Source organism: Oncorhynchus gorbuscha, linkage group LG17 (genome assembly GCF_021184085.1).
Source record: "Oncorhynchus gorbuscha isolate QuinsamMale2020 ecotype Even-year linkage group LG17, OgorEven_v1.0, whole genome shotgun sequence".
NCBI lineage: Eukaryota > Metazoa > Chordata > Actinopteri > Salmoniformes > Salmonidae > Oncorhynchus > Oncorhynchus gorbuscha.
Genome location: NC_060189.1, coordinates 9,015,486 through 9,147,003, shown reverse-complemented (window position 1 = coordinate 9,147,003; position 131,518 = coordinate 9,015,486). Strand labels below are relative to the sequence as shown.

At 43.5% G+C, this 131,518-nt stretch overlaps 2 protein-coding genes across 7 annotated transcripts; both read left to right on the top strand.

Moving 5' to 3' along the window:
* Positions 1-22,381: 22,381 nt before the first annotated feature.
* nipal3 (NIPA like domain containing 3) lies at positions 22,382-32,560 on the top strand. 2 transcript variants are annotated; one of them, XM_046307962.1, is made up of 11 exons: positions 22,382-22,611; positions 23,013-23,081; positions 23,212-23,383; positions 23,788-23,847; positions 24,262-24,407; positions 24,665-24,761; positions 25,160-25,295; positions 28,865-28,953; positions 29,045-29,108; positions 30,019-30,113; positions 30,489-32,560. In XM_046307962.1, the coding sequence occupies exons 1-11, from the start codon at positions 22,567-22,569 to the stop codon at positions 30,680-30,682; spliced, it is 1,167 nt and encodes a 388-aa protein (XP_046163918.1). In that variant the 5' UTR covers positions 22,382-22,566; the 3' UTR covers positions 30,683-32,560. The 2 variants fall into 2 exon arrangements, with proteins under 2 accessions (XP_046163918.1, XP_046163917.1); XM_046307961.1 differs by having other exon boundaries at positions 30,019-30,122.
* Positions 32,561-33,007: 447 nt separating this feature from the next.
* On the top strand, positions 33,008-110,133 carry LOC124001290 (calcipressin-3-like). 5 transcript variants are annotated; one of them, XM_046307957.1, is made up of 6 exons: positions 33,008-33,193; positions 35,906-36,199; positions 57,419-57,517; positions 94,475-94,648; positions 99,474-99,645; positions 109,496-110,133. In XM_046307957.1, the coding sequence occupies exons 2-6, from the start codon at positions 36,005-36,007 to the stop codon at positions 109,657-109,659; spliced, it is 804 nt and encodes a 267-aa protein (XP_046163913.1). In that variant the 5' UTR covers positions 33,008-33,193; positions 35,906-36,004; the 3' UTR covers positions 109,660-110,133. The 5 variants fall into 5 exon arrangements, with proteins under 5 accessions (XP_046163913.1, XP_046163911.1, XP_046163915.1 ...); XM_046307955.1 differs by having other exon boundaries at positions 94,475-94,726; XM_046307959.1 differs by lacking the exon at positions 57,419-57,517.
* Positions 110,134-131,518: the final 21,385 nt, after the last annotated feature.

Sequence of the window (131,518 nt, the reverse complement as noted above, 5' to 3'; positions counted from 1 at the left end):
TCTCTCTCTCTCTCTCTCTCTCTCTCTCTCTCTCCTCTCTCTCTCTCTCTCTCTCTCTCTCTCTCTCTCTCTCTCTCTCTCTCTCTCTCTCTCTCTCTCTCTCTCTCTCTCTCTCTCTCTCTCTCTCTCTCTCTCTCTCTCTCTCTCTCTCTCTCTCTCTCTCTCTCTCTCTCTCTCTCTCTCTCCTCTCTCTCTCTCTCTCTCTCTCTCTCTCTCTCTCCCTCTCTCTATCGCGAGGGCTTCTGTCAAGACGCTCACACCCAGTTTCAGTCTATGTGTCTCGTCTTGTTCGGGAGACGAAGGAGAAACACACTCCCTTTCTTCTCAATCTTGTTAAATAAATCTCTGTTTGTGCGTTAGTTCATGTGTAATAGTCCTGGGCCACAGCGGGGCGCATGGTCTACATTCTTCATTCACAAACGCTGACATATTATAACTAAATATGTCTGTAACATGTTTATATGTAGTATCAGTACATGTTTGTATACAGTATCAGTACATGTTTATATATAGTATCAGTACATGTTTATATACAGTATCAGTACATGTTTATATACAGTATCAGTACATGTTTGTATACAGTATCAGTACATGTTTATATACAGTATCAGTACATGTTTGTATACAGTATCAGTACATGTTTGTATACAGTATCAGTACATGTTTGTATACAGTATCTGTACATGTTTGTATACAGTATCTGTACATGTTTGTATACAGTATCTGTACATGTTTGTATACAGTATCTGTACATGTTTGTATACAGTATCTGTACATGTTTGTATACAGTATCTGTACATGTTTATATACTACTGGTCTAAAGTTTTAGAACACCTACTCATTCAAGGGGTTTTCTTTATTTGTACTATTTTCTACATTGTAGAATAATAGTGAGGACATCAACACTATGAAATAACACATATGGAATCATGTAGTAACCAAAAAAGTGTTAAACAAATCAACATTTGTTTTGCATTTGAGATTCTTCAAAGTAGCCACCCTTTGCCTTGATTACAGCTTTGCACACTCTTGGCATTCTCTCAAACAGCTTCATGAGGTAGTCACCTGGAATGCATTTCAATTAACAGGTGTGCCTTGATAAAAGTTCATTTGTGGAATGTATTCTTAATGTGTTTAAGCCAATATGTTGTGTTGTGACAGGGTAGGGGGGTATACAGAAGATTTGGTTAAAAACCAAGTCCATATTATGGCAAGAACAGCTCAAATAAGGAAAGAGAAATAACCGCCACAGGAATGGAAGACCCAGAGTTCATTAGAGTTACCAGCCTCAGAAAATCGCAGCCCAAATAAATGCTTCACAGAGTTCAAGTAACAGACATTTCTCAACATCAACTGTTCAGAGGAGACTGTGTGAATCAGGCCTTCGTGGCCTAAATGTATCCTGCATAGCTGTCCTTTTTACTTGCATAGGGCTAGCAGGAAAAGCTGGGAAAAGAAATTGTCCAACTTGCTCCACGTGTCAGAATCATGATCGTGCCGACTTGCTGCCTACATTTATGATGGTAGTTCATAAAGTTCACCCAGCAGAATTATGGAGAATATTTTTGGGTTGGTTCACACCAGAGTAATATACATCTATATCACTATGAACAGAATGAAAGCATACCCAAATGCGCTTCAGCCCAGCTTGAGTAAAAAGGGAGTCAGGTGCTCAGCTCAGGGACTTGATAATCCCAAAAAAAATCTGTCTTTACAACCAGGACACTTCAGCAGGTGACTGTCTGTAGAAAAACCAAAGCAAAAGGAAATCTCGGTATAGAAGTTTGATTATTCACAGGGCACACAAACAGGCTTCTCTTTATTGACTTTGTCTGGTATAGTCAAACTATTGATGTGTCCTGGGGTAAGGAAGTATTTTTGTGATCTCTATATATGTCTCTGATCCACAGCTAAGGGATACATGTCGTGTAATACATAGGGTTGCAAAATTCTTGTAATTATCCCGAAATTCCTTGGTTTTCCTTAAATCCTGGTTGGAGGACTCCGGATTTCCTGCTTATTCCTTTCTGATTCTGGGAATCTTCCAACCTGGATTCCTGGAAAACCTGGAATTTGGGGACATGTTCTAATTTATGACTACTTAGTTAACAGAAATGGTCTTTGTGTGAATAACGTGATGAGGGTGAGGAGCAGGTAGGTAACCTGAGTTGAGTTGACTCTGAGGGGAGCAGCCAGCGCTAGCCAGCATAAGGAGACATCAGACAGACAGGCAGACTATTGTGTGACTCAAGTACCTTCTGATTGAATGCACCTGTCAGGGAGAGAGAGGGAGGGAACGGGGGAATGAGGGATGGAGAGAGAGGGAGTGAAGGGGGGAACGAGTGATGGAGGGAGAGAGGAAGGAAAGGGGGAACAAGAGATGGAGAGAGGGAGTAAAGGGGGAATGAGGGATGGAGGGAGAAAGGGTGGGAAGGAAGGGGGAACGAGGGATGGAGGGAGAGAGGAAGGGAAGGGGGAACAAGAGATGGAGAGAGAGGGAGTAAAGGGGGAATGAGGGAGTGAAGGGGGAACGAGTGATGGAGGGAGAGAGGAAGGGAAGGGGGAACAAGAGATGGAGAGAGAGGGAGTAAAGGGGGAATGAGGGATGGAGGGAGAAAGGGTGGGAAGGAAGGGGGAACGAGCGATGGAGGGAGAGAGGAAGGGAAGGGGGAACAAGAGATGGAGAGGGAGGGAAGGGGGAACAAGAGAGAGGGAGGGAATGGGGAACGAGGGATGGAGAGGGAGGGAGGCAAAGGGGAATGAGGAATAGAGAGAGAGGGAGGGAAGGGAGGGATAGAGGGAGGGATTGGGGGAACGAGAGAGGGAAGGAAGGAAGGGGGAACAAGGGATAGAGAGAGATGGAGGGAAGGGGAGAACGAGGGATGGAGAGAGCGGGAGGGAAGGGGTGAAAGAGAGAGAGGGAGGGAATGGGGGAACGAGAGAGGGAGGGAAGGGGGAATGAGGGATGGAGAGAGAGGGAGGGAGGGAATGGGAATGAGGGATAGAGAGAGAGAGAGAGAGAGAGAGAGAGAGAGAGAGAGAGAGAGAGAGAGAGGAGGGAAGGGGAGGGAAGGGGGAGAGAGAGAATGAGGAAATAGGGAATGAGGGATGAGAGGGAGGGCAGGGGGAGAGAGAGGGAGGGCAGGGGGAACGAGGGATGAGAGAGAGAGAGGGAAGGGGGAGCGTGGGAGCAAAGGGGAGAGAGAGAGAAGGGGGAAAGAGGGATGAGAGAGAGGGAGGGAAGGGGGAACGAGGGATGGAGAGAGAGAAATAAGAAAAAGAGGTGCGAAGGATGACTTCCTTCAAGATGAATGTGGACTGTCATTATGTAAAACACCACAAATCAAGATTGAGTGTGAATGAAGGTTTGGAGGAGATAGAAGGAAAAGGAGGAGGACAAGGAGGAAAATACTTGGAGGAGGAGGAGGAGAGGAAGGAAGGGAGGGGGTGGTAACTTGTCATTATGTAAAACACCACAAATCAAGATCGAGTGTGAATGAAGGTTTAGAGGAGATGGTCTGAGGAGGAGGAGGAGGAGGAGGAAGTGAGGGGTGGTGGTAACTTGTCCTCTCCTCTGCAACAGGTTAAACCTGAATTCAAAGCTAACAAAAGCCAGTGATTGCAGGGTGCTGAAAATAGGAAGGAACAAGCAAACAAAACAGAAGAAGAAATGAAACAGTCTTTGTTCCTCCTGCTGTCCTCTTCTCCCAGGGCGTCTCTCTCAAAGCTCTGTCTTCAGCTGAGGGTCTCTCCCTCAAAGCTTTGTCTTCAGCTGAGGGTCTCTCCCAACGCTTTGTCTTCAGCTGAGGGTCTCTCCCTCAAAGCTTTGTCTTCAGCTGAGGGTTTCTCCCTCAAAGCTTTGTCTTCAGCTGAGGGTCTCTCCCAACGCTTTGTCTTCAGCTGAGGGTCTCTCCCTCAAAGCTTTGTCTTCAGCTGAGGGTCTCTCCCTCAAAGCTTTGTCTTCAGCTGAGGGTCTCTCCCTCAAAGCTTTGTCTTCAGCTGAGGTTCTCTCCCTCAAAGCTTTGTCTTCAGCTGAGGGTCTCCCCCTCAAAGCCTTGTCTTCAGCTGAGGGTCTCTCTCCCAAAGCTTTGTCTTCAGCTGAGGGTTTCTCTCTCAACGCTCGGTCTTCAGTCGCAGAAACAAGATCAAGTTGTCACCGGACAACCGTGGCAAAATGTACCCAATCATACAGGCAACATGACAGCAAGCATGCAGGCTGTGGCATACACACACGCACACACACAGGATGGCACACACACACACACACAGGAAGGCACACACACATGCATGCACGCAGGAAGGCACACACATTCAAGCAGGAAGGCACACACACACACACACAAACACACATATGCACACAAGAAGGCACACACAAAGCAGCAATGCAGGCTAACACACACACGCACGCACACGCACACACACACACACACACACACACACACACACACACACACACACACACACACACACACACACACACACACACACACACACACACACACACACACACACACACACACACACACACACACACACACACACACACACACACACACACACACACACATAAATATACAGCCACTCAATTACACATAATTATACATTCACACAGCCATACTAAATCAGGCACTAGCTGACATGCTGCTACACACAAACATACATAAATGACCATTATGAAAAATGAAGTGTTCTGAAGAAATGACAAAATATTAGATTTAAGATTAGGATGAATGCGTGGATTGTCTAAACACAGACCACTATGTACAAACATACTTCTTACAGCACGTACAAAGGACGCTGCCAGAAGCATATGCAGCTGTGTAACATCTTAGCTGAGGTCAAAAGGTAAGACAATTAGTTCCTTTTCTCCCCTCCTCTCTTTTCCTTGATTCGGTCATTGTTTCAGATCAGGGCTGTCAAAACACTAATGTTACAGCGGTGCAGTCATGGTAACACTGTTATAATGTTACAGCGGTGCAGTCACGGCAACACTGTCATAATGTTACAGCGGTGCAGTCACGGCAACACTGTCATAATGTTACAGTGGTGCAGTCACGGCAACACTGTCATAATGTTACAGCGGTGCAGTCACGGCAACACTGTCATAATGTTACAGCGGTGCAGTCACGGCAACACTGTTATAATGTTACAGCGGTGCAGTCACGGCAACACTGTCATAATGTTACAGCGGTGCAGTCACGGCAACACTGTCATAATGTTACAGTGGTGCAGTCACGGTAACACTGTCATAATGTTACAGCGGTGCAGTCACGGCAACACTGTCATAATGTTACAGCGGTGCAGTCACGGCAACACTGTCATAATGTTACAGCGGTACAGTCACGGTAACACTGTCATAATGTTACAGCGGTGCAGTCACGGCAACACTGTCATAATGTTACAGCGGTGCAGTCACGGCAACACTGTCATAATGTTACAGCGGTGCAGTCACGGTAACACTGTCATAATGTTACAGCGGTGCAGTCACGGCAACACTGTCATAATGTTACAGCGGTGCAGTCACGGCAACACTGTCATAATGTTACAGCGGTGCAGTCACGGCAACACTGTCATAATGTTATAGCGGTGCAGTCACGGCAACACTGTCATAATGTTACAGCGGTGCAGTCACGGTAACACTGTCATAATGTTACAGCGGTGCAGTCACGGCAACACTGTCATAATGTTACAGCGGTGCAGTCACGGCAACACTGTCATAATGTTACAGTGGTGCAGTCATGGCAACACTGCCCCGTTGCTGCTGTGACTTACGAGGACATTACTCACCTCTGCACAAAAACAAGCATGGACACACACACACCAAGTCTGTCAGGCACGCACGCACACACACACGGAGCTTGACCCGTAAGCCCCAAAACCTCCTCATTTGTATTCAGCCTAATTATAGTACTTATGCCATTAAGGATCTCCAGCAGGTTGACTGCTCTGTTTCTACTGAGCAGGTTGACTCCTCTGTTTCTACTGAGCAGGTTGACTGCTCTGTTTCTACTGAGCAGGTTGACTCCTCTGTTTCTACTGAGCAGGTTGACTCCTCTGTTTCTACTGAGCAGGTTGACTCCTCTGTTTCTACTGAGCAGGTTGACTCCTCTGTTTCTACTGAGCAGGTTGACTCCTCTGTTTCTACTGAGCAGGTTGACTCCTCTGTTTCTACTGAGCAGGTTGACTCCTCTGTTTCTACTGAGCAGGTTGACTCCTCTGTTTCTACTGAGCAGGTTGACTCCTCTGTTTCTACTGAGCAGGTTGACTCCTCTGTTTCTACTGAGCAGGTTGACTCCTCTGTTTCTACTGAGCAGGTTGACTCCTCTGTTTCTACTGAGCAGGTACGGCTGCAATATCCCCATGGCAGGACAATACATTTTCGGCTTATGGGCCTGGCGGGATGGAAGGACAGGGATTGAGTGGTTTTGTCCAAGTCCTAACGGTTACACTTTCGGAGACTAATGATCCATATCATGTTCTATATGGCCAGGTGCTGGGATCGTGCTGCTACCTTTAGAAATATGGGCTTCAGAGGGTTTGTTTGTTAACTCCATACAGTGAAAACAATAGGGCTTTATTATGTAGATGGCCTGGCATATGATAGGTGGTGAATCTTTTTTTTTTTTTTTTTTTTTTTCACCTTTATTTAACCAGGTAGGCTAGTTGAGAACAAGTTCTCATTTGCAACTGCGACCTGGCCAAGATAAAGCATAGCAGTGTGAACAGACAACACAGAGTTACACATGGAATAAACAATTAACAAGTCAATAACACAGTAGAAGAAAAAAAAAAATGGGCAGTCTATATACAATGTGTGCAAAAGGCATGAGGAGGTAGGCGAATAATACAGTTTTGCAGATTAACACTGGAGTGATAAATGATCAGATGGTCATGTACAGGTAGAGATATTGGTGTGCAAAAGAGCAGAAAAATAAATAAATAAAAACAGTATAAAAAACAGTATGGGAATGAGGTAGGTGAAAATGGGTGGGCTATTTTCCTATAGACTATGTACAGCTGCAGCGATCGGTTAGCTGCTCGGATAGCTGATGTTTGAAGTTGGTGAGGGAGATAAAAGTCTCCAACTTCAGCGATTTTTGCAATTCGTTCCAGTCACAGGCAGCAGAGTACTGGAACGAAAGGCGGCCAAATGATGTGTTGGCTTTAAATCAAATCAAATCAAATTTTATTTGTCACATACACATGGTTAGCAGATGTTAATGTGAGTGTAGCGAAATGCTTGTGCTTCTAGTTCCGACAATGCAGTGATAACCAACAAGTAATCTAACTAACAATTCCAAAACTACTGTCTTATACACAGTGTAAGGGGATAAGGAACATGTACATAAGGATATATGAATGAGTGATGGTACAGAGCAGCATACAGTAGATGGTATCGAGTACAGTATATACATATGAGATGAGTGTGTAGACAAAGTAAACAAAGTGGCATAGTTAAAGTGGCTAGTGATACATGTGTTACATAAGGATGCAGTCGATGATGTAGAGTACAGTATATACATATGCATATGAGATGAATAATGTAGGGTAAGTAACATTATATAAGGTAGCATTGTTTAAAGTGGCTAGTGATATATTTACATCATTTCCCATCAATTCCCATTATTAAAATGGCTGGAGTTGGGTCAGTGTCAATGACAGTGTGTTGGCAGCAGCCACTCACTCTTTAGGGATGATCAGTGAGATACACCTGCTGGAGCGCGTGCTACGGATGGGTGTTGCCATCGTGACCAGTGAACTGAGATAAGGCGGAGCTTTACCTAGCATGGACTTGTAGATGACCTGGAGCCAGTGGGTCTGGCGACGAATATGTAGTGAGGGCCAGCCGACTAGAGCATACAAGTCGCAGTGGTGGGTGGTATAAGGTGCTTTAGTGACAAAACGGATGGCACTGTGATAGACTGCATCCAGTTTGCTGAGTAGAGTGTTGGAAGCCATTTTGTAGATGACATCGCCGAAGTCGAGGATCGGTAGGATAGTCAGTTTTACTAGGGTAAGCTTGGCGGCGTGAGTGAAGGAGGCTTTGTTGCGGAATAGAAAGCCGACTCTTGATTTGATTTTCGATTGGAGATGTTTGATGTGGGTCTGGAAGGAGAGTTTGCAGTCTAGCCAGACACCTAGGTACTTATAGATGTCCACATATTCAAGGTCGGAACCATCCAGGGTGGTGATGCTAGTCGGGCATGCGGGTGCAGGCAGCGATCGGTTGAAAAGCATGCATTTGGTTTTACTCGCGTTTAAGAGCAGTTGGAGGCCACGGAAGGAGTGCTGTATGGCATTGAAGCTCGTTTAGAGGTTAGATAGCACAGTGTCCAATGACGGGCCGAAAGTATATAGAATGGTGTCGTCTGCGTAGGGGTGGATCAGGGAATCGCCCGCAGCAAGAGCAACATCATTGATATACACAGAGAAAAGAGTCGGCCCGAGAATTGAACCCTGTGGCACCCCCATAGAGACTGCCAGAGGACCGGACAGCATGCCCTCCGATTTGACACACTGAACTCTGTCTGCAAAGTAATTGGTGAACCAGGCAAGGCAGTCATCCGAAAAACCGAGGCTGTTGAGTCTGCCGATAAGAATATGGTGATTGACAGAGTCGAAAGCCTTGGCGAGGTCGATGAAGACGGCTGCACAGTACTGTCTTTTATCGATGGCGGTTATGATATCGTTTAGTACCTTGAGTGTGGCTGAGGTGCACCCGTGACCGGCTCGGAAACCAGATTGCACAGCGGAGAAGGTACGGTGGGATTCGAGATGGTCAGTGACCTGTTTGTTGACTTGGCTTTCGAAGACCTTAGATAGGCAGGGCAGGATGGATATAGGTCTGTAACAGTTTGGGTCCAGGGTGTCTCCCCCTTTGAAGAGGGGGATGACTGCGGCAGCTTTCCAATCCTTGGGGATCTCAGACGATATGAAAGAGAGGTTGAACAGGCTGGTAATAGGGGTTGCGACAATGGCGGCAGATAGTTTCAGAAATAGCGGGTCCAGATGGTCAAGCCCAGCTGATTTGTACGGGTCCAGGTTTTGCGGGCTCTTAGGGGGAAGTACTGGTGGCCCAGGCAGTACTTCTGGGGCAGCAGGTAGCCTAGTGGTTAGAGCGTTGGACCAGTAACCGAAAGGTTGCTGCATTGAATCCCCGAGCTGACAAGGCAGAAATCTGTCGTTCCCCTTTAACAGCATGCATAGTTAAATAAAGGTTATAAAAATAAGTAAAAAACGTATGTAAGGTCAGTGATACGGGGACATAGAGGTTGCACGCTGTTACTAATAATAGAATGTTCTGGACTGGCAGAGTAGTGTCAGATCTCCCCAAGGAGATGTAGGTGTGGAGTCAGGCGCAGGAGAAACAAGTTCCGAAGGAAAATGACATTTTATTAAACAAGCTAAATGAAACCAGGTGAAACACAAAACAGACATAACCAAAAGAAAAGGAAAAAGGGTCGGTGGCAGCTAGTAGAACGGCAAAGACGAACGCCGAGCGCCACCCGACGCACTTCAGCATCCTGTAGTGGACCAGCACATGAAACGAGGGGTTAATACGATAGTAAGACGGGAGCTGTAACCTATAACACACCTCGTTTATTCTCCTCAGGACTTTAAATGACCCCACAAACCACAGACCCAGCTTCCGGCAGGGCAGGCGGAGAGGCAGGTTTTGGGTCGAGAGCCAGACCCTGTCCCCCGGTGTGAACATGGGGGCCTCACTACGGTGGCGGTCAGCGGTCAGCGATCACCTTCTGTCGCCCACCAGCCCGTTTCAGGGTTTCCTGGACGGCTCTCCAGGTCTCCTGTGAGCGATGCACCCAATACTCCACCGCAGGAGCCTCGGTCTAACTCTGTACCAGGACCGTGGCATCCCAACAGCCCAACACGCACTGAAATGGCGACGGGTCCGTGGATGAGTGGCGAAGTGAATTCTGGGCCATCTCAGCCCATGGGACGAACCTCGCCCACTCTCCAGGCCGGTCCTGGCAATATGACCCCAGAAACCTGCCCACATCCTGGTTCACTCTCTCCACCTGTCCATTACTCTCGGGGTGAAAACCAGAGGTCAGGCTGATCGAGACCCCCAGACGCTCCATGAATGCCTTCCAAACCCTGGAAGTGAACTGGGGACCCTGAACAGAAACTATATCCTCAGGCACCCCGTAGTGCCGGAAGACGTGTATAAACAGAGCCTCCACAATCTGTATAGCCGTAGGGAGACCGGGCAAAGGGAGGAGATGACAGGACTTAGAGAACCGATCCACAACGACCAGGATCGTAGTGTTCCCCTGTGACGGAGGAAGATCGGTAAGAAAGACAGGTGTGACCAAGGCCGCTGTGGAATGGGGAGGGGCTGTAACTTCCCTCTAGGCAGGTGTCTAGGAGCCTTACACTGAGCGCACACCCAACAGGAGGAAACATAAACCCTCACATCCTTAGCCACGGTGGGCCACCAGTACTTCCCCCTAAGAGCCCGCACTGTACTCTCGATCCCCGGATGACCAGAGGAGGGTGGCGTGTGGGCCCACCTGATCAATCTATCACGAACACCAAGCGGAACGTACCTCCGACCTGTGGTGGAGGAGGTTCTAACCGAGATGCCCGCTCTATGTCCTCGTCCACCCCCCATAACACCGGTGCCACCAGTCAAGAGGCCGGAAGTATGGGGGTGGGATCAATGGGCCGCTCCTCGGTATCATAGAGACGGGACAGTGCGTTGGCCTTTGCGTTACGGGAACCTGGTCTGTAAGAGATAGTGAAGCTAAATCTGGTAAAAAACATCGCCCACCTTGCCTGACAAGGATTCAGTCTCCTCGCCGCCCGGATGTACTCCAGATTACGGTGGTCAATCCAGATGAGAAAAGAGTGTTTCACCCCCTCAAGCCAATGTCTCCACACCTTCAGAGCTTTTACCACAGCCAGCAACTCCCGATCCCCCACATCATAGTTTCAGAATGAGCTTCCTCGAAAAGAAAGCGCAGGGTTGAAGCTTCGGGGGCGTGCCCGAGCGCTGTGATAGCACGATTCCAACACAAGCCTCGGGGGCGTCCACCTCCACTATGAATGCCAAAGAGGGGTCCGGACGCATCCACCTCCACTATGAATGCCAAAGAGGGGTCCGGACGCGTCCACATCCACTATGAATGCCAAAGAGGGGTCCGGATGCGTCCACCTCCACTATGAATGCCAAAGAGGGGTTCGGATACGTCCACTTCCACTATGAATGCCAAAGAGGGGTCCGGATGCGTCCACCTCCATTATGAGGCCAAAGAGGGGTCCGGATGCGTCCACCTCCACTATGAATGCCAAAGAGGGGTCCGGACGCGTCCACATCCACTATGAATGCCAAAGAGGGGTCCGGATGCGTCCACCTCCACTATGAATGCCAAAGAGGGGTCCGGATGCGTCCACCTCCACTATGAGGCGAAAGAGGGGTCCGGATGCGTCCACCTCCACTATGAGGCCAAAGAGGGGTCCGGATGCGTCCACCTCCACTATGAGGCAAAAGAGGGGTCCGGATGCGTCCACCTCCACTATGAATGCCAAAGAGGGGTCCGGATGCGCCAATACGGGAGCATCGGTAAACAACGCCTTCAGACGACCAAAAGCTCTGTCCCCCTCCGCCAGCCACCGCAACCGCACCAGGACCCCCTTCAGCAGTGAGGTAATGGGAGCAGCCACCTGCCCAAAACCCCGGATAAACCTCCGGTAGTAATTGGCAAACCCTAAAAATTGCTGCACCTCCTTTACCGTGGTCAGAGTCGGCCAATTACGCACGGCCACAATGCGGTCACACTCCATCAACACCCCAGATGTGGAAATGCGATACTCCTGGAAAGAGACGGCTTGTTTGGAGAACACACATTTCTCGGCCTTGACGTACAGGTCATGCTCCAACAGTCGCCCAAGTACCTTGCGCACCAGAGACACATGCGTGGCGCGTGTGGCGGAATAGATCAGTATGTCATCAATGTAAACCACTACACCCTGCCCATGCAGGTCCCTGAGAATCTCGTCAACAAAGGATTGGAAAACGGCTGGAGCATTTTTCAACCCATACGGCATGACGAGGTACTCATAATGGCCAGATGTGGTACTAAACACGGTTTCCCACTCATCTCCCTCCCGGATTCTCACCAAGTTATACGCGCTCCTAAGATCCAGTTTTGTAAAGAAGCGTGCTCCGTGGATTGACTCCACAGCCATGGCGATGAGAGGTAGTGGGTAACTGAACCCCACTGTGATGGAATTTAGACCTATATAGTCAATGCACGGATGCAGACCTCCCCCTCCTTCTTCTTCACATAAAATAAAAGAAACTCGAGGAGACAGGTGATGTGGAGGGCCGAATGTATCCCTGTCCAAGAGATTCGGTGACATATGTCTCCATGGCCACCGTCTCCTCCTGTGACATGGGATAGACGTGACTCCTGGGAAGTGCGGCGTTTACCTGGAGGTTTATCGCACAATCACCTCGTCGATGTGGTGGTAATTGGGTCGCTCTCTTTTTACAGAAGGCGAGTGCCAAATCAGCATATCCGGTGGGGGATGCGCACGATTGAGACTTGTTCTGGACTCTCCACCGTCGTTGCACCGATGGAAACTCTCACACACCTACATGAGCACTCCTCTGACCACCCCTTAAGAGCCCCCTGTTTCCACTAAATTTTAGGATTGTGAAAAGCCAACCAGGGTATTCCCAGCACCACTGGAAACGCAGGAGAATCAACACAGCTCTTAGCTCCCTCAGTAGATGCCTACTGGATAACTTATTGGTATTGCTTTTAATCTTTTTAAATGAATTTATCTTATTAACACTTTGTTCTAGCTAGCTATTTGTGTAGGTAGCTATCAAGTAAGTGAGGAAGAGACTAATCCTCATGACCCCCCTGCATCACCATGTCCAGTGTGGCCTCCCTGATCAGCCCTGACCCTAATGGTCGACTATCTAGGGCGGGCACGGGGAAGGCTTGGTCCATCTGAACCAAGGGAATCCCTAACTTAAGCGCGAAACCGCGGTCCATAAAACTCCCCGCTGCGCCTGAATCGACTTGCGCCTTATGCTGGGAATAAGGGGAAAACTCAGGAAAGGAAATCAACACATACATATGACCAACAGGGGGCTCTGGGTGAGCCGGGTGCTGACTCACCTGTGGTGTTCGAGCCGTTCTCTGCCTGCCCTCTCGACTCCCAGACGAGCTCCTCCAGCACCGGTCGGCAGTGTGTCCTCTCCGACCACAACTGTTGCAGGAGGAGACCGTTGGCCCACTCCAGCGCTCCTCCATGGACGGGGTGGGCGCGTCCGCTCCTGCTGACTCCATGATTTAGTGGTGCGGGATTCTGTCAGATCTCACCAAGGAGATGTGGGTGTGGAGTCAGGTGCAGGAGAAACAAGTTCCGAAGGAGAAGGGCGTTTTATTAAACAAGCTCAAAATAACAGGACACCGGACTACAACAGTAGCCACAAAATCCCACTTAGACACAGTCCAGGGAAAAACACCTGTTAAAAATGAACTAAAGAAAACGCAACCCCAAACAAACTGACAGTCAAACGATTTGATTTGATTTGAACACAAAACAGACATGACCAAAAGAAAAGGAAAAAGGATCTGTGGCAGCTAGTAGACCTGCGACGACCACCTCTGAGCGCCCACCGAACAGGGAGAGAAGCCACCTTCGGTGGAAGTTGTGACAAGTAGCTATTTAAGGAATAGAAGGAATGTTATGAAGAGGATTTCATACCGCCTGAATTCCACATTTAAAGACATCAAGGAAAAGAGTTTGATAGTGAGCATCAACAGTAGATGCATAAGGAACAGCCTCTCAGTGTGGCTATCGACTTCTCAACCTCAAAAAAAAGCCCCATTGAACAGGAAATAACCTGAGAATTTAGGGTTGTCTTTTTTAGGGATGCTCTCGATTGTGTCTACAGATGCACAATCGAGAGCATCCTGGCGGGCTGTATCACCGCCTGGTACGGCAACTGCTCCGCCCTCAACCGTAAGGCTCTGCAGAGGGTAGTGAGGTCTGCACAACGCATCACCGGGGGCAAACTACCTGCCCTCCAGGACACCTACACCACCCGATGTTACAGGAAGGCCATAAAGATCATCAAGGACATCAACCACCCGAACCACTGCCTGTTCACCCCGCTATCATCCAGAAGGCGAGGTCAGTACAGGTGCATCAAAGCTGGGACCGAGAGACTGAAAAACAGCTTCTATCTCAAGGCCATCAGACTGTTAAACAGCCACCACTAACATTGAGTGGCTGCTGCCAACACACTGTCATTGACACTGACCCAACTCCAGCCACTTTAATAATGGGAATTGATGGGAAACGATGTAAATATATCACTAGCCACTTTAAACAATGCTACCTTATATAATGTTACTTACCCGACATTATTCATCTCATATGCATACGTATATACTGTACTCTACATCACCGACTGCATCCTTATGTAATACATGTATCACTAGCCACTTTAACTATGCCACTTTGTTTACTTTGTCTACATACTCATCTCATATGTATATACTGTACTCGATACCATCTACTGTATGCTGCTCTGTACCATCACTCATTCATATATCCTTATGTACATATTATTTATCCCCTTACACTGTGTATAAGACAGTAGTTTTGGAATTGTTAGTTAGATTACTTGTTGGTTATCACTGCATTGTCGGAACTAGAAGCACAAGCATTTCGCTACACTCGCATTAACATCTGCTAACCATGTGTATGTGACAAATAAAATTTGATTTTATTTGAAGATTACGAGATTGTTAAAATGGCACATGCTTCCGAAAGCAATGCTCCTGATGGGTGCTTGTCCTAAAACAAACATAATGATCCAATCAATGCAGAATCATAATTAATGTCACACTCAAGGCAAAGGTATGCACAATCACACCCACCCAAACCATTCCTATAATGTTCTTGCTGGCATTGCCAATGTCACCGTCACCTTTATGAATCAAAGCCTCTGTATTCCTGAACGTGCAAGGAGACAAGTCAGGACAGGTAGAAAGGATTTAAGAAAGTCCTGCTCTGCCACTACCTCATAACGACACAACATTCCTCTGCAAAATGGAGTACCACCTCATTGCTCAAAAGGAAACCAAACAGCCTTCCTGAAAAAGTGACATGTTGTACGGTAATATCACATACCCTTCCTTACTATTTTTTCTTCCTAATGTACATGGATTCTTCAGCCATGATTAGAGACCTATGTTTTGGCTGCCTGCAGGATTGTTTGCTTTTTGAAACTGGTTTGTCGGATGAAAGTGTACTTTAGGGACACTGGTCACCAACACACACTTATGTGCATTCCTACGGAGATGGTGGGCATCGCCAACGCACGGCAACCAACGCACGGCAACCAACGCACGGCAACCAACGCACGGCAACCAACGCACGGCAACCAACGCACGGCAACCAACGCACGGCAACCAACGCACGGCAACCAACGCACGGCAACCGAGGATGGCAAACGAGAAAGAGTGACATCCATACAACTTAACACCATAGTTATATATGACAATATAAAAAATGGATACATGACATAACATAAATAAAAGAGAGTTAAATATGACAACATAAATAATAGGTATACATGACATAATATAAACATTACATAGTTAAATGACAATATAAATAATATATAGTTATATGACAACATAAATAATAGGTATAAATGACATAATATAAACATTACATAGTTGAATGACAATATAAATAATAGTTTGATATATATGACAACATAAATAGTAGACAATATGACAATATAAATAAGAGATAGTTAAATATGACAATATACTAATTAGATAGTTACAGCTGTATACAGTATATGACATAATAGGAATAACAGGGAGGATACACATACAGCGGAGGCACACCAACAGACACACAGACTAGAACACACACACCATCAATCATGTGCTTCACCTCACAAACAATCAAAACTAAACACAATATCTGTTGCCCCAAAGACAGAACAATGTTAAATATGAGATGCAGTAACAAAGACAATGGTGTGATGAGAGGACTCCTACACATCACCTCTGATCCCAACACTAACCCTAACTCCTACACATCACCTCTGATCTCAACCCTAACTCCTACACATCACCTCTGATCCCAACACTAACCCTAACTCCTACACATCACCTCTGATCCCAACACTAACCCTAACTCCTACACATCACCTCTGATCCCAACACTAACCCTAACTCCTACACATCACCTCTGATCCCAACACTAACCCTAACTCCTACACATCACCTCTGATCCCAACACTAACCCTAACTCCTACACATCACCTCTGATCCCAACACCTCTGAACCCTAACTCCTACACATCACCTCTGATCCCAACACTAACCCTAACTCCTACACATCACCTCTGATCCCAACACTAACCCTAACTCCTACACATCACCTCTGATCCCAACACTAACCCTAACTCCTACACATCACCTCTGATCCCAACACTAACCCTAACTCCTACACATCACCTCTGATCCCAACACTAACCCTAACTCCTACACATCACCTCTGATCTCCTAATCACTAACTCCTATCACCTCTGAACCCTAACCCAACACTAACCTAACTCCTACATCACCTCTGATCCCAACACCAACCCTAACTCCTACACATCACCTCTGATCCCAACACCAACCCTAACTCCTACACATCACCTCTGATCCCAACACTAACCCTAACTCCTACACATCACCTCTGATCCCAACACTAACCCTAACTCCTACACATCACCTCTGATCCCAACACTAACCCTAACTCCTACACATCACCTCTGATCCCAACACTAACCCTAACTCCTATACATCACCCCTGATCCCAACACTAACCCTAACTCCTATACATCACCCCTGATCCCAACACTAACCCTAACTCCTACACATCACCTCTGATCCCAACACTAACCCTAACTCCTACACATCACCTCTGATCCCAACACTAACCCTAACTCCTACACATCACCTCTGATCCCAACACTAACCCTAACTCCTACACATCACCTCTGATCCCAACACTAACCCTAACTCCTACACATCACCTCTGATCCCAACACTAACCCTAACTCCTATACATCACCCCTGATCCCAACACTAACCCTAACTCCTATACATCACCCCTGATCCCAACACTAACCCTAACTCTGTGACGACCCTCCCACTCTGTCTGCCGTATTCTGTCTTTGTTCTTGTTTCCTTATTAGGATGCCGGTGGGCGGAGTTGAGAGGGTCGTCAGCTACATGGGAAACACCTGGGCCAGGTGTCTCCCAGGATAAATAGACCTCTTCCACATTCATGGAGGAGACTCTCTCCATGCAGACACCTTTTGTAGATTCTGTTGTGGTTCTTGGTGGCCTTTTGTTTGTTTGCTTTGGCACCTTTCATCACCCTGCATTATCACATTCATGCAAAACACTCACTTACACTACTGATTACTGATTACACACACCATTGTATATTATACTTAGTTACTTATTTAATAAATATAGATTTTGCTACTGCTTATCTCCACGTTGTCTCCCTTTGTTACGGGCTTTGAGCCGGTTCGTGACAACTCCTACTACACATCACCTCTGATCCCAACACTAACCCTAACTCCTACACATCACCTCTGATCCCAACACTAACCCTAACTCCTACACATCACCTCTGATCCCAACACTAACCCTAACTCCTACACATCACCTCTGATCCCAACACTAACCCTAACTCCTACACATCACCTCTGATCCCAACACTAACCCTAACTCCTACACATCACCTCTGATCCCAACACTAACCCTAACTCCTACACATCACCTCTGATCCCAACACTAACCCTAACTCCTACACATCACCTCTGATCCCAACACTAACCCTAACTCCTACACATCACCTCTGATCTCAACCCTACCTCCTACACATCACCTCTGATCCCAACACTAACCCTAACTCCTACACATCACCTCTGATCTCAACCCTAACTCCTATACATCACCCCTGATCCCAACACTAACCCTAACTCCTACACATCACCTCTGATCCCAACACTAACCCTAACTCCTACACATTACCTCTGATCCCAACACTAACCCTAACTCCTATACATCACCCCTGATCCCAACACTAACCCTAACTCCTATACATCACCCCTGATCCCAACACTAACCCTAACTCCTACACATCACCTCTGATCCCAACACTAACCCTAACTCCTACACATCACCTCTGATCCCAACACTAACCCTAACTCCTACACATCACCTCTGATCCCAACACTAACCCTAACTCCTACACATCACCTCTGATCTCAACCCTAACTCCTATACATCACCCCTGATCCCAACACTAACCCTAACTCCTACACATCACCTCTGATCCCAACACTAACCCTAACTCCTACACATCACCTCTGATCCCAACACTAACCCTAACTCCTACACATCACCTCTGATCTCAACCCTACCTCCTACACATCACCTCTGATCCCAACACTAACCCTAACTCCTACACATCACCTCTGATCTCAACCCTAACTCCTATACATCACCCCTGATCCCAACACTAACCCTAACTCCTACACATCACCTCTGATCCCAACACTAACCCTAACTCCTACACATCACCTCTGATCTCAACCCTAACTCCTATACATCACCCCTGATCCCAACACTAACCCTAACTCCTACACATCACCTCTGATCCCAACACTAATCCTAACTCCTACACATCACCTCTGATCCCAACATTAACCCTAACTCCTACACATCACCTCTGATCTCAACCCTAACTCCTATACATCACCCCTGATCCCAACACTAACCCTAACTCCTACACATCACCTCTGATCTCAACCCTAACTCCTATACATCACCCCTGATCCCAACACTAACCCTAACTCCTACACATCACCTCTGATCCCAACACTAACCCTAACTCCTATACATCACCCCTGATCCCAACACTAACCCTAACTCCTACACATCACCTCTGATCCCAACACTAACCCTAACTCCTACACATCACCTCTGATCCGAACACTAACCCTAACTCCTACAAATCACCTCTGATCCCAACACTAACCCTAACTCCTAAACATCACCTCTGATCTCAACCCTAACTCCTATACATCACCCCTGATCCCAACTCCAACTCCTATACATCACCCCTGATCCCAACACTTTACTTTGACACTGCGTCCGTCATAGCACATTAGACCAACACCTTTATGAACCTTCCCCCACATCCAAGACCCACACCTTCTACTGGGGCTTATGAAGCGCCACAACCGTCCTCAGTCCTACCCATTCAACCCCCCAGTAAAACGACCTGCAGCTTGCCTTTATCCTCGACTGTAGAACCAGAAGGGAGTCGTTAGCATTCAAAGCTATTACAATGACAAGATATTGGGGGATTTTTTTTGGGAGTAGCCGATTGATCCTCCCTTAGCCCCTGTGGGTTATCATAGCCAGACAGCTCAACAGCTGTGGAAACTCCAACGGTTATTATAGGTGGGCGGATACAGGTGGTAAACTGAACTGGTCGGTCCACTATGCAGTATGTATGACCCTCTAAGGGCTCGAGTAAGATGGACCCTCTCCCCTTTGGCGCATGGCCCCAGGACCCCCACACCCACACTCATATATGCACACACACACACACACACACACACACACACACACACACACACACACACACACACACACACACACACACACACACACACACACACACACACACACACACACACACACACACACACACACACACACACACACACACACACACGCTCACATATGCACATACACATATTCATTCTTAGTCACAGATCATGTCCGAAATCTGTCTTGCCTACTTACTAAAACGATAGACTGTGTACTAATTGTACTACATACTATTTAGAACATACTGTTTCGTAAAAATGGATACAGTAAGCAACACACACACACACACACATCCGTTTCAGGCGGTGCAGTTTACGATGAGGGAGGACAATTTATTTTCATAACCATGGCCTTATTGGATGACTGTCATTCATATTCCATTCACCCAGCTCAATGTAACATCGATGGGTTTAGGCTACTACATGACACTCAAATTTTTGAGGTTGCAACAACCTAGCCTATGAATGAAAGTGTTCAATGTAGGTACACAGGTCGAGAGACATTTTTAAGTAATCAAGGTGACAGACAGTGACACATTCAATACCGCCTTGCACACTTGCCTGCATCTAGCTGTTCTAAGGTGTAATCATTAAACCAACAGTTGCAAACGAGAGTTTCTATTGGACAAATTCAGGTATGATCATCCCTGTTTCGTTCCGTTTGTTTCCGTTTGAGAATGAACACACCCCTGATCACACGCAAACACAGTTCACTTTCATAGCAGCCTCATACGAACAGCATGATCAATTTTCTTATTGTATAATTCCTTCTGGCATCTATGCGCTCTCCTCCTTTTCCCTTCGCTTTCATCCATGTCAATGTGCCAATTTGAGTTTGTTATTCACTGTGTCTCATAGCATCATTGTCATGGGCTTTGTCAGTTATTGTAAACACTGGCTACATGTCCCCAATGATTGAGTGAGTCTATTGGCAATTTCCCAGCTGACTAAAAACTCTGCTCTCTATGCAAAGTGATAGTACACTTCCAACTGCAAATTGACGACGTATCACATAAATTCCCTCAGTTTGTGTGGTTGTGTCCCCATGTGAGGGAATATCCAAGAGGCAGAGTTGTTCTGGTTATTAGTTAAAAAAAAATGGTTTGCTTCAGGGATGTAAGTATCACTTATACAAATCATATATATATATATATATATAGTTTTATTTGTCTGCGTTTATAATGGAGTTCACCTACTCAAGGTAAGGAGGACACTTTCCATGATCAAAGTCTACAAAATTAAGCCCAGGAAAGGTACTCCCCCTACTGGACATATTGCATGTTTTTCCCTACAAACTAAATACAAAATATAGACTGCATGTAATCTATTTGCTTATTCACCACAAATAACAAATAGTAATGCATCCTCACAGACTCTCTGTCTGACATATTTAATCTTATCATAAATGTGACATAGCCTACTTAATCTTATCATAAATGTGACATAGCCTACTTAATCTTATCATAAATGTGACATAGCCTACTTACTCTTATCATAAATGTGACATAGCTAGCCTATTGTATCCATCTCCATCATTCACCTTTGTTTTATTATTTATATTTGACCATGGCTTTTCTCCAGTCCCGTAGGCAAATCCTCAGAATGTCATTTCATTTAACAAATGATTTAGTCATGACTCATCTAGAACAGGTGTACAGGCGTGATCCCCGTGTGTAAAATTGGTGGGCACAAATATTTTCATCCCGTCTTTCACAGGCACAATACACCCTCCCTCTGTTGACCTTGCCTAAAGCTACAATTGCAGGGAATGCGTATGGAACCAGTGACTGTGACGCAGTGCAGGGCCTGTCAAATGCCCGTAGGACTGTATGGCACAATAGCCAAGCTTGCGTTTCATTAATCAACGTCAAAAATGACTGAATGGCATCAGATTATGGTGATCTGTCTCCAGGGTGGCCCGGTTACCACCCAGTTTTAATAATAACACCATAGAAAGTACAACGTACAGGCCGATCCCAAATGTAACACATTGCTGTATCCTACCATTACACATGTCACAGGTATGTTGTGGTGGATAGACGAACAGTCATTGGAAGAAAACTTTATGAACCTCTGGTTTGCAAGCGTATAGCTTTAATGTAGTGGTTATTTATCAGAATTTGTTCTCCCATTATGATAAAATAATTTTTTATTGAGGTAAAAAAAATCATACTGTAAATAATAAACGCAAAAACCTAGACTTCTTCATACTGTAAATAATAAACGCACGTGTTGACTCCATACATAGGCAGGTACCTCCCTTATGTAACCTTTTCCTTGCCTATTTGAAGAAATGGCTCGTTGGCGCGGCCTACTGTACTGATGTGACAGTGCGACAGCTGAATGGAGCATATAGTGCAAAATAAACAACATTGGCAAGAAAACAACTCTTGTTAAATTCGTGGCAATAATTTCCATTAGCAACAGGCCTACACACCAAATAAATCACATTAATAGTTTTTGTTGTTGTTGTGAATTTGTCATCTTTATTTGCAAGATGAACAAACCATTTTGGCATGCAAATTCAATCTGCTAAATTACTGTCATTAGTCCCCCATCACCGCGCAAGTCATCCAAAGGATGGTAGTTGGAAAGTTTCTCTCGCATTTCTATGACAGCATCCGTGTCCGTTTTTGGTCTGTCTTCCAGCGGCATTCAAATGAATCTCGCTGTGCGTCATGCGTAACAGCTGTGTGTAAAATAGAATCCGGAAATACAAGCATCCAAAGATGGCGTTCTTCTCGTAGAAGAGTCTTACTGGGAAATTAACTATTGCGATTGTTTATTGATTAAAGTTGCGTTTTAACAGATACATGATGTCTCTGGAAATGTTCGCCTGCTGTTGATGAATAGACATTTCCCTCAACCAGAATGGCAGGAGTAGAATATACTGCAGACGGCGGCGATTCCTATACGGTGAGAATATGATGCGTCGTGGCGAGTGTTACATCCTGTTATGAACCGCAAATAGCAATTTAAAAAAAAGAAATGGTCAAATGTAGCCAAAGAGCGATGCATTAAGATACATTTTGTCAAATGTTCAGTCTGTAACTTGAAACAGCTGGATGAGTATGTCCAACCTGTTTATTAGATCAACTGCCTGTTTTATTAGTTACGTTAAAGCGTTTAAAGTTTTGTGCTTAGTCTTATTCATTCGTCATTTGAAGATATCACATTCCATTAATACACTCGTGTGTCCATGCAATAACATGTGGGTGTGGCCTACATGTCACCTGTGTCACTGCCCACATATTTGAAGTGTCTCTTGAAATATTTATGACCCCTAAGTGAATGGATTTGTTTGTTTGCATTTACAGGAAAACCTCATTGGAACCTTGCTGGCCATTTTTGGTAATTTGCTTGTCAGCATCTCTGTAAGCATTCAGGTAAGCTCAGGCAACTGCCAACCCTCATGTTGAATGTTTTGGATATAACAAGGAGTGGGTGTCCGAAGAGACACAATATTTGTACAACGGTGGTTCTATTTAATTGTCTTTATTTTCCTGAATTCTCCAGAAATACAGCCATGTAACATTAGCGGGGACCAAGGACCCCCGTGCCTTCTACCTAACCAAAACATGGTGGTGTGGCCTGGTACTTACCGTTCTAGGAGAAGCAGCCAACTTTGTCTCCTATGCCTTTGCACCTTTATCTCTAATAGCTCCATTGAATGCAGTGTCTGTCATAGGTAAGCAAATTACACTTCACTCTCATTGCTCGGGAGCTTGGCCTATCATAGCCTGGGGTGTATTCACCAGATACCGAAGAGAAGTGAACGGATTGGGGAGCGACCTACCTGAATGTGTCCAATAGAAACTCTTGTTTTCATTGCAAAACTTTTCCCGTTTGGACAAAATGGTTTCCGATGCTAATGTTTTTTCTATGGTGCAAAACGTTTTGCCAACAGTGTCAATTTATGAATACAACCCTGAACTTGGAATTTAATGTTGACATGAAATAAAAGGAAATGTGTACCAGATTGAAGTTGTTTATAACTACATTATTAACATTTCGGAAAGAAAACAATGCCTAAATGTCATGTGGCATTTTTTAAATCATGTTTAATGAACATTTGTTTTTTCTTCTTTTCAGCAAGTTCAATCTTAGGTTTCATTTTCCTGAGAGAGAAATGGAAGCCAAAGGAATTTTTAAGTAAGTTCAATGGGTATTTTACATTTTATGGTTCATTTTGGAACTGACATTCTGCTTTAGGCAAATTGTATGGAAATTATGCTGAGACAATGCAAATACTGGTCCCACTGCACACGCTGCTATTTGCTATGGATTTTCTTTTCCTCATAAAATAACCTGAATAATGAAGCGTTTTGGGGAAATGGGTGAAAAGTCTCTGAATAATTTGTTTGGATGGTTATTCAAAAACATTTGTTTTTAAATGTAGTGTTAATGCAGCCATTTACTTAGCATTTTAGAAATACAAAACCCATATTTGGAAAGTTTGTGTACCAAAAGCATTTCTATACATGTTAATGCTAACATGATGCTAACGTGAATGCTAACGTGAATGCTAACATGAATGCTAACATGAATGCTTGTCTTTGACTCTAGAGCGATACGTTTTGTCTTTCCTTGGATGTATCTTGACGGTAGCCGGGACCTACCTCTTTGCCACGTTCGGACCCAACTATCACCAGAAACTTACTGCAGAGAACATAGTGAAACAGGTCGTAGGATGGCCCTTCCTCTTGTATGTGGTAAGAAATTTGATTCTGTATAGGAGAATGGGGATTGAGGTATTTCATAAATACTCTTTTTAAGTCTACATAATTCACCTTTCTGTGCATAATTAGAATGTATCCGATTCGGACAAGAGCGTAACTTTTTTTTTTTCACCAGGTTGTTGTTTTCTTTGGCAACCCAATTTCCCCCGCCTCTATGTTAGTTATGATAAATGGGCTATTTATAAGAGCTGTAATATCTCCTGTTGATGTTTGGGTTTTCTACGGGACAGTTCCTGGAGATTATTGCCTTCTGTCTTCTGCTGTACTTCTACAAGCAGCGCAACGCTAATCACATTGTTGTCATTCTCCTGCTGGTGGCGCTGCTCGGTAAGTTGGACGACGGCAAAATGTTAATGTTCAATATTTAGCAACAACAAACTATTTTCTAGACAGCAGCAACAGAGAACTGCGTGTGTGTGTGTGTGTGTGTGTGTGTGTGTGTGTGTGTGTGTGTGTGTGTGTGTGTGTGTGTGTGTGTGTGTGTGTGTGTGTGTGTGTGTGTGTGTGTGTGTGTGTGTGTGTGTGTGTGTGTGTGTGTAGAACTCAACCCACTGATAGGTAGAGCTGTGATAAACAGTCCAATATTAGCTTGATAGGAATTTAACTCAGGTCTAAATAATAGAATTTCATGAAAGTTGCTCTTTACTGAAAATGTCTCTTTTCACTAACGTTTCTGTTTTTAGAGGGCTTGTTAACCACCTTACTGCATGGTGCTTCTTCCCCAGGTTCTGTGACTGTGATCACAGTGAAAGCAGTGGCAGGCATGCTGGTCCTCAGCGTCCAGGGCACCATGCAGCTCAACTACCCCATCTTCTACGTCATGTTTGTCTGCATGGTTACCACTGTGGTCTTCCAGGCTACGTGAGTGCACAAGGCAGTTAGCAATAGCTAACCCTTCATTCCATTTTCCAAAAAAATATAAATATTTGAGCACATACAGTCCTTACCACATACAGTCCTTACCACATACAGTCCTTACCACATACAGTCCTTACCACATACAGTCCTTACCACATACAGTCCTTACCACATACAGTTATTCCCATTGCTCTGCAAGGGCCGCGGCTTTTGTGGAGCGATGGATAAAGATGCTTTGAGGGTGGCTTGTCGATGTGTTCCTGGTTCGAGCCCAGGTAGGGTCAAGGAGAGGGATGGAAGCTATACTGTTACACTGGCAATACTAAAGTGCCTATAAGAACATCCAATAGTCAAAGGTATATGAAATACAAATGGTATAGAGCAGGGGTGTCAAAGTCAAATGGACGGAGGGCCAAATAAAAAATTTAGCTACAAGCCGAGGGCCGGACTGTTCGAATGTTCATTGAAATTTTTTTAAATGACGCATATAGTCTAGTGAACCTAATTGAACCTACTGAAAACCTAACAAATATATTCCAATATGATCAGATAAATAAAGCAATATTTTCTTATGGCTCTGTCAGTAATCTTTAATTTTCAACAGACAAAAAAAAAGACAAATTTCCTTTATATAAAAATCCCCATAACATGAACATTAAATGAAAGAAACCGGTATTCAAGGCACCATCAGTAGCCTATATTTTCTATTTTAGCAAAAGTGGGCTAAATTTACTTCAAAGAAAAAAACAATAATAGCAATTTTCTATCATCCACTCAACTGAAATATTTTTAAAATATAATTGGATTGAAATACAATAAAATAAAGTGCAAAAATCTATTAATCAAAAACAACACTTTGTTTAAGGAGAAGTAACATGCAGTGAAAACAAATATTAAACTTTAACTTTTAAACTTGAACTGAGTAAAAACTCTAAATATGTGATTGCACAGTAATGTTCACTTGTTTGAGGTTGAGGGTGATACTTGGTGGTGTCCCATCTTTTCCACAAGTTCATCAATGTTCGGGGTAAGGCTCTGAGCTGAGGAAATCCTCAGAATTGAGTGGAGGTGTTCAGCAGTAAGTCGACTTCTGTGTGATGTTTTGTTCAAGTTCATCAAAGAAAACAGTTGTTCACACAGGTATGTGCTGCCAAACATAGACAACGTTTGAGCAGCCTGGATGCGCAGCTCTGGGGCATTGTGTCGGGGAGGAAACGGGCGAACTCCGCAGCACCCACTGCCGCATATTTTGCCCTCAGTGCATCATTGCATTGGAGGTCAATCAACTCCATTTGGAGGTTTGGTGGTGAGCTTTCCACGTCAACAGCAAATGGGTTACCGAGCAGTTCCAACCTGCTTTTTTGTGCTTCAAAGTCAGCAAATCGGCGTCGAAAGTCAGCGGCAAGCATACCTATTTTATCAGCCAACTGTGCGCTCGGGAACGCACTGGTAGAGAGCTTCTCTTTCATGGTCTGGCAGCTGGGAAAGTGGCTCAAATTTTCTTTCCGCATCTGCGTCTCCCACAGAGTCAGTTTGGTTTTAAATGCCTTCACTGTACTGTACATATCAGAGATGACACGATCCCGACCCTGCAGCTGCAAGTTCATTGCATTCAGATGACTCGTAATGTCACACAGAAAAGCCATTTCACACAGAAACATTTCGTCTCGGAGTTGTATTGTGTCTTTCCCTTTGCTGTCCAAGAACAGACAAATCTCCTCACGAAGCTCGAAACATCTTTGAAGCACCTTTCCCTGGCTTAGCCATCGCACCTCTGTGTGATAAGGCAAATCACCATGCTCCGTTTCTAACTCCGTCAGAAATGCCTTGAACTGGCGGTGATTCAAACCTTTGGCTCTGATAAAGTTAACTGTGCGCGTGATGATGCTCATTACATGCTCCATTTTCAAGGCTTTACCGCACAACGCTTCCTGGTGTATGATACAATGATAAGCTGTCAGCTCACCTGTCGCGTTTTCCTCTTGCATCTTTTCCCGTATTTTCCTCCACCAGTCCGCTCCTGTGTCCACACATCGCAGGTGCTCCGTCGGTTGTCAAACCCACGAGTTTTTCCCAAGGCAGCTCCATCTCATTTACACATCTTGACACCTCTTCATACAAATCATGCCCCGTAGTTGTGCCATGCATAGGACGTAAAGCCAAAAACTCCTCTGTCACGCTTAGGCTGGAGTCCACTCCGCGGATGAAAATTGACAACTGGGCAATGTCAGAAATGTCGGTGCTCTCATCCACAGCCAAGGAATATGCAATGAAATCTTTTCCCTTTTTCACAAGCTGCTCTTTTAGATTGATGGACAACTGGTCTACTCTCTCGGCAATGGTGTTTCTGCTCAGACTCACATTTAAAAAGAGTTGCCTTTTTTCTGGGCAAACTTCGTCACAAACTTTAATCATGCAGTTTTTGATGAAATCCCCCTCCGTAAATGGCCGGGCTGATTTAGCGATCTCTTCTGCCAAAATAAAACTGGCCTTGACAGCAGCCTGGCCTTGTGATTTGGCTTTTTTTGAACAGAGCCTGTCGAGATTTGAGGCCTCGTTTTAATTCCTCTGCCTTTTGTAGCCTTTGTTCCATGTCCATATTCTTGTTTTTGTCCGCGTGTTTCGTTTCATAATGTCGTCTCAGATTATACTCTTTCAGTACCGCCACACTTTCTCCACACAGAAGACACACAGGTTTTCCAGCTACCTCCGTGAACAAATACTCCGACTCCCACCTTGTTTGAAACCCCCGGTTCTCAGTGTCCACCTTCCGTTTTGCCATTTTTGATGGGTATCTGAAAATTAATTTTACTGTGATGCTGACAACTGCTGTGCCAATAAATATTGAAATGAAGCAGCCTACTGCTCGGTGCGTCACCGTTGCATTGTGGGAAATGTAGTATTGGTGCGTGTAAAAGATCTGCGGGCTGCCGGCTTGCTGCGGTCTGCGGGCCGGTTCTAATAACAAATCAAGATCATCCCAGGGGCCGTAAAAAACCTTCTCGCGGGCCGGATGTGGCCCGCGGGCCTTGACTCTGACATATGTGGTATAGAGAAATAGTCCTATAAATACTATATTAACTACAACATAAAACCTCTTACCTTGGAATATGGAAGTCTCTTGTTAAAAGGAACCACCAGCTTTCATATGTTCTCTGTTCTGAGCAAGGAACTTAAACGTTAGCTTTTTTACTTTTTACATGGCACATATTGCACTTTTACTTTCTTCTCCAAACTTTGTTTTTGCATTATATAAACCAAATTGAACACGTTTCATTATTTATTTGAGGCTAAATAGATTTTTATTGATGTATTATATTAAGTTAAAATAAGTGTTCATTCAGTATTGCTGTAATTATCATTTTTACAAATAAGAAACATTTAAATCGGCCAATTTAATCGGCATCGGCTTTTTTTTTTTGGGGGGGGGTCCTCCAATAATCGGTATCGGCGTTGAAAAATCATAATCGGTCGACCTCTAGTAACTACATGTATTGTTTATATATAAGGTCTACTGCTATGTAAGACACTTGTATTGTGTTTGACTGACACCTCATTGTGAACCCTCTCAGGTTTCTCTCCCAGGCTACTCACCTGTACGACTCCTCCACGATAGCCTGTGTGAACTACATCCTATCCACATCCTTTGCGATTGTCGCAGGTAAGAGAGCTGCTGACATTGTCAATTTAACCTCTGTGGAATCACAGCTCAAGAAGGTGTGAACATCAGTCTTTTATTTTCACATCTACAGGAGCCATATTTTACCTGGAGTTTAATCATGAAGACATTCTTCACATCTGCATGTTTTTGTTGGGGTGAGTAGGCGGTTCTATAATAGGCCACATGTGTCAGACTGGACATATAGTGATATGGCCCCAAAATTAGCGGTATCAGAGAGGGACAGTGCACATTAATCAAAGTAAAAGTGCCGGTTTTAGCCAGCCGGCTAATTTTCAACCGCAGTCCCTGGGCAGGTTATTAAAAACAATTACAATATAGACAATAGCAACATAGGACAAGCAAGACATATCAACATAGGACAAGCAAGACGTAGCATACAGACAGAGCAACATAGGACAAGCAAGACGTAGCATACAGACAGAGCAACATAGAACAAGCAAGACATAGCATACAGACAGAGCAACATAGAACAAGCAAGATGTAGCATACAGACAGAGCAACATAGAACAAGCAAGACGTAGCATACAGACAGAGCAACAGAACAAAAAGCAGCAAAACAAAATGAATAAAAGCAAAGTGTTTCCACACCTCACAAGCTACAGACAACAGACAACATGGAAAGCGGCAACACACAGCTAGGGACCATGTTCACAAATCTGATTGACCTTTAGCCATGTCTTCAAGCATTTTGTGAAAGTGTGATATGTGGTGCAGTTATGTGTGACTGATGGCAGTGTATTCCAGACATGGGAAGCTCTCATCGAGAAAATGGATTTACTAAAGGTGCTTTTCCTTAAGGGAACTATACAGTCACCTCTCATGGCAGACCTTGTGGATCTGCTGCCATATGTTTGGGTTTTCTGTTTAACAAAACTACTGAGTGGAGGGGGAGCCAGGCCATTTAGGATCTTGAATACAAGACATGCGTCGGTGTATTGCACAAGATTTTCCCAACTCAGGAGCTCATGCTTTCTGAGGATGTAACAGTGATGATGGCTATTGGGCTTCCTATCCATGTTATGTCTTATCTCTGTCCTTCATTAGATGTTTCTCTTGTTTCCTGGGAGTCTTCCTGATTACCAAGAACAGGAAAAGGCTGAAGGCCTTTGAACCCTATGTGACAATGGACATGTCGCAAGGTAATGAAGGTACAGTTCCCTTTGCCGTGACGCATGCCCCCCCCCCCCCTCCATTTTCCCCAATACGAATTCAATAGCTTGCTGACGTTGTACGGTAAATTCCTTGCATCTTCTGACTTTGATATCAAAACTCGCTTGACTGTCTTGCAACATTAACACAAAAAGCTACCTGTGAATTATGATTGATTGCCACCATGGTGCTCTCCGTGCGACACAGGCAATCTAACGGGAATTAAAGCCAATAGGTCAATTGGTTTCTCTGCCCCATTGCCATGAATTCAGACTCACATTGAGTTAATGATAATAATAATCTGCCTTGTGTTACAGATTCACCTTGTGTTATGAATTCATGTCATTCTCTTTTCCTAAACACAGGTATTCCCACCATTCACGACAAGGGCTGGCGAGCAGTGCAGCCGGACTATAACGGTTCCTTTTCCTACGGTGCCCTGGTTAACAATGACAGCGTGGCGCCCGCCACTCTACCAGAGCTGGATCATGACCAGCTGGCAGTCACACCCAGTCCCACCGCCGCCCCCTATAGTTCGGCTGACCTGAAAAACGACTGAGGCACCTTTCAGACGTGCTTCAACCTCCCCCACCCCACCCGTAGGCTGCGTCTCAATCCTCCACCCTTCTCCTGAAGTGGTGCACACGTCTGGAAAAGGGTTCAGAATAGGGATGTAACCATAGACTCAGTGTAGGATGATGTCATCATTACTATGTTACCCCCATCTGGCCATGTCTAACAATAAGGAAGTGTTTTGTGGGTTGTCAGAATCATGCTGTACAGCGGTGGTTCCCAAACTGTGGGGTACCCCCCCACCCCCCAAAATAAACATTTATGATTGTTATTTTGTGGGGGGGGGGCACCCAGTCCAACTTTCAACTTACTCTTGAAAAGTTTTAGTAGTAGAATGCAGAAGGTGCAACTTCTAAATTGGGTAGTACATCATCAGTTCCTCTTGTCATGTCAGTCATTGCCTTCCTTATTTTATGCTATGTATAACCTGTCAGAAATGTCCCGATCAACTATCCCATGTTTGAGTCACTCAAATATCACATTTAAACATTACAAAATGTATAGCAATTTGAGTAAATTTGCTTTAAATGGGGGTGGGGGGTCTAGGTAGTTCCCCAAAACTGGAAGGGGTGTCTAAGTGAAAGTTTGGGAACCCCTACTCTACAGTAATTCAACTGAGCTGTACACTCTTCTTTTAATGTCTTCCTATCCACGGACTGCAATGAGGGGCATTTCAACCATGAGACATTAGCTTTATTCCTGCAAATCATTCCAAGAAAGTTACTGAAGTATCCTGAAGTTGTCACTGACCGCGGACAAACATCGACCTGGATCCACGCAATCCAGGCCCATAGACATGTCATACCTTTGGACATTAATGTGCCTTAGACTAAAGCACCCTGCCTGTTTCTCCCTGCTGCTGTGTGTTCGCCACATAAGATTGAGTGACTTATTCCATGTTAATGCATTTCTGCAGGATTTCTTTCAATAGACTTGCCAATGAATACTGTCTGCAGTTTTCCTTGTATGTTTTGCTTGAGCAGTTGAAGTCACCCCACAATTCTGCCTCTGACGAGTAAGACGGTGTACGACTGCTTAGTCCAAAAATGACCAAAATGCTTATAAACTGTTATTGTTTTAAGTTATTTTAGTTGCATTTAAATCATCAAGTTGTAGTTGGGACTATGGTCTTGTAAATGCACAATGATTGTGTGAATTCCATGTAAAACTGAAAGAAATGGTGATTTAAAAAAAAGTAGCATATTTATTGTGTTTGAAGCATAATGTGATAAAAGTTGGACGGCTTTATTCAAGTAGTCTTCTTGTGTTAGGAATGGATTTGACGCTTGGGATCTACACAGCGTCTGACTGGGAGTGCTGATCTAGGATCAGGTCCACCCTGTCCATGTAATCCTGGATCAGCACTCTTTAACTCTTGAGACGCTTTGTGGCTACGGACTCTGCTCACCACACTCCATTTATAACAATGTCAATGAGTGTGATGCCACTTTTCTGCTCTTTAAAAAAAAAAACATATGTTTTTAAGTTGGGATCTACCTTTAGTTTAGCTGCGTTTATTATGTGGACTAAATGGGATTCTGAATGTCTTTAAGTTATATAGATGTTATGACAATTTCCTTGTATCACTGTGCAAGCTAAACCAATATGACCAATATGAAGAAATGTCCAATGAGTGACTGAGCTGATTTAGAATAGACTACTGACGTCTCTGGTCAACACTTGTTGTTTGTCATTCTGCCAGTCTTTTCAATGAATAGGAAATCCAGAGGTACTGACACGACCAATGAGCTCACAGTATACTATTGTTTTCTTCCTGTAACGAATGATTTGTAACCCTTAACCTCATTGCCACCACTGTTGCTGTATTATGAACTAGGTAAGCAAATAAATAATATACTACTGACGTTCATGCAAAAGATTCATGTATAGATATGACTATATGAAACATTAAATTGAGAGGGTATCCAAATATAATTTTGGTGATGACAGAATGTCGTCGTTTTTCCACTAGGGTGGATGAGCTGCAACAAGTCAATTTGGAATCTCGCCCTCTGAGGTGAGCTGAAATTGAGGAAATATTAGTTTCAGACCTGTTATTTTCTTAGTCATGCAGTTTTTGTGGTATGTTAAATATCTCAAAAGATTTTACAACCCCATTGTAACTGTCGCAATGTATCACCGAAGAGCTTCAGCATAGGGCTTCAGTAAAGTCCAGTGTGTCCGGTGTGTTTACTGCGTGCTTGCCACCAATCTTGAACACGAACATCCTCCCCTTGCTCAATTACCATTGGTAGAAAAGCGCATCAGCTGGGTTATCATTGGTCTCACCTGGCAGTGACCTGTGCTGGTGTAGGCTGCATCAGATATTGTACAATAATCTAATGTAAAGAAACACTGCGTCAGAGAGATACATCAACAACTGTTACCAACTGTTTTTCTTCAGGCGACAGTGAATGTTGATATTTCCGGCTGGACTGTCTTGACCAGAAATCATATTGACATTCTGGAATATTTTTTTTTCTTCTCAATGATAGTGGTAAGTCGTTTCAAGAGGCCACTATTCCCTCTTGTCACTATAAAAAAATATCTAAATATATGCGCGATTTTGATTCGTTGACATGTCGCTGTGTGTCATTTTGACGTTGATGGGGTTTCGCCCTTAGTGACAGCTCTGCCGGCGCTAAGCTTTTATCTGGCAGCTCTTATGTAACAAGTTTTGAAACAAATCGGTTGCTTTTAAAGAGAGGCAAGTAAATATTTACGTTCGGCTACAATGTTACAGGCTTGCGTTGTTGACATGCTGTGCAGTTTTGGCTACATCATTTGCTGTAGTCTGTAGGCTATTCTGCGGTTTGGAAAGAAAAGTATGGCAGTTACGTTACCAGTCAGAAGTTTGGACACCTACTCATTCAAGGGTTTTTCTTTATTTGTCATATTTTCTACATTGTAGAATAATAGTGAATACATCAAAACTATGAAATAACACATATGGAGTCATGTTGTAAGCAAAAAAAGTATTTTATATTTGAGATTCTTCAAAGTAGCCACCCTTTGCCTTGATGACAGCTTTGGACACTCTTGGCATTCTCTCAACCAGCACCTGAAATGCTTTTCCAACAGCCTTGAAGGGGTTCCCACATATGCTGAGCACTTGTTGGCTACTTTTCCATCACTCTGCTATCCAACTCATCCCAACCCATCTCAATTGGGTTGAGGTCGGTTGATTGTGGAAGCCAGGTCATCTGATGCAGCACTTAATCACTCTCCTTTTTGGTTAGCCCTTACACAGCCTGGAGGTGTGTTGGATCATTGTTCAGTTGAAAAACAAATGATAGTCCCACTAAGTGCAAACCAGATGGGATGGTGTATCGCAACAGAATACTGTGGTAGCCATGCTGGTTAAGTATGCTTTACATTTTAAATAAATCACTGACAGTGTCACCAGCATCACACCTCCTCCTCCATGCTTCACGGTGGGAACCACACATGCGGAGATTATCCATTCACCTACTCTGCGTCTCACTAATACACAATTTGGACAGATTTTCACCGGTCTAATGTCCATTCCTCGTGTTTCTTGGCCCAAACGAGTCTCTTCTTCTTATTGGTGTCTTTTAGTAGTGGTTTCTTTGCAGCAATTTGACCATGAAGGCCTGATTCACGCAGTCTCCTCTGAACAGTTGATGTTGAGATGTGCCTGTTACTTCTCGGACTGCAATTTCTGAGGCTTATTCTCTGCAGCAGAGGTAACTCTGGGTCTTCCTTCCCTGTGGCAGTCCTCATGAGAGCCAGTTTCATCATAGCACTTGATGGTTTTTGCAACTGCACTTTAAGAAACTTTAAAAGTTCTTGACATTTTCTGGATTCAAGTCTTAAAGTATTGATGGACTGTCATTTCTCTTTTCTTATTTGAACTGTTCTTGCCATAATATGGACTTGGTCTTTTATCAAATAGGGCTATCTTCCCTACCTTGACACAAGACAACTAATTGGCTCAAACGCATTAAGAAGGAAAGAAATCCCACAGATTAATTTATAACAACAGTGTACTACTGATAATTGAAATGCATTCCTGGTGACTACCTCATGAAGCTTGTTGAGAGAATGTCAAGAGTGTGCAAAGCTGTCATCAAGGCAACGGGTGGCTACTTTGAAGAATCTCAAATATAAAATATGTTTTGATTTGTTTAACACTTTTTTTGGTTAATACATGATTCCATATGTGTTATTTCATAGTTGTGATCACTTCACTATTATTCTACAATGTAGAAAATAGTAAAAATAAAGAAAACCCCTTGAATGAGTAGGTGTGTCCAAACTTTTGACTGGTACTCTATATCATTGTATTTCATCTTGACAGCATACAGCATTCTTCTTCTATGATTATGAACGACATAGTAAGTTCTTACTACATAGTATTCATTTATAATTCAGGTTAGGTAGTGCTTCAATTATCCTTCTATTGGCCGCCAGATGTCACCCTATCCCACAACAGCGTTAGAAATGATCCTCAATTGATGTATTTGTTCAGGGCCCTGGTTCACCAACCTACTTGCCAAATTCGGCCAGCTGTTGATTTTTATTCCCCCCCCCTTCATGTTTTCTGAACACTTGTATTTATGTTGGACATAAAATACTGTGAAATTTAAACGAGGAAATCTGTTCCCAATTATTCCCACACATAAATAGGGAGACACCTCCTCCTCCTAGAGAGACATGTGATTGTGATCAAGGTTTGAAATTATTTTTTAGTCGTCAAGTATTATATCTGGTTGGGATTCTTGCAGTCAATTTGCAGTGTACAAATTATTTATAACTATGTCTCCCCCCCCACTCCCTACCATCTGCTCAAGGAAAAATCTGCCCACTGCTGAATGGAATTGGGGACCTCTGGTGTAGGGTATAAATGCTTGTGTTGCAGTCTTATAATGGGAAACACCCATAGACTTATAAGGACAAATAGGAATATCTGCAGTGTTTTGGTTTGTTCAATATTCTTATCAATTTGTTGACTAGAACTGTCTGTCTGTCATAAGATTGTGAGCCCATGCAAGGAGCAGTGAATTGCACCATCAATGTATACAATAGATATATTACTTGAGACAAGTAAATACTAAAATACTAAATTCTCTCTCTCCCTCTTTCTCTCTCTCTCTCTTTCCCTCTTTCTCTCTCTCCCTCCCTCTTTCCCTCTCTCTCTCTCTCTCTCTCTCTCTTTCACTCTCTCTCTCTCCTCCCCCCCCTCCAGTCTTGTCCCTGCTAGAAGCCCCAGAAAAGTTCCACCCCCCTAGTGGCTCACCTCTCCATCCTCTGTTCCCTGCCTCTGTGTCTTTGGACCCAGGTAGCCATGCTGCGGGAGGGGGCCAAGGCCTGGAGCAACGTCTCGGAGGCCTACAGCAGCGACCCTGAAGAGGAGGAGGAGGACATGGTATGTGAGGAAGACGAGGACAGAGAGGAAGAGATGATGGACCTGAGTGAGCTGCCCACCGCCCTGTTCGCCTGCAGCGTCCACGAGGCCGTGTTCGAGGAGGACCGCCACCGGGTGAGACACTAGTGATGCTATCACTTCCTAGTTCGGTTTCACCAAACCCTCTTGTTGGGAGCAATTCACTTTTTCAAATCTGACTATCCATCAGAGGAGGCTGGTGGGAGGAGCTATAGGAGGACAGGTTCAATGTAATGACTGGAATGGAATAAATGGAACTGTATCAAACACATCAAATATATGGACTCCGTTCCATTAATTCCATTAATTCCGCTGCTATCCATGCACCTTACATTAGTGCTGGATTAAGTTCCAAAAATAGCATGATGTCATTATCAGCGAGAATTTGCACCTCACACAGCCTCAGCCTGGCCAAATCCAGTCATCTCTCCCACAGTGGCTGCCAATGGCCCAGGAAGCACACCTGCTGCCACAGGGTTCATTGGGGACATCAATGCCTGGAAACATCCCATGCTGGGGTCTGATATGATGACTCACACATCACACACTGTCCCAAGCTGAGCCACTTGCCATGTTACCTCACTCTCTCTGTTCCTTTTCTCGTTACCTCACTCTCTTTGTGCCCTCTCTAGTTACCTCATTCTCTCTGTTCCCTCCCTATTTACCTCATTCCCTCTGTTCCCTCTCTCGTTACCTCATTCTCTCTGTTCCCTCTTTCGTTACCTCATTCTCTCTGTTCCCTCTTTCGTTACCTCACTCCCTCTGTTCCCTCTTTCGTTACCTCATTCTCTCTGTTCCCTCTCTCGTTACCTCACTCTCTCTGTTCCCTCTCTCGTTACCTCACTCCCTCTGTTCCCTCTTTCGTTACCTCACTCTCTCTGTTCCCTCTCTCGTTACCTCACTCCCTCTGTTCCCTCTCTCGTTACCTCACTCCCTCTGTTCCCTCTCTCGTTACCTCACTCCCTCTGTTCCCTCTCTCGTTACCTCACTCCCTCTGTTCCCTCCCTAGTTACCTCATTCTCTCTGTTCCCTCTCAAGTTACCTCACTCCCTCTTTTCTCTCTCATTTTCTCTCTCTTTCCCTCCCTCTGTCTCTTCAGATAAACAACACACAATCATGCAACTAAAATTGGCACCAAATGCCCCTTTAAATGATTCACTCTCCATTTGAATGCCCCTTTAAATGAATCATTCTCCCTTTTAATGCCCCTTTAAATGAATCACTCTCACCTTGAATGCATCTTTAAATTAATCACTCTCACTTTGAATGCCCCTTTAAATGAATCACACTCACTTTGAATGCCCCTTTAAATGAATCACTCTCCCTTTTAATGCCCCTTTAAATTAATCACTCCACTTTGTGAACTTAGTTGTTTGTACATCCTTCCCTCCCCATCATTTTATTCCTGACGTTATATAGATTCACAATTGCTTTTTTCCAGCTTTAATATTGCAGATAAGGGCACAATCTATCAATGTAATTTTCTGCATCAAAGTTTTTGGCATACTGACCTTCATGTCTTAAAGTAATGATGGACTGTTGTTTCTCTTTGCTTATTTGAGCTGTTCTTGCGATAAGATGGACTTGGTATTTTACCAAATAGGGCTATCTTCTGTACACCACCCCTAACCTTGTCACAACACAACTGATTGGCTCAAATGCATTAACCTCTTGGATTTAGAGGGCGCTATTTTAATTTTTGGATGACAAACGTTCCCGTTTTAACCTGTTGCGACGCACAATCCCGTATCCAGGAGTGTAATTATCGCCGCAAGCTCATTAGCTTAACGCAACGTTAACTATTCATGAAAATCGCAAATGAAATTAAATAAATATATTAGCTCTCAAGCTTAGCCTTTTGTTAACAACACTGTCATCTCAGATTTTCAAAATATGCTTTTGAACCATAGCTAAACAAGCATTTGTGTAAGAGTATTGATAGCCTAGCATAGCATTTAACCTTAGCATTCAGCATGCAACATTTTCACAAAAACAAGAAAAGCATTCAAATAAAATCATTTACCTTTGAAGAACTTCAGATGTTTTCAATGAGGAGACTCTCAGTTAGATAGCAAATGTTCAGTTTTTCAAAAATATTATTTGTGTAGGACAAATCGCTCCGTTTTGTTCATCACATTTGGGTAAGAAAAAACCTGAAAATTAAGTCATTACAACGCATTCTTTTTTCCAAATTAACTCCAAAATATCGACAGAAACATGGCAAACGTTGTTTAGAATCAATCCTCAAGATGTTTTTCACATATCTATCGATGATAAATCATTCGTGGCAGTTTGGTTTCTTCTCTGAAGAAAATGTAACGTGCATGGACCTGGAGATTACGCAATAATTTTGACGGAGGACACCGGGCGGACACCTGGTAAATGTAGTCTCTTATGGTCAATCTTCCAATGATATGCCTACAAATACGTCACAATGCTGCAGACACCTTGGGGAAATGACAGAAAGTGCAGGCTCATTCCTGGTGCATTCACAGCCATATAAGGAGACATTGGAACACAGGGCATTCAAAATCTGGACCATTTCCTGTATGAAATTGAATCTTGGTTTCGCCCGTAGCATTAGTTCTGGGGCACTCACAGATAATATCTTTGCAGTTTTGGAAACGTCAGAGTTTTTTTCTTTCCATAGCTGTCAATTACATGCATAGTCGAGCATCTTTTCGTGACAAAATATCTTGTTTAAAACGGGAACATTTTTGTATCCAAAAATTAAAAGAGCGCCCCCTATCTCGAAGAAGTTAAACAAGATATTTTGTCACGAAAAGATGCTCGACTATGCATATAATTGACAGCTTTGGAAAGAAGACACTCTGACATTTCCAAACCTGCAAAGATATTGTCTGTGAGTGCCACAGAACTGATGTTACAGGCGAAACCCAGATAGAAATCCAACCAGGAAGTGCCACATTTTTTGAAACCGCCTCATGCCAATGACTCCTTATATGGCTGTGAATGAGCTACGAATGAGCTTACGTTTTCCACGCATTCCCCAAGGTGTCTACAGCATTGTGACGTCTTTTTATGCATTTCATTGAAGAATGGCTGTAAGGGACCATATATAGCATGTGGTCACATGGTGTCTCCCGCAGAAAATCTTGCGTAAAATACTGAGGTAGCCATTTTTCCAATCACTTCTTATGAGAAACCAACTGCCTCAACGGATATATTATCGAATATATTTGTTAAAAACACCTTGAGGATGGATCCTAAACAACGTTTGCCGTGTTTCTGTCGATAGTATGTAGCTAATTTTGAAAAAAAGTTTGGAGTTGTAGTAGTAGCATTTTTTGGTCGATTTCTCAGCCAAGCATGATGAAGAAACGGGAGCTTTTTCGCCCCCTCAGGAGACCGAAACGATTTGGCATGGGTCCCCAGATCCTCAAAAAGTTCTACAGCTGCATCAACGCCTGGTATGGAAACTTCTCGGAATCTGACCGCAAGGGGCTACAGAGGGTAGTGCGTACCGCCCAGTACATCACTTGGGCCAAGCTTCCTGCCATCCAGGACCTATATAATAGGCGGTGTTGGAGGAAAACTCATAAAATTGTCAGAGATTCCAGTCACCCAAGTCATTGACTGTTTTCTTTGCTACCGCACGGCAAGCGGTACCGGAGCTCCAAGTGTAGGACCAAAAGGCTCCTTAACAGCTTCTACCCTCAAGCCATAAGACTGCTGAACAATTAATCAAATGGCCACTGGACTATTACATGGGCATCATCAGCATCAGCATTTGTGGGTTCGATTACATTCTCAAAATGGACAGAAACACATAACTTTCTTCTGAAACTCTTCAGTCTATTCTTGTTTTGAGAAATTAAGGCTATTCCAAGTGAGAAATTGCCAAGAAACTGAAGATCTCGTACATCGCTCTGTACTACTCCCTCACAGAACAGCGCAAACTGGCTCTAACCAGAATATAAAGAGAAGTGGGAGGCCTCGGTGCACAACTGAGCAAGAGGACAAGTACATTAGAGTGTCTAGTTTGAGAAACAGTCATCAACTGGCAGTTTCATTAAATAGTACCAACAAAACACCAGTCTCAACTTCAACTGTGAAGAGGCAAATCCGGGATGCTGGCCTTCTAGGCAGAGTTTCAAAGAAAAAGCCAAAATCTCAGACTGGCCAATAAAAAGAAAAGATTAAGATAGGCAAAGAACACATCGTTGAGCCTGGTGTTTTGCGGGTACTATTTAATGAAGCTGCCAGTTGAGGACCAGTCTTTCATCCCGTCGTTATGGAGTAACGGCCTTGTGCTAATACTTCATTTTACAGCCCGGTTAAAGCTGGTACCTTCCGTGTATTTACATGGTATTAACTAAGAAATTGTGGTAACAATGAATGCTATCTGGTACTTACCTGAAAGGATTCAACATTATTTGGAAGTACCATTTGGTATCAGAATAGTAACTACCGGGACCTCCTGAGTGGCGCATCGGACAAAGGCACTGCAGTGCTTGAGGCATCACTACAGATCCGGGTTCGATCCAATGTCGTATCAGAATATGAGGGGTGTGTGAGGGAGTATTCAGTTAGTAACGAGAGAGAAGGGTGGCGGCGGAGTGGTTTAGGGAAAAGGTCAGGAAGGCTATTAAGACCGCCCGATATAGGGACTTTCAGAGATGCTTTCAGTGCTGCTGGCAGGAGCAATATACGTAGGCTACTTTCACTGTCTATGGTGATTCAGGAAGACCCACTATCACAAAACAATAGCACAATGCTTTTTCGTGGTGCAGACATGCAGCACTACCATGGAACAGAAGTGATGCATCGGTAGTGCAGGGAAAAGTCCATTCTTAGTAACCCCACAATATGTAAAGTGCTTTGAACACCAGGAAAATCCTAATCTAAAGTAATTATATGAAGTTTAAAGGGACACTTCGGGATTTTGGCAAGATTAACTCCCCAGAGTCAGAGGAACTTGTGGATACCATTTTTATCTCTCTGTGTCCATTATAAAGGAAGTTAGAGGTAGTTTCACAAGCCAATGCTAACTAGTGTTAGTGCAATGACTGAAAGTCTATGGGTATCTGCTAGCATGCTCATTGCCAAAATCTTGAAGTATCCCTTTAACTTACCATGATGGCATTGTATTGCCATTGTGCACTATGGAATGTAAACCTCAGCTCATTACATCAGTGTTGGGGATCAGATACTCACTACGTCAGGGTTGGGATCAGCTACTCACTACGTCAGGGTTGGGGTCAGCTCCTCACTACGTCAGGGTTGGGGTCAGCTCACTACGTCAGGGTTGGGGTCAGCTCACTACGTCAGGGTTGGGGTCAGCTCCTCACTACGTCAGGGTTGGGATCAGCTCCTCACTACGTCAGGGTTGGGGTCAGCTCCTCGTTACGTCAGGGTTGGGGTCAGCTCCTCATTACGTCAGGGTTGGAGTGAACTACTCACTACATCAGTGTTGGGATCAGCTACTCACTACGTCAGGATTGGGGTCAGCTCACTACATCAGGGTTGGGGTCAGCTACTCACTACGTCAGGGTTGGAGTGAACTACTCACTACATCAGTGTTGGGGTCAGCTACTGACTACGTCAGGATTGGGGTCAGCTCCTCGTTACGTCAGGGTTGGGGTCAGCTCCTCGTTACGTCAGGGTTGGGGTCAACTCCTCGTTACGTCAGGGTTGGGGTCAGCTCCTCGTTACGTCAGGGTTGGGGTCAGCTCCTCGTTACGTCAGGGTTGGGGTCAACTCCTCGTTACGTCAGTGTTGGGGTCAGCTCCTCACTGCGTCAGGGTTGGGGTCAACTCCTCATTACGTCAGGGTTGGAGTGAACTACTCATTACATCAGTGTTGGGGTCAGCTACTCACTACGTCAGGGTTGGGGTCAGCTCCTCATTACGTCAGGGTTGGGGTCAACTCCTCATTACGTCAGGGTTGGGGTCAACTCCTCATTACGTCAGGGTTGGGGTCAACTCCTCGTTACGTCAGGGTTGGGGTCAGCTCACTGCGTCAGGGTTGGGGTCAGCTCCTCGTTACGTCAGGGTTGGGGTCAGCTCCTCGTTACGTCAGGGTTGGGGTCAGCTCCTCGTTACGTCAGGGTTGGGATCAACTCCTCGTTACGTCAGGGTTGGGATCTATTCGAAGTAAAGTCAGTCAATTCAGGGAGTAAACTGAAATTCCAATACAATATTTGAAAAAGGTGATTTTATTTTCAATGTCTTCTCAATAAACCAAAAAGGATCAACTATTCATTTTAATTTGTAGAAAGAGGAGGAAGGGACACGCTACTAAGGTACACAATAGTACATTTTGGTAGACAGAAGGGGCTCTTTAGTAAAAGGGGTGAATTGGTCATCAAAAAGAAAGGAGGACCAAGGCATTCTTCATAACATTAATTAAAATGCCTTTATTTGTATGGCATGTTCAATAGAAACAAAGTTGAAAAATCTGACGCGTTTTGGTTGCATGGCCTTCGTCAGGGAGTACAAAGAAATAATACAATGTCCTCTTTTGAACAGCTTTTCCAATCAGCCCTAATTGGAAGAGGGAGTGGTTACACAATTGATTGGACATACCTAGTAAGCAATACTATACACATTAAAAGGTGAAATACTGTAGCTATGTTATCATAAAAATACAACTCCAAGCTTGAAGTATCAGAACACTTTGAAAGGTAGTTATAACCTTAAATATGACTGTGAGAGGTGTCAAGAATAAGAAAGCAATATATTCCATAGAACACTGGAGCACAGCAAAACATGAACAACAACAGTCTAAACATAACTGAGGGCAATTGAGCAAAATGTCCACTAGATGACAGCAAATAGACCCATCACGACCTTACAGGAAGGGTGAGAAATCCATATCTTCATTTAAACCAGGGTATTTAGTGGCCTGTAGTTTGTAAATCCAAAGACTTTCCCTTTGGTATAGCTGTTTCAGACGGTCCCATTTTCTAATAGAGGATGGAATATGATCAATACCCATAGCTTGGATTTTCTGGATTTCTTTCTCATTTTGTCTGTCATAGTTGAAGTGTACCTATGATGAAAATTACAGGCCTCTCTCATCTTTTTAAGTGGGAGAACTTGCACAATTGGTGGCTGACTAAATACTTTTTTGCCCCACTGTACAGTATATATATTTATTTTATTTATATTATTATCATTTTATTTGTTTTAATTCACAAAAGGAGTGCCTTTAATAGTGCTGCATTAACGGACCGGTATAGCATCTGTAGCGCGGGCAAGAATATTTTTTCAGCACCCCCATTGAAGATACAGTTAAAAAATATATAAATGTTTACCAAATCTACGCAGCACCCCCACCCCCAAACTACTTCCCGCAGCTATGTGAGCAGCAGAGCCATATAGAACAGAGACTAGTGTCCTGGCCAGTGTGTTTGTTTGTATCGAGAACAGTGAGGTGACACCAGACAGAAGGATAGAGGGGATTGTGGAGAGAGAGAGCTACTGTGCTGCATGTGTTAAGTTGTCCGTCTATTTTTGGGACTCTGTCCCAGAGGGGGAACGTGCGGGAGGGTGCGCAGTTGACTGAAGGTCATCTAGGGCTGGGCGATATGGACAAATATCATATCACAATATGTTTTTTAAAATTAGGTGGTATTTGAGAGTATTTTATGTTTTTTGAATAATAAAGGTTATAAATGTGTTTTATGAGTAGTTCGTGACCCTAGGGTGGCAAAACATACATTCTAAGTGATTTCAATGGGTCTTTCTCCATTCTGGTTGTTTTATACTGTTCAATTCAACTTCAACCTACATTTTTTTAAATATACTTTTCAAGAATTATTCTAATTCTATAGTTAAAACATAATAGTGGGCACTTTGAATACAGTGTTGTTTGACATGACAACAAATTAAAATGCCAGAGAGGAGTTATTGTGACAGGGTATGAACCAACGTGTTGATAAGTGTTTCCTAGGGGACCTTATAATCTTTAGCTACAGTGAATGTGTTCTCTTAGCAACTTCATGTAGCTAACATATTCTTGGTTTGCGTATTCCTCTTTGATTTATTAGATACTTTTGCACAAACAAAATGTCAATGTACACTACCGGTCAAAGTTTTAGAACACCTACTAATTCAAGGATTTTTCTTTATTTTACTATTTTCTACATTGTAGAATAATAGTGAAGACATCAAAACTATGAAATAATACATATGGAATCATGTATTAACCAAAAAAGTGTTAAACAAATTAAAAAGATTCTTCAAAGAGCCACCCTTTGCCTTGATGACAGCTTTGCAAACTCTTGCCATTCTCTCAACCAGCTTCATGAGGTAGTCACCTGGAATGCATTTCAATTAACAGGTGAGCCTTGTTAAAAGTTAATTTGTGAAATTTCTTCATGCGTTTGAGCCAATCAGGTGTGTTGTGACCAGGGTTGCAAAGGATCGGAAACCTTCCGGTAAATTTTCGGAATTTTTCCTGAAATTTTCCATGGAAAGTTAAGCCTGGGAATTTTGGGAATTTTGCTTAAATTAATTTACAAAAAGTTAGCTTATAAAATTAAAGCTTTTTTGTGGGATACACATAAGCTAATTCTAGGTCTTATGTCATATTTTGGTTAAACTATCCCCAATTCAATGGAATTGCGACCCTCTGCATGCGCAGTGCATTCTTCCATCACATGTACAGCTGATTATCAAGATCTTGCATACTAATGAGATGCTATTGAGCCCTCACTACTACACTCTCTGAGCCAAGGACTACATGCTTTCTGGTAAGTTTTGATTACAATACTGGCTGGGGTGAATATATTTTCAATTACATACATGATTTTATGTTAACTAGTAAATAGTAGCCTACAACAAAATGTGTATACATAATTTTTACTTGTTAACCATTTCTGCTAGTTCGCTTTTGCTACTATGTAGGTTTTAGCTAGCTTGAGCCTGCTAACTAAGGAGTGTTAATTCACATGTTTCCAAACATGTTTCATTTTTGTGTGCAACTGGTCCACCTCTGATGCTCACAGACAATATGTATTGGAAGAGATTTATGAATGTTCTTCGCCCAGCATACACCCCTCCAACCAGACATGCTTTATCTACTCATTTGCTGGATGCAGAGTTCAAGTGAAGGTCAAGCAAGTCATAGAGAAAGCAGACTGTATTGCAATCATCTTTGATGGGTGGTTGAAGTTTGTGGGCAAGGAATAATTAACTACATCATCTACACCCCTCAACCAGTATTCTACAAGAGCACAGACACAAGGGATAACAGACACACCTGTCTCTACATTGCAGATGAGCTGAAAGCAGTCATCAATGACCTTGGACCACAGAAGGTATTTTCACTGGTGACAGACAATGCTGTGAACATGAAGGCTGCTTGGTCTAAAGTTGAGGAGTCCTACCCTCACATAACACCCATTGGCTTTGCTGCTCTTTCATTGAATCTGCTCCTCAAGGACATCATGGCACTGAAAACAATGGATACCCTCTACAAGAGAGCCAAGGAAATGGTTAGGTATGTGAAGGGTCCAAGTTATAGCAGCAATCTACCTCACCAAAAAAAGTGAGAAGAATAAGAGCAGCACATTGAAGCTGCCCAACAACACCCGTTGGGGTGGTGTTGTCATCATGTTTGACAGTCTCCTGGAGGGGAAGGAGTCTCTCTAAGAAATGACCATATCACAGTCTGACGATATGGACAGTCCCATCAAGAGGATCCTCCTGGATGATGTATTTTGGGAGAGAGCGGTAAGCAGCCTGAAACTCATGAAACCTATAGCAGTAGCCATTGCATGGATTGAGGGAGACAATGCCTTCCTGTCTGCTGTTCAGACTCTGCTTGCAGATGTAAGAGAAGAAATCCGTACGGCCCTGCCCACTTCAATGTTGTTCCAAGAAGAAGAAACTGCAGTTCTGAAATAAATCAAAAAGCGTGAAAACTTCTGCCTGAAGCCCATACATGCCACAGCATACATGCTGGACCCTAAGTATGCTGGCAAGAGCATCCTGTCTGGTGCAGAGATCAACAAGGCCTATGGTGTCATCACTACCATGTCTCGCCACCTTGGCCTGGACGAGGGCAAGGTTCTTGGCAGTCTGGCAAAGTACACTTCCATGCAAGGGCTTTAGGATGGAGATGCAATATGGCAGTCGTGCCAACATATCTCATCAGCCACCTGGTGGAAGGGACTTTGTGGATCTGAGGCTCTTTCCCCTGTTGCCTCCATCCTCCTCCGCATCAGAGCGCAACTGGTCCTTGTTTGGGAACACACACACAAAAGCAAACAACAGGCTGACCAATACAAGGGTTGAAAAATGTGTGGCCATCTGGACAAATTTTAAGCTTTTTGAGCCTGACAACGAGCTATCCTCAACAAGGTTGGAAAGTGACAGTGAAAATGAGGCCTCAGAGTGTGATGTTCTAGAGGTGGACATTGGGGAAGTCCAAGGAGAAGATATGGAAGCCTGAGAGAGGAAGACAACCAAAGCTTTAGTTTCTAGACTATTATTTTCCAGATGTATGTTGAAAACGTTTTTGGGAGATGCGATGGATCATTGGGGATCTTTTGATATTCCCTTTCTTTTGTTGTTCAGTGAAATCATCCCATGTGAAGACTCAACTCACAGCCACAGGAATGGAAGACCCAGAGTTACCTCTGCTGCAGAGGATAAGTTTATTAGAGTTACCAGCCTCAGAAATTGCAGCCCAAATAAATTCTTCACGGAGTTCAAGTAACAGACACAGCTCAACATCAACTGTTCAGAGGAGACTGCGTGAATCAGGCCTTCATGGTGGAATTGCTGCAAAGAAAACACTACTAAAGGACATCAATAATAAGAAGAGACTTTCTTGAGCCAAGGAACACGAGCAGCGGACATTCGGTCTGGAGTCCAAATTGGAGATTTTTGTTTCCAACCTCTGTGTCTTTGTGAGACTCGGTGTGGGTGAACGGATGATCTCCACATGTGTATTTCCCACTAAAGGAAAGAGAAGGAGGTTTGATGGGTGGTTGAAGTATGGTGTGGGGGTGATGTCTGTGATTTATTTAGAATTCTCCATCCCATGTGGTTTAGTGGGACTATCATTTGTTTTTCAACAGGACAATGATCCAACACACCTCCAGGCTGTTTAAGGGCTATTTTTTACCAAGAAGGAGAATGATGGATGGAGAGCTTCATCAGATGACCTGGCCTCCGCAATCCCCCAACCTCAACCAAATTGACATGGTTTGGGATGACTTGGACCATAGAGTGAAAGAAAAGCAGCCAACAAGTGCTCAGCATATGTGGGAACTCCTTCAAGACTGTTGGAAAAGCATTCCAGGTGAAGCTGGTTGAGAGAATGCCAAGAGTGTGCAAAGGACCTTGGTCAAGGAGGTGGCCGTTAACCCGATTGTTTGGAGTTTGCCAAATTTGGCAAATGGCACCTAAAGAACTCTCAGACCATGAGGAACAAGATTCTTTGGCCTGAATGCCAAGTGTCACATCTGGAGGAAACCTGGCACAATCCCTACGGTGAAGCATGGTGGTGGCAGCATCATGTTGTGGGAATGTTTTTCGGCTCCAAAAACTAGTCACGATTGAGTGAAAGAGGAAGGGAGCAAAGTGCAGAGAGATCATTGATGAAAACCTGCTCCAGAGCGCTTAGGATCTCAGACTGGGGCGAAGGTTCACCTTGCAACAGGACAACAACTCTAAGCACACAGCCAAGACAATGCAGGAATGGCTTCGGAAAAAGTCTCTGAATGTCCTTGAGTGGCCCAGCCTGACCCCGGACTTGAACCCGAACGAACATCTCTGGAGAGACCTGAAAATAGCTGTGCAGCAAATGGGAGGAACTACCCAAATATAGGTGTGCCAAGCTTGTAGCTTCATTGCCATGATGACTTGCGGCTGTTATCGCTGCCGAAGGTGCTGAGTAAAGGGTCTGAATACTTATTTAAATGTGATTTTTAAGGTTTTTTATATTGAATAAATTAGCAAAAACGTCTAAAAACCTGTTTTTGCTTTGTTATTATGGGGTAATGTGTGTCAATTTTTTAAAATTCATTCTAGAATAAAGCTGTAACGTAACAAAATGTGGAAAAAGTCAAGGGGTCTGAATACTTTCTGAATGCACTGTATATTAAGAAGCAAAGTGAAAACTGCATCGTTGTCATTAACATGTTACATGTTGCATGTGCTGCATTGATCATGCAGACTGAATGCAAGTGTCTCGTGGTCAAGGAACAACAAATGTGCTCCTTGAGTGTCAGGGGGCGGGGCTAAATCCTATGGAAAGCGGCATGGAGAGAGAGAGAGATGACTCCAGTAGCAAAGTAAACTATAAAAATGGACGTTAGTCATGGCATATCACATTCAACAAACCAAACGTTCAAATACCATTATAGGAGGTAAAGTCAAATCCTAAACCGGTCCGTACATCAATACAGGTATATCGTAAAATACAGTATACCGCCCAGCTCTAAGGTTACCCATGATGCAGCGCAGATTGCATCCATCTTACCTCCCTCCTGCGGTCTTCTGTAAGCCTTTTGTGAGGTGAGCCTGCCTCTGGTGAGCCTGCCTCTGGGTCAAGTCCATGGTTATGTAATGGGTAATCTCTTTGGTGAGTTGAGCCTGCCTCTGGGTCAAGTCCATGGTTATGTAATGGGTAATCTCTTTGGTGAGGTGAGCCTGCCTCTGGGTCAAGTCCATGGTTATGTAATGGGTAATCTCTTTGGTGAGTTGAGCCTGCCTCTGGGTCAAGTCCATGGTTATGTAATGGGTAATCTCTTTGGTGAGGTGAGCCTGCCTCTGGGTCAAGTCCATGGTTATGTAATGGGTAATCTCTTTGGTGAGGTGAGCCTGCCTCTGGGTCAAGTCCATGGTTATGTAATGGGTAATCTCTTTGGTGAGGTGAGCCTGCCTCTGGATCAAGTCCATGGTTATGTAATGGGTAATCTCTTTGGTGAGGTGAGCCTGCCTCAGTCAAGCCCATGGTTATGTAATGGGTAATCTCTTTGGTGAGGTGAGCCTGCCTCAGTCAAGCCCATGGTTATGTAATGGGTAATCTCTTTGGTGAGGTGAGCCTGCCTCAGTCAAACCCATGGTTATGTAATGGGTAATCTCTTTGGTGAGGTGAGCCTGCCTCTGGGTCAAGTCCATGGTTATGTAATGGGTAATCTCTTTGGTGAGGTGAGCCTGCCTCAGTCAAGTCCATGGTTATGTAATGGGTAATCTCTTTGGTGAGGTGGGCCTGCCTCTGGGTCAAGTCCATGGTTATGTAATGGGTAATCTCTTTGGTGAGGTGAGCCTGCCTCAGTCAAGTCCATGGTTATGTAATGGGTAATCTCTTTGGTGAGGTGAGCCTGCCTCTGGGTCAAGTCCATGGTTATGTAATGGGTAATCTCTTTGGTGAAGTGAGCCTGCCTCAGTCAAACCCATGGTTATGTAATGGGTAATCTCTTTGGTGAGGTGAGCCTGCCTCAGTCAAGCCCATGGTTATGTAATGGGTAATCTCTTTGGTGAGGTGAGCCTGCCTCAGTCAAGCCCATGGTTATGTAATGGGTAATCTCTTTGGTGAGGTGAGCCTGCCTCTGTCAAGCCCATGGTTATGTAATGGGTAATCTCTTTGGTGAGGTGAGCCTGCCTCAGTCAAGCCCATGGTTATGTAATGGGTAATCTCTTTGGTGAGGTGAGCCTGCCTCTGTCAAGCCCATGGTTATGTAATGGGTAATATCTAATCTCGACATCCAGAAGCAAATCTTCTGCAGGTCTGTCAGGAGACACCAGGTGATGGCTGACACTACACTGCTATCAAAATGAAGTATATAGCAACCCAAGTGCTTTTCCCCCATCAGACCTTTTCAATTTAAGCAACGTAATGATTATTGATGTGACAAATGAAATATCATGGATTGCCTTGATCGATAATAATCATCATAATCTATTAATAAATCAGGGAGGCCAGATGACATCGTTCCTATTATCTAGTATTATAATATGTTGTAGTTAGTTACATTACAACATTCAGTTAAAACAGGCAACATTCTATGTTTTTGGCATTCGTGATCTGCAGCAGATGAATGTACTTCAATATGTAGGGCAAAGGAGGATGCCTAGTCAGTTGCACAACTGAATGCATTCAACCTAAATGTGTCTTCCGCATTTAAACCAACCCCTCTGAATCAGAGAGGTGTGGCCTTAATTGACATCATCAGAACCCTGGGAGCAGTTGTGGTTGGGGGTTAACTGACTTGCTCAAGGGCAGAACAGCAGAATTGTCCACCTTTCTGGCTCAGGGATTCAAACCAGCAACCTTTCGGTTACTGGCCCAATGCTCTTAACCACTAGGCTACCTGCTGAATGGTGTGTATCTCGGCTGAGCATGAGTAATGAAAATAATCAACACATCTTCAGTGTCAATAGCTTGTAGTTTTACTTACATCGTAAATTTGTCTGGCAGTGGTTAGAAGTATTGTGTTTGGAAGTCTGCCATGGTTTGACCTCCAAAGTGTTGTGCAGGTTGTTGTTATTGAAGAAGGAGCGTGTGACATTTAAAGTACACTTCTCTTGTGCCCTTTGGGGAAAGGATATATCGACAACAGGCTTATGCTTTTGAGGGTGCTTGCAATTTGTCAGGTGGGAGTCTTGCTGGAGGATAACAAGTCAATGTATTACTCTCTCTCTTTCCATCTCTTTTTCTACACATCACGGTCTGTATCCCCCTCTTGTCCTTACTTGCTCTCCATCTCTTAAAATATATATATTTTTTATGTACTTTTACCCAATTGGTAGTTACAGTCTTGTCCCATCGCTGCAACTCCCCTATGGACTCGGGGGAGAGCCGTGCGTCATCCGAAACAGAACCCCGCCAAACCGCACTGCTTCTTGATACACTGCTCGCTTAACCCGGAAGTCGGCCGCACCAATGTGTCGGAGGAAATACTGTCCAACATGGAGACCGGCCCGTCACAAGGGTTCGCTAGAGCGTGGTGGTACAAGGAAATCCCGGCCGGCCAAACCCTCCTCTAATCCGGGCGACCCTGGGCCAATTGTGCGCCGCATCATAGGTCTCCCGGTCACAGCCGGCTGTGACACAGCCTAGGATCGAACCCGGATCTGTAGTGACGCCTCAAGCAACGCGCCACTCGGGAGGCTCTCCATCTCTTTTTCATCCGTCCTCTATTTCAAATCAAATCAAATCAAATCAAATTTATTTATATAGCCCTTCGTACATCAGCTGATATCTCAAAGTGCTGTACAGAAACCCAGCCTAAAACCCCAAACAGCAAACAATGCAGGTGTAAAAGCACGGTGGCTAGGAAAAACTCCCTAGAAAGGCCAAAACCTAGGAAGAAACCTAGAGAGGAACCGGGCTATGTGGGGTGGCCAGTCCTCTTCTGGCTGTGCCGGGTAGAGATTATAACAGAACATGACCAAGATGTTCAAATGTTCATAAATGACCAGCATGGTCAAATAATAATAAGGCAGAACAGTTGAAACTGGAGCAGCAGCACAGTCAGATGAGGACTGGCCACCCCACATAGCCCGGTCCTAGTCATTTCTAACTCTCTCGCACGTTTTCTTTAAAGGTACTATTTTTATTCCCATGGGTTGTTATCTAGATACTGTATCTCTTAATTGCATTGTTAAAAACAGCGAGAGAGAGATGAATAAATGGGAACACTTCTATCCTTGAGCAAAGTTCCATCCCTTCATTCAGTCTGTGATTTCCGTAAACAACAAAAAATGGAAAATGGCACACTTAGTCTCGGAACACTGTGCTGTCTTCAACACTGTGCTGTCTTCAGCGCTGTGCTGTCTTCAACGCTGTGCTGTCTTCAACGCTGTGCTGTCTTCAACGCTGTGCTGTCTTCACCGCTGTGCTGACTTCAACGCTGTGCTGACTTCAACGCTGTGCTGACTTCAATGCTGTGCTGACTTCAATGCTGTGCTGACTTCAATGCTGTGCTGTCTTTCTCTACTCATGCGTTTGAGCCAATCAGTTGTGTTGTGACAAGGTAGGTGTGGTATACAGAAGATAGCCCTATTTGGTAAAAGACCAAGTCTATAATATGGCAAGAACAGCTCAAATAAGCAAAGAGAAACGACAGTCCATCAGTACTTTAGGACATGAAGGTCAGTCAATCCGTAAAATTTCAAGAACTTAGAAAGTTTCTTCAAGTGCAGTCGGAAAACCCATTAAGTGCTATGATAAAACTGGCTCTCATGAGGACCTCCACAGGAAACGAAGACCTAGAGTTACCTCTGCTGCAGAGGATAAGTTAATTAGAGTTACCAGCCTCAGAAATTGCAGCCCAAATAAATGCTTCACAGAGTTCAAGTAACAGACATCAACATTAACTGTTCTGACTGTTTGAATCACGCCTTGATTGTCGAATTGCTGCAAAGAAACCACTATTAAAGTACACCAATAAGAAGAAGAGACTTGTTTGGGCCAATGACAATGGACATTAGACTGGTGGAAATCTGTCCTTTGGTCTGAGGAGTCCAACTTTGAGATTTGTGGTTCCAACCGCCATGTCTTTGTGAGACGCAGAGTAGGTGAACGGATGATCTCCGCATGTGTGGTTCCCGCCGTGAAGCATAGTGTCACGACTTCCGCCTAAGTCAGTCCCTCTACTTGTACAGGCGATGTTCGGCCTTCTAGCCATCGCCGATCCACTTTTCATTTTCCATTTGTTTTGTCTTTGTTTGACACACCTGGTTTCAATTCCACAATTACATGTTCATTATTTAACCCTTTGTTTTCCCCATGGTTTTTGTGCGTGTTTGTTTTATGTATTTCGGTCCTATTGTGTGGGCTTAGTATTACCACATGTATTTGGTAATTTTGAGTTAAGTTACTTTTATTACTCATCTTTGCTGTCCTGTGCCTGACTCCTCTGCACAAGCTACACCCAGACCTGTTACACATGGAGGAGAAGGTGTGATGGTGTGGGGGTGCATTGCTGATGACAAGGTCTGTGATTTATTTAGAATTCAAGGCACACTTAACCATCTGATTTGCGCTTAGTGGGACTATCATTTGTTTTTCAACAAACAACACATCTCAGGCTGTGCAAGAGTTATTTGACCAGTAAGGAAAGTGATGGAGTGATGCATCAGATGACCTGGCCTCCACAATCCCCCGACCTCAACTGAATTGAGATGGTTTGAGATGAGTTGGACCGCAGAGTGAAGGAAAAGCACCCAACAAGTGCTCAGCATATGTGGGAACTCTTTCAAGACTGTTGGAAAAGCATTAGAAGTGAAGTGTACGAAGCTGTCATCAAGGCAAAGGGTGGCTACTTTGAAGAATCTCAAATCTAAAATATATTTTGATTTGTTTAACACGTTTACTTCATGATTCCAAATGTGTTATTTCATAGTTTTGATGTCTTCACCATTATTCTACAATGTAGAAAATAGTAAAAGCTAAGAAAAACCCTTGAATATGTAGATCCAAACTTTTGACCGGTTGATAAGAGAATTATGTTCTCCAGGTACATCACCCAATTTAATTATATTACTCAGTCTGCAAACCAGAATTTGTAAGATCCTGGTCGACTGAAACAGACGGAGGTCCAGCTAAATAGTCAAACAGGTTTATTCACAGAACGTTCTACCGTTGTCACGTTCTGACCTTTATTTCTTTTGTTTTGTCATTATTTAGTATGGTCAGGTGTGATGCATCAGATGTTGGGGTGGGCAGTCTATGTTTGTTTTTCTATGATTTGGGTATTTCTATGTTTCGGCCTAGTATGGTTCTCAATCAGAGGCAGGTGTCATTAGTTGTCTCTGATTGAGAATCATACTAAGGTAGCCTGGCTTTCACTGTGTGTTTGTGGGTGATTGTTCCTGTCTCTGTGTTTGTACCAGATAGGACTGTTTGGGGTTTTCACATTTCTTGTTTTTGTATCCAGTTGTTCATGTGTACATTTACGTATTAAAAGAACCATGGACACTTACCACGCCGCAAATTGGTCCTCTGATCCTTTTCACCTCTCCTCTTCGGAAGAAGAGGAGGAAATCCCTTACAATCGTCAAGAATACAAAACAATTCATTTTATACTGACTTCTCACACCCACACATTCACAAAGCCACACGCACACACACAAACAGACGCACACACATGTCCTGCTACCCAGCCGCCAGAGCTTTGTGACCTTGTTCTTGACACCTACTCCCTGTTCTCTCCCAATCTCCTGTCAGGTCGGCACCAGGCTCAGACAGTCTGTGTTTAAAATACCATAAAGACATATTATTTTACCCTGATTCTGACTAGGACTACACATTTATTGATTATGATTTTATACATTCTAATCAATTCCATAGAATATTCCGCCCTGAAACATATAATTGTATCATTCAATTAACAGACAATTCTCACCTATCACCGGTACATTACAATATTAGACTATTGATTAAATATGCTCCTCATTCAACATAAGAACTGGTATCGACGAGAAGAACAGAGTCCTATTGTACCATAACCAAAGTCTTTCCTACGATACGTGCGCTAGTGCATTTTAAAGTATATTCCTTGGTCTCTTCCTATCATTTGGTCAGAGTCTTTATGGGCTGTGCTCTCGTCCAGGTCTCTTCCTGGTCAGTGTCTTTCTGGGCTGTGCTCTCGTCCAGGTCTCTTCCTGGTCAGAGTCTTTCCGGGCTGTGCTCTCATCTAGGTCTCTTCTGGGTCAGAGTCTGGCTGCGCTGTGCTCTCGTCCAGGTCTCCTCCTGTACTGCGTTATCAATCTCTATACCTGCTGTCCTCCACCTGGCTTCTCTTGTTCTCGCTCTCTCTTTCTCATTTTTACTTTCTCCCCCTTCTGTCTCTTTCTCCCCCCTCTCTCTCTCTTCTCTCTCTCCATCACTCTCTTCTCCTTCGCTCTGTGTTATTTCTCTCTGTCACTCCTCTCTCTCTCTACTCTCTGTCACTTTCTTCTCTCTCTGTCGCTCTCTACTCTCCCTCTGTGTTCTTTCTCTCTCTGTCACTCTCTCTCTCCTCTTTCTCTCTCTGTCACTCTCTCTCTCCTCTTTCTCTCTCTGTCACTCTTTTCTCTATCGCTCTGTGTTTTTTCTCTAACTCCTCTCTTCATAATTGTTCTCTCATTTCCTTTCCCTCGCTCCCCACACTCTCTCCTCTCTCTCGGTTTTCCCTGGCTCCCTTCGCCTGTATATGGCCGATTTGCTTTATAAATAGCTTGGCCTAGATTACGGCAGCTGCAGTGGCGCCAGGGGGTGGCTGGGCATGGGCCGAGTGAGGTGGTGGGGCACTGGCAGCCTCCATCGCTGGGAAGGCGCAGGAATAGTGTGTGTGTGGAGGGGGGGTGTATGTGTGTGTGTGACTATGTTTGTGTGTGCATATGTGTGTGAGTGTATTGTGTGTGTGTGTGTTTTGATGTTGCTACTGCCTGCATGCCTGCTGTATACACATGCACAATGCCCAGGGCTCATACTGACTCCTATTCCCTACCCCCTAGAGCCCTTGCCCCTTGCATGACTGTTATGTCTCATGTCAGATGTGGAGAGGTTTGTTTTCTGGTGTGTGAGTCTCACGTGTGTATCCTGAATGTTTGAGGGTGTTGTTGCGTGTCATTGTGGGTTAGTGGGTCTCCCCTCTGTATGTGCAGGCTTAAACCAGATCAAATCGATGGTCTTTGGGATTGCAAATGTGCATTATGTTTTACATAAAGTGGATTTTTGTGATGGTACAGTCAAATTAGCAACAGTTCTTTAATATCTGTGTACTTCTGTGGTCTGAAGTAACATGTTATGAGTCAATCATCTAGTAATGTCCCCATTTTAGATTCCCTATCAATTTTAAAAAATATATATTTTTTAACCTTTATTTAACTAGGCAAGTCAGTTAAGAACATGTTCTTATTTTCAACGACAGCCTAGGAACAGTGGGTTAACTGCCTTGTTCAGGGGCAGAACGACAGATTTTTACCTTGTCGGTTCGGAGATTCGATCTTCTAACCTTTCGTTACCAGTCCAACACTCTAACCACCAGGCTACCTGCCATCAATCAGGGATCTGGTGAGGGGGAAGGAAGTTTGAATATCCAGGACACCCAGAATATTCACATTCACAGATTTGCAAGGAGCATATACACCTCTGAAAGATCACATGATTAAAGGGGGGTAGATGATGGGTTTTTATTCCAATTAAATTTTAAGATGGGTTTTGAAAATGCTGACTAACTGAGAGAATTTGAAATGAGAAGGAAGAAAGCTCTAGAGGAGTGCACAGAAAAAGCCTCTTAGTCTATTCACACCCTAACAGAGACTCCCATTGCCTTAGGCCTGTCAGAACCAGATTGAGCCACCCTATAGTTACAGAGCATCATATCTGGCTCATGTGGTTGTCTATCTGACTGTCTGTCTCTCTGGACAATGTACCCTGTGATGAATGACATGACACACAGACAGACAGAAATAGCCCGCTGCTTCGTCCAGCCTATTGCCTACTCATCGTGGCTTATTGTCTTAGCTAGTGAATGATGAAACTGAGAGCTTGTGCCAGAGATTATGAGGTTTGTGAGTTTATGCAATGCTGAAGCCTGTTGGAAGTTTGGACCAATCGGATAAGGCTGAACTAGTAAGGGAGATATGACAACTGTGTTTACTGTAGATACTACACTACAGGCTGCTTCTGCAATGTCCACTACGTTATACAGTAAATTAGCAGGCTATACTGGATTTGTCTGGATAGTTTTTACTTATTGAAGTAACTCTGATATTTCAATAACAGAATAGTCCTACAATGGAAAAGTATTTAAATGGAACAGACTCAAATTTACTAGCATAGAGTAAAACATTAGATGGTGCATTCCGTTTCTGAAGAAAGAAAAAAAGCTGCATTTATGAAACCAATAGTGAAATAGTGAAATTCTATTCCAGGATATTTTTTGTGGACTTCATTATAGGCAGTTCTGATTATTGTTACTGGGTTAGAAGTAGGCCTAGAATACATAATTTCAGAGCTATTGTCGCAGTTATGTTCATGGGCTAAATGAGAAGAAAAAATAAATAACAGAACCGAAGTGTAGCTCTACAAGCTGCAGTGCTCCGACCAACAGCATCGCAAATGAACAAACGAGGCTGATAATGACGTCAATGTTGTGTCCGAACGCGCGCTGGTTGGTGCACTCGCGAATGTTTCTGACCGCCGCTCTGTGTTGGAGCGGGGAGAGCGAGTTTTCTACTGCGGCATCACTCACTTCAAATAGCGCACCCAAACTGTGAGGATACCACCTCATCCGAAGCGAACCCATTGGAGTTACAATCATCTGCGAGGCTGCGACTGCGCTTTCTCTGAAGCAGACAAGGACCGAACGAAATAATTTATTTTATTTATCTTTTCTCTCAGCTACGAAAGGGAATGCCATCAATAAATATGAAACTGGAGATGGTGACCATCATCGCCTGCGAGGTAGACACAGAGGTGTTTACGTCCGACAAGCTGCAGGTAGGCCTATGACGTTACAGTTTCATAAAACCGCACGTTGAATATTTCAGAATTTTGTCTGTTTGTGAAAAAACTTTTAATATTCCTTCATTTTTTGTCTGTTCATACTCAAAGACCCGTTGTTTCTGCATGTCCCAAAGTGCCTGTCTTGCTTACGTTCACCCTTGGGTTTTTTTTATCAATGAAACCGCAGCTCATCAAAATGCACGCCCTGAATGCGCATGGATGCCCTCCGTGCCATTGATTGACGTGTGTGGGTTTGCTGAAGTGTGGACGAGAGGGGGAGATGGGGGGCAGACTTTTGTTTTTACTGTATGCGCTATAGACAACATCTCGCAGTCGCATCACTGATCCATTTTAGTAGACCTATGCAAGTTACATTCTTAAAAGCAGGGGCTTTATAGGAGGGGGGGTTGTTGAATTGAACATGTGGAAGAGCACAGAACAGAAGAGAGGAGCAGTTTACACGCAGTGTCAGAGTCTGACCTCCCTTTCAGCATTGCTGGTGTGCCAGATACATAAGAGCGCATGCATCGAATACAACAGTCATGGAGGCAGATGGTACTGAGATGCCTAAAGCCTTGACATTAGAAAGTGCCAGTGTTTACTTTAAATGCCACACAGATGGTGGTCAAAGCCATGGCTTTCCCACTGAACCCTTTCAGATTCCTTAGCCACGTGTTTCCTATCCACAGACTGTCATTGGGGATTGAGGCCATTTGCCAACCATTGTAGCCTGTTGTACAGCACAGAGCCCAGCACATGCCGTCCCAGAACAATAACTTATTAAGATTCCGTTATCCTACGTCTTTCCTTAGTACAGTTAATCAGTCTGAACAGAGATCCTATACTATGAGTCAAAGTACAAGGTAATGCTGCCATGTTCTCAGAAAACATCAACATTGTGCACATGTCTGCACAACAGGGGTCGGATTTAAAAAAAAAATTCTGAACAGAAGTATTTATTTTTTCCATTCAGTTCCACTGTTGCGACCAGCAACATAAAGTTCCAAACTGGTTGGAATCCCCCAAAAGTAATGGCTAATATCATTCCTTTCTTTCCCTTTTTAAACCTCTGAAATATATATATATATGGCCTATACCTGACTCTTATGCAGGTCATGTTCTGCACAGTCTCACTGTCTCTGGTAAAAATAAACACACTATATCAAATCAAATCTAAGTTTATTTGTCACATGCACAAGATACAGAAGGTGTAAACGCTACAGTGAAATGGTTTCTTGCATAAAAGCAATATCAAAAAAACAGAAAGTGTCCAGGTGAAAATATTTCATAATTATTAGATGACGTATACACTACCTGACACACTGGTCTAAATTGATGGGTCAGGTGAAGGAAATGCTACAACCAAGCCCAGATACGTCTACATGTACACATGTTCATGAAATACAATAGATGGCTGTAATCACCCCCAGACACACCTGGCTAATTTGACGGGTCACATATAGTGCATTTGGAAAGTTTTCAGATCTCTTGACTTTTTCCACATTTTGTTACGTTGCAGCATTATTCTAAAATTGTGTCAATCTACACACAATAGCCCTTAATGACAAAGCAAAAACAGGTTTTTAGAACATTTTGCAAATTTATTAAAATCTTGTTTCTGATGGTCTAAGAATCTTTAGGTGAGTTTTGGCAAACTCCAAGCGGGCTGTCATGCGCCTTTTACTGAGGAGTGGCTTCTTTCTGGCCACTCTAACATAAAGGCCTGGTGGAGTGCTGCAGAGATGGTTGTCCTTCTGGAAGGTTCTCCCCATCTCCACAGAGGAACTCTGGAGCTCTGTCAGAGTGACCATCGGGTACTTGGTCACCTCCCCGACCAAGGCTCTTCTCCCTCGATTGCAAAGTTTGGCTGGGCGGCCATCTCTAGGAAGAGTCTTGGTGATTCCAAACGTATTCAATTGAATTTACCACAGTTGGACTCCAATGAAGTTATAGAAACATCTCAAGTATGATCAATGGAAACAGGATGCACCTTAGCTCGATTTCGAGTCTCATAGCAAAGGGTCTGAATAATAATGTAAATTAGGTATTTCTGTTTTACATTTTTTTATACATTTGCTAAAGTGGGGTACTATGTGTAGATTGATAAAGATTTGTATTTATTTAAGCGATTTTAGAATAAGGCTGTAATGTAAGAAAATGCGGAAAAAGAGAAGGGGTCTGAATCCTTTCTTAATGCACTGTTGTCATCTGGCAAAGTGGAGTCTTTTGTTTAGCTCGCTAAACAATGAACCAGCATAATCCCAAATCATACCACTACCAATACAAACATTGTCATAGGTTTAGTATGAATGTGCAATACATTTCTGAGTGACAGAGTGAGGGCTTTGCATAGGCACGTTGCTGTGTGTTTTTTTTTCTTATTTTTTTTCTGTTCCCTGGATCGGTTCCAACCCCGCACGCATACGCGCGCGCGCGCAGAGAGAAAGAGTATAGATAAGCACCCAAAGGTATTTGACCTAAGGGGAAAGGTAAGGTAAACAGAACAGACAGGCTCATACCACCTTGTCTTGATAAACAGCAGCTCATCTCCAAGTCCACGTTCTCCCCTGCAGCACCTGAGCTCTGCATATAACTCTTCACCACAGACTCCCAAAACCCTACTAGCACATCTTGCCTGAGGATGAGCGTAACATCATGCAACGCAGACGTCCCACTTCTTGGCAGACTAGCCTATGTTTATGCTTGCCTTGTTTGTTGTGCATGTTATGCAAGTGCACATTTTTTTATGTCATCGGAAAAACCACAACCCCTCATCCTACTACCCCGATCGGTCTAATCTGTACTGAGACTGATCTGAGTGCAGCCTTCAAAAACATCTGTGGGGGGAGAGAGAGAAAGGGGAGCGAATGGGCTGACTTTGGGGGAGGATGGCAGACAGATCTGAACTAATCCTGGTTTCTGGCACGTCCTGGGGACAAGAGGACATTAGGTGAGGGGGGGGGGGATTAGTGGGGAACGAACGGGGTTAGGGAAGGCTCTGATTGAGCTCATCTCTCCCAGGCAGCTTGCCGTTGGTTCATCTCATCTGTTCCCTGTGTGTCTCTATTCACTGTTCCAAGGCCGTCATTGAAAATAAGAATTTGTTCTTAACTGACTTGCCTAGTTAAATAAAGGTAAAATAAAAATGACCGTTTTTACAAGCATCGGTCAATACTGAAGCCACTTTTTCAAAACTCTTCACAGTCTGCATTACCAACAAAACACTTCACACGGTCTGCATTACCAACAAAACACTTCACAGTCTGCATTACCAACAAAACACTTCACTACATTACTGCATTACCAACAAAACACTTCACTACATTACTGAATTACCAACAAAACACTTCACTACATTACTGCATTACCAACAAAACACTTCACAGTCTGCATTATCAACAAAACACTTCACACAGTCTGCATTATCAACAAAACATTTCACACAGTCTGCATTACCAACAAAACACTTCACAGTCTGAATTACCAACCTGCATCTTGGACAAACAGTTAATCTCACCTCTAAAACTCACTCAAACCACTAAAACATGTCATACATGTCTCAAAATTACCTCGTTCAACCATAACATTGGCAACAATTCTCATTCAGAAAGCATACTTAACACACTGACCTAAAAACACTAACAATAGGGAGCATTACATAAATGATAAACGTTTTTCTTTGGGGTTTGAATGCTTTTTCACATAAATCAGTATTTCATTGTTGAAAAAGAATAACACCTTTTCACTTTATTGACTTGTACTAAAGTATATGTAACAAGAATGAATCAGAAATGCAGCAGTTTGCTTCAATAGCCTTGATTGTTTTATATCACTTTGCAGATAGTAATTTACATGTGAAAAATAAAAAGTTGAAACAAAAAAATGAATTCTTAAAATTCCAGGGCTACAATAATAATAAAATAAAACCATCAACATGTATAGTATAATCACTCACACTGTACAGTACTGTGAGGTTTCTAGTTCTCATCAACATGTATAGTATAATCACTCATACTGTTCAGTACTGTGAGGGTTCTAGTCTCATCAACATGTATAGTATATCACTCATACTATACTGTACAGTACTGTGAGGGTTCTAGTTCTCATCAACATGTATAGTATAATCACTCGTATTGTACAGTACTGTGAGGGTTCTAGTTCTCCGTCTCTTTTGCATTTGGCCACTAGTTCTCATCAACATTACATCTTATGTCTTCTCTGGTGATGCATCTTGGGAAGGATCTTCTGGAATGTCTAATCCAACCCTGTCAGTCTTCAGGAGAAGTGTCTCCACACCCTGCATTCATTGCATCCAGTAAGGACATCTGGTCATGTGGATGGTGGTCATAAACCTTCTACCTCCACGCCGAGAAAAACTCCTCGATGGGGTTTAGGTAGGGGGAGTATGGAGGCAGGAATAGTACTGATATCCTGGGATGTGCAGCAAACCAGTCTGTGACTGCAGCAGAGTGGTGGAATGCCACATGATCCCACACAACAACGAAGGTAGGGGAGTTTCTTGACCCTTTCCTCCACTGACACAAGTCGATTATGCAGGTCATCCAGAAAATAAATGAGCCTCTCTGTATTGTAGGGGCCAATGAGTAGTTTGTGTAACAGCAAACCATCATTGGACAGTGCTGCACACATTGTGATGTTAGTCCCTCTCTGGCCTGGGACATCCACGGTTGCTCTCTGTCCAATCACATTTCTTCCCTTGCAGCGTTTTTTTGCCAGGTTGAATCCAGCTTCATCCACAAAGATTAATTTATGTGCAGTTTGCCTGGTTTCCATCTCCATTTCTCTCTAAAATACAGTAAATCCACAGTTTTACAGTACTTTACATTATGCATAGCTGTGGATGTACCATGTTTGGTAACAAGACTAAAAACAGGACCCCTGGGCAAGCTTAACTGTAAGCGTCTACCTCAATGGTGAATACATACTCAGCTTTCTTTAGAAGTGGCATGGAGTTGTTTCTGATTTATCGGGGTGGATATATAATGATTAAATATTCTGCTGAGATTTTCTATATGTTTCAGTCTGGTTACTGCAGAAATGCATGACTTTTTGCCATCATTCTGTGTAGAATGTGTTAACAGTTTTGGAAACAGTGTGTTAGCATTTGAAAACGTGCTTCAAGTATATAGTTTTGCAGGTGGTGGAGTATGAAGGAGAAAAGAGTTCATGGATTTTGGAGAATGTGGTCGTTGAATGCATTTTGTGTGAAAACAATGAAAAATGATTCACAGTTTGGTCCACATACAATTCTGTTTCCCTTGACTGTGTGAAGAGTTTTGACAATGGGACTTCAGTTTTGACCAATGCATGTTAGCAATTGAACAAAACTGTAATATACAGATGCCTGATCATCCCGCTCTGCTTTAGGCTGTGCATCTGGGTTAACTGAACTACTATAGGCTGTGATGGACCACGGAATGGGTCACTGTGATTCAGTCAATAACATTCATATTTCAGCATGGTGTTCTAAGCTATAACTGAGATATGAATGTTACCGAGCTAGCACAAAATGTTCCCTAAAAGTTCTCCTTTGGTTATTTTTGGTATATTTATTTCACCTTTATTTAACAAGGTAGGCTAGTTGAGAACAAGTTCTCATTTACAACTGCGACCTGGCCAAGATAAAGCAAAGCAGAGCAGTGCGACACAAACAACAACACAGAGTTACACGTGGAATAAACAAGCGTACAGTCAATAACAGAATAGAAAAAAATAAGTAATTACAATTTAGCAAATTAACACTGGAGTGATAGATGTGAAGATGATGATGTATATTGATGTATGATGATATTCTTGTGCAAAAGAGCAGAAAAGTAAATAAAAACAATATGGGGATGAGGTAGGTAGATTGGATGGGCTATTTACAGATGGGCTGTGTACAGCTGCAGAGATCGGTTAGCTGCTCAGATAGCTGATGTTTAAAGTTAGTGAGGGAGATATAAGTCTCCAGCTTCAGAGATTTTTGCAATTCGTTCCAATCATTGGCAGCAGAGAACTGGAAGGAACGGCTGCCAAAGGAGGTGTTAGCTTTGGGGATGACCAGTGAGATATACCTGCTGGAGCGCGTGCTACGGGTGGGTGTTGTTATCGTGACCAGTGAGCTGAGATAAGGCGGAGCTTTACCTAGCTAAGATTTATAGATGACCTGGAGCCAGTGGGTCTTTGAGAAGTGACTTTCCCATTTACATTCTATGAACAAACATTTGTGAGCTTGTTGAGGTGGTAGGAATTGAGGGGAAATGTGCGATGCTATTGTTGGTTATAGTGATACAGTGTCTGCTTGTGAAGGATACTCTGTCCATCTTGTGGTGGTTCATGGCCAACCTGCAACTGATACGGGTACTGTTCTGATTCTGCCATATTGAGGAATTGCCACCAACAATATCATACTTGACCTCTGTCTCGCTCATGTGCAGGGTGTTACTATGCATTCCTCTACTAACACCCTGTATCGGCATTGGTAGAGGAACCTTAGTAACCCAAACCTTGCTGCCTGTTTGGATAGGATCAGACTTGGGCAGGGAAGTGAGATACCTGGTCAATTGCACAACTGAATGCATTCAATCAAAATGTGTTTTCCGCATTTAACCCAACCCCTCTGAATCAGAGCAGTGCGGGGCTGCCTTAATCAACGTCCAGATCGTCGGGGCCCAGGGAGCAGTTTTTGTAGGGGGTTAACTGCCTTGCTCAAGGGCAGAACGGCAGCTTTTCCCACCTTGCCAGCTTGGGGATTCAAACCAGCAACCTTTTTGGTTACTCACCCAACGCTGTTAACCGCTAGGCTACCACCACCAACTACCATACTATGTTTTTTCAGATAGCCTCTGGTTTTTGCCTCTCATATGAGTTATGTTATACTCACAGACATCATTCAAACAGTTTCAGAAACGTCAGTGTTTTCTGTCCAAATCTACTAATGATATGCACATATTAGCAACTGGGCCTGAGTAGCAGGTAGTTTACTCTGGGCATCTTATTCATCCAAGCTACTCAATACTGCCCCCAGCCATAACAAGTCAAGTTGATTGCTGGCCTAGTCCTTAGCAGTTGCTATAGGACCGGAGATAGCTGATGCTAACAGGGTTAGTTTAAGTGGATGGCTGGCAGTTGCAATAGGACCTGAGATAGCTGATGCTAACAGGGTTAGTTTATGTCGATTGCTGGCCTAGACCTTAGCAGTTGCTATAGTACCGGAGATAGCTGATGTGCTAATCTGTGTGGTGGTGTGTTATTACCTGGAGAATATAGAGCAGCATCAGCAGATTAACATGCGTAAGGAATGAAATAGATGAACAGGCTCTATAATTGGTACACGTCAAACATCATACAGTATACACGCACATACATGCAAACACACATGCGCATGAACATACACATTACGCACACACACCACAGAGAAAAAATACACACATGCATATGACTATCACACACACACCAATACATTCTGTTTTACTACTAAGATGTATAAATATATATATGTGTGTATATATATATAGATATAGATATATAACTTCCCCTTAGTGTAAGGGACCAGGTAAGTCGATAAATGCATTAGGTGTGTGAAGTTCACTGATGGATTGTAAACTGGGCAGGTTTAAGCATTAGAGGACAACCAAACGTGAGGGCTGTTTAAGACATGACCTCTTCCTAAAACACTGGAACCCATTATTAGGAAACTACAGATAGGAGAGAAACAACATATATTCTGTGAGCTACACACTAGACACTAGACATGCTATACACACACACACACACACACTCACTCTCTCTCTCAGTGACTCAGCAAGATGGAATAAGGTAGCTGTTGTTAATTCCGTCTCCGATAATGTTGTGTCAGCAAACCTCCATCCATCCAAACTAAATCCCAGGACTGTAGAACCCTACTTTCTTTCCATCAGCAGTTGAAGCCTGCTGGTCTGTTCCCAAGCCTACCATCATAACAATGGCAGTTGTCTGTGTCACCTCTGACTGTCGTCCTGGAAACTCAGCGTAGAGCTTTGAGGAGTCACACCTGTTTTGATGCCTGGCCAGCTCACTTCGACTCCTGTATGGTCTATGTTTTTGCTGAGATCTGTGTTTTGGTCTCTTGACTATTTATCAAGCATATACTAATGGTACAGTATAGGGCTGGGTGATATGACCAAAATATCATCTGATATTTTTCAAATTTGGGGCGGTATTTTTATGGTTTTTAATAATAAAAGTTATAAATGTGCTTTATGAGTAGTTCATGACTCTAGGGTTGCAACACATACATTATAAGTGATTTCAATGGGGCTTTCTCCATTATGGTTGTTTTATATTTTTCAATTCAACTATAATTAATTCTTTATTTGGTGATGGGAATATAATTAATGTAGTTTTATTTAAAAATTATAACTTTATTAATGTTTCACTATTTTTATGAAATTCACTGAGGAGAATGGTCCTCCCCTTGCTAATTTCTCCGCCTTAACAATAGGAGTTGTTGTCCCAAAGGCGAGAAGGCAGGCAACAAGCTTTGGTTCAACCTCTCACATCACATGTAGCTAGCTAACATATTCATTTTACCTTTACTTATCTAGGCATGTCAGTTAAGAAATTCTTATTTTCAATGACAGCCTAGGAACAGTGGGTTAAACTGCCTTGTTCAGGGGCAGAACAACAGATTTGTACCTTGTCAGCTCGGGAATACTAGTCCACCGCTCTAACAACTAGACTACCTGCCACCCCATTCATGCTTCACCTATTGCTCTCTGATTTAGACGACACAGTTGCACAAACAAAATGCGTATCTAGGCCTACACCAGCATTGCTAACAGGCTGTATCAGATCGCTTGTTCTGACTAGTACATTTACCATGCTAGCTAGCCAGATAACTGTCAATTAGCATTAGCGGCTAACAAGATTTATTTTAGTCACAACTTGCTATGAAAAGACAAACTAGGAGACAGTAGTTTGCAGACAGTGGGATACACAAACTATAAGTGTAATTATAGAACACTTGTGGAAAGCAGCATGTCACCAACATCGTACTGCATCTATCTGACTGTGCAGCATTGTGACCGGCAAGGAAGTGTTTGTGACTCCGTGGTTGAGCAACAGCTCTCTCTTTGAGTGACAGGGGGTAGGGCCTCGTGTGGAACACGACATGCAACAGAAGGGAGAAAAACGACTCAAGTAGAAAATGGAGAAACTAAAAAAAACTGACATTACACGCGCTAAGTGAAGTACCGGTATAGAAGGTAAAGTAAAAACCCAAACCGGTCAGAGCATCCATACCGGTCAGAGCATCCATAACGGTCAGTGCATCCATACCGGTCAGTGCATCCATACCGGTCAGAGCATCCATACCGGTCAGAGCATCCATACCGGTCAGAGCATCCATACCGGTCAGAGCATTCATACCGGTCAGAGCATCCATACCGGTAGTTGAAATACCGTATACCGCCCAGCCCTAGTACAGTACATCAGCTAAAATGAAATGTGTCAAAACGTCATGTTTGAGATTATGAGATTATGAAATTACATTTGATTGAAAACATGGAACATTTGGATTGCTGTTTGGCTTGCAAGGTCATCATATCATATAAAACAACCTGCAGTGTTAAAAGTCTATACATATTTCAAACGATCAGCAAATAACCTGCAAGGTTGCACTCAGCAAGCCGTCACAGAGGGCAGCACTTGCTCGATGATATAACCACTCCAAAACAGCTGTGTGTAGATGTTTACATAGTAGAGATTTAGACAAACAGCGTGTGTCAGACGGACCGGTAAAGGAGAGGGGGAAGAGTGGCGGACGATGCGGACGGCTGTACTATGTTCTGTCCAGGTGGGAAACCAGATCTGGCCCTGGCAGGTGGACCAGGCCGGGGAGCATGGGGCTCATGTTTTTTACTTCTCCCAGTCTGGGGACATGTCGAATTGGGCCACGGTCGGCTCACATTCCCCCAAAACCTTAGAGAGGCTCTGGGTCTCGTGTGTCACGTTAGAAAGGTTAGAACTATTTCCGCTGGAGTGACGTAGAAGAATGACTCTGGCGTCTATCATTGCCGGGGTGTCGGGTTACGGGAGCCAGGATGACAAGGTTGTGAGACGATAAGGTGAAGTCTAAAGGAAAAACCTTCAGCTAAACAAATGGAATGTGGGTGTCACGTTCTGACCTTTATTTCCTTTGTTTTGTCATTATTTAGTCTGGTCAGGGCGTGAGTTGGGGTGGGCAGTCTATGTTTGTTTTTATATGATTTGGGGATTTCTATGTTTCGGCCTAGTATGGTTCTCAATCAGAGACAGGTGTCATTAGTTGTCTCTGATTAAGAATCATACTTACGTAGCCTAGGTTTCACTGTGTGTTTGTGGGTGTTTGTTTCCATGTCTGTGTTTTTCACCACACGGTACTGTTTTGGCTTTCGTTCATTCCACGTTTATTGTTTTTGTATTCAGTTGTTCATGTGTACAATTTCTTATTAAAAGAACCATGGACACTTACCACGCCGCATATTGGTCCTCCGATCCTTTTCGCCTCTCCTCTTCGGAAGAAGAGGAGGAAATCCCTTACACTGGGACAAAGCTTTTTATTCATTGATGTGGACGTCAATTCAACATCTATTCCATGTTAGTTCAACGTAATTTCATTGAAATGATGTGAAAACAACGTTGCATCAAACAGTGTGTTTAGGGATGACTTGATGAAATTGCTTCTTCCAATTATTGATAAAGAAACTGTTAAGAAACTGACTGTTAGAGCTGTTCAGGCTCCATGCATTGATGAGGAATTTAAAAATGGTTGAAAGAGACGGGGCAAAAGGAGTGGCTAATAAGTCCTGTTGCACATCTGACTGGCGGACTTACTGCAAATTGAGAAATTAAATAAAAAATAAATATTAATAAACTATATTATGAAGCCAATATCATTGATATAAAGAATGATGGAAAAACAATTTGGAGTACTTTAAATGAAATTATTGGCAGAAAGACATTCAACTCCACCATTCATCGAATCAGATGGCTTAGTCATCACCTTTAATTGTTACCATGTATTTGAATGATTACTTCATTTTAATGATTACTTCAAGGGGGAAACTTAGGCAGGAAATGCCAACAAGGAACAGTGAGCCATCATACTTATGCATAAAAAAAAATATTAATGAAAGAAAATCATTTTAAGTTAGAATTTTGTAAAACCTCCTGACATTGACAACTTAGATGGAAAGCTACTGAGGATGGTAGCTGACTCTATAGCCACTCCTGTCTGTCATATCTTTAATCTGAGCCTAGAGGAAAGTGTTTGTCCTCAGGCCTGGAGGGAAGCCAAAGTCATTCTGCCACCCAAGCAAACTGTTGGAAAAAATAGTGTTTGACCAAATACAATGGTATTTCTCTGTAAACAAATTAACAAAAGACTTTCAGCATGCTTATAGAGAAGGGCACTCAACATGTACTGCACTGACACAAATGACTGATGATTGGTTGACAGAAATTGATAATATATCTAATAGAACTCAGAGGGTTTTCTTTAATGGAAGCTTCTCTAATGTCAAACATGTAAAGTGTGGTGTACCGCAGGGCAGCTCTCTAGGCCCTCTACTCTTTTCTAATTTTACCATTAAACAAAGTGTGTGTCCATGTATGCTGATGATTCAACCATATATGCATCAGCAACCACAGCTAATGAAGTCACTGAAACCCTTAACAAAGAGTTGCAGTCAGGTTTGTAATGGGTGGCCAGTAATAAGAGACAAAGGAATTCCACTGTCGTGTATACAGCTGATAACTATGCTCATGGAAATGTGAATACTTTGCAAATGAATGGCCGCTCATTCGAAAGAATTGCAATGTACCTATTTATGTGTGTATGTCTTTGCTGTCTCTCTGTTGAAAACACTCGATCCATCTATGGGGAGTAATTCAACACAAAGTATCTGGTTGTGTAAGTCTCTAGTTGTCCACCAGAGGTCACCATGTCCTTTGTAGCTGCAGAATGGTTCTTGCAGAGTACAACCCGGTGGTTCTCGGTCGAGTTTTACTAGACTAAAGTACTTAAACAGCTTCAGACTGAATGTTACTGTGTAGTCTTCTTCGTCTTCGAGAGAGTTTGAGTTTCTAACCATTTTGTACCGTTCAGCTCATGCTGTCTCATTTAAATTCCAACCATTTCAACGTGCAGCCACACTCCACGTTTTTCTGGACCCGTAGATTGTAACCATTCGTGATGTCCGGTTCAACACCGTCCGCCTGCTTGGTCTACTGTAAATTTCATTAGGAGGGGTTTTATGTACTCTGGCAAAAGGGGGCGTTCCATGACGCCGACATAATGTCTGTGCTCACGTGGGTGTGGTCACTGAGTGGGTAGTACGTTTATATGAAAAACAATTCTCATTTAGAAGGCTTACATCACATGTCATCTTCTCACAAATAGTTTCAAATTTAATCCTATAAGTTCCACAACATTTGGATGTAAACCTGACAACTGGGAAGTATATACATTTAGAGATACATTTTATGTTGTTACACCGTCCTTAATGAGATCCCAAAACAACAACTGATCTGACATAGTTGTTCTTTAAGTACCCACGGACCATTCCAACTGATTGGATTACAGAAATATTCTTTCATTATTCAACCTTTTGATGTTACTGTACTGCAAAGTCTCTCTCTGTGGTAACAAAGGGATTTTTAACTTCCATTTCTGCAAAGTGGGAGAGGGAGTTGTAGGTATTTACGACCGTCATAAAACTGTGGTGAGAGAGGGGGGGGGAATCTGGCGCCTATGATCCTTACCCAAGAGGTCCTTCTGTAGCTCAGTTGGTGGAGCATGGCGCTTGTAACGCCAGGGTAGTGGGTTCGATCCCCGGGACCACCCATACGTAGAATGTATGCACACATGACTGTAAGTCGCTTTGGATAAAAGCGTCTGCTAAATGGCATATATTATTTTATTATTATTATTATTATTATATTAAATCATGACACCATATAGCCAACTCCTTGGCATTAGGCGTATTTGTGACTCTGATTTATCATTTGATGTACATGCCAAAGATTTATGTGAGTGATTCAAAAGAAGAGGGTATAAAGACGAATTATTGGGCAATTGTCTTAATAGAGTAAGACAAACTGAGCAGAATGCATTATTGCAACCACGTCAAAGGAATCCCTCTCCTCCCTCAGAAACGTAGCTGTCCACATACAGTCCCATTTCAAGGTCGATCAAGGAAGTGGTTAATAGACATTGGCACATATTACACAAATGACCCCAGCTTTGGTAATGCATTAGTAGGTTCTAAATAGGCAGAACATTTAGGTAAGGACATCATAATGTATTGGAATTGTGTGTATATCTTTATTTGATGGTCATGTTTCCCCTACAGCGCCCTCTGCTGGGATCTCTGGATTGGGTCGATACTGACTGGGAATTTAAAATGATGCGCAACCTGTGAGATCTTGTTGTTTTGACATTGATTGTCATTGCCTTTCACTCTGAAGAAGGGCTCATACCCCAAAAATGTTTGTGCGGCAATAACAATATGTCAATTTAACTTTATTTACAGTAGGGCTGTCCTAATTCTGTTCTTTGGATTATATATATGAGGATCCAGCACCCGATTTTAAGTTTATATAAGGTGGAGTCAAGGACGTTGTTTATCTTTTCATGTGTGTATGTACTGACATGTACAGTTGAAGTCAGAAGTTCACATACACTTAAGTTTGAGTCATTAAAACGTGTTTTTCAACCACTCCACAAATTTCTTGTTAACAAACTATAGTTTTGGCAAGTTGGTTAAGACATCTACTGTGTGCATGACGCAAGTAATTTTTCCAACAGTTGTTTACAGACAGAAAATTCACTGTATCACAATTCCAGTGGGTCAGAGGTTTACATACACTAAGTTGACTGTGCCTTTAAACAGCTTGGAAATTTCCAGAAAATGATGTCATGGCTTTAGAAGTTTCTGATAGACATATTTCGAGTCAATTGGAGGTGTACCTGTGGATGTATTTCAAGGCCTACCTTCAAACTCAGTGCATCTTTGCTTGATATCATGAGAAAATGGAGACCTCCACAAGTCTTATTCATCCTTGGGAGCAATTTACAAATGCCTGAAGGTAAAACATTCATCTGTACAAACAATAGTATGCAAGTATAAACACCATGGGACCACGCAGCTGTTATACCGCTCAGGAAGGAGACGTGTTCTGTCTCCTAGAGATGAACGTACTTTGGTGCGAAAAGTGCAAGTCAATCCCAGAACAACAGCAAAGGACCTTGTGAAGATGCTGGAGGAAACCGGTACAAAAGTATCTATATCCACAGTAAAACAAGTCCTATATCGTCATAACCTAAAAGCCTGCTCAGCAAAGAAGAAGCCACTGCTCCAAAACCGCCAAAAAGAAGCCAGACTACAGTTTGCAACTGCACATGGGGACTAAAATTGTACTTTTTGGAGAAATGTCACCTGGTCTAATGAAACAAAAATAGAACTGTTTGGCCATAATGACCATCATTATGTTTGGAGGAAAAAGGGGGAGACTTGCACGCCAAAGAACACCATCCCAACCGTGAAGCACGGGGGTGGCAGCATCATGTTGTGGGGGTGCTTTGCTGCAGGAAGGACATCTCAAGACGCTCGTCAGGAAATTAAGCTTGGTCGCAAATGGGTCTTCCAAGTGGACAATGACCCCAAGAATACTTCTAAAGTTGTGGCAAAATGGCTTAAGGACAACAAAGTCATTTTGACCCCACGGGGTGAGATCTTGCGTGGAGCCCCAGATCGAGGGAGATTATCAGTGGTCTTCTATGTCTTCCCTTTTTAATAATTGCTCCCTTAGTTGATTTCTTCAAACCAAGCTGCTTACTCATTGCAGATTCAGTCTTCCCAGCCTGGTGCAGGTCTACAATGTTGTTTCTGGTGTCCATTGACAGCTCTTTGGTCTTGGCCATAGTGGAGTTTGGAGTGTGATATTTTGAGGTTGTGGACAGGTGTCTTTTATACTGATAACAAGTTCAAACAGGTGCCATTCATACAGGTAACAAGTGGAGGGCAGAGGAGCCTCTTAAATAAGAAGTTACAGGTCTGTGAGAGCCAGAAATCTTGCTTGTATGTAGGTGACCAAATACTTATCTTCCACCATAATTTGCAAATAAATTCATTAAAAATCCTACAATGTGATTTTCTGGATTTTTTTCTCTCATTTTATCTGGCATAGTTGAAGTGTACATATGATGAAAATTACAGGCCTCTCTCATCTTTTTAAGTGGAAGAACTTGCACAATTGGTGGCTGACTAAATACTTTTTTGCCCCACTGTATGTAAGCTTCCGACCCACTGGGAATGTGATGAAAGAAAAAACAGCTGAAATAAATACTTCTCTCTACTATTATTATGACATTTCACATTCTTAATTTAAGTGGTGATCCTAACTGAACTAAGACAGGGAATTCTACTAGAATTTAGTGTCAGGAATTGTGAAAAACTGAGTTTAAATGTATTTGGCTAAGGTGTATGTAAACTGCCCTGCCCTGCCTTTCTAAAATCTTCGAAAGCCAAGTTAACAAACAGATCCCTGACCATTTTGAATCCCACCGTATCTTCTCCACTATACAATCTGATTACCAAGCTGGTCATGGGTGCACCTCCGCCACACTCAAAGTCCTAAATGATATCATAACCGCCATCATTTTAAAAAACAGTACTGTGCAGCCGTCTTCATGGGCCTGGCCAAGGCTTTCGACTCTGTCAATCACCGCATTCTTATCGGCAGACTCAATAGCTTTGGTTTCTCAAACGCCTGGTTCACCAACTGCTTCTCAGATAGAGTTCAGTGTGTCAAATCAGAGGTCCAGTTGTCCGGACCTCTGGCAGTCTCTATGGGGGTGCCACAGGGTTCAATTCTCGGGCCGAATCTTTTCTCTATATATATCAGTGATGTCGCTCTTGCTGCTGGTGATTCTCTGATCCCCCTCTACGCAGACGACACCATTCTGTATACATTTGGCCCTTATTTGGACACTGTTAACAAACCTCCAAACGAGCTTCAATGCCGTACAACACTCCTTCCGTGGCATCTCAATGCCGAACTAAATGCATGCTCTTCAACCGATTGTTAACCGCCTGACTAGCGTCACTACTCTGGATGGTTCTGACATAGAATATGTGGACAACTACAAATACTTAGGTGTCTGGTTAGACTGTAAACTCTCCTTCCAGACTCACATTAAGCATCTCCAATACAAAATTAAATCTAGAATCAGCTTCCTATTTTGCAACAAGGCCTCCTTGATTCATGATGCCAAACATACCCTCATAAAACTGACTGTTCTACCGATCCTTGACTTCGGGGATGTCATTTACAAAATAGCCTCCAACATTCTACTCAGCAAACTGGATGTAGTCTATCACAGTGCCATCCGTTTTGTCACCAAAGCCCCATATACTACCCACCACTGCGACCTGTATTCTCTCGTTGGCTGGCCCGCACTACATATTCGTAGCCAAACCCACTGCCACCAGATCATCAGTAAGTCTTTGCTGGGTAAAGCCCCGCCTTATCTCAGCTCACTGGTCACCATAGCAACACCCAACCATAGCACTGCTCCAGCAGGTATAGTTCACTGGTCATCCCCAAAGCCAAAATTTCCTTTGGCTGCCTTTCCTTCCAGTTCTCTGCTGCCAATGATTGGAACGAATTGCAGAAATCACTGAAGCTGAAGTCTTACATTTCCCTCTCTAACTTTAAGTATCAGCTGTCTGAGCAGCTTACTAAATTGCTGCACCTGCACACAGCCAATCTGTAAATAGCACACCCATATTGTTATTTATCCTCTTGCTCTTTTGCACCACAGTATCTCTACTTGCACATCATAATCTGCACATCTATCACTCCAGTGTTAACGCTAAATTGTAATTATTTCACCTCTATGGCCTATTTATTGCCTTTACCTCTCTAATCTTCTACATTTGCACACACTGTACATAGATCTTTCTATTGTGTTATTGACTGTACGTTTGTTTATGTGTAACTCTGTGTTGTTGTTTTTGTCGCACTGCTTTACTTTATCTTGGCCAGGTCACAGTTGTAAATGAGAACTTGTTCTCAACTGACCTACCTGGTTTAATAAAGGTGAAATACATTTATTTTTAATTACTATATGCAACGATATAGAATAGTATCAAGGCTATTGAAGCAAATTGCTGCATTTCTGATTCATTCTTGTTACATATACTTTAGTACAAGTCAATAAAGAGAAAAGGTGTTATTCTTTTTCTCTAATGAAATACTGATTTATGTGAAAAATCATTCAAACCTCAAAGAAAAATGTTTATCATTTATGTAATTCCATATGTATATTGGTGTTTGATTCGACATTTTGAACATTGAGATATTAAATAAATGATAGAGAAGAAGCATAGAATATCTGTAGAAAGACAGATAGCTGTGGAATGTTTTGGGGGGACAGGAGCAGAGCACTGTGTTGATACAGGGGAGACAGATGGAACTCTGTGGATTAGGTGAAGGAGGGGTTGAGGTCAGGAGGTGAGGACAGGTCACCTGAAGGGAGTAGTAAGGGTTTGGGATCTTGTTACTCTTTTCCTGTTAAACCATACATGTAAAGATTGGAGAGAGGGAGTTTCTTAAGTAGGATCTATATAACTGTGTTGGAGAGAAAGGTTGGGTTGTCTGAATACAGCTGTACAGAACCTTTGGGAAGAATTAAACTTAGTTGAATCTTCTCTAGTGTCCGTGGGTTATTTACTCTGAAAAATAATCAGTGTGTTATGAGTGACAATGTATGCTTTCTGAGTGAGAATTGTTGCCAGTGTTATGGTCGAACAAGCTTAGTTAAACACAAGTATTAAGGGTTTTGGTGGTTTTAGATTCTGGGTTCTGACTTCTCAAACTTGAAACATTGTTATACTAGAGACATGATACATCAGAAGGAATACTATAGTATCTGAGGGGTGATGGAACCTGGTTTTTACATCAGAAGTTAATGGTTATCTGTAGGAGCCAGATGGCTTTGGAATGTGCTGACAAGAGGGGAGGCAGTCATATGATTGCTATAAGTGATACGGGTGGAAGAGCTTTGGATTAGGCATCAAGGGGGTTGAGGTCAGGTCACCTTAAGGGAGGAGGCCCGGTTTATTACCCCATGACTTTGTCTTCCTGTCAAACCATAAAAGGTCTCTCCAACCCGTAAGGGTTGGAGAGAAGGAGGAGTGCATCTAAATTGGAGTATATTTACTTGTGTTGGTGGAAACATGTCTCATAAACTTGGCTGAGCTTTAATAGTGTCTGTTGAGTTTTTTTTTTAAACATGGTAATGAATAATTTGGTATTGGAGATGAATGAGGTGGCAACCCTTGGTAATGGAAGGAGCAGTTTGTTTTTAACCCATAGATTGTGTGTGTGTGTGTGTGTGTGTGTGTGTGTGTGTGTGTGTGTGTGTGTGTGTGTGTGTGTGTGTGTGTGTGTGTGTGTGTGTGTGTGTGTGTGTGTGTGTGTGTGTACATGAGAAATGGGATAACATGGTGGAACATTGTGGTCCGGTGACCCACTTGTAGAAGATTAAATGAAGCTCTACAGATGAGATCCAGTCGTATACTGTAGTACTACTACTACTACTACCCAACCAATGTCGTAGGGTTCCTCAAGCCTTTTATCTTAAGTACAGTATGTAGTAATATATTGTTAACTGTGGAAAGCCTGAGTAAACTGTTCCCAGATCTGTTTGTGCTCTTGGTCCCAGATCCGTTTGCGCTCTTGCAAACATACACTCAGTGGCCATTTTAGTGAACCCCATTCACTAAAATGGTTCGCTCCTACAGACAGTGAGTCACGTGGCCGTAGTTTGCTTTATAAAGCAGGCAGACAGGCATCGAGGCATTCAGTTACTGTTCGATTGAACGTTAGAATGGGCAAAACTAGTGATCTAAGCGACTTTGAGCGTGGTATGATCCTCAGTGCCAGGCACGACAGTTCCAGTATCGCAGAAACAGCCGGCCTCCTGGGCTTTTCACGTACGACAGTGTCTAAGGGTTTACAGAGAATGGTGCGACAAACAAAAAACATCCAGTCAGCTGCAGTCCTGTGGGCAAAAACAGCTTGAAGGAGAAGGAGAATGGCACGAATCGTGCCAGCTAACAGGCGGGCCACAAACAGGCAAATAATGGAGCTTATGAACAAAACTACTCAGTAATCTCCTCCGTAAAGACCGGGGGTCAGCCTGATGAACCCAACTACTCTGTAATCTCCTCCATAAAGACCGGGGGTCAAGCTGATGAACCAAACTACTCAGTAGTCTCCTCCATAAAGACTGTGGGTCAGCCTGATGAACCAAACTACTCTGTAATCTCCTCCGTAAAGACCGGGGGTCAAGCTGATGAACCAAACTACTCAGTAGTCTCCTCCTTATAGCCTAACTCTCACACACTCACATAAACACACACATTTCAACAAAACAAATATATATTTTTTTTTTTGTGTGATTACTGATCAATTCATATGTACATTTCATTTTCTGTTTTAACAAAGCTTTTTATTTGGGTACTTATGTCTTGTAAATAATTTGTTTGTTTGCTGTGGTTTTTATATCAGTTCTTGTGCTTTCAACCACACCTGCACACCGTTTTTATTTATACGTTTTTATCTGTATTGTTGTCTATCACTTGTTATCTTTGGGGTACATTTTTTTTTAAAGGATTTGGCGTAAGTAGCATGAGTCCATGGCCCCATCTTGCCTGGTGTCAACGGTACAGACTGGTGGCAGTGGTGTAATGGTTTGGGGATTATTTTCCTTGCACACGTTCGGTCCCTTGATACCAATTGAGCAACGTTTCCGAGCCCCGAGGCTGTTCTGGAGGCAAAGGGGAGTCCTACCCAGTACTAGATGGGTGTACCTAATAAACTGGCCACTGAGTGTCTCACTTCTCTGTTATAAAAAGTATGCAAATACAAGGCACCAAACACACAGGGTTGGTTAACTCCTGAGGTCCCTTGTATCTCTACCAACCGAGGTAAACCAGCCCATAGTTTTAGCGTTCCCGTGTTTGGAATCATTTACTAACCACATGACATCTTGAATCCCTGGTGCCAATAGGGGCGTTTAAAATGAGGAATGAATTCAGTGAGGTTTGCGAGTGTTTTGGTTGATTTTAATAATGTATTTGTGTTGTTGAAATGTAGTTTATATGTGCTGTAGGTTGTTTTGGTTGACTTTAATAATGTATTTGTGTTGTTGAAATGTAGTTTATATGTGCTGTAGGTTGTTTTGGTTGATTTTAATAATGTATTTGTGTTGTTGAAATGTAGTTTATATGTGCTGTAGGTTGTTTTGGTTGCTTTTTTATTTCATTCATTTGATTTGAGCATGTGTTGTTGTCAGGGCACCATTCAGAATGAGTCTCAATTGGCCCCGTGAATAAATAAAAGGTAAAACAAAGAAATAACAAATCCATTGCTGTATGCTGTCATTGTCAAGACAAACATTTTTAGCATGAAAATGATGGAAAAGGAGTTGGCATGATGGCACAAACAGACTGGCACTCAAACATAAATGTAAGTCATTTCGCCTTATTACAATCATAGGCAGTATTATTCAGAGAGACTTCAAATCATAGACAAGCAGAGCGTAAGTCTGGTATCTAATATCTATGACAAAGACAGTTCCATTTTGACAGTCAGGACAGCAGGCCACAGAGCAGCTGTGGTGCCTGTACATATAACTTAATTTCTCCTCTGGGCTCTGGTGTAACCTGAGAATCTGTTCTCTCGTAAATAAGGGGTCATGTCCGCATGTGGGCGCGGGCAGAATAATGTGACAGTTAACGCGCCTAAAACCCGATGGGAGCTGGCGGAGGACCACGGGGCTTTCAAGGAAGATCGACCGGACATTTTAAACCAAGATGTAGAATATATATATACACACACACACACACACACACACACACACACACACACACACACACACACACACACACACACACACACACACACACACACACACACACACACACACACACACACACACACACACACACACCTGCTATCCACAGTAAGAGAGAAGCATGAAGACCTGGTGGACAGCGGGAGAAGCATGAAGACCTGGTGGACAGAGGGAGAAGCATGAAGACCTGGTGGACAGAGGGAGAAGCATGATGACCTGGTGGACAGCGGGAGAAGCATGAAGACCTGGTGGACAGAGGGAGAAGCATGATGACCTGGTGGACAGAGGGAGAAGCATGAAGACCTGGTGGACAGCGGGAGAAGCATGAAGACCTGGTGGACAGAGGGAGAAGCATGAAGATCTGGTGGACTGAGGGAGAAGCATGAAGACCTGGTGGACAGCAGGAGAAGCATGAAGACCTGGTGGACAGAGGGAGAAGCATGATGACCTGGTGGACAGCGGGAGAAGCATGAGGACCTGGTGGACTGAGGGAGAAGCATGAAGACCTGGTGGACTGAGGGAGAAGCAAAAAGACCTGGTGGACAGCGGGAGAAGCATGAAGACCTGGTGGACAGAGGGAGAAGCATGAAGACCTGGTGGACAGAGGGAGAAGCATGAAGACATGGTGGACAGAGGGAGAAGCATGAAGACCTGGTGGACAGAGGGAGAAGCATGAAGACCTGGTGGACTGAGGGAGAAGCATGAAGACCTGGTGGACTGAGGGAGAAGCATGAAGACCTGGTGGACAGAGGGAGAAGCATGATGACCTGGTGGACAGAGGGAGAAGCATGATGACCTGGTGGACTGAGGGAGAAGCATGAAGACCTGGTGAACAGAGGGAGAAGCATGAAGACCTGGTGGACTGAGGGAGAAGCATGAAGACCTGGTGGACTGAGGGAGAAGCATGAAGACCTGGTGGACAGAAGGAGAAGCATGAAGACCTGGTGGACAGAGGGAGAAGCATGAAGACCTGGTGGACTGAGGGAGAAGCATGAAGACCTGGTGGACAGAGGATGAGCACGAGGAAAACAGAACAAGGTGTTCTCTAAAGCTTTTCATCACAGTCGGCCCCTGTGGGCCCTGTTCATCTAACTTCATGGGGGAAGGTCTGTGCAAAATAACTGGGGGACATTTTATGTCACTGAAGCAGTAACAGGACAGAATGAATGTTCAAAGTCTGGTTTGATCATATGAATGTACTGTAGATAAGTCAGTAGGTAAATAGCCTTGGCTTGTGTGAGCCGGAAGAGCTCATAGGAGCAGGAGCCTGTTTCTGCAGCGTGAGGCAGCTTGATGTACAAGTACCCACCCTGGACAACAGGATGCTAGTAAACTCATCAAAAAAAGAAACATCCTCTCACTGTCAATTGCGTTTATTTTCAGCAAACTTAACATGTGTAAATATTTGTTTGAATATAACAAGATTCAACAACTGAGACATGAACTGAACAAGTTCCAAAGACGTGACTATGGAATAATGTGTCAAAACCAAAAGTTAGTCTGTATCTGGTGTGGCCACCAGCTGCATTAAGTACTGCAGTGCATCTCCTCATGGACTGCACCAGATTTGCCAGTTCTTGCTGTGAGATGTTACCCCACTCTTTCACCAAGGCACCTGCAAGTTCCCGGACATTGCAAAATTGGAAAATAGTTGGGAAGAGATTTTCGATGTACCCATTCCATGGCACATGGTTTATGAATTGAGACGCAAAACAACGCCGGATTCAAAACTTCACATTTTTCAATATAAATTACAATACAAAATTATTGCAAATAATAGAATGTTATATATATGGGGGATACAATCTTCCCAGCTCTGCAGATTCTGCTGTGAGGAGGCAGAGTCATTAGATCATTTATTTTGGTATTGTCCATATGTAGCTCATTTTTGGTCACAGGTCCAGGAATGGCTGAAGAATTGCAACATTTGCCTAGAACTAACAATACAGATAGCAATACTGGGTGATTTGAAAAGCCATAGTCAATCAATCAATAATATAATAATTATTTTAGCAAAAATGTTTATTTTTAATTTACAATCTGTAGAAGCTATGAGAATAGGAAGGTTCAATTATTTTGTGAAGCATCACAGCACAGTTGAAAAATATATGGCAAGTAGAAATCTGAAATGGATGATGTTGAGAGACAGATATGAGGGGTTGAGTGGAGCTGAAGGGTGGGACTAATAACAAGATAAACAATGTAGGGCATAAGGGATCTGTAGAATGTATATAGGTTCGGAACTTTTGTGAAATAGCACAGTTACAAATAGAAATCAAACTGGATGGACATCAGAAATAGAGGAAGGACTAAGAACAAACAAGAGGGAACTATTGTAAAGTAGACTGTGTCTGTAGAGTGTGTATAAGATGTAGAAATTGAAGGTAAAAGCAGAAGTGTTTATCCTGTTAAGACTCTAGGGGCAGTATTTCATTTTTGGATAAAAAGACATGCCCGTTTTAAGCGCAATATTTTGTCACGAAAAGATGCTCGACTATGCTTGGAATTGATAGTTTTGGAAAGAAGACACTCTGACGTTTCCAGAACTGTAAAGATTTTCACTGTGAGTGCCATAGAACAAAATCTACAGGCAAAACCAAGATGTTTGAGTGACCAGGAAATCAACAGGATTTCTGGAGGCACGTTTTCCATGATCTCCTTATATGGCTGTGAATGCGACAGGAATGAACGGACACTTCCTATCGTTTCCCCCAGGTGTCTGCAGCATTGTGACGTATTTGTAGGCATATCATTGGAAGATTGACCATAAGAGCCTACAATTACCAAGTGTCCCGCACGGTGTCTGCGTGGAAATTGGTGCGCAAAAGTCAGGTACCAGTATTTTTCCATCCGAATCAGAGAAGAATGCACGCTTCCAGGGAAGGGATTTCAATGAAGAGATATATGACAAAACACCTTGAGGATTGATTCAAACAACGTTTTCCATGTTTCAGTCGATATTATGGAGTTAATTCGGAAAAAAGTTTGACGTTTAGGTGACTGAATTTTCGGTTAGTTTCGGTAGCCAAATGCATAGTAACAAAACGGAACGTTGTGTCCTACACAAGCATCTTTCAGGAAAAACTGGACATATGCTATGTAACTGAGAGTCTCCTCATTGAAACATCTGAAGTTCTTCAAAGGTAAATTATTTTATTTGATCCCTTTGCTGGTTTTTGTGAATGTTGCGTGCTAAATGCTAACGCTAAATGCTAAGCTAGCTATCACCACTCTTACACAAATTATTGATTTTCTCTGGTTCTAAAGCATATTTTGAAAATCTGAGACGACAGGATTGTTAAGAAAAGGATAAGCTTGAGGATAGGCATATTTATTTCTATATTATATTCTATCTATATTACATATTTGCTAATTTTGCGTTATGGTAATGAGCTTGAGGCTGTAGTCACGATCCCGGATCCGGGATGGGGCGGACTAGTTTACTCCAATGGGAGGATCGGCGGAAGGGTTTGCGGGGAATAATAATAAAGGTATATTCTTTAAAAAAACATGTATGTCTATATAGGTATGTGTATGTATATATGTCTATATAGGTATGTGTATGTATATATGTGTATATTTATGTCTATACAGGTATGTGTATGTATATATGTATATTTATGTCTATATAGGTATGTGTATGTATATATGTGTATATATATCGGTATGTGTATGTATATATATATGTATATTTATGTCTATATAGGTATGTGTATGTATATATGTCTATATGTATGTCTATATAGGTATGTGTATGTATATATGTGTATATTTATGTCTATATAGATATGTGTATGTATATATGTCTATATAGGTATGTGTATGTATATATGTGTATATTTATGTCTATATAGATATGTGTATGTATATATGTCTATATAGGTATGTGTATGTATATATGTGTATATTTATGTCTATATAGATATGTGTATGTATATATGTCTATATAGGTATGTGTATATATATGTCTATATAGGTATGTGTATGTATATATGTGTATATGTATGCATGCGTGTATGGATATATATATTTACCAAAAAAATATGGGGGATTGGAAATGATGCAGACAATTACATTGGAAGCAACATTCATGAGGGAGGAGGATGTCTTCCCTGTAACGCACAGCATTGAGATTGTCTGTAATGACAACAAACTCAGTCCGATGATGCTGTGACACACCGCCCCAGACCACGATGGACCCTCCACCTCCACCGCTCATTCCTTCAAGGATAAACGCGAAGGACGCTGTCAACTGTCCATCCTGTCTCCCTGTAGCACTGTCTTAGGCGTTTCACAATAAGGACATTGCAATTTATTGCCCTGGCCTCATCTGCAGTCCTCATGCCGCCTTGCAGCATTCCTAAGGCACGTTCACACAGATGAGCAGGGACCCTGGGCATCTTTCTTTTGGTGTTTGTCAGAATCAGTAGAAAGGCCTCTTTAGTGTCCTAAGATTTCAGAACTGTGACAATTACATTTTTTTAAATTTTAATTTATTTTACCTTTATTTAACTAGGCAAGTCAGTTAAGAACAAATTCTTATTTTCAATGACGGCCTAGGAACAGTGGGTTAACTGGGGCAGAATGACAGATTTGTACCCTGTCAGCTCGGGGATTTGAACTTGCAACCTTCCGGTTACTAGTCCAACGCTCTAACCACTAGGCTACCCTGCCGCCCCATTTGTAAGCTGGTAGTGTCTTAACGACCGTTCCACAGATGCATGTTCATTCATTGTTTATGGTTCATTGAACAAGAATGGGAAACAGTGTATTAACCCTTTATGATAAATATCTGTGAAGTTATTTGGATTTTTACGAATTATCTTTGAAAGACGGGGTCCTGAGAAAGGGCTGTTTGTTTTTTTGCTGAGTGTATATCATAGTTCCTTACCCCCAATCTTTCTCCTTAATGATGAGTGCCAAGCGGGGCCTTATACCCCCAATCTATCTCCTTAATGCTGAGTATCAAGCAGGGCCTTACCCACAATCTCTCTCCTTAATGATGAGTGCCAAGCAGGGCCTTATACCCCCAATCTCTCTCCTTAATGCCGAGTATCAAGCAGGGCCTTATACCCCCAATCTCTCTCCTTAATGCGGAGTGCCAAGCAGGGCCTTACCCCCAATCTCACTCCTTAATGCTGAGTGTCAAGCAGGGCCTTACCCCCAATCTCTCTCCTTAATGCTGAGTATCAAGCAGGGCCTTATACCCCCAATCTCTCTCCTTAATGCTGAGTGTCAAGCAGGGCCTTACCCCCAATCTCTCCCCGTAATGCGGAGTGCCAAGAAAAGACCCATCTGGTCTAATTTTTTGTGTCTTTGGCCAAGCCTGAAACAGACAAAAGGCTCTGTTCCAATAGCCAATAGCTATACTAGAATATAGCACTTAGTATGAGGCAACCCACTGGGCATCCATTCTAAGTACATTGGAAAGTAGCCAAAATCTAGCTCCTTAAGAAAAAAGGTGTCCATTACCACATTACCCATGCTCCTCCACATTACCCATGCTCCTCCACATTACCCATGCTCCTCCACATTACCCATGCTCCTCCACATTACCCATGCTCCTCCACATTACCCGTGCTCCTCCACATTACCCATGCTCCTCCACTATCTCTATGCCACCTTTATGTACAACTCCAGGTGAATTGGACTGGCCAATGAGCTGGTCAAAAGGAGCCAAGAGAGAGAGAGAGAGACAGAGATGAGTGACACAATCTCCTGAGGCAGTGGTCATCTTTCAGCAGATTGCCCTGTGGGTAATGTGGTGGTCATTTTCCTGGTGGTAATGGAAAAGCTGTCACGGCCACAACAACATCAAGACAGGAAGTGATTATTCCCGAAAGGAAATCAACCGAAAAACAGTTGATCAAGCTAAACACATCGATGGTTTGTGAATATATTGCGAAGGTACTGTTTGTTGTTCGGCTACTTTGGTCTAGGAGCGACACAAGGGATGAGTTAGAGATCGAATTACAATGAGCTGTCTCTGTGTTGTTACAGTGTGGATGAGAGGAACACACACCACACACGCACGTCTCTCACACACACAAACCGACAGCAACACACACACAAATGTATCTGTCTGTTGTGTTATGTAAACGTAGCATGTCGTTTGCTTAGTTTAGCATCGGGCTCAGTGACGATTAGCAGGGCTGCGGGCCCATACTTAAACACACACACACACACACACACTCTGCTGATGCACTCAAACCAGGGTCATACAACAACAGTTGGGCTGTACTTCTATAAGCAGAAACAACGTCTCCCTGTTATTGCAAAGTGCTATACACTGTAACAGGGCTGTTTTCCCTTCTGCTTAGAATGTAGAAAAAAAACAACACGAGGTAGTCATCTGGATGAAACCTCAGACATTTCATATTTGCAAAGTCCAAAGAGTAAAGTGAATAACATAATGGTGACTAAAAGTTTTCTGATGACATAAGCATCAGTGGAAATGTACTGATAGTGGTGATTTCAGCATAACATCGGTACGACCCTGATCCAACCCTGGTTGACTAGCCAAAAACTCATATCCGTCTAGTCAGCGGGTAATCAGTGCTCCCATGAAGGCAGAGCTTTAGTTAACAGGGCTTTAGTTAAGGTCAAACCCATTCAGGCAGGGCTTTAGTTAAGGTCAAACCCATTGAGGCAGAGCTTTAGTTAACAGGGCTTTAGTTAAGGTCAAACCCATTCAGGCAGGGCTTTAGTTAACAGGGCTTTAGTTAAGGTCAAACCCATTCAGGCAGGGCTTTAGTTAACAGGGCTTTAGTTAAGGTCAAACCCATTGAGGCAGGGCTTTAGTTAACAGGGCTTTAGTTAAGGTCAAACCCATTGAGGCAGGGCTTTAGTTAACAGGGCTTTAGTTAAGGTCAAACCCATTCAGGCAGGGCTTTAGTTAACAGGGCTTTAGTTAAGGTCAAACCCATCGAAGCAGGGCTTTAGTTAACAGGGCTTTAGTTAATAGGGCTTTAGTTAAGGTCAAACCCATCGAAGCAGGGCTTTAGTTAACAGGGCTTTAGTTAACAGGGCTTTAGTTAACAGGGCTTTAGTTAAGGTCAAACCCATTCAGGCAGGGCTTTAGTTAACAGGGCTTTAGTTAAGGTCAAACCCATGAAGGCAGAGCTTTAGTTAACAGGGCTTTAGTTAAGGTCAAACCCATTCAGGCAGGGCTTTAGTTAACAGGGCTTTAGTTAAGGTCAAACCCATTCAGGCAGGGCTTTAGTTAAGGTCAAACCCATTGAGGCAGAGCTTTAGTTAACAGGGCTTTAGTTAAGGTCAAACCCATTCAGGCAGGGCTTTAGTTAAGGTCAAACCCATCGAAGCAGGGCTTTAGTTAACAGGGCTTTAGTTAAGGTCAATCCCATTCAGGCAGGGCTTTAGTTAAGGACAAAGGCCTTCCCGCCTTTGGGAACAACACCCATTGATAAGGGAGAGGTGGGCATCTCTTCATTATATACAGATCTCTGGTGTAAATGGGGAGGTGCACACATCACAGAACACCAAAAATACAACAGGAGAACAAGCGGAAAAACTGTCATAAGAAAACTAAAAATAACTAAACCGTGATTATTTCGATGCAGGCATTTGAAAAACATACATTTGCTTTAGTGAAGGACAAACCCATCAAGGCAGTGCTTTAGATAGGGCACTTGCAGCGCCAGGGTAGTGGGTTCGATTCCCATGGGGGACCAGTATGAAAAAATGAAAAAACAATGTCTCTCTGGATGAGAGCATCTGCTAAATGACTAAAATGTCAATGTAAAATATAGTTAACAGGGCTTTAGTTAGGACAAACCCATCAAGGCAGGGCTTTAGTTAACAGGGCTTTAGTTAACAGGGCTTTAGTTAGGACAAACCCATCAAGGCAGGGCTTTAGTTAACAGGGCTTTAGTTAACAGGGCTTTAGTTAGGACAAACCCATCAAGGCAGGGCTTTAGTTAACAGGGCTTTAGTTAACAGGGCTTTAGTTAGCAGGGCTTTAGTTAACAGGGATTTAGTTAATAGGATATATCACTAACCTCACCTACCATGCAATAGTGAACAAACTGCAACATTTTACAATATTTACATTGACAATATCAGCCATCTACTGTTTGCCTTTGCCTTTGTCCCTATTCTCAAATTAGCCTTGAAACAAACGTGTGTCCAATTGTAGGAAAGGGTTGTTACTTGGTAGGAAAGGGTAGCTTTGAATGAGTCTAGATTAGAATATCACGGCTGTAAAAGAAACGGATGCATCTCATAATGAACGATAGGAGTGTTTGTTTGGTGTGGAAACAAGATAGCACAACGCGTTCACCCCCATACTAACTGGTAGGATTGCAGAGCACAGAGGCGAGTGTTAGCGCACAGGCTAACATCTAGTTTACTTTCTGATTCTGCCCGTTGGTAGAGTGACCGTTACCTTCACCACAGACAGACTGAGTGAGGTCTGAGGTTGGCAACGATGGGAACTACTGACCACAGACTAGTCTGGACAAGTCCACCGGATGCTATTATGAGCATTTACCTCAGAGTAGGTAGTTATTTCTCACGTGCTAATGCTAAAGACTATAACAAACCAATAACAAAAAACACACACACTTAAATTTGAGCCTAGCCTTCAGCGCTAGAAACTTGCAAAACAACTCACATTTACCTCCCTCATAGAGGCTTATGGTAATGCAGATCAAATTAAAACACACGTTAGATATCCTTGCCGCAATAAGCCTTAGTATTCACTGCAACAACAAAAAAACAACTGTCCAAACAGTTAAAACAACTCATGTCAAAATGACTGTGAGTCTACATAACTGCAACTGAGGCAGTCTGACAGTGGTTGTGTTACGTCGGTATCGACGGATGAGATGTAATGCCCCTGGGGACTCGCTCCGTTCCACAGAGATAGAAATCAGGGTATAGCGTGGGGAGCGTTAATCCTATAGAATACAATTAAAAATGGGGCTGAATATATTGGCATACTACAGCTGAAGTCGGAAGTTTACATACACCTTAGCCAAACACATTTAAACATTCCTTGTCTTAGGTCAGTTAGGATCACCACTTTATTTTAAGAATGTGAAATGTCAGAATGATAGTAGAGGGAATGATTTATTTCAGCTTTTATTTATTTCATCACATTCCCAGTGGGTCAGAGGTTTACATACACTCAATAAGTATTTGGTAGTATTGCCTTCAAATTGTTTAACTTGAGTCAAATGTTTCAGGTAGCCTCCCACAAATGTTATACGGGATTGAGGTCAGGGCTTTGTGATGGCCACTCCAATACCTTGACTTTGTTGTCTTTAAGCCATTTTGCCACAACTTTGGAACTATGCTTGGGGTCATTGTCCAGTTGGAAGACCCATTTGCGACCAAGCTTTAACTTCCTGACTGATGTCTTGAGATGTTGCGTCAATATATCCACGTAATTTTCCTGCTTCATGATGCCATCTATTTTGTGAAGTGCACCAGTCCCTCCTGCAGCAAAGCACCCCCACAACATGATTCTGCCACCACCATGCTTCATGGTTGGAATGGTGTTCTTCAGCTTGCAAGCCTTCCCCTTTTTCCTCCAAACATAACAATGGTCATTATGGCCAAACAGTTCTATTTTTGTTTCATCAGACCAGGGGACATTTCTCCAAAAAGTTTTTTTTTAATTCCCCATGTGCAGTTGCAAACCGTAGTCTGTCTTTTTTATGGTGGTTTTGGCTTCTTCCTTGCTGAGTGGCCTTTCAGGTTATGTCGATATAGGACTCGTTTTACTGTAGATATAGATACTTTTGTACCTGTTTGCTCCTGCATCTTCACAAGGTCCCTTGCTGTTTTTCTGGGATTGATTTGCACTTTTCGCACCAATGTACGTTCATCTCTAGGAGACAGAACGCGTCTCCTTCCTGAGCGGTATGACGGCTGCGTGGTCCCATGGTGTTATACTTGCGTACTATGAGGGTTCTAGTTCTCATCAACATGTATAGTATAATTACTCATACTGTACAGTACTGTGAGGGTTCTAGTTCTCATCAACATGTATAGTATAATCACTCACACTGTACAGCACTGTGAGGGTTCTAGTTCTCATCAACATGTATAGTATAATCACTCACACTGTACAGTACTGTGAGGGTTCTAGTTCTCATCAACATGTACAATATAATCACTCATACTGTACAGTTCTCATCAACATGTATAGTATAATCACTCGTATTGTACAGTACTGTGAGGGTTCTAGTTCTCCCTCTCTTTTGCATTTGGCCACAAGTTCTCATCAACATTACATCTTATGTCTTCTCTGGTGATGCATCTTGGGAAGGATCTTCTGGAATGTCTAATCCAACCCTGTCAGTCTTCAGGAGAAGTGTCTCCACACCCTGCATTCATTGCATCCAGTAAGGACATCTGGTCATGTGGATGGTGGTCATAAACCTTCCACCTCCATGCAGAGAAAAACTTCTCTATGGATTTTAGGTAGGGGGAGTATGGAGGCAGGAATAGTACTGATATCCTGGGATGTGCAGCAAACCAGTCTGTGACTGCAGCAGAGTGGTGGAATGCCACATGATCCCCACACAACAACGAAGGTAGGGGAGTTTCTTGACCCTTTCCTCCACTGACACAAGTCGATTATGCAGGTCATCCAGAAAATAAATGAGCCTCTCTGTATTGTAGGGGCCAATGGTTTGTGTAACAGCAAACCATCATTGGACAGTGCTGCACACATTGTGATGTTAGTCCCTCTCTGGCCTGGGACATCCACGGTTGCTCTCTGTCCAATCACATTTCTTCCCCTGTGGCATTTTTTCCCCAGTTTGAATCTCCATTACTCTCTAAAATACAGTAAATCCACAGTTTTACACTACTTGACATTATGCATAGCGCTGTATGTACCCTGTTTGGTTATTGAACAGACATCTTACCTGGACATATTGATACCGGAGTTCTTTCACACGTTCACCGTTTCTCTCAAAGGGTACAGTTTACAACTGCTTTGTCCTTATTTTATGTTTCTCTGGGACTTTGGCAATTGTCGTTGTGCTGACCGTATTCACATTCCCAAAAGTGATATCGTCTGCCAGCACTCTGTCCCGAATTTCCTGCAGTTTTACTGCATTGTTGCCAATTACCATGTCAACAATGGCAATTTCCTGCGCGTCTGATAATATTCTGCCTCTCCCTCCTGTGGGAGGCAACCTTTGGATCCTACTGAAAAACACAAAACAATATATTTCAAAATGTCAGTACATGTAAAAATGTGAACATACTGTTATTGTACTGTAATACGTATTAACACTTATCAATGATCACTGACGGATGCACATCTCACCTGTTGTTTTGCTAGAAAATTCGTACTATTGATGCAACTGTTGAACGCTGCAGATTTGGTTACAATCGAGAGAGCATGGTTTACAACATGGTCGATAATTGTGGCCCTTATCTCATCAGAGACCACCGCTCTTGGTCTTCATCTCCTTTGTCCTCCCCACATTCTCCCTCTCGCTTCCCCCACCAACCTGTCTTCCTTGATCCCATGTTTCTAAACTAAATCATCCTGAAGCCGTCCTCTTTTGTCTGTTTGGTAACAAGACTAAAAACAGGACACTTGGGTAGGCTTTCAGATGAAATTGCAATCAGCTGTGTTTGGAATGATTAAATATTCTGCTGAGATGTTCGATATGTTTCAGTCTGGTTACTGCAGAAATGCATGACTTTTGCCATCATTCTGTTTTGAATGTGTTAACAGTTTTGGAAACAGTGTGTTAGCATTTGAAAACGTGCTTCAAATATATAGTTTTGTAGGTGGTGGAGTATGAAGGAGAAAAGAGTTCATGGATTTTGGAGAATGTGGTCGTTGAATGCATTTTGTGTGAAAACAATGAAACATGTTTAACAGTTTGGTCCACATACACTTCTGTTTCGATGACCGTGTGAAGAGTTTTGACAATGTATGTTAGCAATTGAAAAAATGTAAATGAGTGTGGGGTATTTCAAAGTACAAGCTTATCACTCTGGGAGTTTGATGGCATGCAGCCTAGGTCCATTACTGATTAGATTAGGGCATGTTTCAGGTCCATTCGTGATTAGATTAGGGCATGTTTCAGGTCCATTACTGATTAGATTAGGGCATGTTTCAGGTCAATTCCTGATTAGATTAGGGCATGTTTCAGGTCCATTAATTAAGGATTAGATTAGGGCATGTTTCAGGTCCAATAATGATTAGAGTAGGGCATGTTTCAGGTCCAATAATGATTAGAGTAGGGCATGTTTCAGGTCCATTCCTGATTAGATTAGGGCATGTTTCAGGTCAATTCCTGATTAGATTAGGGCATGTTTCAGGTCCATTAATTAAGGATTAGATTAGGGCATGTTTCAGGTCCAATAATGATTAGAGTAGGGCATGTTTCAGGTCCAATAATGATTAGAGTAGGGCGTGTTTCAGGTCCATTCCTGATTAGATTAGGGCATGTTTCAGGTCCAATAATTATTAGAGTAGGGCATGTTTCAGGTCCGTTAATGATTAGAGTAGGGCATGTTTCAGGTCCATTAATGATTAGATTGGGGCATGTTTCAGGAACATAGCAGACAGAAACATTGGGGAAAGGGGGAAACCTAGTCGGTTGTACAACTGAATGCATTCAACTGAAATCTGTCTTTGAATCAGAGAGATGCAGGGTGCTTCCATCATCGACATCCGCGTCTTCAGCGCCCGGGGAACAGTGGGTTAACTGCCTTGCTCAGGACTAGAATGACAGGTTTTTACCATGTCAGCTCGTGGATTTGATCCAGCCACCTTTTGGTTTCTGGCCCAACACACTAACCCTTAGGCTAGGCTAAATTGAAGCCTGTCATAGCATGAGTTGAAGTTACCATGATGTAATCATTATGTCATTATGGTTTAACTGTGACTGGATGAAATCACTCACTGTACTGTAGCGGAGGATACCGTACATCTACACTGAGGTTCTTCAACATCCTGTTGTTTACTATGACATCAACTTTTTAATCACACTGTTTCACCGACACCGAGACCCAGACCAAACACACCTATGTTTACCTTACTGTGTGTGAAGCACCCACCACCTTTGTCTGTTTTTCAAACTACACACTACGCACTACACACTACGACTACATACTACGCACTACACATTATGTACTACACATGACACACTACAGACTACGCACTACACACTACGCACTACTCACTTCACACTACCCCCTACGCACTACAGACTACGCACTACACACTACACAGTACGCACTACTCACTACTCACTACACACTAGACTACAGACTACACATTACGCACTACAGACTACGCACTACACACTACGCTCTACACACTACACCCTACACACCTGATCTTAAAGGTGAGCCTGTCTTGTTTTCTCCTTGTACACAACAACACATCATCAGATTACACAACAACACATTACCAGATTACACAACAACACATCACCAGATTACACAACAACACATTACCAGATTACACTACAACACATCACCAGATTACACAACAACACATCACCAGATTACACAACAACACATCACCAGATTACACAACAACACATCACCAGATTACACAACATCACCAGATTACACATCATCAGATTACACTACAACACATCACCAGATTACACAACAACACATCACCAGATTACACTACATCACCAGATTACACAACATCACATCACCAGATTACACAACAATGTTAGTCAACCCATGTCTTGGCATGCACGAGAGGAGATTATCCATCTGAGAAATGTAATTACTCTCCTTACAAGGTTGGATGGGGAGCGTTGCTGCACAGCTATTTTCAGGTCTCTCCAGAGATGTTCAATCGGGTTCAAGTCCGGGCTCTGGCTGGGCCATTCAAGGACATGAGACAAGGAGACTTGTCCCGAAGCCACTCCTGCCACTCTTGTCTTGGCTGTGTGCTTTGGGTCGCTGTCCTGTTGGAAGGTGAACTTTCGTCCCAGTCGGAGTTCCTTAGCGCTCTGGAGCAGGTTTTCATCAAGGATCGCTCTGTACTTTTCTCATTTCATCTTTGCCTCGATCCTGACTAGTCTCCCAGACCCTGCCGCTGAAAAACATCCCACAGCATGATGCTGCCACCACCATGCTTCACCGTAGGATGGGGTCAGGTTTCCTCCAGATGTGGCGCTTGGCCTCCCTGACCAAGGCCCTTCTCCCCCAGTTGCTCAGTTTGGCCAGACGGCCAGCTCTAGGAAGAGTCTTGGTGGTTCCAAACCAGGGGGACCTTCAATGCTGCAGAAATGTTTTGGTACCCTTCCCCAGACCTGTGCCTCGACACAATCCTGTCTCGGAGCTCTACAGACAATTCCTTTGATCTCATGGCTTCGTTTTTGCTCTGACAATGCACTGTCAGCTGTAGGACCTTATATAGACAGGATCTCAAGGATGATCAGTGGAATCAGGATGCACCTGAACTCAATTTTGAGTCTCACAGCAAAGGGTCTGAATACCTATGTAAATAAGGTATTTCAGTTTTACGTTTTTTATAAATTTACAAAAATGTCTAAAAACCTGTTTTTATTGTGATAATTTTTTATTTTGTTTAACCTTTATTTAAATAGGCAAGTCAGTTAAGAACAAATTCTTGTTTACAGTGATGGCCTACCCCGGCCAAACTCTAACCCGGACGACGCTGGGCCAATTGTGCGACACCCTATGGGACTCCCAATCACGGCCAGTTGTGATACAGCCCGGAGTCGAACCAGAGTTTGTTATGACGCCTCTAGCAATTCCTTAGACCGCTGCTCCACTCGGGAGCCCGAGTGTGGGGTACTATGGGGTATTGTGTGTAGATTGATGAGGATTTGTTTTATTTAATCCATTTAGAACAAGGCTGTGATGTAACAAAATGTGGAAAAAGTCAAGGGGTCTGAATACTTCCCGAATGCACTGTAAATAGACCCTAAAGCTCTGTGTGTTGGACGATACTATTGGAACGAGGTGAATTACATGATATGATCTTGTTATCATCTAGTACCAATAGTAAAGTCTGACACATACCCCTACAGTACACATACCAATATTATTTGTGTTTCATTTTGAGGACGAATTCTTATTTTGTGTCATAGTATATTAAGCTTCATTCATTCAATTGTGTCATTTTAGTAAAAACTACAGTATGTATGTGATTGAGAGCCTTTCTGTTCAGCCAAATTCTATCACAGTTGCTCTAGCCCAAAATGGCACAGCCAAGCCGACCAGCAGGCAGTCGGCGCCATATAAACGTTGCCTAGTTTCATGGCCACTTGTCTTCCCTCTCTCCGGAACAGGTTTGATGAGTGAGAAAGAATAGTCTCCTTGATGGCTCCTTGAAAATCCACTAACCGTAGCATATGCCCCTAGAGTGCCACCACAACAGAGGAAGGGAGTAACAAGAAGAGGATCTATGACATGGGACACCCCTATGTCCCCTATTGCTCAAATGACAGGATCGTATCCTGTTTCAAATGGCTGAACGATTCACCTAACTGTTCCGCTACTCCCATCTCTCCCACTGTATTTCTGCTCCCTTTGACGAATGAATAGAATAGATACATTATTGTCCCTTTTGTGAGAAACAGAAATGTGGGCCAGACACGTAGCAGTGTCCTTGGGCTATGCCCAACAGGATGAGGCATGCACATCCTACACATAGCTCATTGAAAGTCATGTTTCTTGAAAAATGGATTACTAACATGCAAAACATGTTGGGACTGTATCATAAGTAAATACCAACATATCGAACAAGGAACATCAATGCAATGTCATAGTTAGACATTTCCAAGCACAAACCTGTGATAGAGCTCGAAACATGAACTGGCGTTTTAGTTAATAGCTATGTAAACGGGAAGTTAGTGGTGCTAAAACTACAGCATTCAGTAGAACTACATAATCAACATCTTGTAACATACAATACAATGCTGTTTTTGGAATGGACGGAGACATTTCAGGACGGGTGCAGGGTCATCTGTAGTCTAAAATGGCCGTCCTCTCTTTCTTTCCTTCTCTCCCAGGAGAGGTTCGAGGCCCTGTTCAGGATCTATGACGAGCAGACGTCCTTCCAGATGTTCAAGAGCTTCAAGCGAGTCCGCATCAGTTTCAGCACTCCGGAGGCGGCCGCCCGCGCTCGCATCGAGCTCCATGAGACTGAGTTCAACGGCAAGCAGCTCAAGCTCTACTTTGCCCAAGTGAGTGAGCTCTTCCTGGGGGAAGATTTGGGCCGGAACTGGGGCCTTTTGGGAGATATGGGAGTCATTACAGTCCAGGTTAGACCTGCCTTTTTAAGAGTGATTTCTTCCAGTTAGTCTGTTTTCTTTAATTTGGTGCATAATGAGCACGGCCCCAGGTATTACAGAGGCTAAACTCAGAGCAGTATACTGAATCCTAGGGCATGCACTGTACTCTCCAAGGGTGTGAAACTGGCCCCAACAACACTGGCCCCAACAACACTGGCCTCAACATGATTTTTGAAAGACTACCTCATCTCTGTACCCCAAACATTCAATCATCTGTAAGGTCCCTCAGTCGGGCAATGAATTTCAAACACAGATTCAACCACACAGACCAGGGATGTTTTCCAATGCCTCGCAAAGAAGGGCGGCTATTAGTATTTAAAAAGCAGACACTGAATATCCCTTTGAGCATGGTGAAGTTATTAATTACACTTTGGATGGTGCATCAATACACCAAGTCACCACAAAGATACAGGCATCCTTACTAACTCAGTTGCCGGAGAGGAAGGAAACTTCTCAGGGATTTCATCATGAGGCCAATGGTGACTTTAAAACAGTTACAGAGGTTAATAAATCTGATAGGAGGAAACTGAGGATGGATCAACAACATTGTAGTTACTCCACAATACATACCTTATTGACAGATTGAAAAGAAGGAAGCCTGTACAGAATAGAATATTCCAAAACATGCATCCTTCACTAAAGTGAACCTGCAAAAAAATGTGGCAAAGTAATTCACCCTTTGTCCTGTATAGAGTGTTACACTATATATGCACAAGTATGTGGACACTCCTTCAAATTAGTGGACTCAGCTATTTCAGCCACACCCCTTAATGACAAGTGTATAAAATCGAGCACACAGACATGCAATCTCCATAGACAAACATTGGCAGTAGAATGGCCTCACTGAAGAGCTCAGTAACATTTTGGGGAAGTCCCTTTCCTGTTTCAGCATGACAATGCCCCGTGCACAAAGCAAGGTCCATAGAGAAATTGTTTGTCAAGCTTGGTGTGGAAGAACTTGACTGGCCTGCACAGAGCCCTGACCTCAACCCCATCGAACACCTTTGGGATGATTGGAACGCCGACTGCGAGCCAGGCCTAATCGCCCAACATCAGTGCCCGACCTCACTACTGCTCTTGTGGCTGAATGGAAGCAAGTCCCCACAGCAATGTTCCAACATCTAGTGGAAAGCCTTCCCAGAAGAGTATAGACTGTTTTAGCAGGAAAGGGGGGACCAACTCCATATTAAAGCCCATATTTTTGGAATGAGATGTTTGAGGAGCAGGTGTCCACATACTTTTGGTCATGTAGTGTATGTTTGGGGCAAATCCAATACAACACATTACTGAGTACCATTCTCCATCTTTTCAAGCATAGTGGTGGTTGCATCATGTTATGGATATGCTTGTAATCGACTGGGGAGTTTTTCGGGATAAAAAAGAAATGGAATGGAGCTAAGCACAGGCAACATTCTAGAAGAATGAATTCACCTTTCAGCAGGACAATAACCTTAAAGACAAGACCAAATCTACACTAGAGTTGCTTACCAAGAAGACAGTGAATGTTCCTGACTGGCCGAGTTACAGTTTTGACTTACATCTGCTTGTAAATCTATGGCAACACCTGAAAATGGTTGCCAAGCAATGATCAACAAACAATTTGACAGAGCTTGAAGAATTTTGAAATGAATAATATGCAAATGATGAACAATCCAGGTGTGCAAAGCTCTTGGAGACTTACCAAGAAAGACTCACAGCTGTAATTGCTGCCAAAGGTGCTTCTACAAAAGTATTGACTCAGGGGTGTGACTACTGTATTTAATTTTCAATACATTTGCTAAAATTTCTTACAAAATGTTTTCACTATGTCATTATGGAGTATTGTGTGTAGATGGGTGAATCTGTTATGAATTCAGGTTGTAACACAACAAAATGTGGAATAAGTCAAGGGTTTGAAAACGTTCTGAAGGCACTTGTGGTGCAGGTTGAATCAAAGCACTCGGGAGGAGCATATTTGTGTGCAGACTTTTATCCTTTCTTTATTTCTCTACTGTACTCTCCCCATTGAGAATGTAGTGGTATTTCTCTACTGTACTCTCCCCATTGAGAATGTAGTGGTATTTCTCTACTGTACTCTCCCCATTGAGAATGTAGTGGTATTTCTCTACTGTACTCTCCCCATTGAGAATGTAGTGGTATTTCTCTACTGTACTCTCCCCATTGAGAATGTAGTGGTATTTCTCTACTGTACTCTCCCCATTGAGAATGTAGTGGTATTTCTCTACTGTACTCTCCCCATTGAGAATGTAGTGGTATTTTTCTACTGTACTCTCCCCATTGAGAATGTAGTGGTATTTCTCTACTGTACTCTCCCCATTGAGAATGTAGTGGTATCTCTCTACTGTACTCTCCCCATTGAGAATGTAGTGGTATTTCTCTACTGTACTCTCCCCATTGAGAATGTAGTGGTATCTCTCTACTGTACTCTCCCCATTGAGAATGTAGTGGTATTTCTCTACTGTACTCTCCCCATTGAGAATGTAGTGGTATTTCTCTACTGTACTCTCCCCATTGAGAATGTAGTGGTATTTCTCTACTGTACTCTCCCCATTGAGAATGTAGTGGTATTTCTCTACTGTACTCTCCCCATTGAGAATGTAGTGGTATTTCTCTACTGTACTCTCCCCATTGAGAATGTAGTGGTATTTCTCTACTGTACTCTCCCCATTGAGAATGTAGTGGTATCTCTCTACTGTACTCTCCCCATTGAGAATGTAGTGGTATTTCTCTACTGTACTCCCCATTGAGAATGTAGTGGTATTTATCTACTGTACTCTCCCCATTGAGAATGTAGTGGTATTTCTCTACTGTACTCTCCCCATTGAGAATGTAGTGGTATTTTTCTACTGTACTCTCCCCATTGAGAATGTAGTGGTATTTCTCTACTGTACTCTCCCCATTGAGAATGTAGTGGTATCTCTCTACTGTACTCTCCCCATTGAGAATGTAGTGGTATTTCTCTACTGTACTCTCCCCATTGAGAATGTAGTGGTATTTCTCTACTGTACTCTCCCCATTGAGAATGTAGTGGTATTTCTCTACTGTACTCTCCTCATTGAGAATGTAGTGGTATTTCTCTACTGTACTCTCCCCATTGAGAATGTAGTGGTATTTCTCTACTGTACTCTCCCCATTGAGAATGTAGTGGTATTTCTCTACTGTACTCTCCCCATTGAGAATGTAGTGGTATTTCTCTACTGTACTCTCCCCATTGAGAATGTAGTGGTATTTCTCTACTGTACTCTCCCCATTGAGAATGTAGTGGTATTTCTCTACTGTACTCTCCCCATTGAGAATGTAGTGGTATTTCTCTACTGTACTCTCCCCATTGAGAATGTAGTGGTATTTCTCTACTGTACTCTCCCCATTGAGAATGTAGTGGTATTTTTCTACTGTACTCTCCCCATTGAGAATGTAGTGGTATTTCTCTACTGTTCTCTCCCCATTGAGAATGTAGTGGTATTTCATGGTATAATTCATGGGCACACACACAAAAACACACACCTATACACACACCTATACATTCACAAACACACACCTATACAGTACATTGTGTGTGTGTGTGTTTGTGAATGTATATGTGAATGTATATGTGTGTATAATGTCTGTTAATGTAGAGGTGTGTCAAATTAAATCAAACTTTATCGGTCACATACACATGGTTAGCAGATGTTAATGCGAGTGTAGCGAAGTGTGTGTGTGTGTGTGTGTGTGTGTGTGTTCTGTGTATTTATGCATACCCGTCTGTGTGTTTACTCAGCATGTGTTTGTTCTGAGTGTGTGTTCTGAGGTGTGGGTTCCATAAGGGACGAGCCAAGGTGTGTGTGTGTGTCTTCTATTAGATATAATCCAGTACATTGTGTTCAGTCCAGGGAGCCAACAGGAAGATTATTTATATATTATACTGATCCAGTCCTCACAGATCTACATGAAGTGGTAAGAGTCTGTAGGGATAAGAGTCTATAGTGGTAAGAGTCTATAGTGGTAAGAGTCTATAGTGGTAAGAGTCTATAGGGGTAAGAGTCTATAGGGGTAAGAGTCTATAGGGGTAAGAGTCTATAGGGGTAAGAGTCTATAGGGGTAAGAGTCTATAGGGGTAAGAGTCTATAGGAATACGAGTCTATAGGGATAAGAGTCTATAGGGATAAAAGTCTATAGGGATAAAAGTCTATAGGGATAAAAGTCTATAGGGATAAGAGTCTATAGGGGTAAGAGTCTATAGGGGTAAGAGTCTATAGGGGTAAGAGTCTATAGGGGTAAGAATCTATAGGGATAAGAGTCTATGGGGATAAGAGTCTATTAGGGTAAGAGTCTATAGGGGTAAGAGTCTATAGGGGTAAGAGTCTATAGGGGTAAGAGTCTATAGGGATAAGAGTCTATAGGGATAAGAGTCTATAGGGATAAGAGTCTATAGGGGTAAGAGTCTATAGGGGTAAGAGTCTATAGGGGTAAGAGTCTATAGGGGTAAGAGTCTATAGGGGTAAGAGTCTATAGGGGTAAGAGTCTATAGGGGTAAGAGTCTATAGGGGTAAGAGTTAGAGGTCGATTGGGAATGGAGACAGTAAAAAAAAAAACAGGCAGGGACTACCTAGACTTGTTTCATTTTCAGTTGCTAAACGTTTTCAACATTTTCCATTCCAAATGAACATGACCCAGATTTTATCACTGACATCCATTCTGACATGTCCCACTCTCCTCTCTTCTCCACTTCATATAGATTCAGAATTCTGGGGAGGATATAGACAAGTCGTACTTGGCTCCTCCTGCGCCCGTCAAACAGTTCCTCATCTCTCCCCCTGCCTCGCCACCCGTGGGCTGGAGCCAGAGTGAAGACGCAACGCCTGTTATCAACTATGACCTGCTGTGCGCGGTGGCCAAGCTGGGCCCAGGTCAGTACATACATATACAAACACACATGCATACATACATAGATACATACATACATACATATTGACAGTCTACACACCCTACAAACTCATATAGCATGTATCTACTGGCACTGTTATCTGAACTAAGCTCATCAGCTCCATGTGCTGTGCTATTGTGAGAATCCTAGGATGACAGTAAGATACCAGAAAGTGTACCAAGTAGTGTAAACACATTGTGCAGTATGCAGTATGCTGGACGGTTATATAAGTATGAATGTGTATCAGAAAAAGAGATTAATCCTTACAATATTTACAATTTAGTAATTTAGTCGATGCTCTTATCCATGGGTGATTTGGAGGAGCAATTAGGGTTAAGTGCCTTGCTCAAGGGCACATCGACAGATTTATTCACCTCGTCGGCTCGGAGATTCAGACCAGTGACCTTTCGGTTACTGGCCCAACACTCATGAGTGCTATTCTGTTTCTTGAATTGCTCTCTTATGGCACACAAACTTCCTAATGGCATACTCTGAGACTGTCTATCTGGCTGAGTTAAGGGCTAGCATTGACCATACTCTGAGACTGTCTATCTGGCTGAGTTAAGGGCTAGCATTGATCATACTCTGAGACTGTCTATATGGCTGAGTTAAGGGCTAGCATTGACCATACTCTGAGACTATCTATCTGGCTGAGTTAAGGGCTAGCATTGACCATACTCTGAGACTGTCTATCTGGCTGAGTTAAGGGCTAGCATTGACCATACTCAGGGACTGTCTGTCGGGCTGAGTGAAGGGCTAGCATTGGCCATACTCAGGGACTGTCTGTCGGGCTGAGTTAAGGGCTAGCGTTGGCCATACTCTGTCCCTGTCTCTCTTGCTAGGTAAAGGGCTAGCGTTGGCCATACTCTGTCCCTGTCTCTCTTGCTAGGTAAAGGGCTAGCGTTGGCCATACTCTGTCCCTGTCTCTCTTGCTAGCTAAAGGGCTAGCGTTGGCCATACTCTGTCCCTGTCTCTCTTGCTAGGTAAAGGGTTAGCGTTGGCCATACTCTGTCCCTCTCTCTCTTGCTAGGTAAAGGGCTAGCGTTGGCCATACTCTGTCCCTGTCTCTCTTGCTAGGTAAAGGGCTAGCGTTGGCCATACTCTGTCCCTGTCTCTCTTGCTAGGTAAAGGGCTAGCGTTGGCCATACTCTGTCCCTGTCTCTCTTGCTAGGTAAAGGGCTAGCATGTGCCATACTCTGTCCCTGTCTCTCTTGCTAGGTAAAGGGCTAGCGTTGGCATTCAGGAGGTGACCTTTTAGAAATGCCAGCCATATCAAACAGGGAGTGTTCTTTCTACTGGAGACAGGGCAGTAGTGTCACATGGTTCAAGAGGTCACCGGGTTCTCAGAATGCTTCACTGTGTCATCTGGAGTTTTGTCTGTGCGGCCCAATACTGTGTCCTTTCTACTGAAGTGTGAACTGGTACACATCTCCCCAACAAATGTGAAAGCATTGAGCTAGAAGGCAGTTTCCACCATGTTTCTTACTGCAGCCATTTCCTTCCTCGTCTCCTCCCCTTTGAACTTCTCCTCCAATGGGTTTTGAGATGAGGAGAGAGGAGAATGGATGCAAGGAGTATGCTTTTGAGATCCCTATGAAGGAATGTGAACAAGTGCACACTTCGGAAGAATATACAGATTATTATTGTATTTGTTTACGATGGTATAGACCCTGGTTATCTATGGAAAGGAATCCCCTCTCACCAGTAATATACGAACTTAACGGCAGACAGACGATCTAGTTAGTTACTCCTTTATATGATTTAGTAGGTTCAGGAGTCAAAGAGATTGTCTTGGCCACTCCCAGCCTGGGTTTTTGTCTGCGGTTGTCTGGAAATCCAGACATCTGAATATTGCAGCACTTTGAGTGCCTCTATCTGGTCTACCTACAAACCTGAATGGCTGTCAAAGCATTCAGCATTGCTTTGACTTGGCTTCATCTTTTATGCACCTCCCCCAGCCCCTCAGCATAATGCATTACAGGAAAGAATAATGATTCCTGCATTACATGATTTACCATGTTGCAGTGCCGTTACTATGGTAACACCAGAAGGCATCAGGAAATAGACCTTGGTTCTTGCTTGGGCTTCTTTAGCCTGCCTCTAAATCATATTAGTGCTCTGCTGCAGTGTGGCCCGCTGGCTCTCTCTGCTGGCCGCCTGTGGTAGTGACCATGCCAAAACAAAACGGGGCATTTTTCAGTCAGACGGTAGTAGGGGAAACCTCTTCTCATGTTTCCCTTGGCCCTGTCTGGTCTCCATGGCAACTGTGATGCAATCTGCATATGCATTTGTGTTGCTTAACCCGGGGATTCTCCGGATCCCACAGCACTACATCAAATCTTATCTGTGATACCTTAATTTTATGTACTGATACTGGCTGTATTTTTTAGGAATCATATAACATTTAATCAATGCCTTAACAGTAATGTCCTGTTAAATATTAACAGGACATTACTGTTATGGCATGGATAAAATGTGTGTGTATATATATTGACCTGACTAGATCATAAAGGAACAATTGTCCAGACTGAGGCTTGAGTTTACGAATTGACGGTTTATTAACCCAATTTACACAGAATACTGTTTTGCCGTATCCCACGCCAAATAAATGAAAGATACCCCATAAACCAACCGTGACCTTCTCTTGTGAACGCCAGACGTAAGAGAGAGAACAATAGCTAAACCTGGTTTTAACTTCCAATGCTCCATCCCCCTGCCCAATCCCCCTCCACGCCACTCCGCCAACAGCCAGAATGCCAGGCATCAGAACATTCCAGGCATTCCCGTGATTGGCAGATAGCAGGTTGATTGGCATGTCGGACCTTGCGAACACTGGTACAGTACAACACAACCCACTATTAGCCTAACACATAACACACAGCTGTCTGTGCGGGTCCCTACACAGCCCCCCCGACCACAAAGTCCCTCGTCCCCGAGGGAACAAACAATGTCTCTGAAGCGACCCAGAGGTCTCCTTTGCCTGCGTGGCCGTGATGGTCGCAAAGTGTCCAGATGTGAAACAGGGGGCTCCATCCGTGGCAGGGGGCTGCCCCTCTGGGACCCAGGGGATGAAGGAAGGGATATGGGGGACAAGGAAGCAGGAAAGGGGAATACAGTCCGTGGCTTCAGGGAACCACGCGGTGACACAGGGAGGGAGCTGCACCCGGTAAACAACCTCCCCTACCCTCTCCAGGATGCTGCAGGGCCCCACCCAATGACTGTCCAACTTGGGGCATCTGCCTTTCTTTCTCAGGGGGCTGTAGACCCAGACCAGCTCCCCAGCCACAAAGTGCCTTCCCCGGGTGTGCACGTCATAGTCCCTCTTCTGCCTCACACCTGCATTCACCAGCTGCTCTCTGGCGAAGGTGTGGGCTGTCTCCAGACGGTCCTGGAGTCTCCGGGCATACTCCGGCCCCGGGGGAACATGAGGGCTATCCAGGGGCCGACCAAACGCCATCTCCGCAGGGGTGAGGATTTCTCTCCCCAGCATGAGGAGGCGTGCAGGAGGTGGAGTCTTGGACAGCGGAGCAGCATGCCATGAGGACCATAGACAGGTGTCTCAGTCACGCTGGTGTTTGGCAGAGACGATGGCCAGCTGCTGTCCAAGCGTTTTGTTGAAGCGCTCCACAAGGCCATCACTTTGAGGATGGAGAGGAGTAGTGCGGTTCTTGTGCATACCCAGCCTCTCACACATGGTGGCGAACACACGGGACTCAAAGTTTCTGCTTTGGTCGCTGTGGATGGACTCTGCAAACCTGCTGAACATCCCCGCTGTCAGGGCGTCGACAATGGTCTCTGACTCCTGTGGTGTGGAACGGCCCAGCTACATCCACTCCCACCCTCTCCATGGGAGCTCCCACTGGGAACTGTTGGAGCTGAGCATGAGAGCGGCCTGGGGGGGCATTTCTCACTGTGCAGTGGTCAGAGCGGCAGCAAAAAGTCCTCCACATCCCTCTTGTGCTGCCCCCGTAAAAGCCCTGACGGAGGCGGCGGAGTGTTTTTGTGACCCCAAAGTGTCCTGTCCCCACCCCCCCATGAGTACTCTGGAACACCGCCTCTCGCAGTGCTTTTAGGATCACCACCTGCCAAATCTCCTCTCCCATAGCTGACTCCTTCCATGCCCGCTGTAGCACGCCATCAGCCAGCCGCAGTCTCTCAAACTTTGACCACAACCCTTTGGTCGCGAGTGAGAACGCTGTCACCTCTTCCCATGGTGGCCTCACCTGCTCCTCTACCCACTGTAGCCCTGGCTGTAGGTCTGTGTCCCGTCCCTGCTACTGCCCCCATTCAGCCACGTCGACAGTCTGCAGCTCACAGCAGACAGGCCCGCTCGCCCGAAACACTGTGGCACAGATCCCCTCCTCTGCACACAGCTCTCTCCCGTCCCTCTCTCCGCCCACAGTGGCGGCAGCTGTCTGCAGTACAGGGCCGACTGGACATGGCGTCGGCGTTGGAGCTGCGTGCCCCTGCCCTGTGCACCACTGTGAAGTCATATGGCTGAAGCTCCTCCAACCAGCGAGCCACCTGCCCCTCTGGCTCTCTGAACGACATGAGCCACTGGAGAGCAGAGTGGTCAGTCCTTACAGTAAAGGACACAGTAGCGGCGCTCGTGTTTGTTTTGCTGAAGTACGCCACCACTCTCTCCCCCTGTGGCCCCACCTGCGCCAGCACCCCACCCATGCCCACATTGCTCGCATCTGTGTCCAGGATAAACGGCAAGGTGAGGTCAGGGGGAGCGAGCATTGGGCCTCGATCAGTGCACGTTTGAAGGTGTTGAAGGCCTCATCACACTCCACGGTCCAAGTGAAGGCCTTCCCCACTCTGTGGCCCAAGAAGGACACCTCTTGAAGTGAAGTGACACTTCTCGGGTGGAGCTTCATGAAGTGATACTTCTCGGGTGGAGCTTCAGACCTGCGGCAGCCACCCGCTCCAGCACACGCCAAAGCGCCACCAGGGCTGACTGGAAGGAGCTGCCATGTGCCAGGATGTCATTGAGGTATACCAGACACTGCTGTTGGGGGATGCCATCCAGCACCCTGTCCATCAAACGCTCAAAAGTAGCTGGGGCGTTGCACAGGCCGAAGCACAGGACCTTGAACTGCCAGTGTCCTCTGTTAGTGGAGAATGCCGTTTTGGCTCTGGCCTCTGGGGAGAGGGGCACCTGCCAGTAGCCACTGCTGAGGTCTAGTGAGGAGAAGCAGGCGGACCCTCTAACCAGGTCCAGCGACTCATTGATACGTGGTATGGGGTATGAGTCCTTCCTGGTTACCTCATTCAGCCGCCTGTAGTCCACACAGAACCTCAGCTTGCCCCGCCTTCTTAGTAACCATGACGACTGGCGCCACCCAGGGGCTGTCTGAGGGCTCGATGAACTCTGCCCGCTGCATCTCCCACACAGCCTCGTCTGCCGCCTCCTGGTGTGCCAGCGGGATAAGGCGGAGACGCATCTTGATGGGTCGAGCATCACCTGTGTCGCTCATGCTGCACCAGATGAGTCTGACCCACCTCCTCCTCACTCAGCGCAAAGCTGTCTCTGCATTCAAACAGCAACTGCCACAACCGTTCCTGCTGCTCGGGGTCAAGACCAACACAGTTTCTCCCCCATATCTCCCTCACAGTGTCCTCTCCTCTCCCATCTGGGGTCACAGAGGGCTGTGTCGTGGAGGTAGCTGGGGGAATGTAACACACAGATGTGGGGGAGGGGGGCAGCCATGAGTCTCTGCTGCTCTAACTGTTGGAGTAAAGGGTTTGTTGGGGGGAGCCATGGTGACTGCCGGCCCTCCCTGGAAGCTGTGTGCCCCCATTTATGTCTAACTGGCAGCCTGTGCTCCTAAGAAAGTCCAACCCCAGTATACAAGGGTCCTGCACAGCCGCCACCCACACAGAATGAGGCACAGACCTGCCCCCCACTGTCAGAGTCATTATTCCCTTCCCTTTCATGGGTGCCAGCACACCTGTGACTGTGCGGAGCTGCACAGTTGTGTGCTCGCACTGAGTCCAACCTGGCACAATATCCGGCCTCACCAGAGTTACTGTGGACCAGTGTCCACCAGGGCAGAGCAGTGACAGGGACATGACAAACGTCCCCAACACAGGTCCAGCCCACCACAACAACAGGCTCCAGTCGCTTGCCCTCGTCTGCTTCTGGGAGAAGTGGAGCCTTGCTTCCCCGTCTGTGCCAGTGGTCTCCCGCTGAAGATGATGGTGGTTGGGATAGAAAGCAAGGGGTCGGCACTACCCGGTCTTTGAGCTGTTTCCCTGAGCTCTGGGGAACATGGGGCAATCCTGGCTGGCTACAACCCCAGCAGACCCTGGGTTCAGGGCGTGTGTTTCGTGCCGCCTGTAGCAATACAGCACGGGTGAGTTCTGTCATTTCAGCCACCCATGCAGGCTTTTCCAGCTCTGGACTGCTCTGCCCCACAGCCCGCACAGAGAGTCTGTCTCCCTGCACCCCCACCAAAGCCCCAGCTGAAGCCCCAGCCCATACCAGCTCCCTCTCCAAAGTAATCTCCGAGGCTATCTGCAATGACTCACGATGAGCCAGCTGGATCTGTATGCGCAGCTCCGTATGAGAGAGTGCCAGTATGAACTGGTCCCGTGCTAGCTCACTCTGCACGGAGGGGGGCATGTGAGCATATGCCCGCCGAGACAGGCTCTCAATGTCATTAGCTAGCACCCGTAGAGGCTCTCCAGGCTGCCTGTGTCTATTACTCAGTTCGGAGCGCAGCAGCCCGGGCTGTACACACTGTCCATAGCGCCTCCTCAGTGCTCCCACTAAATCCCCATAATCATGTCTGTCCTCGGGGCTAATCAATATGAAACAGGCCAGAGCATCATCCGTGAGGCATAAAGCCAACTGCAGTGCCCTTTCTTCATTCGACCACCATCTAAAATGAGCTAACAGTTCAAACTGAGCATGAAAAGCTTCCCAATCCGCCTTAACGGAATATTTCAGGGTTAGGGTCTTAACAGATACGCAGCCGGGAACTGGGCGCCGCCATGTTTGTTTACATCCTGAGCCCCAGATTCCTCGTCCCGCCGCGTCGACGTCACCCCTTCGGTCCACCCACCAGAATCCGCGCGAAGCACAGTCGACGAAGGACTCGTGCCTGCTTCAGCCGCCATCACTCTAACGTCCTATCTCAAGTGGCCTCTGGGCTCCGACGCCCTGGCGATCTCCTCAGCCAGATCCTCCGACGTCCATGCACACGCACCTCCTTGGCCATAATCGTCCCCTACCTCCACCTTCACTTTCGGATTCTCTCGAAGCATTTTCAACCCCCATTCTCAACCCCCATTCTCACAACGGACCTCTGAGACTATCACAGTGCAGGTGCATTTATACGGAGACTTGATTACACACAGGTGGATTGTATTTATCATCATTAGTCATTTAGGTCAACATTGGATCATTCAGAGATCCTCACTGAACTTCTGGAGAGAGTTTGCTGCACTGAAAGTAAAGGGGCTGAATAATTTTGCACGCCCAATTTTTCAGTTTTTGATTTGTTAAAAAGTTTGAAATATCCAATAAATGTCGTTCCACTTCATGATTGTGTCCCACTTGTTGTTGATTCTTCACAAAAAATTACAGTTTAATATCTTTATGTTTGAAGCCTGAAATGTGGCAAAAGGTCGCAAAGTTCAAGGGGGCCGAATACTTTCGCAAGGCACTGTACACATGGGGAAAAACATTTCAAACTACTTTTGTCATACAACTTTAGGTATTTTGTAACGTAAATAATCAATACAATTGAAGACGGGATTATCTGTGTTCAATACAGGAGGAAAACAAACTGTAGCAGACCACTGCAGACCACTCCTTGCTGTCCCCGGTCCACCTGACTGTGCTGCTGCTCCAGTTTCAACTGTTCTGCCTTGTTATTATTCGACCATGCTGGTCATTTATGAACATTTGAACATCTTGGCCATGTTCTGTTATAATCTCCACCCGGCACAGCCAGAAGAGGACTGGCCACCCCACATAGCCTGGTTCCTCTCTAGGTTTCTTCCTAGGTTTTGGCCTTTCTAGGGAGTTTTTCCTAGCCACCGTGCTTCTACACCTGCATTGCTTGCTGTTTGGGGTTTTAGGCTGGGTTTCTGTACAGCACTTTGAGATATCAGCTGATGTACGAAGGGCTATATAAATACATTTGATTTGATTTGATTAGCTAGCTTTCTGGTCACGCGCCTCTATCTAACAGTACACTACAAGTGACCCTCGTTCTGAACAGGGCTACTTCTTCATTACACAAAGGAAAAACCTTAACCAATTTCTAAAGACTGATGACATCCAATGGAAGCGATAGGAACTGCAAGAAGGTCCCTTAGAAATCCGGATTCCCAATGAAAACTCATTGAAAAGAGAGTGACCTAAAAAAAACAAATCTGAATGGTTTGTCCTCGGGGTTTCGCCTGCTAAATAAGTTCTGTTATACTCACAGTCATGATTCAAACAGTTTTAAAAACTTCTGAGTGTTTTTCTATCCAAATCTACTAATAATATGCATATCTTATCTTCTGAGAATGAGTAGCAGGCAGTTGAATTTGGGCATGCTTTTCATCAGGATGTGAAAATACTGCCCCCTGTCACCAAGAGGTTTTAACAAGTCATATTTGGAGTGGTTGAAAAACAAGTTTTAATGACTCCAACCTATGTGTATGTAAATTTCTGACTTCAACTCTATATATCTATATATATATATATATATATATGTGTGTATTCTGTCTCCTCCCCTATTGTAGTAGTTGGGCACATGATAGCAACAAGAGCCAGTGTGATCCTATCCTAGCCTGCAGTACATTTCATTAGGCTGCAGCCAGCCAGCCAGTGTTATTCCAGCTGATAACGTCAGCCATCGCAGGGGAGGTTCCCTCTTTCAACAAGTGCTAGGCTAACACTCAGTTCATAGTTCTAGAGGAGCCATGTTATCCAAGCATTTCGCTACACCTGCAATAACATCTGCTAAATATGTGTATGCAACCATTCAAATGTGATTTAATTTGATTTTCTGATCCTGTGGCTTAGGGGTTAGCGTTGTTTTTTTAATGACTGTTGGGCTTATTTACAGGCTCCTCTATCTCTGGTACCATAAGCTTGGATCTGTCCTGCAGTCTGTTCAATCTGCTTCAATTGTAGATCAGACTTTCATTGGCCATGGAATGATGATGTAGGGCTGTTGATGGCAAATCAAGTCTGGTGTATTAAAGTCTTTGTCGGTTTTTCTTTCTCTCTTCTCTTTCTCAACCCCTTTCTAACCCTTTTCTCTCTCTCTTTCTCACACCCTCTTCTCTTTCTCAACCCCTTTCTACCCCTTTTCTCTCTTCTCTTTCTCAACCCCTTTACCTCTTTTCTCTCTTCTCTTTCTCAACCCCTTTACCCCTTTTCTCTCTCTCTTTCTCAACCCCTTTACCCCTTTTCTCTCTCTCTTTCTCAACCCCTTTACCCCTTTTCTCTCTCTCTTTCTCAACCCCTTTACCCCTTTTCTCTCTCTCTTTCTCAACCCCTTTACCCCTTTTCTTCTCTCTTTCTCAACCCCTTTACCCCTTTTCTCTCTCTCTTTCTCAACCCCTTTACCCCTTTTCTCTCTCTCTTTCTCAACCCCTTTACCCCTTTTCTCTCTCTCTTTCTCAACCCCTTTACCCCTTTTCTCTCTCTCTTTCTCAACCCCTTTACCCCTTTTCTCTCTCTCTTTCTCACGCTCTCTTCTCTTTTTCAACCCCTTTCTACCCCTTTTCTCTCTTCTCTTTCTCAACCCCTTTACCCCTTTTCTCTCTCTCTTTCTCTATCCTTCGCTGTCTCTCTCATCCCTGCCTACCCTCTCCTTCTTTAGGGGAGAAGTATGAACTGCATGCGGGCACTGAGTCAACCCCCAGCGTTGTGGTGCATGTGTGCGACAGCGATGCAGAGGATGACAACGACGAAGCGCGGCCCAAGCAGAAACAGCAGATCATCCAAACCCGGCGCCCCGACGGCCCGTCGCAAGTCCTGAACTAGGACGCCCGTTACGGACCCCACTCCTACGACCCCAACACACACACGCACCAAGCCCTGTCTTCTCTGTCTCAGGAGTCGCACAGCAAGACAACGCCCCTCATTTCAGTTCAACCCAAAACACACAAACAGCAGACAGTTGGTGGTGTTTGTGGAGGGAGCATGGCTATTGGATGGGATGAGGCGGCCTGGCCTGTATGGACGATGGAGGATGGATGAGATTTACACACACTCATCACACTCAAAGGAAAGGGAGGGAGGGTTGAGGGGGCCTAACTCTTGACCCCTGACCTCGGATCAGCCAGGGGCAGTAATGTAACAACTTGTCCTCCTAAAGCAGGCCCCCTGTCATAGATGATACACTCAGCTCTCATCTGTAGTAGTTCTTCTGTAGTAGTACTTCTGTAGTAGTACATCTGTAGTAGTTCTTCTGTAGTAGTACATCTGTAGTAGTTCTTCTGTAGTAGTACTTCTGTAGTAGTACATCTGTAGTAGTTCTTCTGTAGTAGTACATCTGTAGTAGTTCTTCTGTAGTAGTACTTCTGTAGTAGTACTTCTGTAGTAGTACTTCTGTAGTAGTTCTTCTGTAGTAGTACTTCTGTAGTAGTTCTTCTGTAGTAGTACATCTGTAGTAGTTCTTCTGTAGTAGTACTTCTGTAGTAGTACTTCTGTAGTAGTTCTTCTGTAGTAGTACTTCTGTAGTAGTACATCTGTAGTAGTTCTTCTGTAGTAGTACTTATTTCCTTCCTGCTTACTGTCACTGGTTAGTTGTGTCACGCAGTGGTCTTTCGGGGACATGCTATACCTCTAATGAGGTTTTGAGTTTTTAAACTTTTTTTATATACATTTGTTCTTCTGATTGTTTGTCTGTTCTTCTTCTGCTAATTATGATATCAGCTGATTGGTTGTTTCTGCTAACAGAGAATGAGGATTGGTTGTCTGGTATTCCTCTTCTTGTCTTCATGTATATATAAGAACATACTCCTACAGAGACTCAAACACTAAACTGTTATATAAAGCAAAGGAACCTATGGATGTCACACTAATTAGCAACAGGTGGCCATGTGGTAACAAAGTTGTGGTGGTGTTTGCATTTTATTTCATTTTTGGGGAGGGGTCTGCTTATGTCCTTTTAATCAAAGAGGTGTCTATTGAAGTGTTGCTGAACTAGGTGTGCATTCTTCTTAAAATGTATTTGATACCACAAACAATTGTTTTTTTGCATGCTTACTAACATAGTCGGGAGCTGAGGCATTTTATACTGGTCAAGATGACAGGGAAATGGAATGAAGCTTTTGACGACACGCATATCTCTAGTTTTATAGTGTCAGGTGAGAGGGGAGAGGCTGGCTGGGTGAGTAAAAAGACAGAGTGAATGAGACCTTTACAGTGTGAGTAAAAGCCTAAGAGTTGGGCTTTAGGATAGAAGTAAAGACAAAGAGTTGGGCTTTAGAGTAGAAGAAAAAACTAAGAGTTAAGCTTTAGAGTTGAAGTAAAGGCTAAGAGTTGGGCTCTAGAGTAGAAGTAAAAGCTAAGAGTTGGGCTTTAGAGTAGAAGTAAAGGCTAAGACTAATCTCCGACAGGAGTGTTGACATTTTCAGAGGGCATTTATTTTTATTCCATATTTCCGGTAATGTTTTGGGGTCTTTTTATGATATCAACACAGCTTTCTTCTTCTCAGACCTATATGGCTTGTTTTATACTGAAAAATCTCTCAATCTCTGGAGCTATACTAAAGGAATGTCCTGATTTTCCTCTGTCAGCTCTTAAAATGTAAGACTGCTTCTTAGTTCATGCTGTAAATAGCTCAATAGTCATTAGGTGGAAATAGTCCATTAGGTTTTAATGATTGACATTAAGCGTTGGTGAGAAATTGAAAAAGTTTGTGGAGATATCAACCAAAGCCTTCATCTCACCTTGCAGTCACAGCACAAACCTTTGGAAACTCAAGAAACTAAAGAGAAAGTTAAAAAAAATTAAAAAGTTATTAAAAATTAGTTTTATTGTCACATGAAATGTGTTTTACAGGGTCAGCCATAGTAGTACAGCGCCCCTAGAGCAAATGACTCTAATTTGGAATAGTGCTGCATTAACAGTTGTTACTTTGCTCACAGCAACTCCCAAATAAAATTAATAATTAATTAATTTACTGTGCTTTTAGTCATTCATTTGAATCCTATCCTAAATATCTCAGGAGTAAATTTAAGAGTAACTTTTACCAGAATGATAGATGTTTCTCCTGACCATGCACTTTGAATAACAACAAGCATAAAATGTCAACTATAATGTCATGTGTCTGTTATTGGTCTGTCTGCATGCGAGCACTTTATTGTCAGCAGTCTTTTTTCTTCTCACTGTAAAGGCAGTCTTTTCTTCTCACTGTAAAGGCAGTCTTTTTTCTTCTCACTGTAAAGGCAGTCATTTCCCTTCTCACTGTAGAGGCAGTCTTTTTTTCTTCTCACTGTAAAGGCAGTCTTTTTTCTTCTCACTGTAAAGGCAGTCTTTTTTCTTCTCGCTGAAAAGGCAGTCTTTTCTTCTCACTGTACAGGCAGTCCTTTTCCTTCTCACTGTAGAGGCAGTCTTTTTTTCTTCTCACTGTAAAGGCAGTCTTTTTTCTTCTCACTGTAAAGGCAGTCTTTTTTTCTTCTCACTGTAAAGGCAGTCTTTTTTCTTCTCGCTGTAAAGGCAGTCTTTTTTCTTCTCACTGTAAAGGCAGTCTTTTTTCCTTCTCACTGTAAAGGCAGTCTTTTTTTTCTCACTGTAAAGGCAGTCTTTTTTCCTTCTCACTGTAAAGGCAGTCTTTTTTCTTCTCACTGTAAAGGCAGTCCTTTTCCTTCTCACTGTAGAGGCAGTCTTTTTTTCTTCTCACTGTAAAGGCAGTCTTTTTTCTTCTCACTGTAAAGGCAGTCTTTTTTCTTCTCACTGTAAAGGCAGTCTTTTTTTCCCACTGTAAAGGCAGTCTTTTTTTTCACTGTAGAGGCAGTCTTTTTTTCTCACTGTAAAGGCAGTCTTTTTTTCTTCTCACTGTAGAGGCAGTCTTTTTTTTTCACTGTAAAGGCAGTCTTTTTTTCTTCTCACTGTAAAGGCAGTCTTTTTTCTTCTCACTGTAAAGGCAGTCTTTTTTTCTCACTGTAAAGGCAGTCTTTTTTTCTTCTCACTGTAGAGGCAGTCTTTTTTTCTTCTCACTGTAGAGGCAGTCTTTTTTTTTCACTGTAAAGGCAGTCTTTTTTTCTTCTCACTGTAAAGGCAGTCTTTTTTCTTCTCACTGTAAAGGCAGTCTTTTTTTCTCACTGTAAAGGCAGTCTTTTTTTCTTCTCACTGTAGAGGCAGTCTTTTTTTCTTCTCACTGTAAAGGCAGTCTTTTTTCTTCTCACTGTAAAGGCAGTCTTTTTTTCTCACTGTAAAGGCAGTCTTTTTTTCTCACTGTAAAGGCAGTCTTTTTTTCTTCTCACTGTAGAGGCAGTCTTTTTTTCTTCTCACTGTAGAGGCAGTCTTGCTCGAGAGAATGTTCTGTATTTCTTTTATTATTTTTTGAATCTTCTGTTTTTCAAGATGAACACCTGGGTAGCCTTCTCACTAGCAGAGCAGCGTGAGTTTAACACTCAACATCTCTTGCTACTGGGGTTTCGAAGGCTCGGAGGCCTTTGGATATATGTGCAGGAGTGTACTACTGAATAGGTGTGGTAGGAAGACAGGAAAATGTGTCTTTTGAGATGATGGTTGGTTGCAACCACAGAACAAATGTGTGTTTTTGTTAGTGTTTGTCCCTGGAACATAATTTCAAGTGCAAGCGTTTGTCCTTTCAGAGGTGACTTCTAAAAACCAAGCAGCCAGCGAGTGTTGAAACACAATGCAATGGCACAGAATCTTTCTAGTTGTGCTGACTGGTGATAATATTGCTGATTGATGACTAAGATAATGATTATGTTGACGAGGCTGATCTGATGTTTTCTACTGACTGCTGTCTATGAAACTGGGAGCATTTTGGGTCACAGGCGAAACGAGAAACATTTATAGTGATTTTGTTGCCGACACCAGTTTCAGTATGCAGCTAAAAAAAATGTTGGCTTCTAATTTTATGTTGATGTAAAGATAAAAAAATAAATAAAAAGTTCTGAAATGCTCGATCAAATCAATTCTTATTGTGTCGTGTTAAAAATTGACTCAATGTATTTTTTTTTTGGAACGTCTACAAAGCAAAACGGTCAATACTGTCCGTTACTGTTGTATACTGTTCTGTTGAAATCTGAATATTATGTCTAGTACTGTAGTTATCCAGAACACGAAGTAGCAATCAAGCAATAATTTACAGTTATATACAGGTATCTGTATTTTATGTTGTGTACTAATTTCCAGAGTTTGTTGTCTCTGACTGTTACAACAGTACTTGCTTATATTTGTGTGGTATGATGGTCATTCGTTTCACGTGAGAAATACATAAAGAACTATTCTTAAAGACGTTTGGAGTTTGTGTTTTTTAAGCTACGGCATAGTCCGTTTTTCCTTTTGCCCTGAATGTACTGTATCTTCAAATATACGACATATGCTACGTTACAGTTGAAGCCGGGAGTTTAGATAAACTTAGGTTTTTCAACCACTCCACAAATTTCTTGTTAACAAACTATAATTTTGGCAAGTTGATTGGGACATGTACTTTGTGCATGACGCAAGTAATTTTTCCAACAATTGTTTACAGACAGACGGCAAGACGGAGCTGCTCTTCCTCCCGGGGAAGGACTGCCCGTTCCCGTTCCATGATCTCGCCATCACGGTTGACAACTCCATTGTGTCCTCCTCCCAGAGCGCCAAGAACCTTGGCGTGATCCTGGACAACACCCTGTCGTTCTCAACCAACATCAAGGCGGTGGCCCGTTCATGTAGGTTCATGCTCTACAACATCCGCAGAGTACGACCCTGCCTCACACAGGAAGCGGCGCAGGTCCTAATCCAGGCACTTGTCATCTCCCGTCTGGATTACTGCAACTCGCTGTTGGCTGGGCTCCCTGCCTGTGCCATTAAACCCCTTCAACTCATCCAGAACGCCGCAGCCCGTCTGGTGTTCAACCTTCCCAAGTTCTCTCACGTCACCCCGCTCCTCCGTTCTCTCCACTGGCTTCCAGTTGAAGCTCGCATCCGCTACAAGACCATGGTGCTTGCCTACGGAGCTGTGAGGGGAACGGCACCTCAGTACCTCCAGGCTCTGATCAGGCCCTACACCCAAACAAGGGCACTGCGTTCATCCACCTCTGGCCTGCTCGCCTCCCTACCACTGAGGAAGTACAGCTCCCGCTCAGCCCAGTCAAAACTGTTCGCTGCCCTGGCCCCCCAATGGTGGAACAAACTCCCTCACGACGCCAGGACAGCGGAGTCAATCACCACCTTCCGGAGACACCTGAAACCCCACCTCTTTAAGGAATACCTAGGATAGGTTAAGTAATCCCTCTCACCCCACCCCCCTAAGTTTTAGATGCACTATTGTTAAGTGACTGTCCCACTGGATGTCATAAGGTGAATGCACCAATTTGTAAGTCGCTCTGGATAAGAGCGTCTGCTAAATGACTTAAATGTAAATGTAAATGTAGATTATCCTTTTTGGGATAGGGGGCAGCATTTTCACTTTTGGATGAATAGTGCGCCCAGAGTGAACTGCCCCCTACTCTGTCCCAGATGCTAATATATGCATATCATTAGTAGTATTGGATAGAAAACACTCTGAAGTTTCTAAAACTGTTTGAATGATGTCTGAGTATAACAGAACTCATATGGCAGGCAAAAACCTGAGAAAAATCCAACCAGGAAGTGGGAAATCTGAGGTTTGTAGTTTTTCAAAGCTTGGCCTCCTGAATACAGTGTCTATGGGGTCAAGTTGCACTTCCTAAGGCTTCCACTAGATGTGAACCGTCTTCAGAAACGTGTTTCAAACTTCTGCTATAAAGGAGGGGGGAATGGGAGCTGAATGAGTCATGGGTCTGGCAGAGTGTCTCAGGCTCGTGACGCGCGGTCCCGACAGAGTTAGCTCTCGTTCCAGTGCTTTTCTAATATATGGAAACTATCACTGGAAACATGATACGTACTGTAAGAGATACTTAGTTCTGTATGTAGGGGCTGAACTAGCAATCAAAATAGCCATATAGTGGTGTGATATCTCAATGGCAACAATGGAAAACTGAATGCTGACATATATTAAGGAATATGACATAACCAATCTCTGCAAAGTAGCATGGTGTTCATTTTCAATGATTAATCATTATTAATCGCAGTAAGAAATCAACAATCCAAAGTCAATGCATCCCTCACTGACTGTTTGTATTGGAGTGAGATCAGCACAAAAGGGATGCCATTTTGAAAGATGCATTCATTCTTCTCCTGCATCTGTGTGAAATCTCATTTAGATCTTTAGAAGTGGCTTATCTAATAATCCTTATGTTAAACAAAACAAATTCCGTAGGGGAACTTTTCAAGCCAACAGGCAAACAGAGTTTAGACTATTGGGAGCAGGCAGAAGAACAATTCCTGTCAAATTGAATGACTCAGTTACACGTTCTCACAAAAGAGGTAAAGTAGTAACTAGGTTTGGAGTTCTAGAGGGCCACCACCTAGCCTCGCACAGGTAAATATACCCGGTCAAAAATACTGTTTGAAATCATTTAAAATACTTCATCTGTACTTAATTGAGTTTGCCTGGCTCAATGGACCAATAGAATAATCTCAAACGGCAAACCCCGCCCATCTGGCACTCCAGGAAGACGAGAGCAAACACTCAATGTATTTGAAAGAATTCTAATACTATTTGAACCCAGGTGTGCAGGTAACATGAGGCTAACAGCTAGGAGAAAGAACCATTGCTGCCTGTCATGGGATCTGGTCAGAAGACAGGAAAGAAGAGGAGTGAAAAGAGAATTCCTCACAGAGAGAGAAAGCATATTTCCAATTCAGCGAGACACTTGTTGGCCAAGCCTTTCATTGAGGCTGTTTGTCTTGGTAATATAATATCCCCCTTGGGGTGAGGGCAGTGGCATTCTGAAAGAGGAAAGTCATCCCATTACATACATGTTCCGTTATAGACCAATCCAATGGCCTGTGTATACAATATATTGTACATTAGGAGGGTATATTACATAAAATGAAATGGGAAATACCCTATAGCTAGAGGGACATAAAATACATTATTTAATTAGGGATCTTTTAGTTGGGGACCTTTTAGTTGGGGACCTTTTAGTTGGGGACCTTTTAGATTGGGACCTTTTAGTTGGGGACCTTTTAGTTGGGGACCTTTTAGTTGGGGACCTTTTAGTTGGGGACCTTTTAGTTGGGGACCTTTTTGTTACGGACCTTTTAGATTGGGACCTTTTAGTTGGAGACTTTTTAGTTGGGGACCTTTTAGTTGGAGACTTTTTAGTTGGGGACCTTTTAGTTGGGGACCTTTTAGTTGGGGACCTTTTAGTTGGGGACCTTTTAGTTGGGGACCTTTTAGTTAGGGACCTTTTAGTTGGGGACCTTTTAGTTAGGGACCTTTTTGTTACGGACCTTTTAGATTGGGACCTTTTAGTTGGGGACCTTTTAGTTAGGGACATTTCTGTTACGGACCTTTTAGTTGGGGACTTTTTAGTGACGGACGTTTAATTTATAGACCTTTAGTTATGGACATTTTAGTTGGGGATCAGGGTTCAGGTCAGCGGCGTCATCTGGTTCTGGGCTTCCCCCTGTGGAAAGCGGGCCTCATTGGAGCAGAGATGTAGGGGAGAGATTACTAGCACGTTCACCCGCCTCTTGCTCAAAGTCTGCTACCACCCAGAGGATGCCCACAGCCAGGGTAAGCAGAGTGACCCTTCTTGTAGGAGTAAAAGGAGTAACATCTTCTTCTGTTACATCTTCTTCTGGCTCTGCTACTTGCTTACAGTTGGAGGCGTGGTACCAGGTGTCTCCCTAAGCACATTACCGCTGTTGGGGTGGTGAGGACAATCTGAAGTGGTCCCTTCCACCTGGGTTTTAAAGGTTCTTTACCTCCTTGGTGCCTCCTGACCACTACCCAATCTCAAGGCTGGAGATCGGGATGGGGATGGTCATCAAGGGGAGTTTGGGCAGCAGAGACCTATGAGTGAACAGCTGGAATACATTTTGTCAGAGCTATACGGTACTTCATCATAGCGTCATCTAACAGATAAAGAACTGGGACTGCAGCTGGTGGTGACGCGGGGGTCCTCAAGGGATGGGCCATCAGTACCTCATGTGGACTGAGGCCAGTTTTACAGACTGAGGTGAAATATATTGAAAACATGGCTATGGGTAGCACATCCACCCAGGTAAGTCCTGTTTGAAAACATTTTTTTTTGTCCGTTTTATTTTTCAGAACACCATTGTAGCGTTCTATAATTCCAGAACTTTCCAGGTGAAACAGTACATGCAAATGTCTCTTAACTTGCATCACGTCACACAATTATTTTATGATCTTCCAGGTGAAATGTGTCCCCCTATCTTTATCATAACTTTGTGGTACGCCAAATCATGAAACAATATCACATAACAGGCATTTAACCACAGTCTTTGTTTGTTTCCTTATTAGATGTGGGGAAGTGTGCAATCCATTTGGAGTAGTTTTAAATCACTACCAACAAATACTTGTTCTTCTTTTTCACACTGCATTTACATAGTTACAGCATAGCTTCCATCCTTACATGGACTGTAATGGTTTTGCTCTTCCAAAGTTGGGGCACACACACACGATACACACACACACGATACACACACACACACACACGCGCAATACTCACACACAGCCACACCCTCTGTGTGGGATGCCATTGAGAAATCCTGGGTATTTGAGACAGGTAGGCAGACTGGAGTGGAGGTATGGCTAGCTATTCAGTTATCCTGAGATTGGAGGTGTGTCGTTTTCATTAACGCCTAGGGCCAGGCAAGCAGACCTGAAAAACTAGCTGCTCTGGATTACACTTCCCAGCATTACCAGCCTACACACACACACTCCACAGAGAAGCAACAGAAACCATCTGACATTCCGTTTCTTTTATTCCTCCCCTGTGTGTATAGCGTGTAGTTTGTGGTTTCTGCGTCTCGTGGGATTTTGTGATTTCTTCTTTTTGACCGCCATTGTATCCCACTCCCCCCCCCCAATCTCCTTCCCCAGCTACAACGATCTCTGAGTGGACTATGCCCCCCCTCGGCTGAGGGAGTGGGTGCCAGGCGCTGCTTTTGATGCTCCTGGAAGAATGGTCTGGGACAGAACTTGACAGACAACGGAGACAGTTAGTTGAGCAATCTGAAAAGAGGAAAAGTTGTGACAACGGGAACTGTCTCTCACTTTATTTCCCATGTACTATATCTCTACCAGTGTCTGCTGTATCTGTGAGTGAGTTGGTCACAATACTGGCTCTCAGACAAGCTAATCTGGGAGTGGGATAGAACCGAGTAGCCGAGAGGGGGGGGAGGTCCCAGACAACTTGACGACCACCAGGCAGCAGGTGAGTCTCAGGTGCAACACCAAAGCCAGTCTATCTTTCTTTTAAGAGAGCACTAACTACTTTTTAATTTTTTTATTTACCATGAACAATTATTTCCATAGCCTTGAATTTATCAAATGTGTTAATTGTCTTATATATGAAGACTCATTCCTCTCTGTACTGTTCTAAAAGTAGATCCTTAGACCTGTCATTCAGCTAAAGAAAATGTGATCTATCCTTTTGTTTTGGTGGATGCTCTTCGACTCCCACTTCCTTTATGTATAAAAGGGGTTTGATAAACTCAATATGTGCCTACTAATCGATAAACAGTGTTAGACAGTACTAGATGAATGTTTTGTTTGTGGCACAGTTCATCGTTGGCAGTCTCCTTTATGTGAAATACTATAAATGTATTTCTTTTGAAAGGCTGCTAACAATACATTCTGAACTGAATGAAGTCATAGCGCAGGTACACCCTTTTCACAACACAAACGAAGACTCAAGTGTTGTTTGTTGTTGTTGTACAGTTTCAGAGTATATGTATCACATAGTAGACAATAGTCAATCGTGTGTCTATACTGTGTCTATACTGCCAGAAATCCCTGTTGATACATCTAATACATTTTACCATTACAAATATTAATATATTACGCAATGACATTTTGGATTTGGATTCAATACATTCTCGTAACTTCTAAAAGGAGTGGTCTCTTTGCCTCTTAGGAAAGGCTTGTGTGCCCGGGGACTAGATGGAGCCCTTTCAAGGACCCAGACACTGGGGTCTGAAAAGTGGGCTATTGGTGAACGGTGAATTGCTTTGGAAACAATTAATCAAACCTGCAGTGGAAAACTAGGAGTCAACAAATGTTTCTGTAGTTTTAGGATGTGCCGAAGAGCCTGAACATCGTTGATGTTGTAGCTGCGTGACATTATATGAAGAGCGTCTAGCTGCACCTGTGCCATATTACAGCCTCAGAGCTCACTGTCTTTGATTGACTTGTTCAATATTGACTCAGACCTGCATTTGATTAACGGTTAGGTTGCTCAGCTCATTGTACTGTGTAGAGAATGTCTAACCAGTTAACAATGCTAGGCTTTTCTGTTGTTGCGGAAACTAAATTGTCTGTTGGGAGTAAATTGTATGAAAAGAACAATACAACCATATTTGTTTGCTGAGGGAAATGGAGGGGATATTAGCTTTGTGGAACAGCATACACTACAAACATGTGGCTTGAGGGGTTAGAGAGGGTTAGAGAGGGGTCAGAGAGGGTTAGAGCGGGGTCAGAGAGGGTTAGAGAGGGGTCAGAGAGGGTTAGAGCGGGGTCAGAATGGGGTCAGAGAGAGGTAAGAAAGGGGTTAGGATGGGGTCAGAGAGAGGTAAGAAAGGGGTTAGGATGGGGTCAAAGAGAGGGAAGAAAGGGGTTAGAGAGGGGTCAGATGGAGAAAGAGGAAGAACAGCAAATAGAACAAAAGGTACAGTTGAAGTCAGAGTTTATAGTCAGAGTTTATACTCAGAGTTTATAGTCAGAGTTTATAGTCAGAGTTTATAGTCAGAGTTTATAGTCAGAGTTTATAGTCAGCTTTATGTTCAGTAGACTATTGGTTGTTGAATAAATGCAGATGATTGGTAGGGCATTGTTGTACTGGCCTATTTCCTTTCCTTTTTTTATTTTTTAACATTTATTTCACCTTTATTTAACCAGGTAGGCTAGTTGAGAACACCTTTATTTAACCAGGTAGGCTAGTTGAGAACACCTTTATTTAACCAGGTAGGCTAGTTGAGAACACCTTTATTTAACCAGGTAGGCTAGTTGAGAACACCTTTATTTAACCAGGTAGGCTAGTTGAGAACACCTTTATTTAACCAGGTAGGCTAGTTGAGAACACCTTTATTTAACCAGGTAGGCTAGTTGAGAACACCTTTATTTAACCAGGTAGGCTAGTTGAGAACACCTTTATTTAACCAGGTAGGCTAGTTGAGAACACCTTTATTTAACCAGGTAGGCTAGTTGAGAACACCTTTATTTAACCAGGTAGGCTAGTTGAGAACACCTTTATTTAACCAGGTAGGCTAGTTGAGAACACCTTTATTTAACCAGGTAGGCTAGTTGAGAACACCTTTATTTAACCAGGTAGGCTAGTTGAGAACACCTTTATTTAACAAGGTAGGCTAGTTGAGAACACCTTTATTTAATCAGGTAGGCTAGTTGAGAACACCTTTATTTAACCAGGTAGGCTAGTTGAGAACACCTTTATTTAACCAGGTAGGCTAGTTGAGAACAAGTTCTCATTTGCAACTGCGACCTGGCCAAGATAAAGCATAGCAGTGTGAACAGACAACACAGAGTTACACATGGAGTAAACAATTAACAAGTCAATAACACAGTAGAAAAAAGAGAGTCTATATACATTGTGTGCAAAAGGCATGAGGAGGTAGGCGAATAATTACAATTACAAATCAGATGGTCATGTACAGGTAGAGATATTGGTGTGCAAAAGAGCAGAAAAGTAAATAAATAAAAAACAGTATGGGGATGAGTAAGCTAATTGTGTAATGTACTACTGAAACTATTGAAATATGTTCGCTTATTGATCTCCAAACGTCTACAACGTCCATGACTCATCTATACAACATGTGATCGTTAGTTATTAATGGCTGTCACCTCAGTAAATAGCCAAGCTGATAAATATGTAATTAGTAATCGCCCTGCTTCGCCCATGATTTAATGTTGAGTCACCAACAGAGACCTAGTTTTGTAATACTTGCTGCAGACTAAAGCTGACAGATCAAGAATGGTGGAAATTGGAATTGGAAGCGTTAGTTGAGGTCCATTATTCTCTATTTTGACTGTCTGAAAATAAGACTAATTGACTATTGCCTGAGATTTGGTTTCAAACAGTTGACAGTCAACTAACTGCTCGGTCGAAACCTTGAACAAACAATGTGTCAATGGAGGGAACCCCCTTTTGAGCTCTTCATAGTCTTAGTACAAAGCACATCCTCATCCGCTTTGATTATACCAACTAACTGTCTTCGAATACATGAGCTAATTCCAGCTGTGCATCCAAAACACTGAGAAAGGTCACATCTCTGTCTCCACCGTCAGCTGGGTTTCATGTGAAAGCCATGCGTGGGGGTCGTAAACCCCATCTCACCTAGCTTCCTGATTGACCAACTCAAAAGTGGATCTCATCCAATAGGAAGTGGCCCTGGAAGTGGAATCCAGCTGGCTGACCTGTGAATGAACCTGGCAGTACATATCTGTGGTGGCACTACATATCTGTGGTGTAGCCTGGCAGTGGGTGTTGCCTGGCAAAATGTACTCGGAAGCCAGCTTTTTAAATCTTGTTGTGATGGTTTTAGTTAGTGTGTTGGTTGGTAAGGCAGGTCCAGGATCAGATCAGTAAAGGTAGCTTGCTTATTAGGACATGGCATGTGCTATCACAAAGGTAGTGAGGATAGTGGTGGGCATTGGACTCTGTTAACCTGAGAGGTTCTAAATAAACTCAGATATTGGCTGAGACAGCACTACTGACTTGATTCTGTCATAACCATGGGCAACACAGAAAATGGCTGATTTACAAGACTACAAACTACAAATGACTTAGTTTTCGGAGCAAGGAGAACAATGCTTTGGTATTGTTTATCTGGCTGCTGTTAATGCTAACCCCTGACCACTAAGTTACCATGAGATGACAACAATACAGAGAACGGTTGACCAAGGAGGTTCCTCACTGATCCTTAGACTAACTTTTCTATTATGTTATTGAGTTTTTGTTTGAACAAAGGTGTATTACCAAGAACTAAAGATCTTGAGACGGAGTAGGATCTGGCGTCATAGAATCGTTGTTCTTCCTTTCTTACCAACTGTAAATATCTATGTAGTATCTATCTAACATGATAATATTCATTTCTGATCGTTTTACAGTCAAAGTCTCCATAGTGACTCACTTTATAGAGACTTCAGATCTGTGTGTTAAATCTAACACGATCTCCCGAGCTAGAGAACAGACTGCATGGAGGCCATGGTCTGAAAAGATGGGGGCAACACTCGCCTGGCTTGTGTTTTAGAATATGTGCTGTGTACTTCTCCCTCTGGATTAGTGCCTATCTAAACTCAGCAACAACAAAAAGAAACATCCCTTTTTCAGGACCCTGTCTTTCAAAGATCATTCGTAAAAATCTAAATAACTTCACAGATCTTCATTGTAAAGGGTTTAAACACTTAATGAACATGCACCTGTGGTACGCTCATTAAGACACTAACAGCTTATAGACTGTAGGCAATTAAGGTCACAGTTATGAAAAAGTAGGACACTAAAGAGGCCTTTCTATTGACTCTGAAAAACACCAAAAGAAAGAGGCTCATGGTCCCTGCTCATCTGTGTGAATGTGCCTTAGGCATGCTGCAAGGAGGCATGAGGACTGCATGAGGGCAATAAATTGCAATGTCCATACTGTGAGACGCCTAAGACAGAGGTACAGGGAGACAAGACGGACAGCTGATCGTCCTCGCAATGGCAGACTACGTGTAACAACACCTGCACAGGATCAGTACATCCGAACATCACAACTGCGGGACAGGTACAGGATGGCAACAACAACTGCCCGAGTTACACCAGGAACGAACAATCCCTCCATCAGTGCTCAGACTGTCTGCAATAGGCTGAGAGAGGCTGAACTGAGGGCTTGTAGGCCTGTTGTAAGGCAGGTCCTCACCTCTCCTATGGGCACAAACCCACCGTCGCTGGACCAGACAGGACTGGCAAAAAGTACTCTTCACTGACGATTTGCTGTTGTGTCTCACCAGGGGTGATGGTCGGATTCGCGTTTATCGTCGAAGGAATGAGCGTTACGCCGAGACCTGTACTCTGGAGCGAGATCAATTTGGAGGTGCAGGGTCTGTCATGGTCTGGGGCGGTGTGTCACAGCATCATCGGACTGAGATTGTTGTCATTGCAGGCAATGTCAACGCTGTGCGTTAAAGGGAAGACATCCTCCTCCCTCATGTGGTACCCTTCCTGCAGGCTCATCCTGACATGATCCTCCAGCATGACAATGCCACGAGCCATGCTGCTTGTTCTGTGCATGATGTCCTGCAAGACAAAATGTCAGTGTTCTGCCATGGCCAGCGAAGAGCCCGGATCTCAATCCCATTGAGCATGTCTGGGACCTGTTGGATCGGAGGATGAGGGCTAGGGCCATTCCCCACAGAAATGTCCGGGAACTTTCAGGTGCCTTGGTGGAAGAGTGGGGTAACATCTCACAGCAAGAACTGGCAAGTCTGGTGCAGTCCATGAGGAGGAGATGCACTGCAGTACTTAATGCAGCTGGTGGCCACACCAGATACTGACTGGTACTTTTGATTTTGACCCCCTTTTTGTTCAGGGACACATTATTCCATTTCTGTTAGTCACATATATGTGGAACTTGTTCAGTTTATGTCTCAGTTGTTGAATCTTGTTATGTTCATACAAATATTTACACATGCTAAGTTTGCTGAAAATAAACGCAGTTGACAGTGAAAGGATGTTTCTTTTTTTGCTGAGTTTATAATACTGCAAATTTAATAAAATATCTAACCGATGCCACCTTTACTTTTCTCAACAATAAAACCCGAAAATGTGAAATGTTGTACTAGTAGAGCATGTCTTCAGGCTTCCAGTAAAGAGATACACAACTTCCTCTCGGATTATGGATGAACTATGCCCCTTTCAGCCTCCATAAGAGGCTCAAAATATCTTGATTAGGTCACGCCTCTTAGAAAAAAGGGTTCCAAAAGGGTTCTCCTATTGGGACAGCTGAAGAAAACCTTCCAGGTTCTAGATAGCACCTTTTTTCATAGGTGCTGAACTAAGGTTACCGTTTTAATTCCTCCCCTCACTTAAAAAAAAACATTTAATAATATAATATTTTTATGGCCTTAGGTAGTGATTGACTTTTTCAACCAATGGATGGCTTATTATAACTGGCCAATTGATTACATGCTGAATTTATATACTGTACTTTATTGGCTGTTACTATTTTGAGAGGGAGTTACTATGAGGTTGTTGTACTGATAACTGTGGAGTAGAGACACATTGTCTGCATGTACATTGACTTCCAACATGTTGATCACTTTGGACAGAAGTTTGGATTTATGGAAAACAGATGTGGGGCCTCCCGGGTTCTGCCCTGCTCAGTGCCTTGCATTAGGAGAGGAGGTAGCTATCTACGCCCCCAGCGTGGAAAATATTCTTGCTGTTATGAAATCGTGTTTTGCATGTTTTGTGGTGGTGAAGCCATTTGAATGTAATCAGCTAGGAATGGGGCTGACTTTTTTCTCTCTCTGAGTGTGTGTGTGTGTGTGTGTGTGTGTGTGCGTGCGTGCGTGCGTGCGTGCGTGCGTGCGTCAAATCAAATTGTATTGGTCACATACACATATTTGGCAGATGTTATTATGGGTGTAGAGAAATGCTTGTGTTCCAAGCTCCAAAAGTTCAGTAGTATCTAACAGTGCAGTAGTATCTAACAATTCATAAAAATACACACAAATCTGAGTAAAATAATGGAATTACGGTCATAAAAGGAAATCAGTCAATTTAAATAATTTCATTAGGCCCTAATATATGGATTTCACATACCTGGGAATACAGAGACACGTCTATTGGTCACAGATACCTTAAGAAATGGGTAGGAGTGTGGATCAGAAAACCAGTCAGTATCCAGTGTGACCACCATTTGCCTCGTGCAGCGCAACACACCTCCTTGAGTTGATCAGGCTGTTGATTGTGGCCTGTGGAATTCTGTCCCACTCCTCTTCAATGGCTGTGCGAGGTTGCTGGATATTGGCGGGAAATGGAACGTGCTGTCGGACACGTTGATACAGAGCATCCCAAACATGCTCAATGGTCTGGTTAGTTTACAGACCATGGAAGACCTGGGGCATATTCAGACATATTCAGCTTCCAGGAATTGTGCATAGTAGATCCTTATGGCATGGAGCTGTGCATTATCATGCTGAAACATGAGTTGATGGCGGCGCATGAATGGCATGTCAATGGCGTCAGGATCTCGTCAAGGTATCTCTGTGCATTCAAATTGCCATAGCTAAAATGCAATTGTGTTTGTTATGCCTGCCCATACCATAACCCCACCGCCACCACGGGGCACTCTGTTCACAATGTTGACATCGGCAAACCCCTCACCTACACGACGCCATACACGCTGTCTGCCATCTGCCTGGTACAGTTGAAATCTGTGAAGAGCACACTTCTCCAGCATGCCAGTGGCCTTTGAAGGTGAGCATTTGCCCACTGAAGTTGGTTACGATGCCGAACTGCAGTCAGTTCAAGACCCTGGTGTGGACAACAAGCAGGCAGATGAACTTCCCCTGAGACGGTTTCTGACTGTTTGTGCTGAAATTCTTCAGTTGTGTAAACCCACAGTTACATCAGATGTCTGGGTGGCTGGTCTCAGACCATGCCGCAGGTGAAGAAGCCGGACGTGGAGTGGTCTGCGGTTGTGAAGCCGGTTGGGCGTACTGCCAAATTCTCTAAAACGATGTTGGAGGCAGCTTATGGTATAGAAATGAACACTAAATTATCTGGCAACAGCTCTGGTGGACATTCCTGTAGCCAGCATGCCAATTGCATGCTCCCTCAAAACTTGATACTTCTGTGACATTGTATTGTGTGACAAAACTGCACATTTTAGAGTTGCCTTTTATTATCCCCAGCACAAGGTGCATCTATGTAATGATCATGCTGTTTAATCAGCTTCTTGAAATGCCACACCTGTCAGGTGGATGGACTATCTTGACAAAGGAGAAATGCTCACTAACAGGTATGTAAACAAATTTGTGGCCAAAATTTGAGAGAAATAAGCTGTTTGTGCATAATGAACATATTTTATTTCAGCTCATGAAACATGGGACCAACACTTTACATGTTGTGTTTAGATTTTTGTTCATTATACATAGGGCAGCAACCACTCATAAAGTGACCAGTGTTCCATTATTAAAGTGACCATTGTTGCATGAATGTACATAATGGCAACAGCCTCTAAGGTGCATGTTAGAGTACCCGTGTGGTATCAGGCTAGTGACAGTGACTAAGATCAGGGCAGGGTACTGGGCGGAGGCCAGTTAGTGGTGACTATTTAACAGTGATGGCCTTGAGATAGAAGCTGTTTTTCAGTCTCTCCGTCCTAGCTTTGATGCACCTGTACTGACCTCGTCTTCTGGATGATAGCGTGTTGAACAGGCCGTGACTCGGGTGGCTGAGGTCCTTTATGATCTTCCTGTGATGTCAGGTGCCGTAGATGTCCTGGGGGGCAGGCAGTGTGCCCCTGATGATGCGTTTGGCTGACCGCACCACCCTATGGAGAGCCCTGCGGTTGCGGATGGTGCAGTTGCCATACCAGGTGGTGATACAGCCAGACAGGATGCTCTCAATTATGCATCTCTAGAAGTTTGTGAGCATCTTAAGGGCCATGCCACATTTATTCAGCCTCCTGGGGTTGAAGAGGCACTGCTGCACCTTCTTCACCACACTTTCTGTGTGGGTGGACCATTTCAGATTGTCAGTGATGTGCACGCTGATGAACTTTGAAGCTTTTCACCTTCTCCACTGCAGCCCTGTCGATGTGGGTGGGGACATGCTCCGTCTGCCGTCTCCTGAAGATCACGATCAAGCTCCTTCGTTTTGTTGACGTTGAAGGAGAGGTTATTTTCCTGGCGTTACTCCACCAGGGCCCTCACATCCTCCTTGTAGGCTGTTTCGTCGTTGTGGAGGTGAGGGCCCCTGGCGGAATGGTGCCAGGAAGATAACCTCTCCCTTAACGTGTGTGCAAGCTTCCGTGTGTGTGTGTGTGCGAGAGAGTGTGCGGGTGTAGTACTGGCTGCATGTAATGGTACAAAGGCTGCTCTTCCGTGTTCCAGGGTTTTCAGCTTTTTATAGCCGATGCAAATGTTGTTATCGTTTGAAGCACCCCGTTCAGATTGAATTATATTGTATTGAACTCTTAGTAGCCGCCACACAATAACCCAGAAGCCAGGTTACTGGATGAAGCTGTTACACAAAACACACTTACTGTTTGATTCGTTCATTTTTAAGGTCACGTTTAAGAAGTGTTAGCTTAACTAAGGGCATTGTAATTGAATCCAAGTCATTTTTAGTTGTGGTATTTATTTAGCTGGCAAGCATTTTTGGAGCGTGTTGAAAATATACAAAACCTTTTTTTTAAAGTAGGCTATCCCTTTGAGCACTAGGAGTAAGTCAGTGATCTACTAATATTCTAAGAAAGGGGGAGATGCTAAACCTATTAGCATTAGCCGTAACGCCAGTGAGAATACTAACTGTTTATTTTCAATAGACCGCGCAGTGCATTCTGGGTCGAGGAGAGCACTCCTTTATGGAGTCAATTGGGCGCTAGCTCAACCACCCAAATTAAGCATGAGATGTTTACTATTAACTTGTTCTCCCTAATATTGTACACAGTGCCTTCTGAAACTATTCACACCCCTTGACTTTTTCCACATTTTGTTATGTTACTGACTGAATTTTAAATGGATTAAATTTACATTTAGCCTACACACCCCATAATGCCAAAATACACGATAATGCCCAAATGGAATTATGTTTTTCAAAATATTTACAAATTCATTAAAAATGAAAAGCTTAAATGTCTTGAGTCAATGAGTATTTAACCCCTTTGTTATGGCAGCCTAAATAAGTTGAGGAGTAAAAATGTGCCTAACAAATCACATAAAAGGTTGCATGGACTCACTATTTGTGCAATAATAGTGTTTAACATATTTTTTTAATGGCTACCTCACCTCTGTACCCCATACATACAGCAGACATTACATATCCATTTCAGCATGGTGAAGTTATTAATTACACTTTGGATGGTGCATCAATACACCAAGTCACTACAAAGACACAGGCATCCTTACTAACTCAGTTGCCGAAGAGGAAGGAAACTTCTCAGGGATTTCATCATGAGGCCAATGGTGATTTTTAAAAATTTACAGAGTTTAATGGCTGTGAGAGGAGAAAACAACTGAGGATGGATCAACAACATTGTAGTTACTCCACAATACTAACCTAATACTAACCTAATTGACAGAGTGAAAAGAAAGAATCCTGTACAGAATACAAATGTTCCAAAACATGCATCCTGTTTGCAACAAGGCACTAAAGTAATGCCTAAAAAAAATGTGGCAAAGCAATTCACTTTTTGTCCTGAATACAAAGTGTTATGTTTGGGCCAAATCCAACACAACACATTACCATTACCAATGTCTATATTTTCAAACATAGTGGTGGCTGCATCATGTTATGGGTATGCATGTAATTGTTAAGGACTGAGGAGCTTCTCAGGATATATGACAAACGAAATGGAGCTAAGCACAGGCAAAATTGTAGAGTAAATCCTGGTTCAGTCTGATTTCCACCAGACACTGTGAGATTAATTCAACTTTCAGCAGTACAATAACCTAAAACACAAGGCCAAATCTACACTGGAGTTGCTTACCAAGAAGACAGTGAATGTTCTCGAGTGCCAAGTTACACTTTGTCATTATGGGGTATTGTGTGTAGATGGTTGAGAAAAATTTTTTTTAATCCATTTTGAATTCAGACTGTTACACAACAAAATGTGCAATAAGTCAAGGGGTATGAATACTTTCTGATGGCATTTTAGCTTTGAAATCAACACAGTCGTGAAGAAGGTACGACAACACCTCTTCCCCCTCAGGAGGCTGAAAAGATTTGGCAATTGGCCCTCAGATCCTCAAAAAGTTCTACAGCTGCACCATTGAGAGCATCTTGACTGGCTGCATCACCGCTTAGTATGGCAACTGCTTGGCATCTGACTGGATGGCGCAACAGAGGGTGGTACGAACTGCACAGTACATCACTGGGGCTGACCTCCCTGCCATCTAGGACTTCTATTCCAGGCTGTGTCAGAGGAAGTCCAGGTAAATTATCATAGACCCCTCCGGTACCGGAGCGCCAAAACTGGGACCAGAAGGCTCCTGAACAGCTTCTACCCCCAAGCCATAAGACTGCTGATCAGTTAATCAAATGGCTACTCTGAGTATTTATTTTGCACTGACTCTATGCCCTGACTCTATGCCCTGACTCTATGCCCTGACTCTATGCCCTGACTCTATGCCCTGACTCTATGCCCTGACTCTATGCCCTGACTCTATGCCCTGACTCTATGCACTGACTCTATGCACTGACTCTATGCACTGACTCTATGCACTGACTCTATGCACACACACATATTTACATTGACACTCCAAAGACACACATGTGCACATTCACGGGGTGAAAGTAGATTTAATTTATTTCCGGTTGGGGACCTCCTATGTATGCAATCATAGGATTCCATATAGAACCTCTATTAATTCAATAGGATCTATGGGCCTCATTGTAAAGATTTCTCATTTAACTTTAAAAAAAACCGTATTACCTTTTATTGTGGCATAAACACAACCAGTCATGATGTTTTCATCTGATTGTGAAACCATCACTTCAAAGGGCTCCTTTACGAGGCGCCTGCGTACGTTCATCCAACATATTTCCAGCCTCTAAACAAAATGGTAAATGGAAAGAGTCATCTGTTACACAAAACACCACCAAGTCTCATGACATTTGGCGAATCATCATGAGGCCAGAATTAGTGGCTCCACCGCTGTCTTCTCGGGTGTCAGACATTCATCTCTGCCTTGGCTAAATTTCTGTGTTCTCATCGAACCACATCGCATTTTGGAACGTAGGCTATACAACCTGTTTCCAAGTCCATTCCCTAATTGTCATGCCTAATGATGAATAATGGTGTAGCTTAATAGCCTACAGTTAAAAAAAAAAAATAATAATTTACATTTTGTTTTAATTATACAGGCTCATGTTTTCCCAAGTATTAATTTTGGCGGGAAGCCTTTCTGGACCACACCTCCTTACTTTCACCCTTGTATGATGCCCCCCCCCCCTCACACACACACACACACACACGAACACACACTTTCACAAATGCTGCTGCTACTCTGTTTATTATAAATCCTGATTGCCTCACTTTTACTCATACTGACATGTACTGTATATATCACCTAAACCTACCTCGTAACCCTGCACATAAACGTGATTGGTCAAGAATCCTCATTTTCCAAGCGTTATGCATTTCTCCACCCTGTATAGTAAATATACATTACAGCCCTTAGGGTTTATTACAGTAGGTCAGTTTGGACATTAACAGATTAACAGGTGCCCCTATTGCTTGCTTTGCTCACTTATTCCTTATACACTTATTCCTTATACACTTATTCCTTCCTTAGTTTGTTGAAAGGCTTATGGAGTGAGCACCTCAAACTACGCAACAGTTTCTAATTTATGGCGAGCACCTCAAACTACGC

Bases quoted from the DNA above. Each gene is read 5' to 3' on its own strand.
- LOC124001290 (XM_046307955.1), top strand. From the start codon at position 36,005: ATGCTGCGGGAGGGGGCCAAGGCCTGGAGCAACGTCTCGGAGGCCTAC. The intron at 57,518-94,474 runs GTAGGCCTATGA...CTTCTCTCCCAG, and splicing joins TTACGTCCGACAAGCTGCAG to GAGAGGTTCGAGGCCCTGTT. The intron at 94,727-99,473 runs GTTAGACCTGCC...CACTTCATATAG, and splicing joins TGGGAGTCATTACAGTCCAG to ATTCAGAATTCTGGGGAGGA.
- nipal3 (XM_046307961.1), top strand. From the start codon at position 22,567: ATGGCAGGAGTAGAATATACTGCAGACGGCGGCGATTCCTATACG. The intron at 23,384-23,787 runs GTAAGCAAATTA...TCTTCTTTTCAG, and splicing joins GAATGCAGTGTCTGTCATAG to CAAGTTCAATCTTAGGTTTC. The intron at 30,123-30,488 runs GTACAGTTCCCT...TCCTAAACACAG, and splicing joins CATGTCGCAAGGTAATGAAG to GTATTCCCACCATTCACGAC.